The sequence below is a fragment of the Pipistrellus hanaki genome (assembly GCF_964339955.1).
Source record: "Pipistrellus hanaki genome assembly, chromosome: X".
Taxonomy (NCBI): Eukaryota; Metazoa; Chordata; class Mammalia; order Chiroptera; family Vespertilionidae; genus Pipistrellus; species Pipistrellus hanaki.
This window is the reverse complement of record NC_140524.1, coordinates 38,925,225-39,047,120: the sequence shown is the minus strand read 5'-3', so window position 1 is coordinate 39,047,120 and position 121,896 is coordinate 38,925,225. Positions and strand designations below refer to the sequence as shown.

Here is a 121,896-nt window from a genome sequence, read left to right as displayed (position 1 = left end):
AATCAGAATGAAAACATATTTCATGATGTCCTTCTGTTTAAGTGATTAAAATAAACTGTGTCTGTATAAAAGCTTGTCAAATTTCAACGGAACTATGATTACAAGAAAAGCGTTGGGTGTTTTTGGAGGCTGCAAAATTCATGGAAAAATTATTCCAAGTTCAATGTACTCTGTAAGGGACTATATAATTCCAAGGGCAATTGTGGGAGTTAGATATGCACAAAAGTGAAGTAGCGAACCTGCTTCTGTAGCCGCCATCACCCTGTAGCCCAGCAGACCTTGGGTCCAGGCCAAAGAGACACTCATGAGGAAATAAATGGTCTTATCTGAGAACAGTTTGCACTATGTAACTGAACCTGTTGAAAGAGAAAACCAGGAATGGATTTATCCTTCTTATATCATTTTCATAAAAACCACCAGTTCCTGAAAGATTTCTATGTGCAAGTGTGTTCTTTAGATGCACATATGCACATAATCAAAGACACAAGCCTTTGTACTTCTATATTGATACTCCTGCTCCTAGTCTCTTGAATTTTTTTAAGTGCTAACTGACTGTAATTGGTACCAGATACTCATGAATATAAGTATTTTATATTTGTCAGTGTTTCCTTTGCACTTCAACCTAGGCTACTTGCTCGTACTCTGACGCCTCGCTGGCTGGCTGGTGGTCACATGAGCAGTAAATGTACAGATGACTATACCATAAAATGGCTTGGGAGCACTGAAACAGATGTGCCTGTGAGTATGAGTGATAGAACAGCCAGCAGGGAGCAAAGCTGCTCATAGGTGGGCTGACTCAGGCTGGAATAAAATCTGCTTTCCCTTTGAAACATGATGTGCTCCAGAAGTTTCTAGACCCCTCCCTGTCTCCTACCACTTCTTTTAAAATATTATTTTCTCTTATTTTTTCCACCTTAATTCTTACTCTCACCCAACATGTATTCACATAATTGTTCTCTACCTCTGTCTCTGTCAACTTCTCTCTCTCTCTCCATTCATCTTCCCCTCTTTCTCCCACTCACAAAACTATATACTGGGTTCTGTAGACACCTAATATGTTTCCCATAAATTTATCAACAAAACATTCCCTAAATCCCAAAATATTACCTAGCAGTAAATTTGGGGAAGACAGTCCCTGGATATAATTTTTTAAAATTTTTATTTTATTGTTTAAAGTATTACATATAGTGGTACATATATCTCCTTTTCTCCCCCATTGACCTTCCCTCAGCCTCCCCTAACCCCTGTCCCATGCCCTCATCCCACCCTACCCCAGTGTCTTGTGTCCAATGGTTGTGCTTATATGCATGCATACAAGTACTTTGGTTGATCTCTTTCCCGCTCTCCCCAAAACTCCCCAGCCTTCCTGCTGTAACTTGACAGTCTGTTCGATGCTTCACTTTGCACTTCAACCTAGGCTACTTGACACTCTATCTTTTTGTTAATCAGGTTATAATGTTCTTTATTTTCCATAAATGAGTGCGATCATGTGGCATTTTTCTTTCATTGCCTGGCTTATTTCACTTAGGATAATGCTTTCCAGTTCCATCCATGCTGCTGCAAATTGTAGGAATTCCTTATTTTTATAGAGGCATAGTATTCCATTGTGAAGATGTACCATAGTTTTGAAATTTACTCATCTGCTCATGGGCACTTAGACTGTTTCCAAATCTTAGCTATGGTGAATTGTGCTGCTATGAACATAGGGGTGCATATATCCTTTCTGATTGGTGTTTCTGGTTTCTTGGGATATATTCCTAGAAGTGGGATTACTGGGTCAAATGGGAGTTCCATTTTTAGTTTTTTGAGGGAACTGCATACTGTTTGCCATAGTATCTGCACCAGTCCGCATTCCCACCAGCAGTGCACCAAGGTTCCTTTTTCTCTGCATCATCACAAGCACTTTTCCTTTGTTGATTTGCTGATGATAGCCATTCTGAAAATTGTGAGATGGTACCGAATTGTTGTTTTGATTTGCAATCTCAGATAATTAGTGACTTTGAGCATGTTTTCATATTTCTCTTGGCCTTCCTTCTGTCTTCTTTCAAAAAGTTTCTATTTAGGTCAGTGGCCCATTTTTTTTTATTGGATCATTTATCTTCCTTTTATTAAGTTCTATGAGTTCCATGTAAATGTTGGAGATTAAAACTTTATCAGTGATAACATTGGAAAATATGTTCTCCCATACAATGGGCTTACTTATTATTTTGTTGATGTCTTTTTTGTTTGTTTGGGGTTTTTTTGTTTTTTTGTTTTGTTTTGTTTTTGCTATGAAGTAGAATTGTTCATAGTATTTTTGGCTATGAAAAATGAAAAAGCTTTTTATTTTGATGTAGTCCCATTTGTTTATTTTCTCTTTAGTTTCCATTGCCCTAGGAGTGGTATCAGTGAAGAAATTGCTTTGACATATGTCCGAAATTTCTCTACCTGTGGATTTCTCTAGTATTTTTATGGTTTCCCATCTTATGTTTAAGTCCTTTGTCTATTTTGAGTTTATTTTTGTGTATGTTGTAAGTTGGTGGTCTAGTTTCATTGTTTTGCATGTATCTGTCCAATTTCCCAATATCATTTATTGAAGAGACTGTCTTGACTCCATTGTATGTTCATGCCTCCTTTGTCAAGTATTAATTGAGCATAGTGATTTGGCTTGATATCTGGGTTCTCTATTCTATATTTCCATTGGTCTATATGCCTGTTTTTGTGCCAATACCACGCTGTTTTGAGAACACTAGCTTTGTAATACAGCTTGAAATCTGGTATGGAGATTTTTGTTCTTTCTCAGGATTGCTGTGGCTATTCTGGGTCTTTTTTTATTCCAGATGAATTTATGAAAAGTTTGTTCTAGGTGTGTGAAATATGCCATTAGTATTTTAATTGGGAGTGCATTGAATCTATAGATTGCTTTGGGTAGTATAGACATTTTAATAATGTTGATTCTACCACTCCATGAACATGGTATGTGTTTTCATCTGTCTTCCTCTATCTCTTTTTTCGGTGTCCTGTAGTTTTCTGCAAGTAGTTTACCTCCTGAGTTAAGTTTATTCCTAGGTATCTTAGTTTTCTTTGTGTGTGTGTGTGTGTGTGTGTGTGTGTGTGTGTGTGTTTTGTGTGTTTTTTTTGGGGGGGGGTTGATGGTAAATGGGATTGCTTTTTTAGTCTCTTTTTCTGTAAGTTCACTATTTGTTATAGAAATGCCATACATTTCTTGGCGTTAATTTTGTATCCTGCTACATTGCCGGATTCATTTATTAAGTCTAATAGCTTTTTTGATGGAGTCTTTAGTGCTATTTACAATATCATGTCATCTGTGAATAAGGAGAGTTTTACTTCTTTTCAAATTTGGATGCCTATTATTTCTTCTTCTTGTCTAATCGCAATGGCCAATACTTCCTGTATTATGTCAAACAGGAGTAGTGAGAGTGGGCATCCCTATCTTGTTCCTGATCTTAGGGGAAAGGGTTTTAGTTTTTGCCCATTGAGTATGATGTTGGCTATGGGTTCATCATAAATGGCTTTTATTATGTTGAGGTATGATCCTTCTATTCCCACCTTTCTGAGAATTTTTATCAAAATAGGGTGTTGGATTTTGTCAAATGCTTTACGTGCATCAATTGATATGACTATGTGGTTTTTATATCTCAATTTGTTTATGTGATGTATCACGTTTGATTTGTGGATATTGTACCATCCTTGTATCCCTGGGATATATCCTACTTAGTAATGGTGTATGATCTTTCTGATGTACTGCTGGATTCAATTTGCTAGAATTTTGTTGAGGATTTTGGCATCTATGTTCATGAGGAATATTGGCCTGTAATTCTCTTTCATTGTTTTGTCTTTATCTGGTTTTGGTATTAGAGTGATGATGGCTTCATAGAATGAGATTGGAAGTGCTCCTTCCTCTTGAATTTTCTGGAATAGTCTGAGGAGGATAGGTTTTAGTTCTTCTTTGAATGTTTGGTAGAACTCCCCTGTGAAGCCATCTGGCCCCGGGCTTTTGTTTGCTAGAAGCTTTCTGATGACTGTTTCAATTTCTTCCATAGTTATTGGCCTACTGAGATTTTTAGATTCTTCTGGGTTGAGTTTTGGAAGATTGCATTTTTCTAGGATTATGTCTATTTCCTCCAGGTTGTCCAATTTGTTTGAATACAGTTGTTCATAGTATTTTTTTTTTTAACAATCGTTTGTATTTTTGTGGGGTCTGTTGTTATTTCACCTCTTTCAATTCGGATTTGTTTATTTGGGTCCTCTTTCTTTGCTTCTTGGTGAGCCTGGATAAAGGTTCGTCAATCTTGTTTATAATTTCAAAGAACCAGCTCTTGGTTTTGTTGATCTTTTGTATTGTTTCTTTGGTCTCTATGTCTTTTATCCCTGTTCTGTTCTTTATTATTTCCTTCCTTCTGCTTACAATGGGCTTCTCTTATTGCTCTCTTTCTAACTCTAACTTTGAGTTGTAGGGTTAGGTAATATTACCATTGTTTCTTGTATTTTGCAGTAGGCTTGTAGAGCTATGAACTTCCCTCTCAAGACTGCTTTTGCTGTGTTCCATAGATTTTGGATTGTTATGTTTTCATTGTCATTTGTTGCCATGATGTTTTTTTTTATTTTTCCTTTGATCTCTCTGATAACCCAGTCATTGTTTAATAGTATGTTATTTAGTCTCCATGTGTTTGATTTTTATGGATTGTTTTTATTGTAGTTGATTTCCAATTTTATACCATTGTTATCTGAGAAGATGCTTGATATGATTTCTATTTCCTTGAATTTGAAGAGACTTTGTCTGTGTCCCAATATATGGTCTATTTTTGAAAATGATCCATGTGCATTTGAGAAGAATGTATATTCTTTGGCTTTGGGGTAAAATGTTTTGAAGATGTCAATTACATCTGGTCTAGTGAGTCATTTGGAATTGATGCTTCTTTGCTGGTTTTTTGTTTAGAGGATTTGTCCAGTGGTGATAGTGGGGTATTAACGTCCCCTACTATGATTATATTGTCAATCTCTCCCATGATATCCTCCAGGAGTTTTGTTGTTGTTGTTGTTGTTGTTGTTGTTGTTTTTATGTATTTGGGTGCTCCTGTATTGGGTGTGTATATGTTTACCAGAGTTATTTCTTCTTGATGGATTGCTTTCTTTAGTATTATGATGTGGCATTCCTAATCTCTTGTTATGTCTTCACTTTGAGATCTAATTTTTTAGATATGTGTTGCTACCCCAGCTTTTTGTTTTTGTTTTTTTCATTTCCATTCACCTGAAAAACCTTTTTTTTCCCCTTCACCCTCAGTCTGTGTGCACCTTACTTTCTGAGGTTGGTTTCTTGTATGGGTCCTGTTTTGTTATCCAATCCGTTACTCTATATCTTTTGATTGGGACATTTAATCCATTTACATTTAAATATATTATTGATAGGTATTTGTTTGTCACCATTTTTATTCTTTACCTCTGTGTTCCTTCTTTGCTTCCTATTTCTCTCTCTCTCTCTCTCTCTCTCTCTCTCTCTCTCTCTCTCTCTCTCTCTCTCTCTCTCTCTCTCTTTACAGCAAACCCTTTAGCATTTCTTGCAGTGCTAGTTTGGTGGTAATAAGTTTCCTTGGTTTTTTTTTTTTTTTGTGTGTGTATGTGTGTCTGTAAATGTCCTGATTCCACCTTCAATTTTGAATGATAGCCTTGCTGGGTATAGTATTCTTTGATTCATTCCCTTGCTTTGCATCACTTTGTATATTTCATTCCATTCCCTTCTGGCCTGGTATTTTTCTGTTGAGAAATCAGTTGATATTCTAATAGGAGATCCCTTGTAGGTAACTTTTTGTCTCTCCCAGGAAGCCTTTAATATTCTTACTTTGTCATTGGTGTTTTCCAATTTAATTATGATGTGTCTTAGTGTTGGTCTTTTGTGGTTGAACTTGTTTGGGACTCTGTGTACCTCTTGGAGTTGCATAGTTTTTTTTCTTGCCAATATCAGGGAAGTTTTCTGTCATTATTTCTTCAAACGGGTTTTTTATTTCTTGCTTCTCTTCCTCTCCTTCTGGTACCCTTATTATGGGAATTGTGTGTGTGTGTGTGTGTGTGTGTGTGTGTGTGTGTGTGTGTGTATTGTCCCAAAGCTCCCTTAGTCTCTCCTCTTGCTTTTTAAGTCTTCTTTCCAGTTGCTGCTGTGTTTGTGTGTTTCCTACCTTGTCTTCTAATTCGCAGTCCTCAACCTCTTCTAGTCTACTGTTTAAGCCTTCCATTCTGTTCTTTATTGCAGCTATGTAGTTCTTCATCTTCTCTTGGTTTCTTTTCATGTTGGTGATGTTCTCATTTAGCTCCTTATAGTTCTTATTGAGTTGTGTGTGTTTGTCATCTAGCCATTTAAACATCCTTATAACCATTACTCTGATTTTTTCCTCTGATATGCTGGTAGCCCAATTTCATTTAACTCCCTTTCTGGTGATTCCTCTTTTTCTTTCAATTGGGGATTGCTTTTTTATCTTCCCATGTTTTGCTATAACATTTTAATTGTAGGTCCGATTGGTTTGATACTCGGGATCTTTTGGGGATGGTGTTACTGGTGTGATCTCTCAGGTCTAATGGACTTGGTAATCTAGTGTAGCTACATACTTGAGCTATTTGGGTTCCCTTGATGTAGGCTGTGAATTGGAAAGGTACAACTCTGGTGTCTAGAAGTCAGTAGCCATGGAGGAGAGTGTCCCAATTTTTGCTGTCTTGCACCCTTGATTAAAATTGCACATGTCCAGTGGAGACTCACAGTGACACCCAGGAACCATCTGTTGTAGTGATGGGTCTCAGGAGGTCTGCGTTCTGGAAAGGCGTGACTGTGGTGTCCAGAGTTCTGTAGTTGTGGGGAGGACAGACTCAGCTTTTGCTACTGCACCTGTGGTGGATATGCGCATGCTCCCAGTGGAGGCTCACAGGGGTACCCACAGTGTGTTGTCCAGTGAGGGGTGCTGAAGTACTCTGAAAGACCCTGGCATTGAAACCGTGTAATTGATGTGTCTGTGTGCATGTATCCAGGATGAGTGAATTCAGAATTTCTACTGCCAGAAGGAGTGCATCCCTGTTTGTCCAAGATCACACCCAGCGAGGACTCACAGCAGCTCCCACAAGCGCCCTGTGAATAGATGGGTTCAGGGTGCTTGCCAGTTGGAAATGGATACACAGACTGGTGGTGCTTTTGGTGCAGAGCTCTGATGCACATTGAGCAGCCCTGGTACTGAAGTTAAGCAGCTGGGGTGTATGTGGGCAATTAATCAGGCAGAGGAAATTCAGAATTTCTACTGCGGGGCAGCACACCCTTGTCTGTACAGAATCACACCCAGCAGGGGCTCCCTGTGGTGCCCAGGTGCTGCCTATGGAGTAGTGTGCCTTGGATGCCTGAGTGCAGCTGGAAACTCTTGAAAGTGGTATCCTGAGTTCTGCCACTGGGGAGGGGGAAGATGCACTTACTGCTGTGGGAGCGGTGCACCTTTGGAAGTGGAGGTCCCAGGGTCTGCAGGTCTGCAGCTGGGGTAGCAGGATTTTGGCTGGAGTGGCTACTGGGTTGCAGGCAGTGTCCAAGGCCTGTCTGGGTGGTGCTGATGAGTTCCTAGAAAAGGCTGCTGTCCCCTTCAAGATGGTGTGGGCTCCATGCCCGAGTCCTGCAGTTGGGGACTCCCACAGTGGTAATAGTCTCTTCTTGTCCAAGAGAGCCTGGTCTGCCCACCCCTGATGTTCCTATGGGGATTTAACTGTCCCTTACTCACACACACACACACACACACACACACACACACCACACTCTCCTTTCATAAACTCACTCACTCACTTCCTCTCCCTCACCTCTGTCCTGCCAGCCACCATCTTTTCTTCTCCCTGGATATAATTTATATAACGTTCCACCATGCTATATGCCACAGTGTGCAATTGATTGAGACTTGTGTCCCATAGGCCTCCCTAATACTCTTACAGGAGCCTTAGTACCCTGGTATTTTATCATTATCCTCATCATCATAATCATTATTCTTTATCATGTATGCAATGGTCTTGAGCTGGAAAAATTAAAAGAGGAATAATACAATAGCATTGCACCACAGTATTTTGAATATGTACTTTACTATTTAGCAACACTTACCAGATTTTTATTAAATTCCACTGAATAATTCTTTGAAATATTTTCTTATTGATGTTTAGAAATAGGGGAAGGGAGAGGGAGAAAGAGAAATACCAAGGTGAAAATGTTGACACCTGTACATCTTCTATTGGGGATTGAGTCCACAACTCAGGCATGTGCTCTAACTGGGAATTAAACTAGCAACCTTTTTGTGCACAGGAGCATGCCCAACTAACTGAACCACATTGGCCTGGCCCACAGAATAATTTTTAAGAGGAGTTAAATAGAATGGTGTTTGGTAATCAACTGTCTCTTTGCCTGTGGTGCTGCCACAGAAAACATTTAAAGCCCTATGTCTCACAGGGATTTGTATTTTAGTCTGGAAAAGGGACTTAGCAGACCACCACAGCAGTGTCATCTATGGATCTTCAGAGCACCTTTGTTTTGTAGATCACAGAGCACAGGGATGAAAACTATTGAAATGTCTGAATAAAGGCGCAAGCCATCCTTTATTGATTGCAGCTCAGCAATGACTCAGAATTGTGATTAACAATAATATCAAAATGACAATGTGGTACCCTATCACACCTGTCAGAATGACTATCATTAACAAATGACAAGTGCTGGTGAGGATGTGGAGAAAAAGGAACCCTCATGTACTGCTGGTGCGAATGCAGACTGGTGCAGCCACTGTGGAGAACAATATGGAGTTTCCTCAAAAAATTAAAAATGGAACTCCCGTTTGACCCAGTAATCCCACTTCTAGGAATATATCCCAAGAAACTAGAAACACCATTCAGAAAGGATATATACACCCTTATGTTCATAACAGCACAATTCAACAAAACTAAGATTTGGAAACAGCCTAAGTGTCCATCAGTAGATGGCTGAATTATAAAACTGTGGCACATCTTCACAATGGAATACTACACTGCTATAAAAAGGAAGGAATTCTTACCATTTGCAACAGCATGGATGGACCTGGGGAGCATTATGCTAAGCGAAATAAGCCAGTCAGAGAAAGATAAATATCACATGATCTCACTTGTTTGTGAAATATAATGAACAACAACAACAAAAAAAAAAGAGCCAGAGGCATCAAAAAGACCATCCAACCTAAGAGGGAAGTCAGGGGATGGGGTTTGAGGAAGGCTAAGAGATCAACCAAAGGACTATATGCATGCATTTTAGCATAACCAATGGATTCAGACAGTAGGGGGATGAGGGCATGTATTGGGGGAGTGGGAGCAGCCTGGAAGAGGTCAATAGGAGGAGGGGGAAGGAGACTTATGTAATACATTAAACAATAAAGAATTTAAATAAATAAAAAAACACAAAAAACAACATCATTGCTGTTTACTAGATGCTAACAATATTATAAATAATGTACATGCATTCTCTGATTTAATTCTTGCAACAATCCTATGAAATATACAGTAATTTAAAAATATATATATCATCGATTTTTTACAGAGAGGAAGGGAGAAAGATAGTTAGAAACATTGATGAGAGAGAAACATCAATCAGCTGCCTCCTTCACGCCCCCCAATGGGGATGTGCCTGCAACCACGGTACATGCTCTTGACTGGAATCGAACCCAGGACCTTTCAATCTGCAGGCTGACGCTCTATCCACTGAAATAAACCGGTTTTGGCTATATATAGTAATTTTATTGCCTAAGTTTACACAGCTAATAATTGGCAGAGGGAGGATTCAAACTCCTGCATTTTTGCTGCAGAGTGAAAAAAGACCGTATCAACTGGGTCTTGAATAAGACCCGAGATTCAAGTACATTTATCTTATTAACCTAGAGCTTCCCCCATGCCATGTTTGCAAAGTTCCCTTTTCTGGCTTTGGTCATGTGTTCAAGAGCCATTAGCAAGATATCCTTATCTTCAAAACTTCCTTTGATGTTCATTTAACTCCATCTTCATGAGGAAAAGAGATTTTGGGACAGCAAGTGTCCTTTGCCGCCCAAAGACAGCATCTATTCTGCTTTAATCTCTCATCTCATGGTTCTTTTAAGAATAGCCCATTTAGTTTTCTTCTATTTTTGTGTGAACTTTTAATTTAAAAGAGTATCTATAGATATTTAAATAAAATCTCTAAACAGCTCAGGGCTTATGGATCCACTTTCATTTGATGTATGACCCAAAGACCACTTGCATCAGGAGCATTTGGGGACCTTGTTAAAAATGTAGATTCCAGCTTGGCGGGTGTGGCTTAATGGTTGAGCTTCGAGCTATGAACCAAGAGGTCACAGTTCAATTCCTGGACAGGACGCATGCTTGGTTTGCAAGCTCAATCCCCAGTAGGGGGCATGTAAGAGGCAGCCAATCAATGATCATCTCTCATTACTAATGTTTCTATCTTTCTCCCTTCCCCCTTCTTCTCTGAAATCAATAAAAATATTTTAATGCAAATTCCAGACAACTATCCTAGACCTAGTCTATTTCTGAAGATAGAGTTTATAAATCTACATTGTAAAAGGCTTCCCAGGTAATTCTGATGCACCTGAAAATTTGAGAACTGGCACTCCAAATCAAGTGTATTTGGTGTATACAAGGAATAATGGCATCAGGAACTAATGACCTAGTGCTGTGGTCGGCAAATTGTAGCTCGCAAGCCACATGCGGCTCTTTGGCCTCTTGAGTGTGGCTCTTCCACAAAATACCATGGGCTGGGCGAGTCTATTTTGAAGAAGTGGCATTAGAAGAAGTTTAAGTTTAAAAAATTGGGTTCTCAAAAGAAATTTCAATTGTTGTACTGTTGATATTTGGCTCTGTTGACTAATGAGTTTGCCAACCACTGACTTAGTGGACCTGGCTCTACAACTAATTTCCTCTGTGACTTCAGGCAAATCAATTAATATTTCTGAACCTCAGTCTTCTCATCTCTAAAAATGGACAAATTTCATTTTTATCCTCTCAAAGTTATATAGATCAAATATAAATGGGTGTGAAAGTTCTTTAGACTTTTATAAAAATAGCACACATTATTATTATGGGTGGGGTCAGGGAGAACAGACTAGAGGAATGCTGTTGGCAAGGACTGAAGGGAAAAGAATCTAGTTTCTTTCCTTTTCCCATAAGAATCCAGACAATGGATTGTAGTATTGTGGAATTTTTCAAGGTCCTTTCCAAGTCACAATCTCCCCCTTCCTCACGCATTCATAGTTTACTGTTAACAGTGAAAGAAGGCCCCTCTCTTCCAAAATATTCTTCAGTTGAAAATCTATCTAACAGGTTGTGGTCAGCTCCAGGTTCTGATTGGTGACCAACCGGGCACTGTCAGATTATAAGACACATCACCTTTCCCCTTATTTATTAGGGCAAATATAATTGAACAATACTTACCTGCATATTAGTGGAGATGAAAAAATAAAACATACTTTTGTTCTTATTCATAATTGGCCTCAGAAGTGGTACATGTAGTCACAGGTAGTCAACTTAAAAGAAACAGAAAATATTGTTCATTCTTCATGCTTAATGAGTCCAAACATTTATTTCTGATATAAATGGGGGATCGCTTTATTTTCAAGATGCATTACCCTACTTAGTTCCTCTTCCTTACCCTCCACTCTCCGAAGTCTTACTCAAAGGATTTCAACACATCTAAGATTCAAATTGGGTCTAGGATTGTGTCCAAACATCTGGCTTTCAACTTCTAAATGCCTAGGTCATTTCTGCCTGTCAGAAAAGAATGTCTATCCATTCTTGTCAATTCCCTGAGCTCCATCTCAGTGACTTTCTCCTCTGCTATTTTGCCTTTCTGACCAGGAAATGGATTTTATTAGCTTTAGCTTGCAGAGAGAGGCTGTACCTGAGTTGACCCCAAAAGTCGTTCAAATATTCCATCCAAAGGCAGGTAAATGCTGTATGGGAAGTCACAAAAAGAAGCGGGGGGGGGGGGGGGAGAGAAGAGATGAAATCAGGCTTTGATGAGCAGTTCAGCCCGGCCAGTCTCTTGGAAGGGAGCCAGCACTGGTAAAGCAGCAGCAGCTCTGGGTTTCAGTCAGTCTGGAATGCACTTCAGTACAGCCCAGCCTCCATCTCGTTAAAGGCCTAGCGTTTGATGATTCAGCTGCTTGCCGGCTGCCAGGAGAAATTTGGCCAACTGTTTGAAAAACACTGTCTGCCCCAGACCACACTTGTTTTTATTCTCTGCCTGTTGTCAGGGGCCCCTTCTGAAATGGAACACCTCAGGAAATCAGACCCAAACTCTGAGGAGTATAGGCTATCTCTTGTGCCCCCTTTTCAAAGGCAATTATACCAAAATAGGAATTGTTAGCAGCAAAGCAGTTGGCTTAGGGATGTTGAAAGCAGACAATGCGTTATCAGGAAATGATCTCTCATTAGATCTACTTTAGATCAAATGAAAAACATAGTGTACTAGCAGACTCATCAGACATTAAAGGCACAGCTGAGATCTGCCATTGCTGAACTTCCCATATATTAGTTTGTTCAAAGATGCAGGTTAAAGGGTAATAGCGATACGCATTTGAGGAAGGGATTGAGCAAGATCCTTGACTGTAGGCTGGACTCTTGAACCTTACTGTTTGCTTCTGAAAGATCCCTTATAGCTGCAGGCCCAATTTTCCAACAAAGAAAGCAGATCCTCAAAGTGGACTGGGTTGCCTCATGCAGACATAAACATATTACCTTCAACATTGCTTATCAGTTAAGAGCATGGCCTTTGGAGTCAGACTGCCTGAATGAGCAGCACAGCTACACCGCTGATTAGTTTTATATACGTAGGACAGTTAGTCTCCGTGTCTCACTTTTCTTACCAGTAAAATCACTGTACCTTATTTATAGGGTTGTGAAATATAGAGGAAAATGAGTTAATTCATGGAGAATGTCTAGAATAGAGCCTACTATAGGATACACTCTCAATAATAGTGTTAATTATTAATGTTATTCTAGCCAACAACTCTTCTGTGTTGTGTGGCAGTGACTGAGAACACAACTATTTCAGTAACACAGTCTTGGGTTTGAATCTTACTTCCACCACTTACTTGCTCGTTGGACTTAGGTGAGTTATCTAACCTCCATTATCCTCCATTTCTCCATCTGTAAAATGGAGAAATAAAACATAGTAGAACTGGAAAGTGGAACTTTTCTCTCCTTCTCTTACATGGTTCAATGATCTCAATGGTTACTTGGACCAGTCAGCTGAAAAGGAAACCAGCTGGCAGCAAAACCAGAATACATTGGCAATTACCAAACTAACTCCTTTATTTTATGAAAATGTGGGTTATCAGACTGGTCCACTCACTATCTCTCAATCTATCCTTCATTACTCTTGAATGGTGAAAACCTGAGTGGCAACTATAATAAGGGAGAGAAACAAATCCCTGACCTCCAAAACCTTACCTGTGGCTTGGCATAGACAGTGATTTGCAGCAAAGATAGTGTGAATTTGCTGAGAAACGAAGCCAGTCCAAACAGTTGCAATGATTATTTACTTCTTTCATGTTCCAGCATGTTCCTCAGCTGGGAAACATCATGCTTTAGAACAGGGGTGGGGAATGTCTGGCCCTTGGGCTGTATAAGGCCCATGAAATCATTTGGTCTGACCCTGCCAAGGCATTCAGGGTGAGTTAATTAAATGTTTGACCAAATATAGCAGGCTAATTTTAAAAATATATTTTTTATTGATTTCAGAGAAGAGGAGAGAGGGAGAAAGAGATAGAAACATCAATAATGAGAGAGAATCATTGATCAGCTGCCTCCTGCATGCCCCCAACAGGGGATCAAGCCTGCAACCCGGGCATGTGCCCTGACGAGTAATTGAATCATGACCTCCTGGCTCATAGGTCCATGCTCAACCACTGAGGCACGCTGGCCAGGCAGCAAGTTAATTTTTAAGTTGATAATTTTGTATGACCCATGAATGATGTTATAAATATCCAAATGGCACTTGGGAAAAAAAAAAAAAGGCTCCCCACCCTTGCTTTAGAAGAAGAGAACAGGATGCCTTCTCCTTTTCCCTTCACTTGCTATGTGAACATGCAGGGGGGGAAAAACATTTTTTTTCTCCTGCTCTTCAAGCAATAATACAGAGTTTGATAGTTCAGCTCTATCTTGGGGCATGAAAAGAAACTAGATAAAAAATTGACAGATCTTTCCAAAGAATGATTTAATGTATCACTGGAGAACTTGGCTCCACAGAGTTATAACCTGACTTTTGGTTCAAATCTACAGAAATGCACATGTAAGTCCTGGAGAGGAACATTCTTACATGTGATTGTAATTCTGCAAAGTCCAAACTATTTCTCTCCGTTCTCTTTCTTAATTTTAGTGTGGTTTCAAAGCAGCTTTAAGAGCATTTCTAATGTCTGGTTAATTTTGCTTTCCCCAGGCCCTTCTCAACTTTCTTGTCCTGCCCCCTTCATCTTTAACATTTTCACCAAGTCTGAGAAGATGGAGACACAGTTAACCCCTTTTAGAAGCCCCACCTTGCTTCCTACAGAAACAGTCATTAGCATTCATTGCCTTTAAATTTTCAAGAAGGAAACAAAAATATGTGCAGGATCCATTTCCTATCTATATATATAAAAGTTTAAGTGACCATTGCAAACGACAGACAACTGAACAGGCTGTGTGGGGTGACTAGGATAGCAGGGGTGTTAGCGAGGGACGAGCAAATGACTGAGCAACAGGCTGCCTGGGGCGACCAGGCCAGCAGAAGGATTAGTAAGGGGCAACCAAACTACTGAGCAGCAGGTTGCATGGGGTGACTAGCCCAGCAGGAGGATTAGTGAGGGGTAAGCAAACTACTGAGCAGCAGGCTGCGAGGGGTGACCAGGCTGGCCAGGGGTGGGGGGACAGTTAAGGGCCACCAGGCCAGCAGGGGTGGGGCATTTGGGGGTGACCAGGCTGGTGGAGGGGGCAGTTAAGAGTGACTAGGCCAGCAAGGGCAATCAGGCAGGCAGGCAGGCAGGTGAGCAGTTAGAAACCAGTGGTCCCGGATTGTGAGAGGGATGTTCCAAACTGGAGATGGTGCAGGCTGGACTTCGTGAAATTCGTGCACTGGGCCTCTAGTTACTACATAAGAACAGTGAAATACTATAAAGTGGGTTCTTAGGATTTTAACAGTTAAACTAGTGAACAATACTTTAATAGTCACTATGAATTAATGGGCTTTAATTCTTTTTTTTAAAAAGTATATTTGCATTGATTTCAAAGAGGAAGGGAGATGGAGAGAAAATTGAAACATCAATGATGAGAGAGAATTATTGATCAGCCACACTGGGGATCCAGCCTGCAACCCAGGCATGTGCCCTGACTGGGAATAAAACCGTGACTTCCTGGTTCACAGGTAGATGCTCAACTGCTGAGCTTTAATTCTTTTTTTATTTAATTATTTATTGTTTAAGGCATTACAAATAGTAGTACATATGTCTCCTTTTTTACCTCCATTGACCACCCTCCGCCTCCCCTACCTCTTGGGGCTTTAATTCATAATAGTTATTTGTAGGTCACAACAGAATACCGAATAGATTGTTCTGGTAGAGAGATTTCTATGAGTCAATTTCTGAAACAAATCTGAGGTGCAAAGTAAAGCTTGCTGGGCTGTGGTGGAAAAAGCAAAAGCAGGCCTGTTGGCACTAGTTTAAAGAAGAGCAAGGCTTATCTTGTCAGAGACTTTAAAGACAGTTACATTTACCCCAGTGGGGTGGAAGAAGAGGACATTGGTTCTTAGAAATAAATGGCCTACCCTTTCATATCTGTGGGTCTAAAACCTTGAGTCAAGTTCCTTAAGGATTATTGAGCCCCGAATAACTGGCTTATACCATTCCAAATCCGAACTGCACCAGAATCCACTGCCTGTTCTCTGCATAGGGTTGGAAAATTCAAAGAAACAGCTTACTGTATAGATTATATATCACAGTATAATGTAATGATGTAAAATCAGAATGAAGATACTAAGGTAGTTCTAAGAGGTCTTGTTATCTCCTAATCGAACAACCTCTACCACCTAAATATTTCTTGCCAGAGCTGTGTCCTTTTATTTAAAGTCAGAACATCCTCTCCCTGTAAAGGGCTGAAAATACTTCATGTAAACAGACATATTAGTAATTGAGCAAAGAGTGGTTCCTTTTTGAACTTATATTTGAACTTGAGAAATAGGCAGGGATGAAAGGACTAGTATGGACTTCTAAGAGAGCAACAACTTTGTAAGAGGAGCTGAATGTGTCTAGCTCACCCAGTGCTGGGTATGCAACAGGTTTTTCATTGACTTTGTTTTTTTTTTGGTTTTTTTTTTTTTTTTACATATTTTATTGATTTTTTTTTGCCCCCCTCCCTCTCTCCCACACATCCCCTCCCTCCCCAGAGTTTTATGTCCATTGGTTGTACTTATATGCATGTATACAAGTGCTTCGGTTGATCTATTATCTCCCCCAGACCCTCCTCCCCTCCCCGCTGTAATTTGACAATCTGCTTTTTGCTTTACTGTCTCTATATCTATCTTTTGGTTCATCAGTTTATAATGATCTTTATTATCCACAAATGAGTGGGGTCATGTGGTGTTTCTCTTTCATTGATTGGCTTATTTCACTCAGCATGATGTTCTCCAATTCCATCCAGGTTGCTGCAAATGATGAGAATCCCTTCTTTTTTATGGCAGCATAGTATTCCATGTACCATGGTTTTTTGGATCCAATCATCTGCTGACGGGCACCTAGGCTGTTTCCAAATTCTGGCTATTGTAGATTGTGCTGCTATGAACATAGGGCTGCATATATCCTTTCTGATTGGTGTTTCTAGTTTCTTGGGATATATTCCTAGGAGTGGGATTACTGGGTCAAATGGGAGTTCCATTTTCAGTTTTTTGAGGAAACTCCACACTGTTCTCCACAGTGGTTGCACCAGTCTGCATTCCCACCAGCAGTGCACGAGGGTTCCTTTTTCTCCGCAACCTCGCCAACACTTGTCATTTGTCGATTTGTTGATGTTGGCCATTCTGACAGGTGTGAGATGGTACCGCATTGTTGTTTTGATTTGCATCTCTCGGATAATTAGTGACTTTGAGCATGTTTTCATGTGCCTTTTGGCCTTCCTTCTGTCTTCTTTTGAAAGTATTCTATTTAGGTCCATTGCCCATTTCTTAATTGGATCATTCATCTTCCTTTTATTTAGTTGTATCAGCTGTCTGTAGATGTTGGAGATTAAACCTTTATCAGTGGTTTTATTTGCAAATATGTTCTCCCACACAGTGGGCTTTCTTGTTGTTTTGTTGATGGTTTCTTTTGCTGTAAAAAAGCTTTTTATTTTTATGTAGTCCCATTTGTTTATTTTCTCTTTAGCTTCCATTGCCCTAGGGGCAGTATCAGTGAAGAAGTTCTTTTGGCATACGTCTGAGATTTTGCTGCCTGTGAATGCTTCTAGTATTTTTATGGTTTCCCGTCTGATGTTTAAGTCCTGTATCCATTTTGAGTTTATTTTTGTGTATGGTGTAAGTTGGTGATCTAGTTTCATGCTTTTGCATGTGTCTGCCCAATTTTCCCAACACCATTTATTGAAGAAACTGTCTTGACTCCATTGTATATTCCTGCCTCCTTTGTCAAATATTAATTGAGCATATTGATTTGGGTTGATATCTGGGTTCTCAATTCTATTCCATTGATCTATATGTCTGTTCTTGTGCCAGTACCAGGCTGTTTTGAGAACAGTGGCTTTGTAATACAGTTTGAAGTCCGGTATTGAGATCCCTCCTACTTTACCCTTCTTTCTCAGGGTTGCTGTGGCTATTCGGGGTCTTTTATTGTTCCAAATGAACTTTTGGAGAGTTCTTTGTAGGTCAGTGAAATATGCCGTTGGTATTTTAATGGAGAGTGCATTGAACCTATAGATTGCTTTAGGAAATATGGACATTTTGATGATGTTGATTCTACCAATCCATGAACATTGTATGTTCTTCCATCTCCTTACATCATCCTCTATCTCTTTTTTCAGTGTCATGTAGTTTTCTGCATATAGGTCCTTTACTTCCTTAGTTAAATTTATTCCTAGGTATCTTAATTTTTTTGGTGCGATGGTAAATGGAATTGCTTTTTTTAGTCTCTGTTTCTGTAGTTTCACTGTTGGTATATAGAAATGCCATGGATTTCTTGGCATTAATTTTGTATCCTGCTACATTGCCAAATTCATTTATTAAGTCAATTAGTTTTTTAATGGAGTCTTTTGGGTTTTTTATGTACAATATCATGTCATCTGCAAATATGGATAACTTTACTTCTTCTTTTCCAATTTGGATGCCTTTTATTTCCTCCTCTTGTCTAATTGCAATGGCTAGTACTTCTAGTACTATGTCAAACAGGAGTGGCGAGAGTGGGCATCCCTGTCTTGTTCCTGTTCTTAGAGGGAATGGTTTTAGTTTTGCCCATTGAGTATAATGTTGGCTGTGGGTTTATCATATATAGCTTTTATTATGTTGAGGTATGATCCTTGTACTCCCACCTTGTTAAGAGTTTTTATCAGGAAAGGGTGTTGGATTTTATCAAATGCTTTTTCTGCATCAATTGATATGACTATATGATTTTTATCTTTCAATTTGTTTATGTGATGTATCACGTTTATTGATTTGCGGATATCGTACCAACCTTGCATTCCTGGAATAAATCCTACTTGGTCATGCTGTATGATCTTTGTGATGCTCTGCTGGAGCCGATTTGCTAGAATTTTGTTGAGGATTTTGGCATCTATGTTCATGAGGGATATTGGCCTGTAATTCTCTTTCATTGAGTTGTCTTTATCTGGTTTTGGTATTAGGGTGATGCTGGCTTCATAGAAGGAGTTTGGAAGTGTTCCTTCCTGTTGAATTTTTTGGAAAAGTCTGAGGAGGATAGGTTTTAGTTCTTCCTTGAAAGTTTGGTAAAACTCTCCTGTGAAGCCATCTGGCCCTGGGCTTTTGTTTGCTGGAAGCTTTCTGATGACTGTTTCAATTTCTTCCCAAGTACTGGTCTATTGAGATTTTTAGATTCTTCCTGATCGAGTTTTGGAAGTTTGTATTTTTCTAGGAATATGTCCATTTCCCCCAGGTTGTTCAGTTTGTTGGAATAGAGTTGTTTGTAGTATTTTGTAACAATCCATTGTTATTTCACCACTTTCATTTCTGATTTTGTTTATTTGGGTCCTCTCTCTTTGTTTCTTAGTTAGCCTGGCTAGAGGTTCATCTATCTTGTTTATTCTTTCAAAGAACCAGCTCTTGGTTTTGTTGATCTTATGTATTGTTTTTTTTGGTCTCTATGTCGTTTATCTGTGCTCTGATTTTTGTTATTTCCTTCCTTCTGCTTACACTGGGCTTTTCTTGTTGCTCCTTTTCTAACTCTTTGAGTTGTAGAGTTAGATCATCTGTTACCCGTTTTCCTAGTTTTTTGCAATAGGCTTGTAAGGATATGAACTTCACTCTCAAAACTGCTTTTGCTGTGTCCCATAGATTTTGGATTGTTGTGTTTTCATTGTCATTTGTTTCCAGGATGTTTTTAATTTCTTCCTTGATTTCTCTGGTAACCCAGTCCTTGTTTAATAGCATGCTGTTTAGTCTCCATGTGTTTGATTTCTTTGCATTATTTTTATTGTAGTTAATTTCCAGTTTTATGCCATTATGGTCTGAGAAGATACTTGATATGATTTCTATCTTCTTGAATTTGAAGAGACTTTGCCTATGTCCCAAAATGTGGTCTATCTTTGAGAATGACCCATGTGCACTTGGGAAGAATGTATATTCTGTGGCTTTGGGGTGGAGTGTTCTGATAATGTCAATTAATTCCATCTGGTCTAGTGAGTCATTTAGGATTGATATTTCTTTGCTGATTTTTTGTTTAGATGATTTGTCGAAGGGTGACAGTGGGGTATTAAAATCTCCTACTATGATTGTATTGCTATTAATCTCTCTCTTAATGTCCTCCAGCAGTTTTTTTTAATGTATTTGGTTGCTCCTGTATTGGGTGCATATATATTTACCAGGGTTATTTCTTCTTGTTGGATTGCTCCCTTTAGTATTATGAAGTGGCCTTCATTATCTCTTGTTATGTCCTTCACTCTGAGATCTAATTTGTCAGATATAAGTATTGCTACCCCAGCTTTTTTTTCATTTCCATTTGCCTGGAAAACTTTTTTCCATCCCTTCACCCTCAGTCTGTGTGCATCTTTTTTTCTGAGGTGGGTTTCTTGTAGACAACAGATGTATGGGTCTTGTTTTCTTATCCAATCTGTTACCATATGTCTTTTGATTGGAGCATTTAAACCATTTACATTTAAGGTTATTATTGATAGGTACACATTTGATGCCATTTTTATTCTATACCAGTGTTCCTTCTTCACTTCCTATTTCTTTATTTTTACAGTAGACCCTTTAGCATTTCTTGCATTGCTGGTTTGGTGGAGATAAATTCCTTCAGTCTTTTTTTGTCTGTGAAGCTCCTGATTTCCCCTTCAATTTTGATTGATAGCCTTGCTGGGTACAGTATTCTTGGATTCAGACACTTCCTTTGCATGACTTTGTATATTTCATCCCATTCCCTTCTGGCTTGATAAGTTTCTGTTGAGAAATCAGTTGCTAGTCTGATGGGGGTTCCTTTGTATGTAACTTTCTGTCTCTCTCTGGCTGCTTTTAAGATTCTTACTTTGTTGTTGTTGTTTGCCAATTTGATTATAATGTGCCTTGGAGTCTGTCTTCTGGGATTCATTTTGCTTGGGACTCTGCGAGCATCTTGGATTTGTGTGGGTTTTTTCTTCTCTATTTCAGGAAAGTTTTCTGTCATTATTTCTTGAAATACTTTTTCCATGTCTACCTCAGTTTCCTTTCCTTCTGGAACCCCTATTATTCGAATATTATTTTGTTTTGTATTGTCCCAAAGCTCCCGTAGGCTCTCCTCCCGCTTTTTAATCTTTTTTTCTAGAAGCTGCTCTACTTGGGTATTTTTTTCCATCTTATCTTCTAGCTCAGTGATGCGGTCCTCTGCTTCATCTAGTCTACTCTTGATGCTTTCTATCGAGTTCTTCATGGTAGCGATGTCATTTTTCATTTCTTCTTGGTTCTCCTTCAATTCCTCAAGGTTCTTCTTCAATTCCTCATGGTTCTTCCTCATTTCTTCTTGGTTATTATCAAATTTCTCTTCCATTCTTTTTAGCCATCCTATGATCATTATTCTGAATTCTTGCTCTGGTAGGCTGCTTACCTCTGGCTCGTTTACTTCCTTTTCTGGTAATGCCTGCTTTTCTTTCATGTGCGGACTATGTTTTTGTCTCCCCATGGCCTCTCTTCTCAGGATGTCTGGTTATGTGGTGTTCCTTCTCCTTTGTTCTTCTGTCCAATATAAGCATCTGAGCAGAGACTTGATATAGGAGATCATCCATGGAATGTGTGCTGAGGTCGGAGAACTTGAGTTGTAGTTGGCAAGTTGTTCTGGGTTTCGTGTGGACGATATTGAAAGCTGAAAATTTTCAGGTATCACAGTCCTAAGTGGTCCCACACAATGTTTACCTCCACTTCGGCCAGGTTTCCACAGAAAATATCAGGTTTTTCATTGACTTTGAATGAACTGGTGAATTAGTTGACTTATTAATTCCTTTTCTAAATCATTTATACCATAACCACACATTATTCATCACTTCTTACCTTCATGTCCTTTCTAAGGTATTTATTGCCAATAATATTAGGCACTAATTACTAATTTGTGAACACAGAGGTATGTAAACTTTTTTTCTTACTATTTCCAACTCTGCTTAAGGCCTTTTAAGTAGGTTTTGACTGAGCTCTTTTCCAAGAGATATAAGTCTTTTCACATCACAGAGGAGTCTTTTTCTTAAAGATGTTTCAAGTAAACTCACTTGTACTATATTGCAGCTTCTCAAGATGTCCAACTTGCTCTCCCAATGTTCCTTAGAATAGTTAGTATGATCACTTTGACATTATGTAAATGTGAATGTCAAATCATCAGTGTATAAAATTTATTACATGGAAACTATCAAGACTTTAGAAAAATTTTATCAAATAAGGATCTCAAGTAAAATTATTAAAGCAGGAATACAAATATAATTTATGTAATTCACATGAAGGAGAAGCTGGATGCTTCTGTTTATAGCCAGATGTGATAGGAGGAGTAAAAGTAGAAAATGGGAAAGAAAAGAGACTTAAATATATAGTATAATTCAATGCACATCCATTACATTCTATGTCATTTAATTTGATTTCCAGATGAAGGCTGATGTTTGGCTGTATAGCAATTATGCAGTAGTATGGCCAAGCCAATTGTTTTCTGCAGGTGTTGCTGTGATTATTCAGCGCCTGTGATCTACCAGTTTTTAAATACTTGAAATATTACTTAAAACCATGCCAATCCTATAAAATAGATATTAATTCTAAAAAGTGGTTAATTTTGTCTATATTTCAAAGAATGTCACAGAGAAATTAAGTGCATCTACAGCAAGCAGTGGAGCTTCACGTGAATTATCTCACTCCTTTTTGAATGCTCCTTATGAGGTTTTATACCAATTTTACAGATGAGGGTATCAAATTAGATAATGATGTCAAAGTGATCATTATTTCTCTTTAGAAGTATATTACATTCAATATTTTAGAGAATTACTTTAAAACCATAAAATTGTAGGATAGAAATGGGTCTTATATATCTACTTCAGTGATTAGAAAACATTTTATAAATAAAACTCTTATTTAATAGAAATCTTATTAGAAATAGCAATAAGTAAAATCATGAAGCAAGATTTAGTGGAAACAAAGGTGGGTGTTCTCAATTCCCTTTTAATTCTGCTCTTCTTTACCCTCAGAAAGTCCCACGTGTACCTTCTTAGAACTGTAAGTTCTCACAGAAACTCATTTGAAACTCATTTATATAATCCATATCTTCATGTTCAGATGGGCCTGAGATCCAGAGAAGGAAAGGGACTTGCCTAGTGTCATCCAATTCATAGAGAGAGAGCTTGGACTAGGAAAGCATACACCACATACATAGCAAAGTATTTTTCTTATGTATTAGTAATTTCAATTAGGAAATAGACAAAGATGTCTTATTAGACCCAAAAATCTCTGAATTAGGATAAATAAACTTTAAGTAGGTTGTTTTAATTCATATATTTTGGCCATAAAAACAAATAAACAAAATAACCCCATCAGCTTAAATAAAATATTGTCAAGCAGACAGTATCTTTTGCCCAATATGTTTTCCCATGCTATGTTTCCTTTCCCTAGGCTTATCTCTCCCAAACTCGAGTTTTAGAAAAACGGAAATAGAAGGTGATAGGTTCTCAATTTTTTAAGTCAGTTCCATATTTTAATAATTTTTTCTATAAACTTTCTCAAATAACAAATCAAGCCACGCAGAATAATTTATGATGAAAAGCAAGTTTCCCTTCCCATTCCCCAGTGTCACTCCTGGGTGGAGCCAAGGCCAGTGTCAAATTACCTTGGATCACCACATTCATTATATCGAATATGTTGGAATAGAAGGGCTTACAAGCAACAGTTACCAGCTGTAGTTACTATAGTGTTCTTCCTATTTACATTTGTCTATGATACCCCAAGATTGAGATCCTTAAGAATAAAGGTATGGTCCTCTAAAATACCCAAAGAAGAGTCCCACCTTATTGGGAGTCAACAATTGAACTGGGACCTAAACCTCCTTATTTATTATTAGATTTGATGAGTTAGCACATAGTACTCAATACATGTTTGCTTAGAAATGTTAACCAGCAAAGGTCTTAAGCCATTACTGTATAATTTCACTAAATTATTTGCCTCAATTTTATGACTGCAGTACTGCTGGCAATTACTGGGAGTAACCACGACAGCCTACTCAAATATTAGCATTCCTAAGGCCCTAAGCAAGTACCCTGTAAGGAAAGACATAGAAACCTGTGAATGGAGGTAGATCCTGACACTGACCTTGGTTCAATCCAGAAATTAATCAACAAGTAATAGCTGTTGCACTGATCCAGGATGGAAGCGGAATAGGTGGGAGGTAGACTTACCTCCTCCCAGGACCAAACTGGAATCACATTAAAATATAAAGCAATCAACCTGAACAACCAATTAAAGACTACCTGAATAGAAGTCTTATAACCAAGGATTTATAGAAGAGTCACATTAAGACTGTGGAATGACAGAGATAAGAAAAGGGCTGGCCCCACTCCCATGGGTGGTGGTTGAGATTCAAGAGGGATATCTCAACTGCAAAGGTTGTCCCTGAAAACCATGGGGTCTTAACTCCAAGCCAAATTCTCCAGCCCAGATCACCAGAGCTGGGAAGAGGCACCCACATAACATCTATCTATGAAAGTCAGAAGAGATTCTGTCTGCCAGGAAGAGATGAGAGTCTACTAGAGACTCGGGTACCCTTTTTAAGAGTCAATGCACAAAATCTCATTCACAGCCACTCACTCTGGGCTCTGGCAGAAGGAGGTCAAAGTGGACTAGAGTCATGTGAGGAGAGACTGGGGTTTGTGGCTCTGGGGAGAGAGCTGAGGGGACAGCTGCTAAGATCCCTGTATTGAGTCCCTCTCCCATACCACAGCCACCATCTTTCTAGGGTGGAGCACTCCTTTCCTTAAGTCATCAGCCTGGGGGAATACAATAGCCATATCCTCCAGACTCCATGCTGGTCTACCCTGTGAAGCTCACATCCTGTGGATGAATCAACTGCCTGAGTCTAAGTTTAGACGTTCAGACAGACTCATGGAATTTCAATGACTGAGTTGTGGCACTCTGTGTTAAGGGCCATTCCCTTATCTTCCCATGAGCGTGATGGGCACATTCCTCTTATGGGAGCTCTACTAGCCACACTCTCTGGATTCCTTGTGGCCTCGCCCTGTCAAGGTCAGGCTTTCTAAAAGGTCCAGGCAGAGTCCTGGACAGAGTGAGTTGTGTGATTCTGGCGTGGTGGCTATTTTTCCCTTGAACACCCAACTGGTGTGGGGCCCTCCCTTCACGCAGCCACATCTTGATTTGTTTGGGCTTGGTAACTGGTGGCCTAACCCCGATGACTACCTGAGACTGTCATACCACAAAGATCTGTGGGCACCTGGCCAGTGGCAGCTAGAGTTGGTATATCATGGGAGTTTGGCTGAGTGGCCTACACTGGCACTGAGTTTGAACTTGAATCAATCTAGTGAACACCATTTGCCCCTACTGGTGACTCACTGAGAATATGCCTCATGCAACTCGAGTGCCACCCGAGGCTCTTTCAATGACTGAGACTAACAGGCAGCCAGCAGGCAGATGCAAGCAGAGGAAGGCAGAGGCATATCTCAGGAAGCTTGGGGCCTTTTGATGACCTTCCCCTAAGCTTGGTGCAGGTGGAAGCCAGCCTTGGTTTGCACCCTGGTCCTGCCCATGCACACCAAGGCCCAGCACAGGCAGCCACAAACTGTGGAACACTTTGTAGATCCAAAAAGGTTGCCCAGGGACAGTCACAGACAGCATTGACATTTACCTGCACCAAAGTATCTCTAAGAGGCCCCAGAATCAACACACCCAGAGGTGAACTTCAGAAAACATCAAAGCAGGACCCATCAGAGCAAGTGGCATATCCAAAGAATAATCTCAGCAAGTATAAGACCCTGCAGAGGTGAATTCCACTTTGTGTGGTCAGCACCTGAAGAGCAGTTCATACACTGTGGTCAAGAAATATTAAAGGGTCTTCTTTAAGAAGTAAAAGGAAAAGAAGAAACCAGAGAAACATAGTTAAAAGAATAAAATGGCTATAAATACATATCTATCAAAAATTACTTTAAATTAAACTGGATTAAATGCTCCCATGTAAGATATATGGTAGCTGAATGACAACAATATAAGACCTTACATATGTTGTTTATAAGAGATCCATTTCAGATCAAAAGACACACAGACTGGAAGTAAAGAGATGTAAATGGTATTTTATGAAAATGGAAACAATACTTATATCACACAATCTAGACTTTAAAATAAAGACTATAACAAAAGATAAAGAAGGATCCAACAATCTCACTTCTGGCTATTTATTTGAAGAAATCTAAAACACTTAATTGAAAAGATATGTGAACCCATATATTCAATTCAACATTATTCACAGCACCCAAGATATGGGAGCAACATACCTGTCCATCAAGAAATTAATGAATATCCCTGACTGGGTGGCTCAGTTAGTTGGAGCATCGTCCCCTACACCAAAAGGTTGTGGGTTTGGAGGTTCTAGCAGGGGAGTGCAGCTACTCATATACCCTTGACCAAAGACCGGTACTCTCCTCTGGGGGGAAGATTGTCCTCTTCGATGAGCACACAGCTTCAGGAGGGACACACATGGATCAGGGAGGGAGAAAGGGGATACCCGCCTAGCCAGCCAGATCAGCTGTATAAACCCTGGCAATCAATGGGGTGACAGATATCGCAGCCATATTGCCCTCAGAATAGCTATCATCAACAAATCAACAAACGACAAGTGCTGATGAGGATGTGGAGAAAAAGGAATCCTCTTGCAATGCTGGTGGGAATGCAGACTGGTACAGTATGGAGTTTCCTCAAAAAACTAAAAATGGAACTCCCATTTGACCCAGTGATCCCACTTCTAGGAATGTATCCCAAGAAACTAGTAATACCAATTAGAAAGGATATATGCACCATGTTCATAGCAGCAAAATTCACCATAGCTAAGATTTGCAAACAGCCTAAGTGCCCATCAGCAGATGAGTGGATTATAAAACTGTGGTACATCTGCACCAGTGGTCAGCAAACTGTGACTCATAAACCACATGCAGCTCATTTGCCCCTTGAGTATGGTTCAGCATTAGAACCACTTCTTCAAAATAGACTCGCCCAGGCTGAAAACTGACTTCTGCGCATGGGCCACGAAGTTTCAATCGCACCGTATGTGTGTGCCCACACGTGATATTTTGTGGAAGAGCCACACTCAAGGGGCCAAAGAGTCGCATGTGGCTCAAGAGCCGCAGTTTGCCAACCACTAATCTACAAAATGGAATACTATGCTGCTGTAAAAAGGAAGGAGTTCTTACCATTTGCAACAGCATGGATGGAACTGGAGAGCATTATGCTAAGTGAAATAAGCCAATCAGAGAAAGATAAATATCACATGATCTCACTCATTTATGGAATATAATGAACATAAACTGATGAACAAAAACACATCCAGAGACAGAGAAACATCAATCAGACTGTCAAAACTTAGAGGGAAGGTAGAGGAGGGTGGGAGTAAGGGGAAGAGATCAACCAAAGTACTTGTATACATGCATATAAGTCTAACAAATGGACACAGACAACAGGGGGTTGAGGGCATGAGTGGGAGTGTGGGGGGTAATTGGGGGATAAGCACACATATGTAATACCTTAAGCAATAAAGAAATTTTAAAAAAGGTTGTGGGTTTGATTTCCGGTCAGGGCACATACCTAGGTTGCAGGTTCCAACCCTGGTTGGGGCCTGTACGGGAGGTAACCAATTGATGTTTCTCTCTCACATTGATGCTTCTCTCTCCTTTTCTCTCTCTAAAAATCAATAAACATATCCTCAGGTACGGATTTGAAATAAAGAAATAAAGAAAGAAATGGTGCATATATACAATGGAATATGACTATGACTCAATTATTTAAAAGAATGTAACCTAAACATCTGCAATAATATTAATAGACCTAGAGGGTATTATAGTGAGTGAAATAAGTCAGACAGAGAAAGACAAATGCCAGATGATTTCACTTATATGTAGAATCTATAAACAATATAAATGAACAAGCAGAACAGAAACAGACTCATAGATACATAGAATATTTTGACAGCTGCCAGAGGGAGGGAATTGGGGGACTGGGTGGAAAGGAGAAAGGATTAAGAAGTACAGATGAGTAGTTAACAGAATAGTCACAAGGTGTAAAGTACACCATAGGGAATATTGTCGATAATATTATAATACCTATGTATAGTGTCAGATGGGTGCTAGTTTTACTGGGGTGATCATTTTGTAAGTTACATAAATGTCTAATCACTATTTTGTATGCCTAAAACTAATATAATATTGTACATCAACTGTAACAGAAAAATAAAAAAATAATTAAAAAAAACAGAAAACAAAAAATAAATAAATAAATAAAAAATAAAAAAATAAAGATGTCAGATAAGAGAAAGTAACAAAATATATAATGAAATTTGGTTGTAATTGTGACCTGTAAGGTAAAAAATAAAATAAGAAAAGAATACATATGTTATACAATTCCACAATATATGTAGCAAAAAACTAATGTCAGCAATCACTAACAGCCAATGATTAACAGTCTGGTGCTAATCTGGTTGGCACTTCTTATCTTATTCATTAAAATCTTTCATCAGTGAAACTAAATATTATAACTCTACTGAAATTCAGTTCATAGATCATGAGAGTAAACACAAGCACAATTATTATTTGCTAAGTTCAACAAATTTTCTTTTGATCTGCTAGCAGCCCTAAATGAGTACAATTTTGAGAAATATTGCCAAGTAGCATACCTTTTTTTATGTCAACCTTTCTAAAGTTGTTTAAACTGGACAAAGTATTTGACCAGCCTATACCTATTTTTTTTTCATTTTACATAGTTAATATTATGATAACTGGCATATTGAAAATATTTTAATGCATTGGGATAAAATGTGTTATTAGAAAAAGAAGCTATAAATCCTTAAAAATAAAATTTGAAAGGAAAGCTTATCTATTGAATTTAGTTTTCAAGGAAGAAAACTGAGCACACTATTGAGAATGTTAATTTTTGAGTTTATAGACATACTATTTTCTCTGAAACCTGAGCAAACAATAGTCTCATGGCCTTTGACACACCAGAATTATTGTGGGAATATCACATCCCACTTTGATTCATGTACTCTGGGCGAGAAAAATTAATTTGGAAAAACCAAACTCTTGTTAATTTTCCAATGAAATTAGACTCGCTTTGTGTCCCCCCCATTATTTGACTTTGAGTGGGAGTAATCATACTTTCTTCCCATGACTCTGCATGATTAGAAAAATTCACAGCAGCACTTGGTCTCTAGGTTGTCTTAGCCTGACCCAGGCAATCATTCCTGGAATTCATCCAGACATTAGAAGAAAGCCACTTTATAAGGAATTGATGGCATTTTGTAAAAAGTGGGGGAGGCTAATAAAAACATTTGCAAAAATTTAACACTTTGTAATCAACTTCTTTTCAGAGTCCATCTTTCTGTATATATCCAGTGCTTCTACCCTCACCCCCAATAATTGAAAGGTTTCCCTGTATCATTAGTAGAGATTGTCCCCAGTGGATTTCATTTGTTATTAGTAGATGAAACATACAACTAGTTACTGAAATTAATTATTTAAAAATTTGGAAGTTGAGCAGAAGTTTGGCAGCAATTTTAGGGTTTAGTAATGCAAGGATCTTTAAATAGACTTGTGATCTGAGCCACAATCAAGAGGCATGCCATGATCTTGTAGGGGAGAAAACTCCATTATTTCCTCCAAAAGACTTTTAAAGAAACCTTAGAAACAGTCAAGTATATATTATGATAAAAAAAAACAACAACAATGAGACACATTTTGAATAAATAGGTAATAAGATACAGACACACAAATGATGTAATATCCTCCTGGTGTTAACATTAGAAGAACTTTTTCACAATTAAATATTTTAAGATGTTGTCTTTCCATCTGTAGATGGTTTTAACATGAAAATATAGTAGATGAAATGGATAATTCGGGTTGCAAGTCTATAAATTTTATATTCCTCTCCAACTGAATGTTGTTTCCCTACCAAGATACCATCTCAGCAGTTTGCCAATTACAATAGTGTGACTATTTTGAAAGAATGCTTGAGTTCCCAGCAAAAATAATTTCAAGGAGATGTTGTCATTCAAAAAATTCACAAATGAACTCCATACTTCCTTATTTCAATTGCAGGCACAAATATAAAGTGTTTCAAAATATGTTTGTTTGTTTTTTTGGGGGGAGTGAACCAACACAAAATATCATGCTCCCTGTTAGAAAAAGGCACCAAAGTAAAGGTACACTGTCTCTACTGCTAATGTGAATTTGATAGCTGTGTTCGGTTACTGATAATAAGACATATATTTTGTTCCCCATGGTGCCTATTTTACTACCTCTGATGATTTTATTTTTGTTTATATTTGCAGGCTGTCTTATATCTGTGCCCATGGCAAACCACTGAAGATAAAATGTGCAGAAGAAAGAAAATGTGGTTTATTGGATGCTAAACTAAACTGAAAGTCAGCAGACCTCAGTTCTATTTCTGGCTTCTCTTTGGATAAATCATACCTTCCGTGACCTTGAGCAAGTCATTTACTATCACTTTACCCCAGATGGCCTCATTGTAAGAAAACGCCAATACCACTTTTTCCATAACATAATTTTATAAAGTAGGGAATAAATGTAAAATGCATTCATTGAATAATTGCTCATCCAGAATACTTCAAAGCCCCTCTGCCTAATGGTACAATCAAAAGTACAGCTGAAAACAAACTGCATAATAGCAGTGAATTACATGGCTTGTATATCCTCAGGTGAGATCTGAGGGGTAGTAATGGAGGGGGGGGCGGGAAGGATAAACCCATGAAAACTATTTGCAAATATTCTCCCTCCTTCCATTTCTTCTATTTCTTCCTTTCTTATCTTATTGGAAGAAGAATGGGAATTGCTGAATGTTGCCTATACTGGGGATATTCACGATAATGATATTGTTGACTAAAGGAAAGTTTCACCTGAACAAGACAAGGAAGCAATAATGGAAGGTTTCATGGGTGAGAGGAAGGGGAGTGGTCCATCATGCAATGAAAGTTTCAGAAGGGGAAAGAAGTATGATTTGTCAGAATATCTGGGATTTTTTAAGCAATTGGGCTATAAACCAAGCTGCTCTTTTGGGGGCAGATCTGGAAATATGACTTTAAAAACTCATGTCCCATCCTGGTTGGTGTGACTCAGTTGGTTAGAGCATTGTCCTATACACAGGGTTGGATTCCTGGTCAGGGCACATACTCAGATTGTGGGTTTGATCCCACGGTCGGACTGGTCAGGATGCTTACAAGAGGCAACCAATTGATATCTCTCTCTCTCTCTCTCTCTCTCTCTCTCTCTCTCTCTCTCTCATCAATAAAAACATATTCTTGAGTGAGGATATAAAAAAAGTTATAAAGTCACATCCCAGAAATACATCTTCAGCTATATCATGTAAGACATTAGTAAAGCAGAATTCCTTTTTTCAAAGTAGCTCTATCCCCCACCACCATTACCACCAAAACACACACCAGAAGAAATTTAAGGGTGTATTTATTTTATACACTGAAAGATAGTTAGATCAGGTGAATATTATTTCTGTTTTATTTTATGGTATTAAGTTAATTGAGTATAATAATAAAACAAAATCAGAGAATTCTGGAGCTGGAAGGAGCATTATAAATAACCCAGTCATTCATATATATATATATATATATATATATATATATATATATATATATATGTATATATATACATATATATATACATATATATATATATACATACACACACATATATATATATTGTTAATCCTAATCTGAGGACATTTTCATTGATTTTTTTAAAGAGAGATTGAAAGGAGACACACACACACACACACACACAGATGAGAGAGAGAGAGAGAGAGAGAGAGAGAGAGAGAGAGAGAGAGAGAGAGAACATGCCCTGACCAGGGCTGTGTATCAAACCTGCAACCTAGGTACATGCCCTTGACCAAGAATCAAACCCAGAACTCTTAGATACACAGACAGATGCTCTACCACGGAGCCACACAAGCCAGGGCAACCCAGTCATTTTATAGTTATATAAACCGAGACACAGAAAAAAAAAGTGAGTTGCCCACAATCAACACTTAGTAAATATTGATACTAGAAATATAATTTTCTGAATCTCATTATAGCAGTAAATATTCCATTACTTTGATCTTACATTGTATGACCTGACAAGTTTCTAATATATATATATATATATATATATATATATATATATATATATATATATATATATATATATATATATTTATTATTGATTTTGTACAGAGAGGAAGGGAGAGAGATAGAGAGTTAGAAACATCGATGAGAGAGAGAGTCATCGATCAGCTGCCTCTTGCACACTCCCTACTGGGGATGTGCCCGCAACCAAGGTACATGCCCTTGCTCTGAATCGAACCCGGGACCCTTCAGTCCCCAAGCCGACGCTCTATCCATTGAGCCAAACTGGTTTCGGCTAACCTGACAAGTTTCTAGAAGTAGTACCATTTGAATTTTCCTTCTTTGTATAAGTGATCCAACTACTAAACAGAAAACCAGTTACTGACTCAGTTGGATGTTCCTTAGTTTTCATTTTGGTTTTATTTTTTCTACCAGTATGGCATAAATTATTAATTATTATGATTGTTATTATTAGCCCAACAAAATGAAAATAGGAGAGAAAGTAGGAGAAATATTAAGAGGCTGAAATGTGTGGCCCATTAAAGCCACAGAAACTTCTACAGAAAAGTGTTAATATGGAAGAAAATTACTGATGGTTAATTTTCCTGCCTAAAGATAGCAGGCCAGATTCATCTTTTCTAAAGCAATCTTCTACAAATTTATGGCATTGCCAGGGCCAGTACTAGCACATAAAGTGATTCTGGCAATTTACAAAATAGTACTTCCTGTAGGCAGACAGATTGAGAAAAAAAAGTCGTCTCCTTTTAGGGGATCAATTACAAAACAGCATGGTTTCCAGAAGCACCTGAGCTAGCAGGATTTCCTCATCTCCTTCCCATCCACTCAACACCTTTGTGCAGGGTTGCAGCCTGCACAACTTGAAGCAGAGACCCTGGGCATTATTCTCTTTATTCCAAACACTGTCACTTTCATCTACATCTTTTTCTTTAGTAATAAGTTAAAATTCAGCTGTGGAAAACACAGTCTTGAGTTTCCTTGGCTCAACATCAATATGAATAAAGACAGGAGCTCCAAGTCTCTGTAGTATCCTAGCAATAAGCATGGACTTCTACATTATCAAACACATGGACCCATTCTGGCACATCTGTACACTGTCTTGCCTACATCTTCTCTCCAGCCAAATCTTACTGATATTTTAAGGCCTCATCTTCTCTTCCAAGCAGTCTTTGCTGACTCATTCCAATCCTTATTGATATTTCTTCCTTACATCTCCTAAGACTCATTGTCTGTTGAGGATTTGGCATTGATTAATATGACAGTAAATGGCATTTGGCGAGAGGATCCAGTAATGATTAAATCACCAGGCTGCACAGATATAACAACTGCCTCTCTGCAGGAGTGGTTTCAGGGAAAGGTGGAAGTCAATCCAGAGACTAGCTATTCTCTTTGTGGAGTAGGGAGACTTAAAGTATATAAGAAAAGAAGTGCATGCTGCCCAATGCTCCCAATACTTGCCAGTGCTTCCAAAAGCAGGGGACTGATCCTTCACATGGCTCTTGTGAATAGTAATTAAAAGTCTCCTAAATAATGGAGGTGGGGCTTTTCTCAACTCCATTACTTTCAACATGAGAAACTTCTGTAGCCTATTTTAAAATGTGAAAAAATAATCAAGAAAGCTACTAAATCTACTGTCATTGTAATGAAATTTGTTTTAATAATTTACATGATCCCTCAAAATAGTTGCCAACAGATGCCCCCTTTCTTGAAATTGATGCACGTTTGAATAAAAAAGACAAGAGAAATTTCAAGTCTACTTTTTCATCTTCAAACAGAAAGAAAGCTGACTAGGGAATGGAAGGAATAACAGGAATTGATGTGGCTTTGGCTAATACCTTATCAAATATGTATGTATAAGTGTCTCTTGCTTTCTAATGGTTTGTAATTGTGGTGCTAATGACTGTTACATTTTGAGGCTGCTTTGAAGTAAAGCTTGCCTTTCTGTGAGAAAACAAAACAATGCAATAAGAGAGACAGGGATAAAAGGCCATTTTACTTCTCTTTCTCTCCCATAACCCATTCCAAATGTTAACACTCCATTTACGAAAAGGTCAAACATGATGATGAGATAATAGAAGAAAAACAATAGAAGAAATACTTATAATCTCCAGTGCCTAGGTAGGTGTATGTATGTGTGTGTGTGTGGGGGGGGAAGCAGGTGCAGCCTTGAGTTTGGTGTACAATTCCTAGATGAGAATTCCTTGTGACTCCCTTTACCTAGCCATGTGCAAGTACATGGACAACTGTAAGAAAGATGGATGACCCAGCTTGCTCAGAGCAGCCCCTATACTCTTATGGAATGAAAAAAGCCCAATTTATCCCATTACTCTATTCACTAGCAGAGTGAGGAGACTCTAGATACCATTATTTGGGGGGCATTTGATACATATATTAAAACCTAAGATGGTCTCTGACTGTTTTATAAAAGTTTACATTGATCCTCAGAAATATTAGAAATTCATTGAAATCCAGGCCAATACCCATGCTGCTTCTAGTTCCTAAATGGCTTGACTGAGACACATAGTAAGTGCTCAGTCAATATTTGTTATGTTTCAATGTAAAAATAATTATTATTTTTGAAACACAATCTGACCTGGTTTTACAGATATGAGGATAATGGTATGGCATATTATATATTCGAAGGAGGTAGAAAAAAAATAACTGACAAAGGGCCCTAGCTGGTTTGGTTCAGTGGGTAGAGCATTGGCCTGTGTACTGAAAGCTCCTGGGTTCAATTCTGGTCAAGGGTACATGCCCGGGTTTCAGGCTCGATCCCCAGTGGGGGTGGGGGGAGCATGCAGGAGGCAGCCAATCAATGATTCTCTCTTATCATTGATGTTTCTATCTCTCTGTCCCTCTTCCTTCCTCTCTGATATAAATAAAAATACAGTTGTTTTTTTTTAAAAGAAGAACTGACAAAGGCATTTAAACCATTAACAGTAGCTCCAGGGGATGAAAAAGAAGGCATACCCTCAAACCTCCTAATTATAGATAAGGCATTTCTTTATAAGACATGCGATGATTTTTTTTTTTCTGTCTGGAAGCAACACACATTCAAGAATTGAGACAAACAACAATAGAACAAAGGCTGTAGCTCAGCTGTTGGGAGGAAATCAATTCAAATAACTCATAATTTGCTGGTTGACACATCATGATACATTAAGCCAAGTGATGGCACCTGGCTTCAGAAGCATGCTCTCTAGGCCAACTACCCATTTATTCTTGCTGAAAAGGAAAGTCTCCCCCTGCCTACCCCTTTCATGTAAAGCTTATAAACCAAAATGTTAATTGATATCAAAGGGCTCTAAACATGCTTCCTAACAGACAGTTCTCTTCTTGCTAGGTTACATCACACAACTTTCTCAAAGTGAACAATGAGCTAAGAAAATGCTTTATGATCTCTATTATAAGCCGTGATGAGAAATTAAAAGATTCAATATGGGAGAGGCATGCAGCATGGCAGGATATCTGTATAATGGAAGATTGGTTCACAGCTCGAGGTTGCTGGGGAAGATGTTTTCATTAGTAACTGGGGTTAGAAAAAGGAAGCACAGACACCTCTGTACCTTAAAAATAGCAGGCAGAAAAAATATGCACCATTTCATCATGACCAGCTAATTATTGTCTCAGAGAAACCAATAAAAGTGGAGTTCACAAAAGGAAAAAGGGCGGGGCGGGGGTGGGGATGGGGGAGGCTGACCTTAGGTTGACTGAGAAGGATGGTCAATAGGAGTATACTGTGATGAGAAAGGTGGTAAGTGTTTGGAGCAGCTTTGGAGTATATTCACTACAACATTGTTAGCTATAAGTACATATTGCACGAAGTCTTACTTACTATATGACCATTTGAGCTAGTTAAGATGGGGGTTATAGCAGAAATGTAGCCACTTTCTGCAAAGAATATACTATAATCTAGTGGAGACAAGGTTAATAGTAACCATTGAGTATTGTCTGTGTCAAATAGTGCTTTACATATGTTATCTTACAGTATAATCTTCATAACATTGCAATGGAGTAGGTATTATTATCCCCTCTACTGTCTAGACGAGGAGACTGAGTTCAGAAGATGTTATGCATCTTGTGAAAAAATCATTCATCCAGTAAGTGACAGAGCCAAGTTGTGAACTGTGGTCTTACTCTAGAGCCTATGTATTTAATCACTAAAGTAGAGCCAACTGTAAAATGGGCATAAAAATGGTGTCAGCCAGAGTTGTTAGGAAGATAAAAGTGTTAATGTATGAAAACAAGAAAGTGCATGGCATAGAGCCAGTGTTCAAAAATTGTCAGCTATCTTTATCTTTATGTCATCAGTGTTTTTCTACACCTTAATGCATAAACCCTTTTTATATCATCCTTACCAGGTAGTTTCCAGCTTCTGATTATACATTCTTCCAGGGGCAAGAAGCTCAGTATTTGAGCAAGCTGCTTTATAGTACAACAGCTCTTGTTTAGAGGGATTTCCTTTTATCAGCTGAAATAAATCTTCCTGTAGCTTTTGCCCACTTGCCCTACTTTTGCCACTGATAATAACACAGGATAAGCTGATATCCCTTTCCACTTGACATGTCAGATTAAATATGGCTAGAAATAGTGAATCATTTAAGATTTTTGAGCTGGAAGAAAGGCTAGCCTAAGGGAGATGTGTTTAATGAGAATAAATAGAACTGGATTGGAGAGCGGTGAGAATGGAGACAGGGAGGTCAGTGAGCAGCATGTGGCAGTGATCCAGTTCATATGGTCTAGGACAAGAGCAATGGCAGTGAAGATAGAGAAACAGCATAGATAATGGAAACCTTTCATGGGTAAATTTGACAGGGCTTAGGGACTGGCCAGATATGGAAGAGGGGAGATAAATAAAAGAAATCTCATTGATGACCCTAAGTTTACAAACCTAGCTGTTGGGAAGAGCCAAGTCTTTTGATTTGCTTTGGTTGGTTGGGGGTGGCATGCATTTGGAGGGTGGGAAGATGAATTAGGCTTTAAGATGATAATTAAATGAGTCCATCCCTTCATAAAATATCCAGTATGTAGAAATAGGTGACTGGCAAGAGATATCTGGGTAATAGATACCAATTTTAAAGTTATCGGCCAGAAGGATTGAATGGGTTAAGCAAACTGTTAATTCAGGGCTTCAAATGGCAAAGTGAGAATCTGAATGGGGTCTAGTGGGTGGGTTAGCCCTGTGTGAAACTCTGAAGGACTTGGATTCTGAATCTCTGGCTGCTCTTTCAGCCTCAGCTGTCCCCCTTTTTTTTTCTTTGGGTGATGCCTGCTTTCCTACCACTTGAATTTCTAATACTTTTATCTCCCTTCACTTGTCCTCCTATTAATATTGTGAAGAAGGCAAAATTAATTTTAGTGGGTCAAGGTGATCATGTGGCAAGAATATAAAATAAGGCTCAAGAAACCTAGATTATCATCTTAACTCTTTGTCTTCTCTTTCTAAATCCTAGAAGACACTGAAGGGCCCTAAAGCTCAAAAAAATCAATGTGCCCAATCTGGTGTGGCTCCATTGTTGTGCATCATCCCATACACTGAGAGATCGCTGGTTCCATTACCAGTCAAGGCACAGGCCTGGGTTATGGTCACGATCCGCAGTAGAGGATATGCAGAAGGCAGCTGATTAGTGTTTCTCTCTCATCAATGTTTCTCTCTACCTCTCATTTCCTCTCTTTCTATAACACCAATAAAAACATGTTTAAAAAACAACAACAATGTGTGTCCAACCTGTCTATATTAAATATTGTCCCAGTTCATTGACTCAGTGCTATGAACTTATTATCATATTCTCCATTCACATTAAGGTGCAAGAGACAGAGAAAAGCTTAGCACATCCTACTGGAGAAAAAAAAGGAATAAATATGTTTAATAAATAATCCAGAAACAATAGTATTTTATCTTGGAATGAATTCTGATATAGATATCTAAACATGTGCCTACTAGTATAATCACTCACTTCTCATCTCCTGAAATCAGCTGATGGTCACTGCCAGAGGTAGTTAAGATGCAATAGAGGGAGGGTGCAGTTGCATTGAATAGACTTCTCATAGTGGAAACCTAAGATTATCTGTTTTCTGTATATAGTTTATGTGTAAATTTGTAGATACATATAAAAATGTCTGGAGGATCATATATGAAACAGTTAACAGCAGTTCCTTCTGGGGAGGAGAATAAGATCAGAATGAAGGGGTGAGAGTGAAAAGAGACTCACATTGCTCTCTAGATAGTTCAGTATGTGAATTTTTACAATGAAAATGTATTCCAGCACTACTTGTATAATATACAAAACAATAAAAATGCTTTCCTTTTTAAAAAAAAAAAAAAAAAAAAGCAAAGAAGCAACTGATATTCCACCTTAGAAGCTAAAAAGTTTAGAGTAGTATTTTTGGTATCACAATAATAAATGACTTCATCTTAGGGTACTTGTATTTTTTGAATGGTGGACAATATCCTCCTCTCTCATCCCAAAATAACCAGTTTCTCTACGCTCACAGCCATCTAAGAAACAGAATCAAAATAAAGGGTATTTTAAAATTAATGCAAAGTAAAAATGGAGTGTTTGAAATGCCATCAGGAAGGCTGGCTGGTGGGCTACAGATCCCAAAGTTTAGCCAAGCAGTATATCAAGCAGTAAACCAGAAAGGCCTCTCTTTAACCTCCTCCCACCATTTGACAAGCAAGCAGACAAAAATGTGACTGGTGTGAGTCCACTGCAGAGGAGGGGAGTTTGCTAGTGCAGTAGTGACAATGCCCTACTTCCCTAGATCTGGCACATTTCAGAGCCTGCTGACGTGTTGCTGCCTGCTAAAACATGATGTGGGAAGAAGAATGAATGTGGGCAAGCTCGGCTAGCCACTCAGAGGGAAATGATCTCATTTCTCCTGCTGGGCAACCCCCAGTTGATGGTAAATGGAATAAGACAGGGTAGCATTTAAATTGCATCATTATGTTCTTTCTTGAAAGCCACAAGTTTACAGATTAAAGCTTTTGTTGTCTCTTGAGTTCTTTATCATAGATGTAGCCCGAGAAGGAGAAAGATCCAAAAACACTGTTTTAGCCAAACTTTCATTCAGCTTCTCTTTGAGAATATTTCCCTTATTTTTTTTTCAAATGTACAGGGGTGGCCTTTGGCACTTGTTATGGTCTTATGTACTGGCTGGTTGGAAGTCATGAATATTGGAGCCTTTAATCCATAATCTCTCCCAGTGCAATTTGTCTATGAGGATTCCTTTCCTGTCCTGCCAGAGGGTAGTAGAGTTATAATTCATGATCCTGTGATCTTCAACATGGCTTCTGGCATAGTGAGTAAGTTCTTTGTTCTTTTAGGACAGAACTGTCAGTCATCCCTAAACAGCCCTTCATTTTTGTCCTAAACACTGACTCATACAATCATAGATTCTCAGGGATGGAAGGAAGCCGAGAGGTCGTCTAATCCAACCCCTTGCTAGTTGACTCCAGGCAGTGCCTAGGCATGTGAATTACTTCATGCACCAAATAAGTAATAGTTAGTGAAATGAAAAGAGTGATTTGTGAGGGTCAGAGATGAAACACCTCCAAAAGAACTTTAAAGAGATGTGTGTGCTAAAAGGTATAATGTAGGAAAAGGCATATTTAGTGACACCTTTGTTTCTCTGTGAATTAATCAGATACAAAACCAAATTCAAAACTGAGAACCTATTAATTATATAATAATAATGATAGTGAGATGATGATGATGATGATGATGATTAAGAGCCGTTAAAATCAGTTAAGGTTTCTCTGAAACATTGCTATTTGTCTGGCATGGAACTAAATTATTCATGTGAATTATGTAACCATCGAATTAGGCTTATGGGTCTGATATTATCCTTCTTTTTACAGTTGAGGAAACCTGGGCTTTAGAAAGATTGGAATAGTTTTCCCAAGGTTATATACCTATCAAAAGACAGAAGTAATACTGGAACCCAGAAATAAGTCTTTCCCAGGCCATACTACCCTGTTATTTTCAAAAGAAGACAGATACAGCTGAAAATAGTTAATCTCCCAGATTTGTCCCAAGATGACTGGCTAGTGAGGGGATATGTTTTACAATTTTTCCCAAGGCCTCTGGAGATCCTTCTTAGTTTATAAACCCACATTTGAGCCAAAGCAAAAATATTCCTTGCTTCTATTTCTTTGCACAAAGAACATTTTGGTTTCAATAAGGAACAAGAGAATTGCTTCCTTGAACTTTGATTAGCCTAGTAGGGCATTTGGAGCAGTTGATATTTTTAAAGGGAAAATAACAGCGTACGGTCCTGGATGGCTGGTTTTACAGGAAATAAAACTCAACTCTTATCCGAAGAATAAGGACCTTTCATATAAACTCTCTGCCCAGCTAGTCAAACACCATCACTCCATCTATTTAAAGTTGTGTTAAAATGTCTGAAGGATAAGTGTTTCTATTAAGTGTGTCATCCTTTGAATACAGCCTTTTAAAAAGCTGGATTGCTGTGCTATGAATAAACAGCAAAAGGGGGTAAGAATGCCACAGGAATAAGAAACCAGAATAAGTAACTCATGCTCCTGTCTTACATTCATACTTTACCAAGTGCTCTCTCATACTTTATTTTAATTGATTGTAACAACACCTGCGAAGTAGACAATACATAGTTTATTTTTCTAATTTGGTGAGACGGAAAACTTAGAGTTTAAGAGGATCATTCAAAGATATCTGATGAGATGATGAAAAAGGCAGGACTAGGATCTAGGAAATTTTAATCTTGTCCTATCCACATTGAATAGGTTTATACCAATGGATATTATGTTTATAATTTTTAAATAATTATGAAATATCTCTAATTATTTTATTATTCTCCTTTGGTCTTAAGGATTTTTTAAAAAATAAATCTTTATTGTTCAGATTATTACAAATGTTCCTCTTTCCCCTCCCCCCCAATTGCTCCCCTCCACCAGGTTTCCACCCCACCCTCTGCCCTTTCCCCACCCCCCATTGTCCTCATCGATAGGTGCACAGTTTTTGTTCAGGCTCTTCCCGCATCCGCCACTCCCCTTTTCCCTGAGAATCCTTAGTCCACTCCCCTTCCATACCTCGGATTCTATTATATTCACCAGTTAATATTGTTCATCAGGTTTTTTTAATTCCCTTGGTTTTTAGTTTCACTTTTTGATAGTTATGTATTTGTTGATCATAATTTTTATCTTTATTTTCTTCCTCTTCCTAAATAAACCCCTTCAGCAATTCATATAATTCTGGTTTGGCAGTAATGAATTCCTTTAGCATTTTTTTATTAGTGAAGCTCTTTATCTGGCCTTCGATTCTGAGTGATAGCTTTGCTAAGTAGAGTATTTTTGGCTGTAGGTTCTTGCTATTCATCACCTTGAATATTTCTTGCCATTCCCCTCTGGCCTGCATGGTTTCTGTTGAGAAATCAGCTGACAATCGTATGGGTGCTCCTTTATGGGTAACCACCCATTACTCTCTTGCTGCTTTTAATATTCTCTCTTTGTCTTTGGCTCTTGGAATTTTAATTATGATGTGTCTTGGTGTGGTCCTCTTTGGATTCCTTTTGTTTGGGGTTCTGTGTGCTTCCTGGACTTGTAGGTCTATTTCTTTCCCTAGGTGGGGGAAGTTTTCTGTCACTATTTCTTCCAGTATTCTTTCGGTATCTTGCTCTCTCTCTTCTTCTGGGACGCCCATAATTCTGATGTTGGTTCGTTTGAAATTGTCCCAGAGGTTTCTTACACTATCTTCAACTTTCTGGATTCTCTTATCTTCTTGCTTTTGTGGAGGAGTGTCCTCTGGCTCTTTGTGTTCCAAATCTTTGACTTGATTCATGCGATCTTCCATTCTGTTTTTAGGACTCTGTATAATATTTTTTATTTCAGACAATGTATTCTTTATTTCTAGTTGATCCCTTTTCATACATATCCTCATAGGTCTCATTTATTTTATCTGCCTTTTCTAGGAAATTCTGGAAAAACCTTATAAGCGTGGTTTTGAACTCTATAGCCAGTCTTTTCTTGTCCTCCATTTCTTTTGTTTGTGATCTGTTTCCTTGTCTCGGCATTTTCACAGCTTCCCTGAGTTGGTAGGGTGGCTTTGTGTGCTAAGGTGTCCTATCTGGTTCAGTGGGTCAGCCTCCCAGTTACCTGAGGTGAACAGTCTTGGTGTAGTCCTTTGTGGGTTGTATATGCAGTCCTGTTGTTAAGCCTTGCTTGTTGTTGGTATCACTGGGAAGCGTTGATCTCCAAGCCAATTGGCTATGAGGATCAGAAGTGTCTCAGCTAGGAGGGTTTCTGTATTCTGCTTGAATGGGGTGGAGTCTTGGGGTGGCACAGATAAGCTCTGTTGAATCCCGCAAGATTGGTTGCAGGCACGCACACCTCTTTGGTATAGGCACAGACAAGCTTTGGATTCCTGTCTGTCCCTCCCTAGGAGAGTTTTATTCGCGGCCAACGAGAAAGTTAGCCACTGGAAGGGCTTCTGTGGTCCGCTTGGATGGGGCAGAGTCTCGGGGTGGTGCAGACAAGCTTTATTCAGCCCCTCCCTACCAGGGTCTGGTTTCTGAGTCCCGCAGTAATGGCCACTTGCTTCACACACCTCTGAGAGATCTCTGCCCATTGCCTGACAGTCTGGTCTCTCCCTGTCTGGGGCTGTTCTATCAGAGCAATATGGTGGTTCTGTTTTCCTCCCTAACAAGAAAGCTAGCTGCGCATTAGCTGTGTGCCCTCACCGTGCACAGGGAGTAAGCCAGTAGTGAACTCGGACCACCCTCTCAGCGCTTCGCAAGCAAGCCAGAAGCAAAGTCTGGCGGCCACCTTGTTGCTTGAGCAGTTCACCGCACCTTCACAGTTCCTGAGGTTCAGCGTGCCTTCTCTCTCCTTCCCAGATGGTAAAGCCTCCCCTCATCCAGCCGTCCAGTGTTTAAGGGTGATGTTTCTCCTGTTTTCCAGTTCTAAATTCAAATTTCTTGTGGTAGGCTGCATTCAGGTATTTACCGTATGCTGCCATCTTGGTTTCTCCCTCCGGTCTAAAGGATTCTGATGTTAACAAATGTTCTTGTTCTTTGATCTTCATGGGAAATTGGTGCATGACAAAGGATTATTAATATATGATATTAGTTCTGGAATCTCCTGAATCTAATTTTTAAAAATTCAATATATTTTCATTGTCCTCACTTAAGGTTAGCTTACCAATAATCTTTAATGAGTTTCTAAATGTGATTGGTTGTACATTTGGAAAGGAGGACGGGAAATAACACTAATTGAATATTGACTACTTGATGGATACTTTATGTATATTATCCCATGTAGTGCTTTCAATACCAAAAAAGAAAAATATCACAACCATTCCACTTTACATTTAAGAATTGATCTTAGAGATGTTTAAAAACATCACCAAATTTTTGCAGATATCAAATGGTGAAGCTACGACTCAAACTGGTGTCATTATTCAGTCTGATACCAAAGTCCAGGTTTATAACAACCGTGCACACTGCTTTCTAGTAGTTAAAGCTACAAAACACTAATAGCTCATCTTGAGTGTTTATTATCTACCAACCACTGTGCTAATGACTTTGCCTTCCTTATTGCAAAGTTAAAACCTATGAAGTAGGTACTAATATTATCCCCATTTTATAAATAAGGAAACTGAGATGGTGATGTTAAGTAATTTAAGTCACCAGAATAATTATTATACACCTCTCATTTTCTGTATTAGACAGCAGAGCTTATGAGTTTGAAAAAGGAGTAAAGAATCACTTTGAAATAAAAATTTGAGTTGTCATGTATATGCACAAAATTATTTATCAAGAACTAAAGGCCCACGAGTTCTCAAGGTTACTGACCAGTTATGTGGGAGTGGAGAATTTCTGAAATACTAAGAAGCCCTTAGTGAAGACAGAGCCATTAAATAAACCAGTAAGGTTAAGAACAGAAGTGTTCAACTGGGGAAGAATTTATTACTTTGTTGAGTAGGATGACATTAGTTCATGAACTTGAGTCCTGACATATACAATCTTTTGTATTTCTTTTGGAAATTTTACAGATGAAAAAAGTAAAATAGTGATGCAATGAACTGCAATGTAATGACACATGAGCTATGTTGTCAAAATATACAAAAGATAAAGTATTTACAGACAGACAGGTATCAGTTAGGATCCAAACTTTGCTGCTTTCTAATTGTGTAAATCTGGTCAAGATACTTGAATTCTCTGAACCTTAGACTACTTCTCTTTAAAATAAGGCTGACCATGCCAATTTCACAGGGTTGTTGTGGGCCTCTAATAGGTTTAAATATGCAAAGCACCTAGTCCTGTATTTGGCACATAGCAGTCACTCAATATATATCCATACTTTTTGCCTTTTCCTTAAGGATCATTATTTAAAATTACTCTCCATACAAGAGTGTCATCAAAAAATTAAAAATTAAACTGCCTTATGACCCAGTGATTCCACTTCTGGGTACATATCCAAAGAAATCCAAAACATGAATTTGAAAGAATATATGTTCCCCTATGTTCACTGCAGCATTATTTACAATAGCCAAGATATGGAAGCAATGCAAGTGCTCATAATAGACAAGTGGATAAAAAAGTGGTGGTACATATATACAATGGAATATTATTCAGCCATAAAAAGTGAAAACTTACCATTTGCAACAAATATGGAGAGACCTATGGGGCATCATGCTAAGTGAAATAAGTCAGTCATAAAAAGGCAACATGTGATTTCATTTATATATGTGTTCAAAAGAGCAAAATAAATGAACAAATAAAAACAGATTTATAGATACAGAGAACAGACTGATAGTTGCTAGAGGGGAGGAGAGTTTTGGGGTTGGATGAAAAGGGTAAAGGGATTAAGAAATACAAATTGACACTGGCCAATTTGGCTCAGTTGGCTGGGTATTCTCTTGTACACCCAAAGGTTGCTGGTTTGATTCCCAGTCAAGGTATATGACTGGGCTGGGGGCTCAATCCCTGATAGGGAGCATGCAAGAGGCAGCCAATAGATGTTTTTCTCTCATATCAATTTCTCTCTCTCTTCCTCCATCCCTCTCCCTTTCTCTCTCTCTAAAAATAAATTTTAAACATCTTAAAAAAATAAGTACAAATTTTTAGTTACAAAATAGTCCCACGGATATAAAAATACAGCATAAGGAATACTAGTATAGCCAATAATATTGTAATAACTAAGTATGGTGCCAAGTATCAGCCAAAATATCAGGGGGAACCACTTTGTAAAATATATGATTTTTTAATCACTGTGCTGTACACCTGAAACTAATATAAAATGTAATTGGAAATAAAATAAGTCAATCTCCATCAGCAAGGACTTTTTAAGATCTGAAAAGTAAGTATGTTTACATGTATTTATTATTAGTAATAGTTTCATGTTATTTTACCATTTCTACTTTGTTAGGCAGTTGTGGCCACTGCAGATTCTGTGCTTCTTAATAGCATATGCAGAAACTGACTCACACAAAATGGATTACTTTGTGGCTGACTTAGTAAGATTTGCACAAAATTATTGCTGCCTTTTAATTTGTTTACTCTTTTTTTTCTTTTTATACTCCTTGGCAGAATTGCCTAAATGGCACTTAGAAAACTAGAAATATATGGGAAAGTAAGTTATCCAAGCAGACATCCTGAATTGCTTGGCAGACTTTACAACTGGCAAATTAACCTTCATATGCTGTGATAATACCGCCGAGTTAAAGGAGCAACTCTATGTGCTTTCATAATGCTGTCTAGTCTGCTAATGCATGTTTCTAAAATTAAAATTAAAAAAAAAGAACCACACACATACCAATTGTCTTTTTCCTTCCAACAATCCAGCTACTTAGCCCTTCTTCTTGAAGCTCATTTTTATAAATACTCTGTTGACCAAAAAGTGTCTGAAGATGGGAGGATGGAGAAAGCTTGTATTGTTTATTGAATATCAGAGGACGTTTCCTTCAAGTGACCTAAGGCATGTGTGAGTGCTATCATAAGAGCCACATTTTAAAGGGGTGAAGTCATCACACACACTGCCTTAGAAGAGCATGCTAGTGCCAAAGACTATCCTCAACAGCATTTCCAGATTTGCTTTTTGAAAATCCAAATTATATATAAATCAAGAGTGAACAAAGCAAAGGTTCAGCAATTCACTTCCATGAATTGCTACCCTTCCTCTTGGAACTCAATTTCCGAGCCAGGTTGTCATTTGGGCTAAAAGAAAGGGAAACAGAGATGTGGGGAGACAGGCATGGCCAAGAATCCAATAATGAAATGAGTTGCGCAAAGGTATAATCATCAGTAAAGTTAAGCAAGAGGAAGCAGAGGAGGAGGAAAGTTACTTTATTTTATTATTTTTTTTAAATCAATCTTTATTGTTCATATTGTTACAAAGGTTCCTCATTTCTTCCCCCCTCCACCAGGTTCCCACCCCACCCTCCGCCCCCTCCCCATCCCCCATTGTCCTCATCCATAGGTGCAGTTTATGTTCAGTCTCTTCCTCCCTCCCTTTCCCCGATAGTAAATCCCTTTTCAGATAGTAAATCAGTTACTTAGCATTTTCTCATATCAATAATACCACCACATGCCCAATGATACATTTCACACAAAAGACATTTCCAAATAGGTCAACCAGCCTCATCCAGGCCCCACTCAAGGCACTCACATATCAACACCCCAGCCCTATACTAACTCAACACATCCAGATCGAAGCCTTCATCACTTGATTCAGCAGACCCTCAAGTTCCCACAAAAGTTTCCAGCCATGTCTGAGAGGCAGCCGTGGGGCAGGGGCAGGCGAGGAGCAAGCTGTTCTGGGTCTGGCTGCTCCGGGTCTGGCCTCTGTTACTCTGGTTCGTTCCACAACCAGTTGCTCTGGGTCTGGTCAATGCCGCTCCTGACCTAGTTGCTCTGGACCAGGCTGCTGCTGCTCCGGGCCTGGCCACACCCGACCCGGCTGCTCCGGGCCTGGCCGCTCCCAGCCTGGCAGCTGCTGCTCCGGGCCTGGCCGCACAAGACCCGGCTGCTCCGGGCCTGGCCGCTCCCAGCCTGGCAGCTGCTGCTCCGGGCCTGGCCGCACCAGACCTGGCTGCTCTGGGCCCGGCTGCCCCGGGCCCGGCCACTCCGAGTCTGGCCGCTCCCAGCCTGGATGCTCCGGGCTTGGCCACTGCTGTTCTGGGCCTGGCTGCTCCCAACCCGGCTGCTCTGGGCCCGGCTTCTCTGGGCCTGGCCACTCCGGATCTGGGTGTTCCTGGACTGGCCACCCTGGGCTTGGCTGCCTCCGCCTCAGGCCTGGCTGCCACTGCCCCAGGTCTGGCTGCTCCAGTGCTGGCTGTTGTTGCTCTGGTTCTGGCTGCTGCTGCTCTGGGGCCTGGCCGTTGCTGCTCCGGGCCCGGTTGCCATTGCTTTGTGCCTGGGCACTCTAGGCCTGGCCGCCGCTGTTCCAACATTCTGTCCTTTTTTTTTTTTTTTTTTTTTTAAATGCATTTATGTTGCAATGTTGGCTGGTGAGTTGAGTTCTGACTTAGTCTTTGATTTTTCAAGATCTTCTTTGTATTCTTTCTTAAGTAATTTTACTATCTTTTTGCTCTCACTTGATTTCTTCACATTGAGAACTTTGGTTTCTTCCTCCTTGTCCTGGGAGCTCAGCAGGTTGGCCTGTGGCACCCCTTTGTTCACCGCGGGCTCCCGCGCTGCTCCAGCCTGTTGCCGGGGTCGGCGCCGCCCAGGAAGCAGCCCCCGGCCTTGGCTCCGTTGCCCGCACTCAGAGGTCGAAGGCTCAGGGGCTCCCCCCCCGCCCCCGGGGGCCCTGTCGCTCGGCTCCCTGCCAGCGCCCGGCTGGCTGGTGTCCAGCAGGGGCTCCTGTTCCCTGTTGCATTCCTCCAGTCTGGAGCTTTTTTTTTTTCTCCTTCCCGCTAGGGGAGTCTAGGATCAGAGTCAACAGACTGTCCTCTGCGCGCACTGCTTGCGACTCCGGGGGCTCCGCTTTTCGCCACTCCCCTGGGATTCCGCCTCACAGCCCCATCTCCCCCTGCCCGAGCCTGGGTCTCCAGGGTCTGGTCCAGGACTGGTGTTCAGAGCAGTCTGGACTGAGGCTCAGAGCTGCCGGAGGCTTTGTTTCTTCCTGCTAGGGTAATCCAGCATCAGAGTCAACATTCAGTCCTCTGCGCATAATGGGGGCCCTGCTTTTCACTGCTCGCTTGGGATTCTGCCTCACAGCCCTGTCTCCCCCGCTGGAGCCTGGGTCCCCAGGGTCTGGCTCATAACTGAGGCTCAGCGCTGCTGGTTCGGGGGGTTCAGCCCAGGCTGGGGGTTCTATTTCCTTCCTGCTAGGGAAAGCCAGGCAGCACCCAGCCCTCTCCTCCTCTCCGACTGCAACCTCTCCGCGCACGCGTGCGTGCGAGCGCGCAGCATGTCTCCGTAACTTAGGCTTTTTTTCAGCTCTTCTGATTTTCCTTCTGGTTTTCTCCTTCCTTCTTGTTGTAGAATTTTCAGTCAGTCGACTACCTGTAGCTCTGGGCGATGTCCACTCTACATTTTAGTTGTATTCCATTGAAATTGTAGTGTGCTGCTGCGGTTAGGTGTCTACCCGAGCAGCCATCTTGGATCCTCTCTAGGAAAGTTACTTTAAAACAGGGAAAATGAAGAACAGTTAGTTAAAATTGGTATACAGCAAACATTTTTAACTTGCATTTTACTGATGAATGCCCCTCAGTCTTCGATTAGAATTCTATAAAGTCAAACAAAGAGCCACAGTTAATACCCTGGGGAACCCTTATTTCAACTTGGATTGGTTTTAACAATAAAAAAAATGTTTTGTGCAAATTCAGAAAGCAGCAATCACAGAAAAATGAAATATGAAAACCTCCTAGGTGAACATGGCAGCCTTAATTGAAGGGGAAATTAAAGTATTTTCAGGCAATTGTCCTTTACTCAAAAGTTCTATTAATCCTGACCTTTCATGTTTTGTAAAACATCAAATGCACATTAAATGAAAACAAAAACACTGGGCATTGTATTTTAGAGAAAGGAGAGGCTAATTTGGAATGATTTTCATTGGTTCAAACTATTCAAGTAGATGTAGTACTTAGTATTTGTTCAGACGAGAAAGTGGGTATAAACTTTCTCTTCTGCCATGAGGCTGTGTGCACACTTTGTTCTCTGAGGAAAACAAGCTCTACATATTGAAAAAGGAGATGTACTTTCATTGGACTCTAGTAGGAGCCTGGCCGATGGAGGTCTGTTTGTTCCTGGGAAATATGAACAATTCCCAATGTGGAAAGTATGTAAACACACATATAGGCATCATGCCCACTCTCTTTCCTTGCCTGTATCTTTTGTTTCCAAACCTAAGGGACCAGATACCATCTTTCTTTCATGGGTCCCTGTTTGACGTTCCTAGGCATTTCAGGTTTGTCTTGGCCAAGCCCATATTTAATATTCTTAATTAAAATCAAAGAATGTTTGAGCTGAGCTGGAAGTTATATATACATAGTTCATCCAGTCAACTATTTGCCTGTACTACTTATGCTCCTAGACCCCCAAAATCTCATCCTTTATGATAGTCACATTGACACAATTAAAATAATTGGCAAATTAAATTTCCTTCTTTTCAGAAAATAAAATCTATTATGTATAGTTAGGTTGGATTCTATACAGTATTTGCACTTTGGCTATAATCTAGCCAATTCAGTTTAGTGATCATTAATGAAAATATATCATTCTAAGTCCTCATAGGCATTCACAGGTGAATTGAAAGTACTTTTTTTTTTTTTTAACATCAAAGGTGCTTTATTCAAAGTGATGTCCATTACTAGCTACACATTTCCCCCATCTTTCAGGTAATTTGCGGATACCATCCCAATAGAACTTTTCTTGTTTTGAGGCAAACCATTCAGCAAACCAATTTTTCACTTTTTTGTACATTTTGAAGTACTACTTAGAAAGTATGTGTGCCAATCGGAATAAGTGGTCATCTGAAGGAGCAAGGTCTGCTGAATACAGCAGGTGGGTTAATACTTCCCAGGAAAGATCTTTTAAACGTGTTTGTAACTGGTTTTGAAGTCTGTTATGGTGCATCATCATGAAGCAAAATTATTTTGCTGTGTCTTCTGGAACATTCTGGTCGTTTCACGATCAAAGAGTAGTTCAAATTGATTATTTATTGTCAGTAGGGATCAGTACTAATGATTTCACCTGGCTTTAGAAGCTCATAACACATCACACCTTCCTTATCTCACCAGAGCATTGTCTTCTTTCCGAAGCGATTTGGCCTTGCAGTTGATGGTTGACCCATGATTTTGTGCATTTGGGATTATCAAAATAAATCCACTTTTCATTGCCAGTAACAATTCTATGTAAAAAAATATTTTCTTTTGTGCCATTGAAGCAACATTTTACTGATAACTTTTCGGTTTTCCGTTTGTCTTTCATTCAGTTCATGTGGCACCCATTTTCCTTCCTTTAAAATCTTTCCCATTGCTTATAAAGGATCAGAAATTGTTTGCTGAGCAATGTTTAATCTTTCTGCAAGTTGTTTTTTAATTTGACACTCATCTTCATCCAATAATACTTGTAATTGTTGGTCTTCAAACTTTTTCGGTTGACCTGGACATTGAAAGTACTTATTTCTTAATTTGTTCTTTCTTTCTTATGATCCTGTCTATCTCCCATACACATATAGCTGGAAAAGAGAGAGAGAAAATCAGAAAAAGAAATAGATGTTAAGAGAGGCTGAAGGTGGTACCTAAAAGTTCTTCATAATGAATAAGAATGAAATGAGTTGAGATGCCTTTGAAATATTCTTTCTTAGCAAGCACAATAGGGAATGGGTGTTGCAGACTTGAAAATAGATAGAAAAGGTTATGTCTTCATCTCTCTCTTCATAAACCCCTAAAGATTGAAATGTACTGCACATTAAAGATGTCTAGCTGTGCTTTAGTTGCAACATACATTTTTATGTCTTCCTAATGTTTGAATATTTCCGAATTAAGAGTGAGAACTGGAATTGACTCAAACATCAATGCAGAAGCCTTAATATTCAGTAGAGTTCAGGCTGTTTCCAGGAATTGAAAGAGTGTAAAACACATCAACATGATTTAAGCTAAAAGAAAATTAAGTAATGGTTCACTTATCCAATCATCCAGCATACAGTTATATACAGAAAGGCCTATAATTTCACTTGGTAGTAAAACGTGTGTCACCTTAAGCCTTCCATGGCTAAATGATTACGTGAAAAGTAAAAAAAAGCAGATTAGAAAAGATATATCCAGGCATGAAAATGAATGCTGATGATGGAAAAGGAAAATATGCAAATATCCAGGATCCAAGCTTAGCACACTATGGTTAACTAGGGAGAGAACAACAGCTGGTTAGTCTGCAACAGCTCCAGGGCATCATCAAGTAACAAAAGGTGTGATAATTACATTTAGAATGCTGCTTCTGCCTCCCCTACTCCCATCCCAGTTTATCATACTTATTCTTGACAATTAGCATCCTACTGTTGTGAGCTCTCCCCTCATCAGCTTCAAGTTTCAAGGGAGTATATAGTACTAGTATAAACGGAAATATCTTCCCTTTACTGAAGCCAATGTTTACTTTAAGGCAGTTTTCTATAACTCCCCACTCAAGAAAACAGCTTAGGTCAACCCTTACATGTTCTCATTGCATGCTAAAGTTTCATTCAAAGCACCTATCAAACTTGTAACTAAATAAGTATTTGTATAATTGTTTTATTAACCCATACATTCATTCATTTGGCTCATGTTAATTGATCATCTACTCTTAGCCATGTATTGTGCTAGGCATGGGTGTAATAGTGAACTCAACAGACATGGGCCCTACTCTCATGAGGCATCAGAGGAGAATGCAACTGACTGCACAAAAATTCATTACTAGGCACATTTATTTCATGACAATCTCTTTTGCCAGACTATAAACACAATGAGACAGGAAACTTTTATTTTGCTCAGTCTTGCATGGTTCTCAGTGGGAACCAGCTAAGAAAGCTTTTGCTTCAATTCAAAGCATCTCTTGGGCTTCTGAGGTAGGCAATGAGACTGTTCTGTAAGTTTTCAGCAGGCAACATGCTAGGCTCCCCACTGGCAAAGGGAAGTCAGCTTTCTGAGTTCTAGAGGTTCAGTTAGTGAGCTAGATCAGCAAGCAGATCAGTCAGTGAGGGTTCTAATAAGGTAAATCACACTTGGAATCTGGAATTTGCTAGGACCTGACTTAGTTGCACTTCTAAATTCTCAAGATTGATCCTGGGGTCCAGGGGATATAGCAGTGGTAGTTTTGTAGTATTTTAGGGCTTCAAGACAGAGGAGAGTTTCAACAGCTACAGGTAAAGAGTTCAGAGATAATATGTGTGGGCTTCCAAGAAAAGAAAAGGAAATTTGGATAAGTCCCATTGCATGTTGAGGCTTGGGTTCTGAGGTTCACCAGGAGTGGCTTTTTCTCTTGGCAATTATTTTATAATCTAGCAGTAGATCAAGTGGGGAATGGTTGAATGAATGACATCATCCTTCAATAATTTAATGAAATTCTTACTGTCACCATTGCTCATCCAAAAATGATTTCTGGTTTCAATTGCAGGTAAGCTTAATTTTGTAACAAGACTATTACTAGCTGCCCCAGACTGCCCTGGAAAGTCCCAGAGCCATTATCTGTCCATTTAAATCCAGGATAAGATTGGTTCTCAGGCTATATAAGGTAATTTCAAAAAAATATATTTTATTTTTATTCTTAATATAAAACAATACATTTTCCCATAAAATCACTGAAATATTTTAAAAAATTAGAAAGAAAACAAAAGTTCTACCTTCCAGAGATAATCACTAGTTTGTCTCAGTATATATATGTCCAAACACGTTTCCTATGGCTATATTGCATAGTGCAGCAGGATCAGTACACTGTCAAACTCAAGATCCAAATAAATTTTCTCTTGCCAGGACTCTTATCTATAGTCTCCCTGACTCCACATCTCTTTGGAGCCCTGAGAAACAGACTTCAAATGAAAGAGCTGGGCTGGAGATATCAATTTTGGAGTCATCAGCCAAGGTGGTACCTGAGGAAGTAGGAAGCAATATTATTTACCATTTACTGACAGCTTACTATGTGTCAGGTGGTATGCTAAAGTAACATCACACACATTCTAATCCTCATTTTAAAACTTTGAAGCTATATTATCTCCATTTTACAAAAGAGGAAACTGAAATGCAGGGGGAAAAATAGTGATGTATTGTTTTTATACTGCTTCCATAAGACATTAGCAAAAATTTAGTCCCTTAAAACATCATGAAATTATTGAAGCACAGTTCTGTAGGTTGGAAGTACTGAGACAGTTGGCTCATCTAGGTCTCACCTTAGGAGTCCACAAGGCTGAAATCAATGTGTTAGTTGGGCTGTATTCATTTCTAGAGGCTATGGAGGTGAATGAGCTTCCAAGCTCATTCTGGATGTTGGAAGAATTCTGTTCCTTCTGGTTGTAGGATTGATGTCCCATTCTGTTTGCTGGCTGTCAGCTGAGGGTTGTTCTCAGCTTCTAGAGGCTGCCCTTCCTCTTATTTAAAGCCAGCAATGGTGGGTGGAGTCATTCTCATACATTCTCATACTTTGAATCTCATACCTCCCCTCTGCTTTATCTCTCTTCTGCTTTCTCCTATTTTAAACCATTTTACTGTGCTATGGTTGACACGTAAAAAGTTGTACATATTTAATGTACAATATACAAATCAGTGAGTTTGAGGGTAAGTATATATATACTCGTGAAACCATCAAAGCCAAAGATATATCAATCACCTAAAGTTTCCTCCCCATCTCCCTATTTTAAGGAGAGTTGATTAGCAACTTAGTTACATCTGCAAAGTCTCTCCACAGTGTTAGTGTTTGGTTAAATAACCAGGGGATTGGGACTATTGGGAAAATATTTTTAAAATTTTGCCTACCATAGGTGATTTTCCCTAAGGTCAAATAACTAATTAAGTAGTGAACTTGGGATTAGAATGCAAGTTTTCTGGGTCCAAAAAAGTTTATGTGTAACTCCTAATTCTTTTTTATCTTTATTTTTTTAATAAACCTTTATTGTTCATATTATTACAAAAGTTCCTCATTTTTTCCCCTCCACCAGGTTCCTTTCCCCACCCCCCATTGTCCTCATCCATAGGTGCACAGTTTATGTTCAGTCTTCTTCCCGCACCCCCCCTCCTTTTTCCCCTGAGAATCATCAGTCCACTCCGCTTCCATAACTCTGATTCTATTATATTCACCAGTTAATATTGTTCATCAGGTTTTTTAAATCCCTTGGTTTTTAGATTCATTTGTTCATAGTTATGTATTTGTTGTTCATAATTTTTATCTTTATTTTCTTTCTCTTCCAAAAGAACCCTCTTCAGCAATTCATATAATTCTGGTTTGGTGTTGATGAACTCCTTTAGCTTTTTTTTTTTTTTTTTTTTTTTATTAGTGAAGCTCTTTATCTGGCCTTCGATTCTGAGTGATAGCTTTGCTAAGTAGAGTATTTTTGGCTGTAGGTTCTTGCTATTCATCACCTTGAATATTTCTTGCCATTCCCCTCTGGCCTGCATGGTTTCTGTTGAGAAATCAGCTGACAATCGTATGGGTGCTCCTTTATGGGTAACCACCCATTACTCTCTTGCTGCTTTTAATATTCTCTCTTTGTCTTTGGCTCTTGGAATTTTAATTATGATGTGTCTTGGTGTGGTCCTCTTTGGATTCCTTTTGTTTGGGGTTCTGTGTGCTTCCTGGACTTGTAGGTCTATTTCTTTCCCTAGGTGGGGGAAGTTTTCTGTCACTATTTCTTCCAGTATTCTTTCGGTATCTTGCTCTCTCTCTTCTTCTGGGACGCCCATAATTCTGATGTTGGTTCGTTTGAAATTGTCCCAGAGGTTTCTTACATTATCTTCAACTTTCTGGATTCTCTTATCTTCTTGCTTCTGTGGAGGAGTGTCCTCTGGCTCTTTGTGTTCCAAATCTTTGACTCGACTCTTGCGATCTTCCATTTTGTTTTTAGGACTCTGTATAATATTTTTTATTTCAGACAATGTATTCTTTATTTCTTGTTGATACCTTATTATTTCTTGTTGATCTCTTATTATTTCTTATTGATCCCTTATTATTTCTAGTTGATCCCTTTTCATATCCTCACAGGTCTTATTGACCTTTTCTAGGAAATTCTTGAAAAACCTTATAAGCGTGGTTTTGAACTCTATATCCAGTCGCTTTTTGTCCTCCATTTCTTTCGTTTGTGATCTGTTTCCTTGTCTTGGCATTTTCGCAGCTTCCCTGAGTTGGTAGCCATAAAAGTCTCTGTGTTCAGCTTGGATGGGGCTGAGTTTCAGGGTGGAGCCTACAGCCTTGGCTTCAGTCAGCCACGCCCTATGAGGCTCCTGAGTCTCAGTATTCCTCAGGGTCCTTCAGTACTTGTTGCAAGCACCTCTGAGAGAAAGGTGCCCTCGAGTTTCGCCTGCTACCAAATAGTCTAGGCTCTCCCCCAATGAGCCCGGAACTGGGGTTCAGTTCAGTTGGACGTGGGGTTGGAAGTGGGGTTCAGAGCAGTCTGGAGCTTTTGTCTCCTTCCCGCTAGAGCAATCGAGCGGCACAGTCAATCGCCCGTTCTCTGCATGCAATGTGCTCGCCTCTGGGACTTCCTTTCGCTGCTCCCCTGGCTTTCCGCCTTACAACTCAGGCTCCCTCTGTATGAGCCTGGGTCCCCAGGGTCTGGCCTAGAACTGGGATTCAGTGCAGTCAGAACTGGGGCTCAGCAGAGTCCAGAGCTTTTGTCTCCTTCCCACTAGGGCAATCTAGCAGCAAAGTCAATGGTCCGTCCTCTGCGCGTAATGTGCGTGCCTCTGGGGGCTCTGCCTTTCGCCACTCCCCTGAGATTCTGCCTAACAGCCCAGGCTCCCTCTGTATGAGCCTGGGTCCCCAGGGTCTGGCCTAGAACTGGGGTTCAGTGTTGTTGGATCTGGAGTTCAGCACAGTCCGGAGCTTTTATCTCCTTCCTGCTAGGGAACGCCAGCCAGGCACTCAGCCTTCCCCACCTCTCAGGCTCCGTCCTCTCCACGGGGGCAATGTGTCTCTGTACCTTAGGCTTTTACAGCTCCTCTGATTTTCTTTCTGGTTTTCTCTTTCCTTCTCGTTGTAGAATTTCCAGTCAGTCGACTTTCCTGTAGTTCTGGGTAATGTCCATTTTGTATTTTAGTTGTATTTTATTGAAATTGTTGTGTGAGGCTGCAGTTAGGTGTTACCTATGCCGCCATCTTGGATTCTCCTAACTCCTAATTCTTGTTTTAGTTAATTAATATTTTTAAAAGCTGGGGTGGGGCCTTGACTGAGTAGCTCAGTTGGTTAGAGCATTGATCTAATATACCAAAGTTACAAGTTCCATGTCTGGTCAGGGCACATACAAGAATCAACCAATGAATGCATAAATAACTGGAACAACAAATCAATGTCTCTTCCTCTCTTCCTCTCTCTCTAAAAATCAATTTAAAAAGCTGGATGACATTTCAAGAAAGGATACAGCTAGGGCAAAAGTAGGATTACAGTAGTGTGTATGGAAAATAATACAATAATCAATAAATAATAAAATAATAAACTGTGTTTTGTATACTCACAACTGTAAACCTACTTTTCTCCACTCTGTATATAGAGAAAGAGCAGAAGGCCAGGGCCAGAGATGTTGGGGACACCTGGCAGAAGGCTTTGCAGAAAGTAAGTTCAATAAATACTTGTTATTTAACTCAGTTATATATTACATAGTGAAGCCACTTCACTAGGCCATCACCTCTAAAAGTTTTGTTAAAACCAGAGCATTTTTAGAATTAAAAAAAAAAAAAAAGCCAAACTCATAGAAACAGAGAGTAGAACGTTGGTTCCTCAGGGCATGAGGGTTGGGAAAAAATGAGGAGATGTTGGTCAAAGGGTACAAACTTCTAGTTATAAAATTAATAAATTTTGAGGATCTAATACATAGCAGGGTGTTATCTATACTAATAAAAGGGTAATATGCTAATTAGATTGGATAGACCGTATATCTTCCAGACGTCCTTGGGGACAAAGCTGTGGTGGCTGTGAGGGCCCAGGAGGGCCAGTGGCCAGCAGAGGCAAGAGCAGTGGGGTGATGGGGGCAGCATCTTCCCCTCATTGGCCTAGTCGCACCTCCCGAAGAGGGAGGCAAGACTGCTGCTTAGGCCCACTCCTTGTGGGAAGCAGGCCTAAGCCATCAATAGGACATCCCTTGAGGGCTCCCAGACTGTAAGAGGGGGCAGGCTAGGCTGAGGGATATCCCCCACACACAGTGCATAAATTTTTGTGCACCAGGCTTCTAGTAGTTAATAATGCTGTACTGTATTATATACTTGAAAGTTGTTGATGGGATAGATCTTAAATGTTTTCACATTTAAGAAATGGTAATTGTGCGATATGATGGATATGTTAACTAACAATGTGGTGATAATCATTTTGTAACACATAAGTATATAAAATCAACATGTGCACACCTTAAACTTACACAATGTTATATGTCAATTATATCTCAATAAACCTGGGGTGGGGTAAAGAAAATCATTCTAAATATTGTTGGCCAATTACACTTCTGAATAAAATTTAGAATCAGTTGACCAATTTTCAATAAAAGCAGGATAATTTTTTTTTATTTTTTTATAAGTCAAAATAACATTTATTAAAAAATATTTGTGTTTTTTTAAAATTTTTTATTAAATTATTATCTATGTACATATTTTAACATTGCCCCCCCTCCCATACATACCCTCCCTCCCCAGAGTTTTGTGTCCATTGGTTGTACTTATATGCATGTATACAAGTCCTTCGGTTGATCTCTTATCTCCCCCAGATCTCCCTACTCTCCCCACTGTAATTTTACAGTCAAAAGCAGGATAATTTTAAATCATAATACTCTTCAAGTCATCAGCATGAATAGTTTAAAAATAAAATCATTCTACATTATTTATCTGTATGTGTGTAGGGTTCTAGTCAGGAATGTTCCTGTCCTTGCAATCTCTTAAGCAACAACAAATGATTCTGTCAGCACTTGGGACAGACAAGGTGTCACTGTTGTATTTCCATAGATTCTCAGGGTGCAGCAGCTACTATAGTGGTGAGGGGTTCTCCCTGTCTCCATCTGGTTTTGGGGAAAGGCTAGTCACCTTTGGTCAGATTAAGATTTCAACAAGTGCCTAAGTATTTGGGGGATATGCTTTGGGTTAGCCTTTTGGCCTCTGATTTTGGATATATTGAAATCTCATTCAAGTCTGTAGATGGTAAACAAAGAGCAAGGTGAAGCAAACAAACAGGAAAAGAGTCAAGTACTGGAAGTGGAAAACTATTATAGTCTTAGAGAAATTGGAGGATTTTTCTCTTGTTTTGGAATAAAAAGCAAGTGAAATTCTTCCAATAAATTCAGTCTCTTCTTTTGTCTCTTCCATCCCACTAGCAGCCCTCCCTCACAACACAGTCACATGTACACATACACATACACTCAAATACATATGTGCACACAAGAATGCAGGACTAAGCTCATTGAAAGTAAATAAATAAATAAATAAATAAATAAATAAATATTTTTAAAAATGGAGGAATTCCAAACTTAAAGGTTGTTGAAGACCTTTTGATGGACCCTAAGACAAGCCTTAAAAGCAGCCCAGGACGCAATGGAACCACGACCAGTCCCTGTCTGACAGGAGAAATGACTGAGTGCCACAGTATTTCTGTTTTAAGGCCAAAGCCTGTGCATGCCCATAATCCCTCTGACTTCAATGTAGCCATTTGCTCAGACTTATAAATCCTTTACTTCCCTAAGAAATTCCATCAGTTAAAAGGCCAAATACTTGGCCCTTATTAGATCCAGAACTTCATCTAAATTTTCAAGGACTTGTCTGCAGTTTTGGATTTAATTTGCCAAGACCTGCTTTAACTTCAAATATTAATAGAAATGAAAGAGATATAAATATAGAAAACAGTTTAATTTATTTAGACTCTCACTATATAGGGTGGATAGGGATAACTACATAGCAAAATTTTTTAAAGCTATTGATTTTCCAAGTCAAGTGAATCAGAATTATAGATCCCTTTATCATGTTTAGAAAACTTATAGTACAGAATAATTCAACAAGTGTTTATCAGATGGCTTGCACAATGTTCTCTTATCTACTGCCATGTCCCAAAAGTAAGTGCTGAATTGTTTGAGTCAAACTATTAATTTTATCAGTCAAAAAGATAGATAATTTTAAAATATCTTCATTTTCCTGGATAGTTTTAAATCATAATATTCTATAAATCATTAGCATGAGGGGTTTGGAAAGAATCAGAATTCATTCACAGAAAAAAAAATATCTGTTAAACAGGGTTCTGGAGTGAAAAAAAAAAACAAACACAATTAGAGCTCAGGCAAGAACACATAATGTGGTAAAGACAGACTATTCAATAAATAGTGTTAGGAAAACTGGACAGATATATGCCAAAAAATGAAACTAGATCACCTTCTTACAGCATATATTCAAAATCTATGAAAGATTTAAATGTAAGACTTGAGGCCATAAAAATCCTAAAAAAAAAAAAACATAGATAGTAAAATCTAGGACATTTCTCTTAGTAATATTTTTTCTGACATATTTTTTCAGTCAAAGAGATAAAAAAAAATAAACAAATGGGACTACATTAAACTAAAAACCTTTTGCACGGCAAAGAAAACCATCAACAAAATGAAAAAAAAACCAAAACCTACTGAATGGAAGAAAATATTTGCCAATGACACATCTAATAAGGAGTTAATATCCAAAATTTGTAAAGAACTCAGACAACTCAAAATTAAAAATAAACAAAGGACTTGAATAGATACCTCTCCCAAAAAAAACATACATATGGCTAATAGACATATGAAAAAATGCTCAACATCACTAAACATCAGAGAAATACAAATAAAAAAACACACAATAAGATATCTCACACCTGTCAGAATAGCGATCATCACTCCACGAAAAAAAAGTGTTGACAAGGATATGGAGAAAAGGGAACCCTTGTACACTGCTGGTGGGAAAACAGACTGGTGCAGTCACTATGGAAAACAATATAGAAGTTACTCAAAAAATAAAAAAGTTGAACTGCCTTATGACCCAGCAATTCTGCTTCTGAGTACATATCCAAAGAAACTCAAAACACTAATTTGAAAGAAAGAATATATGCATTCCATGTTCATTCCAGCATTATTTACAATAGCCAATCTATGAAAGCAACCCAAATGTCCATCAATAGATGAGTGGATTAAAAAGTGGAATGTTCCTTGGCCATATAAAAAAAGAATGAAATATTACCATTTGGGAGAACATGGAAGTACCTAGAGGATAAGATATTAAGTGAAATAGGCCAGTCAGAGAAAGACAAATACTATATGATTTCACTTATATGTGGAAACTAAAGAATCAAATAAAAAAAATGAACAAAACAGAAACCAACTCAAATATACAGAGAAGAGACTGATGGTTGCCAGAGGGGAATGGTATTTGGAACTGGCTAAAAAAGATGACAGGATTGAGAAGTACACTTTGTTAGTTACAAAATAGTCATTGAGATGTAATGTGCAGCATAGGGAATCCTACCTAATAAAAGAGTAATATGCAAATTAACCATTACTCTGCTACACCTACCAGCCACGTCCACCAGCCACGCCCAGAAGCCAATCAGAGTGGGTATGCAAATTAACCCCAACCAAGATGGCTGCCACCACAGAGAGCAAGAGGGAGGCTTGGGTTTCCCCATCAATGGAGGAAGCCAAGCTTTACACACACCCTGGCTGGCCCAGGCCTCCACTCAAGGATACAAAGTTTCAATTATAAAAGATAAATCCCAAGAAAAATGGTGGCAGCAATGGAGCTGTAGAGACCAGGCTACGGTTGCCCCCAGTGAAGGAGGAAGCCAATCTTTCCACCTGCCCTGGCCAGCCTAGGCCTGCACTCAGAGCCACAAAGTTTCAACTATAAAAGATACATAAATTCCAACAGAAATGGCTGCTGCCACAGATCAAGCAGGAGGCTTGGCTTCACTCCAGGCTACAAAGTTTCAATTGTACAAGATAAACCCCAGATACCAGGGCCTCTGTTTGGGTGTGACCAGCCTACAAACCACCACAGGTCCCTCGATCAGGCCACCCCACACCCCAAGGGAACCCCCACCCTGATCTGGAACACCCTTCAGGACAAACCAGCTGGCCCCCACCCATGCACCAGGCCTCTATCCTATCTAATAAAAGAGTAATATGCAGATTGACCATCACTCCAACACACAACATAGCTGCCCCCATGTGGTCAAAGATCCTGCCCCCATGTGGACACAAGATGGCCACCACAAGATGGCCAGCAAGGGAGGGCAGTTGGGAGGCACCAGGTCTGCAAGGGAGGGCAGTTAAAGGTGATCAACCCTGTAGGGGAGGGCAGTTAGGAATGACCAGGCCAGCAGAGGAGGGAAGTTGGGGGCAAATGGGCTGGCAGGGGAGCAGTTAGACATCAATCAGGCTAGCATGGGAATGGTTAGGAGGTGATCAGGCTGGCAGGCAGAAGTGGTTAGGGGCAATCAGGAAGGCAAGCGAGCAATTGGGAGTCAGCAGTCCAGGATTGTGAGAGGGATCAAGCCTAAACGGGCAGTCAGACATCATGCAAGGGATCCCAGATTAGAAAAGGTGCAGGCTGGGCTGAGGGACAACCTCCTCCCCTGCCCCCATGCATGAATTTAGTGCACCGGGCCTCTAGTATAGTCAATACTATTGTAATAGCTATATGGTTTCAGGTGGGTACTGGAAATATCAGGGGGAACATTTTGTAAAGTATGTGATTATCTAACCACTATGTTGTACACCTGAAACTAATACAAAATAATATTGAGTGTAAACTATACTTGGAACACTTTTTTAAATTTTGTGACTTAGACACATAAATTCAGGCTGTAAAGATGCCTTTTGATTCAAAGATGCTTAGTCTAGAAAAATTCTTGGTAGGTAATTTTGCATTGTGCTCATAGTGACCTTTTTGTTTCTTGTAGAAAGTGTGTCTTTCTCAGTAGTCCAATTTTGTGTTTAACACTAATTATGTAAAGATGAGAGGCTCCTTGCATAAAATTCTGCCCTCCCCTACTGGCCTGGTCACCCCAACTGGCCTTCCCTGCCAGTCCAATTGCCCCTAACTGCCCTCTCCTGCCAGCCTGGTCACCCTTAACTGCATCCTCTGCAGGCCTGGTCACACCCCCAACTGCCCTCCCCTGCTGGCCCAGTCACTGCTAACAGCCCTCCCCTGCCAGACATCTTGTGGCGGCCATCTTATGTGATGGTGTGAGATTCAATTTGCATATTACCTCTTTATTATATAAAATGTCAAGGTGTTGGTGTAGTAGGAGGAGGGAAATCCAGAAAAGCAAGTGGACTTACGAATACTTCACCACCATTTTTTAAACCCATAATAAAAATGTTCAGAGTTTTAAAAATTTTCCTGTATCCAAGAACTATTTTACCCTTTATATGCCTGTTAACTTCTCTTTTTCTCTTTCCCTCTTTATTGCCCAGTTTGGGGGCTCAGTTCATTTTCCTTATCTTCCTCTTTTACTAATCAAAACACTGTTTTCTCTGCATTTGCACTGCATTCCTGATCCTGACATAGAACTTTATACCTCATTGTTTGTATTGCTCTCTGTGCTTTGTATTCTTTTAGTTCCCAACATTAGCTGCTTACTGGAACTACCTGAGGAGTTTTATTTCGTTTGTAAATTGCACCTCACTTTATTGCATTTTACAGATGTGAAGTTTTTTTTTGACAACTTTTTATTTCTCAATTTCAGTTGACATCCAATATTACCTTAGTTTCAAGTGTATAACATAATGATTAGAGGTTTATATAACTTACAAAGTGATAACACTGTAAATCTAGTATCCATTTGAGACCATGCATAATTATTACAACATTATTAACTACTAGAGGCCCAGTGTAAGACATTCGTGCATGGGGGGAGGGGGTGTCCCTCTGCCCAGCCTTCACCATCTTCAATCTGAGACCCCTCAAGGGATGTCCAACTGCTCGTAGGATCAGGCCTAAATGAGCAATTGGACATCCCTCTCACAATCCAGGACTGCTGACTCCCAACTGCTCACCTGCCTGCCTTCCTGATTGCCCCTAACTGCTTCTGCCCGCCAGCCTGATCACTCCCTAACCACTCCCATGCCAGCCTGATTGATGTCTAACTGCTCCCCTGCCAGCCTGTTTGCCCCAAACTTCCCTCCTCTGCCAGCTTGGTCACCCCTAAATGCCCTTACCTTCAGGCTTGATTGCCCCCAATTGCCCTCCCTTGCAGGCCTGGTCTCTCCCAACTACCCTCTCCTGCTGGCCATCTTGTGGTGGCCATCTTGTGTCAATATGGGGGTAGAATCTTCGACCACATGGGGGCAGTTTCTGATGTGTTGGGGTGATGGTCAATCTGCATATTACTCTTTTATTGGATAGGATAGAGGCCTGGAACATGGGTGGGGGCCAGCTGGTTTGCTCTGAAGGGTGTTCCAGATCAGGGTGGGGGTTCCCTTGGGGCATGAGGCAGCCTGGGCAAGGGGCCTGTGGTGATTTGCAGGCCAGTCATGCCTCTGGGCAACCCAAGTGGAAGCCCTGATATCTGGAATTTATTTATCTTGTACAATTGAAACTTTGTAGCCTGGAGTAGAGCCAAGCTTTCTGTTCCCTCTGTGGCAGCAGCCATTTCTGTTGGAATATATTTATCTGCTATAATTGAAACTTTGTAGCTTTAAGCGAAGGTCAAAGCAGGCCAGGGCTGCAGAAGCTTGGCTCCCTCCACCACTGGAGGCAACCCTATCCTCCTGTTCTTTCCAGGTCCGTGACTGCCACAATTTCTGTTGGGATTTATGTATCTTCTTTAATTGAAACTTTGTATCCTTGAGTGGAGGCCTGGGCCAACCAAGGTGTGCAGAAAGCTTAGATACCTCCATTGCTGGGGAAACCCAAGCCTTCCTCCTGCTCTCTCTGTGGCCACAGCCATCTTGGTTGGGTTACGTTGCTTACTCACTCCTGATTGGCTGGTGGGCATGTGGTGGGTGTAACAGAGTGATGATTAATTTGCATATTGCTTTTATTAGATAGGTTATTAGAGGCCCAGTGGACAAAATTTGTGCATGAAGTGTGGGGGGGGGTGTCCCTCAGCCCAGCCTGCACCCTCTTCTATTGGGGTCCTCACAGGGATCAGACCTAAACCAGCAGTTAGACATTCCTCTTGCAACCTAGGACTACTGGCCCCTAATTGTTCACCTGCCTGCCTAATGGCCCCTAAATCTCTCTGCCTGCCAGCCTGATCACCCCTAACTGCCCTTCTCTTCTGGCCTGATCTTGCCACCAATGGCCCTCCCCTGCCAGTCTAATCTCGAGCCCAGCTGCCCTCCCCTCCCAGCCTGGTTGCCATCAACTGCCCTCCCCTGCTGGCCTGATCTCGCCCCCAATTGCCCTCATCTGCTGGCCAATTTGGTTCTGATTGGTCAGTTCCTATGGCAGTCAGCATCTCTGGGCCTATTAACAGGACCTGATCAGAAAGGTGGGGCTGATCAGCAGCTCTGGTGGAGGCCTGGAGAGAAATGGAGGCACAGATGCTGCTCAGAGTGGGAGATAAAGAGAGGCAAGTACTGATCAAAAGCTGCCACAGATATAACATATCAGTCCCTACTTCTATCTTTAGACCTCTCTCTGGCCCTGATTTGTAGCCTCCTCAGCAGTCAGTTTTGTGGCACCTTGCCTGCAGAGAAGCAGTCAGTGCTGGGTTGCAGGACTGACTTCTAGTAGGTGGAGGCTTGGTGGTTACTGGTCATCATGACCCATGACTCTTCTTATGGAGATTTATAAATACTGATGTCCTTTGCCTCCCATTAGAAATTCTTATTTAGTTGATCTTTGCTGCAGACTATAGTTGGGGAGTTTTTGTTGTTGTTGTTGTTTTAATGAAAACGTGTTATTTATTTATTTTTTAGATCTTTATTATTGAAAGTATTATATTTGTCCCCATTTTCCCCATTGACCTCTTCTAGTTTTCCCCTCTACTCCCCACCCCAGGCCTTCACCACCCTATTGTCTGTGTCCATGGAATATGCATATATGCATACAAAGTCCTTTGGTTGATCTCTAGCCACCCATCCATCTTCCCCCACTTCCCTCTGAGATTCAAAAATTCCATGCTTCTATGTCTCTGGATCTATCTTGTTCATCAGTTTATTTTGTTCATTACATTCCACATATGAGTGAGATCATGTGGTACTTCTCTTTCTTTCACTGGCTTATTTCACTTAGCATAATATTCTTCGTTGGGGACATTTTAAAGCTCCCCAGGAGATCTTAATGAGCATCCAGGATTAAGATTCACAATTTTAGCCTATAATGAAGGATAAGCTCCCTTATAATAGAAAATGTTTTAGCAGCCCGCAAACTTGTTCAGAAGCTGGTATTCTTGAAAGTATGGTGCTCTTTTAATAACACCATAAAATATTGACATCAATGAATAGATCTTCCAGACAGAAAATAAACAAGATGGCAGACTTAAATGACACATAAAATCAAATGGATTTAACTGGTATCTTCCGAGCATCTTACCCGAAAACAGCAGAATATGCATTCTTTTTAAGTACACATGGAACATTTTCTAGGATAGACCACATGATAGGACACAAAATAAGTCTCAATGAAATTAAGAAGATTGGAGTCATATTGAGCATCTTCTTTGACCACAATGGTTTGAAACTTGAAATCAATCACTACAAAACTAAAAAACACACAAAAATATGGATGATAAATAACATGCTACCAAACAACAAATGGGTTAACAATGATATCAAGGAAGAAATTAAAAGATACCTTGAAACAAAAATGATAATGAAACAACCTAAAATCTGTGGGACACAGGGAAAGCAGTCCTAATAGGAAAATTCATAGTATTACAGGCTTATCTCAAGAAACAAGAAAAAAAATCAAATAAACAACCTAACTTTACACTTAACAGAACTTCAAAAAGAACAACAAACAAAGCCCAGAATGAGTAGAAGGGATTAAATAATAAATATCAGAGCAGAAAAAATAAAATAGTGTTTAAAACAAAACAGTACAAAAGATCAATGAAACCAAAAGCTGTTTCTTTGAAAAGAAGGAAGATTGACAAACCTTTAACCAAACTCATCAAGAAAAAAAGAGAGAGGACACAAGTAATATCAATACAAAATATTGATGTATTTGATTCATATAAATGAAGACCAATTTTCATTCCAATGAAAATACAGTGATTTGAGTATAAAATATAAAAGCACAGCCCTAAGCATATGTAACCAAAACAAACTTTTGAAGTAAACATGATTGACTGATTCCCAATCTCTCCCTAATATTTTTTGGCTTCTTATTCTGTCATCTATTAGCATTCCATATCAGTCTATCAGTAACTGGTCTCAAAGTTTTAAACAAAATATAAGCCAAGAAAAGATGATTGAATTCCATCTTTTTGCTTCCTTTTTCCTGCAAAAAGAAAAGTAAACTTGTATTAGGGGTTTTTTTGTTTTTTTTTTTTTACTAATAAATCTTTATGGTTCAGATTACAGTTGTCCCCCCCCTCCCCATACCTCCCCTCCACCTGGTTCCCACCCACCCCATGTTCTTACCACCACCACCACCCCCCCCCCCCCCGGCTCACTGTCCTCATCCATAGGTGTACTTTTTTTGTCCAATCTCTTCCCACACCCCCAACACCCCTTTCCCCTGAGAATTGTCAGTTCACTCCCCTTCTATGCCCCTGACCCTTTTATATTCACCAATTTATACTGTTGATCAGAATTTTTTTTAATATATATATTTTTTTGATTTTTCACAGAGAGGAAGAGAGAGGGACAGAGAGTTAGAAACATCGATGAGAGAATCATCAACCAGCTGCCTCTTGCACACCCCCTACCGGGGATGTGCCCACAACCAACTTACATGTCCTTAACATGAATCGAACCTGGGACCTTTCAGTCCGCAGACCAACGCTCTACAACTGAGCCAAACCGGTGCCGGCTTGATCAGAATTGTTATTCACTTGTTGATAGGTATTTGTTGTCACTTTATTGTTCATAATTTTTATCTTTACCTTTTTCTTCTTCTTTTTCTTCTTAAAGAATACCCTTCAGCATTTCGTATATTACTGGTTTAGCGGTGCTGAATTCCTTTAGCTTTTTCTTATCTGTGAAGCTCTTTATCTGACCTTCAATTCTGAATGATAGCTTTGCTGGATAGAGTAATCTTGGTTGTAGGTTCTTGCTATTCATTACTTTAAATATTTCTTGCCACTCCCATCCAGCCTGCATAGTTTCTGTTGAGAAATCAGCTGATAGCTGTATGGGTACTCCCTTGTAGGTAACTAACTGTTTTACTCTTGTTGCTTTTAAGATTCTCTCTTTGTCTTTTGCCCTTGGCATTTTAATTATGATTTGTCTTGGTGTGGTCCTATTTGGATTCCTCTTGTTTGGGTTCTCTGTGCTTCCTGAACTTGTAAGTCTATTTCTTTCACCAGGTAGGGGAAGTTTTCTGTCATTATTTCTAAAAATAGGTTTTCAATATCTTTCTCTCTTCTTCTGGAACCCCCATAATTCAGATGTTTGTATGTTTGAAGTTGTCCCAGAGGATCCTTACACTATCTTCATATTTTTTTATTCTTTTTTCTTTTCTGGTTGGGTGTTCTTTGCTTCTTCATATTTCAAATCTTTGACTTGATTCTTGTTGAATAGGGATGAATGCTGTACAAAAAGTATTTCATTTAGAAATAACTTGTCTGAAGTAGACCCCTTAGATCTATTTATGAAATGAATTTATGTTTTATTAATAACAATGGCATGCACATGAATTTGTAACTGGTAGTAGTTACAGATGTTAGTTATTTATTTACATGAAATATGTGAACTCCTAGAAATAACAACATGGTTAGTAGTCTCAGGCCTATAGGCTGTAAACTAAATGTTGAACTGTAAATTTGGAGTCTGACATAGGCTGAATAGTGGCCTATAAAATATCCAGGTCCTAATCTCTGGAACCTGTGGATATTACCCATAAGAGATTACAAATTCAGTTAAATTTAAGATCTTGAAATGGGAAGATTAGCCTGGATTATACACTTAGACCCTAGCCGCAGTCACATGTATCCTTATAAAGGGAGACAAAATTAGATTTGAGACAGGAAAAAAGGCAATGTGATAACCTTAGCAGGGGTAAGGAGAGAGGGAGAAAGAAAGAATAAAGCTTTAGAAATAAGAAGAGTGGAAAAAAAGTGAGAAAGAAAAGAAAAACAAAAAAAAAATAAACAAATAGATTATTTTCCCCCCTAGTGCTTCCACAGAGCCTTGATTTCAGCCCAATGGAACTGATTTTGGACTTCTGGCTTCTAAAACTGCAAGAGAATAAATGTGCGTTGTTTTAAGCCACCAAGTTTGTAATAATTTGTTACAGCTGCCAAAAGGAAATTAATACAGGGTTGTTCTCCACTTCAATATTGTTGACAAAATGAAGGTCATGATTTTAGGTATAGACCATTACTACATTAAAAAACAGACAGACACTTCAAAACCAAGGAAATATTGACTGAACCTCTTGCTTTGTTTTAAATTGAAGTGGCATGTAATGGAAAACTGAGCTTATTGCTAATGCAAAAAACACTATAATTGAACAGTCTTTGAAGACATTTGGCTCTATTTTTGGATAGTGTCCACCCAGCCTGAGATGTGCCAAACCAACCCCATCTGTGTGGTTTCCATCAGGAAGTGTTCTTTTTCTAAAGTATGTTTTGGAAAAAGATAATGACAATCCTTACATCTTAGTTAAATTTAAACTTGAAACTCTTTATAATAAATTAGAAAGGAATAAATGACATATGAACTATCATTAGTGTTCAATTAACTGCTCAAGAAGTCCTTTAGACTGTGGTGTTTCTAACACCTTAGCAGTTAGTGTAAGCAACTAAAACCATAGCCTGTTTCTTAACCTGCCTCAAGGTTAAGAAATCAAAACCTAAGGACAACTAACAGCTACCTAGGCTTTTCCAAATAATTCAGATGCTTAAGCTATAGCCAATCAAATCATTTCCTTGCTTTGCTTCTGCGTTTTCTCTATAGAAGTCTTTCTTTCCCCTGGCTCCTGTCTGTGGAGCGCTCCTATCCACTTCCAGGTTGGAACTACCCAATTCAAATCCATTTTTGTTCAGATAAATTCCTAAATTTTTAATATGCCTTATTTTATCTTTTAAACTGTTCTGTGCTTATAAATATATTTCTGGATCAGTTATATTATCAACACTTCTATGACCCAGAACATTATCAGATTAACCATTCCATTATGAATTTGGGGGTTTTCCCAGATAAGGGTACACTTACATGCTGTTAATAAAATGATGACACACTGGTCACATATTCAACTTCACTTAAATTTTCTGGAAAATAAACTCAGTTTGTCAAACAGTCAACATGGATGTTGGTTGTTTATTTGTAATTTAAAACGGGGGAGTCCAAATTAAGAATACAAAAATAAAACATGTTTTAATGAAACAGGTGTTCCCTTGGGTAGTGTTGTGGGGGTTGGGCTGGGGAGTGAAGCTTTATTTTTCAAAACGTTAGGTAGTTCAAAAATGACTGACCCCATTAAAGGTCAGTTTAATGCCCACTATAGAAGGCTAATAAAAATAAACAACTATCCCTGCAAGTACCAAGCCATAAATTCTCTCTCAGTGAGTCTGTTTTTTTTTTTCAAAAGAAGAAACAAATATATGAATTTTTGTTTGGGAAAATTTTTGTTTTTGTTTTTTGTTTTTAGTTTTTCAACAACAATAATATACATCCTAAAGACTAATTATCTGCTTTTATTTCCTAATCACACATTATTCCTAAGTTTCATCTCTGCCCATTAATGATTTTGTAGCACTTATTTCTGTCTTTTAGCCATGAATACAAATATTAGAGTATGGACATATAAGCATTATATAAGCAGTAATGATGTACAGCAATTTGCTACATACGCAGCCAATTCCTAAGGCATTTCAAGCCACTAAAGCTTATAAAAGCAAGTTATTTGCCCTTTCTAGTTCCAATAAATTCACTTTTATCAAAGTAGTCTTAGAGTAGCATAGTTACTGAAATAGATACTGCTGAATTAGTAAGTTTATACTCCCCCAAAAAGTATTTAGTAACTCAGCACATCTGCAATTTCTAAATTACTGCTCTTATAAACAAAGAGAGAGCTAACTGGAGTCTACAATCTAATAGCTCTCTAGATAGCTGTCTATTCCAGTTCATTACTAGGTGATCTTTATGGAGAGTCTTTATATCATGCAACTTGGTACAGGAATAAAAAAAAAAGTGATAGTAGTTAATCTTTTAAAAAGTGACAGTAGCCAAAACCGGTTTGGCTCAGCGGTAGAGTGTTGGTCTGCGGACTGAAAGGTCCCAGGTTCAATTCCGGTCAAGGGCATGTACGTTGGTTGCGGGCACATCCCCAGTAGGAGGTGTGCAAGAGGCAGCTGGTCGATGTTTCTCTCTCATCGATGTTTCTAGCTCTCTATCTATCTCCCTTCCTCTCTGTAAAAAATCAATAAAATATATTTTTAAAAAATAATAAATAAAAAAAATAAAAAGTGACAGTAGAAGAAGGTAGTAACAAGGTCTCTGACTTGTATAAATTAGTATGCATCAGGCCTCTTGGGAATAAAACAAACAAAATGACTTTTTGACTGACAATAAGTTCCTGTGACACAGAGATTAAGATCCTTAAACAAAGGAATGGGATGTTAGTTGCTCCCACCTAAGGGAACATGAAGAGTAGAGCTGAGAATGACCAGGGAGCCCCAAAGAAGAATAGGGTTGGGGAGCCTTGTCACAGATATTGGGTTTTGCTTACAAGGGTAAATGTTTTCCAATAAGATCCACCTGGCTATTGGTCCAATGCCTATGGTAGGGGTCAGCAAGCTTTTTTCTGTAAGTAGACAAATAATAAACATTTAAGGCTTTGTGCAACATGTAAAATTGATGGTATTATTCAGGTGGTTAGATAACAAGAGCGAGAACAAATTCCCACACATACGGTGTTCAATATTAGTGACTGAGGATGGAACTTCTCATTCAGAAACATTCCAATCTTGACCTTGAGCTCAAAATATCTCAGTAAAATTTTACCACTGCTAAGCCATCAGACTTCAGTATCATAAAACAAGTCAGGATATTATTTCTATCTTTGAAAAAATGTACAAAACTCATTGACTAAGTCCTGAAGAGCATATGAAGTTCACTATTGACATACTGGTTCAATAATACAGAAGAGACAATTTTTTTCTGCAAAATATCTCCTGATGAATAATGCAATGAATAACCACCTTACAATTTTAAAAGGTTTGAAAATTGGTTTTAACTACGTCTTTTTCTGTTCTGCACATAGTTTCACCATCAGTTGTAACACATCTTAGCATATTCTGCTCCAAATTATACTGAGTTAGTGTTTTCTCAACTTCTTTGAAAATATCTCTCCTATATCTGTTTCACACAGGCTATTCATAGAAGCTGATTCTTCAATTACATCAAACTTAGCGTTGCCTCCACAAATAAACAAGTAGTATTGATAAACAAACACACACACACACACACACACACACACAAAAAAAAAAAAAAAAAAAACCTGTCAACTCATTAAGACCCAAGGAAAACCACTCAAAATTATCTGCTTACTTTTTAATTGATTATTAATGTTGTTCCTACTATCCTCAATTCTTTGAGCAACTGTTCTCACCAAAAGACTAATAGTTTTAAACAAGTTTGTTTTCTTTAAGCACATTTTTAAGTTGTTACAACCAAGCACTATTTAATTAACCCACAATCAGTAAATGATTTTCTTTGCTTGGCTAAGAAATGAACCACTTGGAAACTTAATTTTCTGGCAGCTTCATTTTTCTTTTTAATTTCTGTTAAGGAAATATGCTACAATGAGATATTTCATTTTAAATGTTCCAATTTTTTTTTTACCATTGCTTTCCTTTGAGTTGGGAATGTTGCAATGGCCCAGCCTCCTGAAAGTTCTAGGTTCCATGCCTGACAAAACTTCGAACTATAAGGTTTCTTCCGTTAGCCTTTGGGAGCCTAATAAAATACCTGCAACATCGGTGGGCAAAAGACCCTTAGAAAAATTGACAGCAAGTACTATGGTGAAAAGACCAGCAGAGTTAGAATTAGAGATATTAAACAAAGACTGGATAGTGAATGGGAGAGAGGTGTGGGCAACTATAGCATAGGAGAAGATGTAATTTGTGAGAAATTTGCAAGCCTGTTTGAGGAAGCAGAGGGAGTGTGGACATGGACAATTCATTACTCACCTTACTCCCATGATGGCATAGCTTAGGTGAACAAGAGTTATCTATTCATTCTCTGTGTAAATTTGGGCAAGTAAATCTCCTGCCTCCTTTGCCTTATCTGTAAAATGATGAGGGTTGGACAGGATCCCTAGTGCTCCTCCCAGCTCTGAAAACCATGAAACTCTCACCAAGCTGATGAAATGACAATTACTTTATCCCTTAATTTGAACAGCTTTAAAGACTTTCTATGTCTCCTATTGAATAGATATTTGTTTACTCTAGTAAATAGGGGTAAAAAACAAATTGCAGTGTAACTGACTAACTCCATTTGCACAGCTGGGCCTTCTATTGATACCTCAAGTTTTCCTTCTCCTGGGAACCTGAGGAAATAGTCCAGACAGGGAAGGGAATTGGGAGATGTGGTTAACTCCAGTCCCTTAGTCCCATAGTAGCTATCTCCTTCCATTAAAAGTCTCTGAAGTCTCTTCCAGTTCTTTAACAAGAATGTTTGGGGAATGGGTCTTGTTTAGGAAAAGAATGTAAATCTCAGTGTTCATTTTGAAAATCATCATTATGTGTGACAGTCTTGTCAAAAACAGCAACCGCAACATTCTTTGAGCTTTTGAAAAAAATTCCTCTCCTCCTTAATCGGTGACTACTGAAGGAAAAGCAGGAGTTCAAAAGGGAGTCATAAACAGAGCTTCCTCCTTCCAGTTGTTCACCAGGCACTGTTTTCTAAAAAGGAAGAGGATTTTGGCCTCCAGGGTGTTGGGGGGAGTGCTTTTATTCCTTGGGTTTCTGCAGTAGCTGTCTCCTTTGCTTTCCAGTTTGCAGCTGTCCTGTGATATGTTTATTTGAATCTCAGCCTCAGAACTGACTTGCCTTTGTTTCTGGCCCAAGGAATCTCTAGTCAGAATAGGAAAGTTCAGCTGCACTGTTCAAGTGAAACACATTGCAGTGGGAAAACATGAACTTCAAGACTCAGAGACCAGGTTAGATTTTTCAAAGCAAATTCTTTTTTCCATGTTGTACTTTTGTTTACTTCTGTGGTCAGTAGTTGTGTTAACATCATGGTTGCTTATAAATTTTCCTCGGGTGATTTCATTACCATGATGTTTTGTCCAAGAAAAAGTTAATTGAAAACCCCATTGGCTCCCTTTGTGCATTCATCTCTGTATTACAATTAGGGCTTAAATAATCTCTCTCTCTCTCTCTCTCTCTCTCTCTCTCTCTCTCTCTCTCTCTCTCTCTATATATATATATATATATATATATATATATATATATATATATAAGCTTAAGCAGCCATTATGATGGGCCGGTAGCTATGATGTGCACTGACCACCAGGGGACAGACGCTCAATGCAGGAGCTTCTTCCTGGTGGTCAGTGCACTCCCATATCCAACCTCCCACTGTCCCTCTCTCCAGCTGGCCCAATTGGGACTGGACGACACAGCCCTGATCCACTGGGAGGGACCCCATCCATGCACCAATTCATGCACTGGACCTCTAGTAATGAATAATTAATGATGGTATATTAAGTAATGCCTTGCAGGTATAAGGTGTGAATGGTCATACACTTGCACATTCATGTTCTTGTTTAACACAAGAAGCCCTGTGAGGTAGAGTAAGAGTTTTATCCCCATTTTACCAATGATGAAACCGAGTTTCAAATAGTTTGTGACTTGCCCAAGTTAATGGTTAAGCCAACATTGAACAGCTTTTATACAATAGAACATAACACTACATACTTTTTTTTTTTTTCAAGGAAAGCTGAGGCATTGCTTACGATAGTACTCAGAATCAGCCTGTAGGCAAGAGTCGTTGTTAAAAGCATGAAATACTTATGCACTGGTTATAAAGAACTGCTGCCTCGAGTCCTTCCAATGGTTGACTGCCAGGTTGCACCAGCCTGGGGGAGTCCCTAGATGAAGCTGCCCTGGTGCCTGCCAGATCCCTTATACAGGCTCCCATCTGCATGCATCCAGGTGACCAGAGTTGATATAGTACCCACTAGAAGGGAAACAGCAGCTCTAGCAGCAGGGCTGGCACCTTATAGTGCAAATATGTGGTTCTCAGCTGAGCCCTCCTTGCCGGTGTGGTTGCCCACTGCTGGTCAGCATGGCCTTTCCAATGCCTTTGTTTAGCCACTGATGAGAACATCAGCCTTGCCAGTATATCATAGCACTTCTTCAATGTTTTTAATATCATCCACTTGTATGATCAAGACAAACCAACAGCAAAACTATAAAGTAGCCCCCTACCACTTGTCTTTTCCCCATAGAGGGTGACCCACCCCCTGAATAGATGTTTGGTTCCTCAGGGTTTCCCTCTCCCTCCTCACAATCTGCTTCATTTCATTTCATTTCATTTCACTTTGCTTCACTTCATGGTGATATCTGGGCTAGATCTCAGACAGTCCTCTCTTACTTGAACCATACCCACCCAGCTAAGCTGTCAGAGCCTGACTTTTGAAAGTGTTAGTGACAGTGAGGCTTACTTATTACAGTTAAAGACAACAGGGGCATCTTTACTGATGGTATTTCAGGCCCTGTGGGAAATGGGACAGGAGTTCTTTTTTTGAGTTGGCTTTTCTGCCCTAAAGCCATATAGTATAATAAACACCTATAAAACAAAGTGGGTTTTGATTATTAAGTGTTTACATGAATATTAGAACACTAGAGGCCTGGTGCATGAAATTTGTGCAAGGGGTTTCCCTCAGCCCAGCCTTCATCCTCTTCAATCTGGGACCCCTCGAGGGATGTCCAACTGCTCTCTCACAATCCAGGACTGCAGGCTACCAACTGCTCACCTGCTTGCCTTCCTGATTGTCCCTAACCACTCCCATGCCAGCCTGATTGATGTCTAACTGCTCCCCTGCCAGCCTGTTTGCCCCAAACTTCCCTCCTCTGCCTGCCAGCCTGTTTGCCCCAAACTTCCCTCCTCTGCCAGCCTGATCACCCCTGACTGCCTTCCCCTACAGGGTTGATCACCCACAACTGCCCTCTCTTACAGGCCTGGTCCTTCTCAACTGCCCTCCCTTGCAGGCCTGGTCCCTCCCAACTGCCCTCCCCTGTTGGCCATCTTGTGGTGGCCATCTTGTGTCTACATGGGGGCAGGATTTTAGACCACACGGGGGCAGCTATCTTGTGTGTTGGAGTGATGATCAATCTGCATATTACTCTCTTATTAGATAGGATAGAGGCCTGGTGCAGGGGTGGGCGCCAGATGGTTTGCCCTGAAGGGTATCCCGGATCAGGGTGTGGGTTCACTTGGGGCATGGGGAGGCCTGGGTGAGAGACCTGTGGTGGTTTTCAGGCTGGCCATGCCCTCCAGCGACCCAAGGGGAGGCCCTGGTATCTGGGATTTATTTGTCTTCTATAATTGAAACTTTGTAGCCTGGAGTGGAGGCCTAGGCCGGCCAGACCTGCAGAAGCTTGGCTTCCTCCATCTCCTGGGGAAACCCTAGCCTCCTGTTCTTCCAGCTCTGTGGCTGCTGCCATTTCTGTTGGAATTTATTTACCTTCTATAATTGAAACTTTGTACCCTTGAATGGTGGCCTGGGCCCACCAGGGTGAGTAGAAAGCTTGGTTTCCTCCATTGCCAGGGAAACCCAAGCCTCCCTCCAGCTCTCTGTAGCTGCAGCCATCTTGGTTAGTATTAATTTATATACTCACTCTGATTGGCTGGTGGGAGTGGCTGGTGGGCATGGTGGAGTGGTGGTTAATTTGCATATTACTCCTTTATTAGATAGGATTTCTAAGATCCATTTTTTGATGTTTGATTACCTCCTATTCCAAAAGGAAAAAAATAGTCATATTTAAATACAAGAAATATGTTTAGGAGAGGACATTTCCCCTACAAATACAAAACTCTTAAAATAGACATAAGATGCCATATTATGTGCTTAGGAGCACAGGCTTTTGATTTCTTTTTATAAATGACAAGGAAATAAAGAGTAAAAACCTATAGATTAAGAGGATTAAGAGATATATTAACTGCTCAGTAGATAGAGCGTCAGCTTGAGAACTGAAAGGTTCCGGGTTTGATTTTGGTCAAGGGCACATGCCCAGGTTATGGGCCCAATCCCCAGTAGGGGGCTTGCAGGAGGAAGATAATCAATGATTCTCTCTCATCATTGATGTTTCTATCTCTCTTTTCCTCTCTCTGAGATCAATATAAACATAATTTTTAGAGTCTGTTTCCTTTAAAGATGTATAATGAGATATTTTCAAATAAAAACATAATATTGCACACACTCGTGAGTGTGTGTGTGTGTGTGTGTGTGTGTGTGTGTGTGTTTAAATGGGGCTGGGCCGGGTATGGATACAACAAGATTGGCCTTGATTTTGGTAACTGTTGAGGCTCGGTGATGGACACATGGGGATTCACTATTTCATCTACTTTTGTTATGTCTGAACATTTCCAATAATAACAAAGGCTAAAAAAAAAAATAGAGCACAAAGTTAAAGTCAAACTTCTGTGAATGTGAATCTTGTCTTCACTTCCCAGCCATGTGAGATCCTTAGAGAATTAACCTTTCTGAGCCTAACTGTCCTCATATTTAAAATGGCAATAAGGTGAAGATCGAGTGAAATAATATATGTAAAGAATTTAACTCAGAACCCAGACCATGGTAAACAATCCATAAACAGTATATCTTATTGTAATTATTTCCCCCAGTTTCCTAAACCTATAATTGCAGGTACTTAGAGAGTTTTTGCCCTGAGAAGTTGCCACCATTGAAATAGACTAATTTTGCAAAATACATGGTGTCCACTGCTCTTTTCCCATTGGTGAGCTTGTCTGGAAAAGAGAGGCTGTGGTAGCAGCATTGTGGAAACAATGGCAAACAATTAGATAATTGCGCCTAAGAAATAAGAAATTCTTGCTTTGAAGCTCCAAGTCTGTAAAAGCATCCTTGAGAAACCACAGCATCTGATATTTCTTTTATATCTGCTTCCTCCTTTCCCTCCTCCACAGACTGCCCCATAGTGAATGTTGACTGATTAACATATTAATTCTCAGAGTTCCTCAGAATACTGAGGGGAGAAAGCACCTGAAGCAAGAATAGGGGTCCATTCTTGAAATGGTTCTTATGTGTCGCATAGGACTAAATAACTCTGTAATAGTACTTTATTTTATTTTTTTATGGGTGCATCATAATTTATTCAGTCAACTCCATTTATACTTGGTCCTGTAAACCTCCTAGTATGCACATATTTGCTCACTGGTTTTCTGAAGATAAACTGTGTTCCTGTGGTTTCCTACCCCTTTGGGTTCCTCTATCTGTACCCAAGGACCAGCAGGAAAGCATACTCTACCATCCATCTGCAAGATGCTGCTGCTTTGGTCCTGGCTCTACCCCTAACTTGCTTTAAATTCCTTTTCAAATAAACATTGCAGACACCGAAGATCATTGAAGGACAGAATGAATGTGTGTTTGTTTGTTTGTTTGTTTGTTTGTTTTTGTCCTTATTCCCTCCATTACCCTCCAGCCCTTCCATTCATGCCCTTACCCCCTTGTTGTCTGTGTCCATTGATTAGGCTTATATGCATGCATATAAGTCCTTTGGTTGGTCTCCCCCTTACCACCAACCTCCCCTACCTTCCCTGATGTTTAAGATTCTGATAAATGATTCTCTGCATCTGGATTTGTTTTTGTTCATCAGTTTATGTTGTTCATTATATTTCATAAACTAGTGATATCATGTGATATTTATTTTCCTCTGCCTGGCTTATTGAACTTAGCATAATCCTCTCCAGCTCCATGCATGCTGCTGCAAATGGTAAGAACTCCTTTTTTACTGCAGCATAGTATTCAATTGTGTAGATGTACCACTGTTTTTTAATCCACTCATCTGCTAATGGGGACTTACACTGTTTCCAAATCTTAGCTATGGTGAATTGTGCTGCTATGAACATAGGAGTGCATATATCCTTACTGATTGGTGTTTCTGGTTTCTTGGAATATATTCCTAGAAGTGGGATCACTGGGTCGAATGGGAGTTCCATTTTTAGTTTTTTGAGGAAACTCCATACTGTTTTCCACAGTGACTGCACCAGTCTGCATTCCCACCAGCAGTGCACAAGGGTTCCTTTATCTCCTCATCCTCACCAGCATTTCTCATATGTTGATTTGTTGCTGATGGCCATTCTGACAGGTGTGAGATGGTATCCCATTGTTGTTTTGATTTGCATCTCTCTGATGATTAGTGACTTTGAGCAGGTTTTCATATGTCTCTTGGCCTTCTGTCTTCTTTCGAAAAGTATTTATTTAGGTCAGTTGCCCAATTTTATTGGGTTGTTTAACTTCCTTTTATTCAGTTCCATGTAAATGTTGAAGATTAAACCTTTATTGTTGATATCATTGGCAAATATGTTCTCCCATGCAGTGGGCTTTCTTGTTGTTTTGTTGAAGGTTTCTTTTGCTGTAAAAAATCCTTTTTATTTTTATGTAGCCCCATTTGATTATTTACTCTTTAATTTCCATTGCCTTAGGAGCAGTATCAGTGAAGAAGTTCTTTTGGCATATGTCTGAGATTTTGCTGCCTGTGGATTCCTCTAGTATTTTTATGGTTTTCCATCTTATGTTTAAGTCCTGTATCCACTTTGAGTTTACTTTTGTGTATGGTGTAAGTTGGTAATCTAGTTTCATTTTTTTGCATGTATCTGTCCCATTTTCCCAGTCCCATTTATTGAAGAGACTGTCTTGACTCCATTGTATGCTCATGCCTCCTTTGTCAAATATTAATCGAGCATAGTAGTTTGGGTCGATTTCTGAGTTCTTTCTTCTATTCCATTGATCTATATGTCTGTTCTTGTGATAGTACCAGGCAGTTTTGAGAAGGGTGGCTTTGCAATACAGCTTGATATCAGCTATTGAGATCCCACCTACTTTGTTCTTCTTTCTCAGGATTGCTGCAGGTATTCAGGGTCTTGTTTTTCTTTTTCCAGATGAATTTTTTAAAAGTTCATTCTAGGTCTGTGAAATATGCAGTTGGTATTTTAATTGGAAGTCCATTCAATTTATAGATTGCTTTGGGTAGTATGGACATTTTGATGATGTTGATTGATTCTACCAATCTATGAACACAGTATGTTCTTTCATCTGTTTATGTCTTCCTCTATCTCTTTTTTTAGTGTCCTGTAGTTTTCCGCATATAGGTCTTTTACCTCCTGAGTTAATTTTATTCCTAGGTATCTTTTTTTTTTTTTTTTTTTTTTTTTTTTTTTTTTGTGTGTGTGTGTGTGTGTGTGTGTGTGTGTGTGTGGTGTGTGGTAGTAAATGGGATTGCTTTTTTAATCTCTCTTTCTGTAAGTTCATTATTGGTATATAGAAATGCCATATATTTCTTGGTGTTAATTTTGTATCCTGCTATATTTCTGAATTCATTTATTAAATCTAATAATTTTTATGGAGTCTTTAGGATTTTCTATTTACAGTATCATGTCATCTGCAAATAAGGACAGCCTTTTTTTCCCATTTTTTAAATTAAGGTATTATACAATATGTGTACATATCTTACCATTGCCCACCCCCCACCCTCCCAAGGACAGCTTTACTTCTTCTTTTCCAATTTGTATGCCTTTTATTTCTTCTTCTTGTCTGATCACAATGGATAGTACTTCCAGCACTATGTTGAATGTGAGTGGTGGGAGTGGGCATCCCTGTCTTGTTCCTGTTCTTAGGGGAAATGGTTTTAGTTTTTGTCCATTGAGTGTGATGTTGGCTGTGGGTTTTTTATATATGGCTTTTATTATCTTGAGGTATGACTCTTCTAGTCCCACCTTTCTGAGAGTTTTTATCAAAATAGGGTGTTGGATTTTGTCAAATGTTTTTTGTGCATCAATTGATATGACTATGTGATTTTTATCTCTCAATTTGTTTATGTGATGTATCACGTTTATTGATTTGCGGGTATTGTACAATCCTTGCATCCCTGGGATAAATCCTACTTGGTCATGGTGTATGACCTTTCTGATGTACTGCTGGATCCAATTTGCTAGAATTTTGTTGAGGATTTTGGCATCTTATGTTCATGAAGGATATTGGCCTATAATTTTCTTTACTTGTTTTGTCTTTATCTGGTTTTGGTATTAGGGTGATTTTGGCTTCATAGAAGGAATTTGGAAGTGTTCCTTCCTCTTGAATTTTCTGGAATAGTCTGAGAAGTATAGGTTTTAGTTCTTCCTTGAATGTTTGGTAAAACTCTTCTTTGAAGCCGTCTGGCCCTGGGCTTTTGTTTGCTGGAAGCTTTTTGATGACTGCTTCAATTTCTTCCATAGTTATCAGCCTATTGAGATTTTTAGAATTTTCCTAAGTGAGTTTTGGAAGGTTGTAGTTTTCTAAGAATGTGTCCATTTCCTCCAGATTGTCTAGTTTGTTAGAATAGAGTTGTTAATAGTATTTTTAAATAATCTTTGGCCGAGACGGGTTTGGCTCAATGGATAGAGCGTCGGCTTGGGAACTGAAGGGTCCCGGGTTCGATTCCGGTCAAGGGCATGTACCTTAGTTGCAGGCATATCCCCAGTAGGAGGTGTGCAAGAGGCAGCTGATCGATGACTCTCTCTCATCGATGTTTCTAACTCTCTATCTCTCTCCCTTTCTCTCTGTACAAAATCAATAAAATATATTTAAAAAGAAGAACAAAAATAAATAAATAAATAAAAATAATCTTTGTATTTCTCTGGGGTCTTTGTTATTTCACCTCTTTCATTTCTGATTTTGCTTATTTGAATCCTCTCTCTTTACTTCTTTGTGAGCCTGACCAGAGGTTCATCAATCTTTTTTATCCTTTCAAAGAACCAACTCTTGGTTTCATTTATCTTTTATATTGTCTTTTTTTTTTTTTTGTCTTTATGTCATTCATTTCTGCTCTGATCTTTATTATTTATTTCCTTCTGCTCAATGTGGGCTTTTCTTGTTGCTCTCTTTCTAATTCTTGGAATTGTAGAGTTAGATGATTTATCACCATTTTTTCTTGATTTTTTATGTAGATCTGTAGAGCTGTAAACTTCCCAGTCAGGACTGCTTTCATTGTGTCTCATAGCATTTGCATTGTTGTGTTTTTATTGCCATTAATTTCCAGGATGTTTTTTATTTATTCTTTGATCTCTTTGCTAACCTAATCACTGTTTAATAGCATGCTATTCAGCTTCCAAATGTTTGAATTTTTTGGAATGTGTTTATTGTAGTTTATTTCTAAAATTATGCCATTGTGGTCTGAGAAAATGCTTGTTATGATTTCAATATATTTGAATTTTGGGAGACTTTGCCTGTGACCCAATATATGGTCTATTTTTTCAAATGTCCCATGTGCCCTTGAGAAGAATGTATATTCCGTGATTTCAGGGTGAAATGTTCTGAAGATGTCAATTAGATCCATTTGATCTAGTAAGTCATTTAGAATTGCTGTTTCTTTGCTGATTTTTTTTCACTGCAGGATTTATCCAGTGATGTCAGTGGTGTATTAAAGTCCCCTACTATGATTTCATTGTTGTCAATCTCTCCCTTGATATCTTCCAGGAGTTGTGTTTTTTTGTTTGTTTGTTTGTTTTTTATGTATTTGGGTGCTCCTAAAAGGGTGCATATATGTTTATCAAGGTTATATCCTCTTGTTGTACCAATCCCTTTATTATTATGAAATAGCCTTCCTTATTTCTTCTTATAGCCTTTATTTTGAGGTCTATTTTATCAGATATAAGTACTGCTACCCCAGCTTTTTTTCTTTTCTTTTCCATTTGCCTGAAAGATGTTTTCCATCCCTTCACTTCCAGTCTGTGTGAATCCCTTTTTCTGCGTGGGTCTCTTGTAGACAGCATATATATAGTTGGGTTTTTTTTGTGTTTTTTTTTTAATCCATTCAGCCACTCAATGTTTTTTGATTGGAGCATTTAGTCCATTTACATTTAAAGTTATTATTGAAAGGTACTTAATTTGTAGCCATTTGTGTGTGTGTGTGTGTGTGTGTGTGTGTGTGTGTGTGTGTCTGTGTTCCTTCTTACCTTTTTATTTCTTCTTTTTACCAGTCTCTTTAGCATTTTTTATATTGTTGGCTTGGTAGTGATAAACTCCTTTAACGATTTTTTTTTTGTCTGTGAATATCCTTATTTCCCCTTCAATTTTGAATGATAGTCTTACTGGATAGAGTATTCTTGGATCCAGTAACTTGTTTTGCATAACTTTGTAAATTTTCTTCCATTATTTTCTGGCCTGATGTGTTTCTGTTGAGAAATCATTTGATAATATAATGGGAGCTCCATTGTATGTAACATTCTCTTTCTCTTGCAGCCTTTAAGATTCTCTCTTTTTCCTGAATATTTGCCATCATGATTATAATGTGTCTTGGTATGGGTCTTTTCAGGTTCATCCTACTTGGGACTTTCTGTGCTTGTGTGACTTTTCTCTTCACCACATCAGGGAAGTTTTCTGACATTATTTCTTCAAATAACCCTTGTTCCTCTTCCTGTTGTTCTGGCACCCCTATTATTCATATGTTGCTTTGTTTCATGTTGTCCCATAGCTCCCTTAGGCTCTCCTCCTGTCTTTTAAATTTTTTCTCCAATGGCAAAACTGTTTGGCTGTGTTTTGCTTACCTGTCTTCTAATTCGGTCCTCCACTTCTTCTAATCTACTGTTGTAACTTTCCATTGTGTTTTTTATTGCAGCTATATCACTCTTCTTTTCTTCTTGATTCTTATATAAGGTGTTGATTTTTTTCCTTCCATCTGCTTTATGAACTCTATGACCCTTATTTTTAATTATTTTTTCTGACATATTTCATGCCTCTGTTTCACTTAGCTGCTTTTTTGGCAATTCCTCCTTTTCTTTCCTTTGGGGGTAACTTGTCTACCCATTTTTTATCTCACTGACTTATCTAGATGTTGAGTTGTACAGTGGCTGCTCCTTGGGGGGCAGTGGCTTATTGGGCTGTGGTTGCTCCTTGGGCTGTTATGGTAGCAGTTGCTTCTCAGTTGGCAGCAGCTCCTCTGGTGTTCGCAGCAGTGGTGTCTCCTAGCTGGTGAGGAAGGGTACTCATAGAGCTACTGTTCCTTGAATGGGGGTGGGCTGATTATGAGGTTGCTACTCCTCAGATGAGAACGAGTTGCATGTGGCTGCTGCTCCTTGGAAGGGGGCTGGCTGCTCATGTGGCTGCTGCTCCTCAGACATGGGTGGACTGCTCGTGTGGCTGCTGCTGCTGCTCTTTAGGAGGGGGCTGGTTGCATCATGCTGCTGCTGTTCCTCAGATGGGGTAGGCTGCTCATGATGCTGCCACTGCTTGGACAGGGGCAGGTTGCTTGCAGGGCTGTTGCTCCTTGTATGAGTGCGGATTGCTCATGGAGCTGCTTCTCCTTGGACAGGGGCAGTCTGCTCCCATGGCTGCTGCTCCTTGGACAGGTTATAAGCTGCTTGCACGGCTGCTGCTCCTTGGGTGGGAGTGAGATGCACATACTGTTGCTGCTTCTCAGACAGGGGCAGATGCTCACCCAGTTCCTTCTTGTCAGACATGTGCAGGCTGCATGTGTTGCTGCTCCTCAGATGTGAGTGGTCTGATTTTTGTGGCTGCTGCTTCTTGGATGGGAGCAGGTTGCTCATGTGGCTGCTGCTCCTCAGAAGGGGGTGGGCCCCTCACACAGCTGCTGCTCCTCAAATAGGGGCAGGTGGCTCACACTGCTGCTGCTCCTCACATGGGGTTTGCGGCTCGTGCAGCTGCTACTCTTCAGAACGGGGTGGTATCACATAGCTGCTGCTCCTTGGAAGAGGGCTGGCTGCTCGTGTGGCTGCTCACATAGCTGCTGCTCCTTGGAAGGGGGCTGGTTGCTTGCACAGCTGCTGCTCTTCAAACAGATGCAGGGTGTGGGCTGCATGCAGCTGCTGCTCCTTGGACAGGGGACATCTGCATGGTATTACCACACCTCAGTCGTGAGCGGGATGCTCAAGCAGCTGCTGCTCCTCAGAATGGGCGAGCTGCTTGCATGGTTGCTGCTCCTCAGATGGGGAAGCTGGCCACTCACATATTGCTGCTCCTTGGACAGGGGCAAGCCACGTGAAGCTGCTGCTTTTAGGCCTCGGGGTGGTTCCTCAAGGTGCTGTTGCTCCTTGGACTGAAGTGGGCTGCTCATGTGTCTGCTATTCACATGGTTGCAATACCCTGGGCTAAAGCATTAGGCCAATCAGAGGGGAGCATGCTTCAGAACTCACAGGAGTCTGCTCCCAGGGTGCCTGGAGCCTTGTTGGCTGTGGGATCACAGCCTAGGTATCAGGTCCCTGGCAGGGGTGGCTGTAGAGTCCCAGGTGTTATCTGAGAGCACTCTGGGTGGCTTTGAGGCTGGATACCCAGTTACAGCAGCTCTCCCCTTCAAAAAGGATAGGCCCCTAAAGACAAACTGGCCTCCCAGTACTGTTTGCAATGGTAGCAGAAGCTTCCTAGTTAGGTGAGCCTGATTGGCCTGCCCCTGAAGGTCCTATGTGATCCAACTGTGCCTCACTCACTCACACACACATACTCCACCTGGCCACACTCTTCTCTTTTACTCCCTCACTCACTCACTCATGCTCTCTCCCTCACTGCTGCATTGTTCCTGCCTCTGTAGTTGGGTCTAAGGTAAGGTGACCAGACATCCTGCTTTTGGCAGGACAGTCCCAATTTTTAACAATTTGTCCCGCATCCCTCGGCGTTTCAAAAAGTCCCGATTTTTGGAAAGAATGCATGACAAGCTAGGGAATGGTGGGAGAACAGGAAGGAAATATACGGTTTTTGGCGGCCATGTGGCTATTTCGCCAGGAAATGAATTTTATATTATTTTTGTTAATTTTATAATGTTAAGCTTTAATAATAACAAATAATTATTGAGAACTGATTATCGAGAACTGCTTATCAAAGTTCGCATTGTTGATCAGTTGTTAAAATTCGACCACCTTGTTTGGATTTAATGAGCAATGGCATTTTTTGGAATTGGCAATGACAAAAACATTTTGTAACTGTCTCTCAGAGGATACACATTGTACTGCGTACTAGTAAGCTGGTTAAACAATTTATGTCATTACAAATCAGCTATTCAGATAATTTAGGTAAGTAATTTATTTATTTATTTCATAAATACATAAATTTTCTTGAGTTTAGCAGACAGTACTCATATTATTTATATTTTATAGTGGCGGCAAAAAGTCTAGCACTGGCCTTGAAAGTGACACTTATGACTTACATTATGGCAAATTCAGAGGGAAAATAATACAAGTTAGTATTGTTATTATTTAGAAAGAAAGATAGGATTAAAATTTAAATAATTTTAAAAACATAGTTACTTTATAACAATCAAATTAATTTAATTTATAAACTAACAATAAAATATGTTCATGTAATTACATACCTACTTACTGTGTTTTTAAGCAATATGTATATAATAATTTATAATTTTACATTATTTTTTTAGATTTTTAACATAATGAGTAACAAAAGAGGATGCAAATTCAACGATGATCTAAGAAGTGAATTTCCTTTATTTTAAAAAAAAGTGATTACATGATAAAATGTGAGAAATGTAATGGTGAATTTTCTACTTTGCACAGTGGGAAGAATGATATTTCAAAGCACTTGGAGACACAGAAACATAAAAGATATTTAAATACTGCTGCATCTTCCTCCAAAATACAGGAATTTTTTTGGAAAACAACTTATGGAGATGAAGAAACGAAATTAGCATTAGCAGAAGGACTTATGTTTTTTCATGTTATTAATCACAATCTTTCCTTCATATCTATGGATTGTACATAACAAGTTATCAAAAAGTTATTCAACAAAAAATTTGCCTGTGCTAGAACAAAATCTGAGGTAATTGTGTGTAATGTGTTTTCCCCATATGCATTTTCAGAATTAAACAAAAATCTAAAAAAATTAATTTTATATCCATATATTCTGAAGCATCTAATCATAAGGATATAAAGTTATTTCCAACCATTATTAAATTTTTTGATTCGGAAACTGGAATAAAGTTTAGTGGATGGAGTTTCCTTTCCAGGTGTCTGGTTATGTGGCTTGCTCTCAAGCCCCTTGCCAGACAGGATAAAATTCACCTCAACAAGACACAATACATGAGTACACAAATGTTCTCATGACACCAATAACCCAAATATAAGTGACCAAGAGAGAAAAGAGAGGTAGGGGAGAAAAAAGAGATCACAAATTATGTCAAAGAGAGAGAAAAAGATAAGAGATAAAAGACAAAGGAAGAAAAAGGAGAATAGATAGATAGATAGATAGATAAGATAGATAGATATGGGCAAGACACCACAGAACCAATAGATAAACCAAAAACAAACAAACACCAAACAGCCAGCAAAGAGAATTGGGGCAGAATCTGTAGAGGCTGAGCTTATATATGAAAATAAGATTAAGAATTGGATGAATGTGGGGAGGACCTCAATTTAGTATCAAGGAATTAGAAAAGGAATAAGTGGATAAGAAGAAAGAGAATGAGAAGAAAATAATAATAATAAATTTACAAAAAATTGATTTCAAAAATGGTATTGAAATTAAAAATAGCAAATAAAACTAAAATATAGTGATGTAAAAATAATGCAAAAAGAAATAGAAAATAAAGCAACAAACAAAAGCAGGAAAAGCGGGGGGGGGGGGGAGAAAAGAAACAAAAGGGATAACAAAATAATAAAAAATAAACAAAAATGAAAAAAGTAAAGTGTCATTTGGCTGGCTTATGATCCCAGTCATCTGTACTGTACTGTTTCTCATTTTCCCTTTGCTGGGGCTGTAGATTTCTCTTTAGGCCAGTTCCTGTGACCTCTCAGGGACTATTCAGAGTCCTTTGTGTCATTCAGGGTAGGATCTGGGTGTGGCTGTATTGGTTGCCTGGAGACTGGAGGGAGGGGCTATCTCTCAGGAGAAAATGGCTAAGGATGCTCAGGTATGACTCAGCACCAGACTCACTACCACCTCTCCTGGACCGCCTACTCTCCCCAGATTCCAAAAATCCACACCTTCTCCGCACCTCAGCCACAGGTACGTAAGTGTCTGTATCCGAAAGGACCTTTGAACTAGGTTCACTGAAGTAAGGCACAGGCCCCAGATTGGGGAAGGACTGTGTCTCCGCACGCTCCTTTCTTGCTGGCACTGCATGGTCCGGCCAGCCCTTTAGGGCTACCTCTGAGCTCAGATCCAAAATCCAGACTCCAAAGTCCAAAATCCCTTACCTCCCACAGTCCCGTGGACCCCTTTTTCACAGTTAGATGCTTTGCCTGTCCTCAGGGATGCGGCTTGGCACCATGTGGTTACTCCTTGACCCTTTGGGCACAGAGGTCTGGCAGACTCTCCTGTCTAGATCCTTGATTTTACCTTTCTCCAGGGGACTTCTGCCCTTCCTGGCTGCAAACTGTCTCACCAACTGCGTCTCCTTTGTCAATTCAGGCTGAATTCCACTCGTTTCGGCCACTTACTCTATTTGCTCTGGGACAAGACTCAGGACAGGTCTGCCTATCCCACCGCCATTTTGTCTCCCCTGTAATAGTATTTTAATTCTTTTAACAAATACATACCAAATGCTAACTATGTGCAGGACTCTGCTAGACACTTAGCATACATTACCTCAATATCTAGCCTAACCATATTTTAGATATGAGTAGACTGAGGTTAGGAGAGATTAAAGGGTTTGCCTAGGATAATAGAGCTATTAAAGTAGCAAAGCTGTTATTTATTATGAGTGCAGAGCTATCAGACTCAGCAGGCATGTTCCCTAAAGTAGCTTGACTATAGTAACAATTGCACTATTTATATGTGTACCATTATCTGCATTAGTTATATATATGCAACTTTTATTTTAAAAAATAAATTATAATTGTAAAGAAATCATGTCCTTTACTTCTAAGTCTTTTCTGTAACTTCACACCCATTTTTTAATTACCAGAATGAGGGTAGGAATAAGGGTATTCTAAATAATCTTTCTGAGATTCATTAATATCTTAAAGATTTCTTCCCATTATGGTTTATTTATGGTGCTAAACCTGTGATGTGCAAATAGAAAGGCAGCTTTAAATATGCAGGGTGTTACATTGATTTCCAAATTTAAAGCTACATAGAACCCAGTCCTTGTTTTGATATTCCAATCCTTGTTTTGCTATTAGATCATCCACACTTCCTAAGGACATGTGGCCTGTGAAGAGGAGAAAGTCTCAGAAAAAAAATTTTTTTAAAGGCCCTTCAGGAACCAAGATGGCAGCATAAGTAAACACCTGTACTCACTGCCTCCCAAAATCACATCAAAATTACAACTAAAATACAAAACAACTATCATCCAGAACTGCTATAAAGCTGGCCTAATGGAAGTCCTATAACTAGAGAAGTGAAGAAGAAAGCACACTGAGACTGGTAGGAGGTGCAGAGGTGTAGAGGCACAGAATAGGCTGGTCTGGCACCCAGGTGTGCCACTTTTTTAATCAGGAGGGAGATCGCCTCTGTGGAGGCTGCCCAGAGAAGGAAGGGGTCCCAGGCCCACACCAGACCCCTAGCCCAGGGTCCCAGAGCTGGGGAAAGAAGTCCCTACTGATAATAAGAACTACAGTCTGTAAAAAAAAACAACAGTATGGATTGGGGCTAAGTGACACACAGGCTGCTAGAGACCCAGCTGCTCTTCTTAAAAGGCTGGCACCACAAACTGAATTCACAAGCTCCTGCTTGGTCTGAGTTCCAGTGCTGAGTGAGGCTCTGGAGGACCCTGACACATATGGGAAGAAACTGGACTGTCTGGAATCAGGGCAGGAACTTGAGGGTGGCTTTCTTCCAGAATGAGGTGCTTTCAGAGGTCATTGTTCCCATGCTGTGCTGGGACCTCCCTGGTGTAGGACTGACTGGCAACCATTTCTGTTTGCTCCCTCCTGGTGGTTCCTTGAGACTCCGCCCCACCCAATTTATAACCCCACCCAAGCTGTCTGCAGCGGCTTTCCCATATGAATGGTCTGTCCTTTCTCAGGCTAAAAATCTGTTAAACAAGCTGCAGCTGGGTCAGAGAGCCCCAAAGGTATCAATAAAATGCCCAAGACCTGGCACCAGCACCAGCCTGCATTGCTTCACAGTTGGGCCTTGTCTGGGCAGTTCCAAACCCCTTACAAAGATGAGGAATCTACATATCTCTCTGTAGCTCCTGCTGGGTGGCCCCAGGCAGTGGCTGACTTTGCACCTGCCTGGACACCCAAGAGCCAGGGTACCCAGCAGTCAGTGTGAGACCATACCAGATTACAACTCTTCACATCCATAAGTGACATACTCAAGGGGCAGACTCAGTGAGCACCAAAGCCCCACAGAAGCAAGTCCTGCCCCATAAGGATGTATCCTGAAGAGCAGTTCTTCCTCTCTAGTTGCAGCTGGCCCCCACAGCCAATTGGCCTGAAGATCATTTTCTTCCAGTGACACCAACAGCAATCTAGGCTCAACTACAACAAAACTGTGCACATAGTCCACTAAGGGGTGCATAAGAGTATACACCTCAGGTGAATGGGGAGGATGAACCACTGGGCCGTATAGGACACCTACTACACAAAGCTATTCTATCAACTCAAGGAGACTTAGCAGCTACCCAATACATAGAAACAAACACCAGGAAGCAGCCAAAATGCAGAGACAAAGAAACATGTCACGAATGAAAGAAATGGAAGAAAGCAAACTACTGGATATAGAGTTCAAAACCAGTTATAAGGTTACTCAAGAATCTTCTAGAAACCTCCAAGGAACTTAGTGAGACTTACAAGGATTTTAGTGAGAATGCCACATACGAGGATGGGGAGAATCCAAGATGGCTGCACAGGTAAACACCTAGCCGCAGCCGCACACAACAATTTCAATAAAATACAACTAAAATATAAAATGGACATTTCCCAGAACTACAGGAAAGTCGACTGACTGGAAATTCTACATCAAGAAGCAAGGAGAAAACCAGAAGGAAGAGCGGAGGAGCTGTAAAAGCCTAAGGTATGGAGACACGCGGCACGCGCGGAGAGGACAGAGCTGGAGAAGAGGAGCGGCTGAGTGCCTGCCTGGCATTCCCTAGTGGGAAGGAGATAAAAGCTCCGACTGTTCTGGGCCCCAGTTCCAACTGCTCTGAACCCCAGTTCTATGCCAGACCACGGGGACCCAGGTTCATCCATAGGGAGCTGGGCTGTAAGGCGGAACCCCGGGGGAGCAGCTATAAGGTGGAACCCCGAGGGAGCAGCGCGCAGAGAAGGGACTGTTGGCTGTGCCGCAGGATTGCCCTGGCAGAAAGGAGACAAAAGCTCCAGATTGCTCTGAACGCCACCTCCAACTCCACTTCCAACTGAACTGAACCCCAGTTCCGGGCTCATTGGGGGAGAGCCTGGACTCTTTGGTAGCAGGCGAAAATCGAGGGCACCTTTCTCTCAGAGGTGCTTGCAGTGAGTACTGAAGGACCCTGGGGATTACTGAGACTCAGGAACCGCATAGGGCAGGACTGATGGAAGCCAAGGCTGTAGGCTCCACCCTGAAACCCCGCCCCATCAGGGAAGCTGCGAAAATGCCAAGACAATGAAATAGATCACAAACGAAAGATATGGAGGACAAAAAGCAACTGGATATAGAGTTCAAATCTACACTTATAGGTTTTTCAAGAATTTCCTAGAAAAGGTAGATAAGACCTATGAGGATATGAAAAGGGATCAACTAGAATTAATAAGGAATCAACAAGAAATGATAAGGGATCAACAAGAAATAAAGAATACATTGTCTGAAATAAAAAATATTATACAGAGTCCAAAAAACAGAATGGAAGATCGAAAGAATCGAGTCAAAGATTTGGAACATAAAGAGACAGAAGATACTCCTCCACAGAAGCAAGAAGTCAAGAGAATCCAGAAAATTGAAGATAATGTAAGAAACCTCTGGGACAACTTCAAGCAAACCAACATCAGAATTATGGGGGTCCAAGAAGATGAGAGAGAGCAAGATATCGAAAACATACTGAAAGAAATAGTGACAGAAAACTTCCCCCACCTGGTGAAAGAATTAGACTTACAAGTCCAGGAAGCGCACAGAACTCCAAACAAAAGGAATCCAAAGAGGACCACACAAAGACACATCATAATTAAAATTCCAAGAGCAAAAGACAAACAGAGAATATTAAAAGCAGCAAGAACAAAGCAGCTAGTTACCTATAAAGGAGCACCTATACAATTGGCAGCTAATTTCTCAGCAGAAACCATGCAGGCCAAACGGGAATGACAATAAATATTCAAGGTGATGAATAGTAAGAACCTACAGCCAAAGATAATCTACCCAGCAAAGCTACCACTCAGAATTGAAGGCCAGATAAAGAGCTTCACTAATAAAAAAAAAAAGCTAAAGGAGTTCATCACCACAAAACCAGAATTATATGAATTGCTGAAGGGGGTTCTTTCAGAAGAGAAAGTAAATAAAGATAAAAATTATGAACAACAAATACGTAACTATCAACAACTGAATCTAAAAACCAAGGAAATTAAAAAAAAAAAATCTGATGAACAATATTAACTGTTGAATATAATAGAATCAGAGGTATGGAAGGGGAGTGAACTGACAATTCTTGGGGAAAAGGGGAGAGGGGGATGTGGGAAGAGACTGAACATAAACTGTGTACCTATGGATGAGGACAAGGCGGGGGTGGGGAAAGGGCAGAGGGTGGGGTGGGAATCTGGTGGAGGAGAGCAATGGTGGGGGGGGGGAAGGAACATTTGTAATAATATGAACAATAAAAATTTATTTAAAAAAAAAAGAGAATGCCACATACATACACACACACACACACACACACACACACACACCAAAAAAAAAAAAAAAAAAAAAAAAAAAAAAAGGAAAAGGAAAAGGACCGTTCAGAAATTAAGCATACACTGACTGAAATAAAGAATACTATACAGCCAAAACCGGTTTGGCTCAATGGATAGAGCATCGGCCTGCGGACTGAAAGGTCCCAGGTTCGATTCCAGTCAAGGGCATGTACCTTGGTTGTGGGCACATCCCTGGTAGGGGTGTGTGCAATAGGCAGTTGATCAATGATTCTCTCTCATCGATGTTTCTAACTCTCTATTTTTCTCCCTCTCTGTAAAAAATCAATAAAATATATTTTAAAAAGTAATAATATACAGGGATTCAATAGTAGACTAGAAGATCCTGAGAATCAAATCAATGATTTGAAATACAAGGAAGCAAAAATACACAACCAGAAGAGAAAAAAGGAAAAATAATTTAAAAATATGAAGATAGTCTAAGGAGCCTTTAGGATAACCTTAAGGGTACCAACATCTGAACTATGGGGATGCCAGAAGAAGAGAGAGAGCAAGATATTGAAAACCTATTTTAAGAAATAATGACAGAAAACTTCCCACACCTGGTGAAAGAAATACACTTATAAGTCCAAGAAGTGCGGAGAATCCCAAACAAGAGGAATCCAAAGAGGACCACACCAAGACACATCATAATTAAAATGCCAAAGGCAAAAGACAAAGAGAGAACCTTAAAAGCAGCAAGAGAAAAATAGTTACCTACAAAGGAGTGCCCATAAGACTGTCAGCTGATTTCTCAATAGAAGCTATGCAGGCCAGAAGGGAGTGGCAAGAAATATTCGAAGTGATGAACAGCAAAAACCTACAACCAAGATTACTCTACCCAACAAAGTTATCATTTAGAATTGAAGGTCAGATAAAGAGCTTCACAAACAAGAAAAAGCTAAAGGAGGTCATTACCACCAAACCAGCATTATATGAAATGTTGAAGGGAATTCTTTAAGAAGATGAATAAGAAGAAAAGGGTAAACATAAAAAATTATGAACAACTAAGTGACAACAAATACTTATCTATCAACAATTGAATCTAAAAATCAAATGAATAAAAATTTGATGAACAGAATAAACTGGTGAATATAATAGAATCAGGGACATAGAAAGGGAGTGGGCTGACAATTCTCAGGGGAAAGGAGGTGTGGAGGTCCCGGAAGAGATTGGACAAAAATCTTACACCTATGGATGAGGACACTGGGAGGGGAGTAAGAGCATGGGGTGGGGTGGAACCAGGTAGAGGGGAGCTGGAAGGGGGGAAGAGAGACAGCTGTAATAATCTCAACAATAAAGATTAAAAAATAAAATAAATAAAATAAAATAAAGTAAGGCCCTTAATGTTTAAGCTTTTTACGCAGCCCATGGAGCTTGGCTGTGAGGAAGAGGTAGTCTGCTAGACAAGAAGCCTTGCCAGCTCTGAGTCATTGCAGGCTTCCTGAGCCCAGCCAATTTACCTGCTTCTCAAAAGATCTTTTTTTTTTTTTTTTTTTTTTTTTTTTTTTTTTTTTTTTGGTCCTTCTATTCTCGTCAAAAGCTGTTGTCATTTCCTTTTCTGTCTGGAGACACTGGAAACTGCCTCCAGGCAATATGACCACAGTGGCCCTTTGTGCAACCCCCAACTCATCAAGATGAAACCTTCTTAGAATTCCCATGCTTTGACTTTCCCTTCCTTATTGAGCCAAAAGCACCGTATTTCTCACATTTCTAGAGCTTCAACTATTCAAATTCTTTATTGGATCAGCAGGCAGCTTGCATTTTGGCTAAATGAAAAATGCTGTCCTGGATTTTTTGATATCATTAAGTGGTTGCGTTGGGAAACATATGGATTCCCAGAATCAGTTACTCTTAGATCTATAAAGCCCTCAGAAACTGCAGAACTGGGGACAAACCGGAATGGCTGCAACTTGATCATTAAAGGCTCATTTGTTCACTCGTTCTTCCCTTTATTATTTTATTCCAGAAACACTTCCTAAATGCCTGAGAGATATCAGTGCCTTGGCTCCACCCTCAGGAAACTCTCATCTTGAGAGGGGGAGTGAATGGATAAGTAAACAGTCCTAATACACTGTAGCCAGCACTGTGTAGGAGAGGAGTGGCAGATAGTGGTTTAGAAAGTGCACTTTAAAATCAGGGTTGGTTTCAACCCCAGCCTTGCCACTTATTTCCTGTGTGCCCTTAGGTAAGTTGTGAAACCTAAGTTAATTCCAGAGCAAGGGTATAATGGATGTAAGTAAGTACATAGTACCAGAGCAGCACAGAGGGCTAGCAGAATATCTATAGCTGATTATTGGGGTTCCAAAAAGCCAGGAGGTTGTGATAAGCTAACAAGATATAATTTTATCCTTAAAAACACCCTACGGTGAGGCCAGGCAACCAGCAGGTGAATAGCATTTGCCCATTGGCATTGAGGAGCTAGCCATGCAGGCTCTGGTTCAGGCTCAGATTCCTAATCTATAGGACTTGAGAAAGAAAGCGGACCTCAGTCTCAAGGGAAATATATGGCTGAGTTTACAGCAGAGAGGTATAAAGTAGGACTTTAGAGACAGAGATGGAGCTAAAAACAATATATAGGTACCACCTATGGTCTAGATATTAACCAGAATATGGGGAAGACATGAAGCAGGACAGGAAGAAGCCTGGCTGACAATGCTAGGGTTAGCAGGCATAGCAGTCATAGGAGTTCCTTCTGATCTCTGATTGCTGGGAGAGTGATCAGGCTGCTGCTATGCTCTGAACTTACCACTGCTTTTGCATCCAGGCCATAAATGCTACCAGCTTCTCCTGGTCAGTGAACAAGCACAGCAAAGATACTAGACAAGGCCCACTTGTGGGAGACACTGGACTCCTTTGACGAGTGACATTGTCTGAAGGACGCCCTGATGGCCAAAACTTCCTTAGAATTGCATGTAGGCTAAGACATTTCCTTCTGACCTCCATACCACACTTCCCTCCCTCCCTTCTTTCTCCCTCCCCTCCTTCTCTCCTTTATTCAGGGTCAGACTTAAGTTGCATTATAGTGCATAGCAGTGGCTCTCCCAGGCTTTCTTGGCTCCCTCCCCATTTTCCATCACCAGGGTTGCCCTAAGTACATTTCTTATGCTTTGAATCCTATATTTCAGTCTGATTCTTGAAAGACCTAGACATGTGTGGCTTAAGGGGCTTCAATTTAAAGGATAAAGAGTTGCAAAGACAAATATTTCATTGGATTTTTACATTTCATTCCATGAAGAACATATAATAGATCCATTGGGTAAGCCTCAGGGGCCAGGAACAGTGCTAGGCTCTAAAAATACAGTAATAAACAAGGTGAACAAGATGCCCTTATGACATTTGTCAGGAAAGAGCAGAGATTAAGCAAGTAGATGGGAAAATATTCTTTTGTTGGTGGTGGTTTTTAGGGAAAGACAGAGAGAAATGTCGATATGAGAGAAACACTAATTGGTTGCCTCCTGCATAGCTCCGACCAGAGCACAGGCTGGAAAGGAGCCTGCAACTGAATATGTGCCCTTGACTAAAACCTAACTATGGACCCTCCAGTCTGCAGGCCACTCTCTATTCACTGAGCCAAATCAGGTAGGGCTTGTTTTATTTTAAAGCTAGTGATATAGTTCAAATCCTTACCAAGCTTGCAAGTTTTTATGATCTAGCTCCTACCTATCCCTTCATCCTCTTTTCTCACCATATCTATATTGTACTTTGCGCCATCAAGCATGATATGCATGCAATTCCCATAACTCTCTATCTTCTCACTTTTGGAATTTTGCCCAAACTATCCTTTACCCACCGGCCTTAGATCCATCCACTAGGCTTAGCTAGGGTGTGCCCACTCTGGGAAGTTGTCCCTGAACAACTGTAGATGTTCCTCCTGTACTCCACTAGCAATTTCATTACAGGCAGGTAAGTGGAAAACTACAGAAAAGCAAAAAATGATGCCAGGCAGAAGAAATCCATATTCTTTCTTTCCAAATCAGTTGGCTCATTTATTTATTTAAAAAGTGGTATCTTCACTCTTTATGCTCAAGCCAAACTTGTCTTCTGTTTTGTTGCAGACACTGCTAACTGCCTTTTTGGTATCGCCTCTCCACTGTAATACTATGCTCAGCTAAAAATAGTTATGCTTCTTAGTCTCTTGCAAATAGAGATGGACGATAAGATAGAAGCAGAAGTCATGGGGGGGAGGTAGGTTTCTGGGAAATCTTTTTTGCTTTTGACCCTCCCTTCTACCCACTACCTGGTAATTGAATGTGTTGCTTAAAGTTCCAGCAGACATCTTGGGACCATGAGGGAAAGGTCAAGAGAATTATAAACAGCCCTGACATTCTTGAGCTGCTAAACCAACACTAGCAACCGCCTACCTTTGGACTTCTCATTACATGAGACAAATAAACCCTCGTGTGTTTCAGCCACTGCAATCAAATTGTTTTTTACTTACAGATTAATGCAAATCTGAACTGATTCATCTCAACAAGTTATGTTCCCTTCTCCTTAACAGTACTGAAGCCTGGAATGTTGCTCTTTCTCCCCACCATCCTTTCCCTAAATCTCAACCTACCAAATCTTATCTACCATTGAACTCCCTATTCGAACAATGTAAGAGTTTATCTTATCTCCCCCAATCTAGATGTGTTATTTACCTCTTTTGACTCATCCTTATTGCACTTTATCTGAACTTTTTTTGATATATATATGTATAGATAGATATACACTGAGTGGCCAGATAATTATGATTTCTGAATGCATATTATGATAATCTGGCCACTCAGTGTATAGCCTATATAATAAAAGGCTAATATGCAAATTGTCCCCTCGACCAGGAGTTCGACTAGCAGGCAGGCCAGCCAGCTGCCCATGTCCCCTCCACTTGGCCAGGCTGGATGGACCCCATCCATGCACAAATTCATGCACTGGGCCCGTCTAATAAACACACACACACACACACACACACACACACACACACACTGAATGGCCAGATTATTATGTGTTCAGAGATCATAATAATCTGGCCACTCAGTGTATATTGATATAGATGTCTTATTGGTGTTGTATATTTCTTTGTATTTTTTTGCAATGAATAGAGAGGGTGCAGGCTGGATTGAGGGACACTCCACTGACCCCATGCACGAATTTGGTGCACTGGGCCTCTAGTGTTTTTATACTTAATGTATACTTAATTCTACAACCATTTACTGAATATGTACTCTAGGTAAGTGTCTCTCTATTCTTTGCAAAATATCTGCACCGTCTTCAATCTGAGACCCCTCAAGGGATGTCCAACTGCTCGTAGGATCAGGCCTAAATGAGCAATTGGACATCCCTCTCACAATCCAGGACTGCTGGCTCCCAACTGCTCACCTGCCTGCCTTCCTGATTGCCCCTAACCACTTCTTCCTGCCAACCTGATCACCCCCTAACCACTCCCATGCCAGCCTGATTAATGTCTAACTGCTCCTCTGCCAGCTTGTTTGCCCCCAACTTCCCTCCTCTGCAGGCCTGATAACCCCTAACTGCCCTCCTCTACAGGGTTGATTGCCTTCAACTGCCCTCCCTTGCAGACCTGGTCCCTCCCAACTGCCCTCTCCTGTGGCCATCTTTTGTCCACATAGAAGCAGGATCTTTAACCACATGGGGGCAGCCATATTGTGTGTTGGAGTGATGGTCAATCTGCATGTTACTCTTTTATTAGATAGGATAGAGGCCTGGTGCATGGGTGGAGACTGGCTTGTTTGCCCTGAAGGATCAGGGTGGGGGTTCCCTTGGGGCATGGGGTAGCCTGAGCGAGGGGCCTGTGGTGGTTTGCAGGCTGGCCATGCCCCCCAGCAACCCAAGCAGAGGCCCTGGTATCTAGGATATATTTACTTTCTACAATTGAAACTTTGTAGCCTGGAGTGGAGCCAAGCCTCCTGCTCGCTCCATGGCAGCCATTTCTGTTTGGATTTGTTTACCTTCTATAATTGAAACTTTGTAGCCTTGAGTGGAGGCTTAGGCTGGCAAGGGCAGGCGGAAAGTTTGGCTTCCTCCATTGCTGGAGAATCACCTCCCTCCTGCTCTCTGTGGCTGTAGCCATCTTGGTTGGGTTTATTTGCATATTCACTCTGATTGGCTGGTGGGCGTGGCTTGTGGAGCGAAGTGGTGGTTAATTTGTATATTTCTCTTTTATTAGGTAGGATAACCTCTATAGACACACACATTTAACCACTGACTACTCTATTTTTTAGAATGAATTTAGGCAGAATGCAAGCAAGCAATTGGATAAAATGATATGTTTTTTAATTAATTTGGAAAAGGAAATTATTCACATGACAATGGGGGATTGACCTCTGTTTAATTTTATATTGATTATTCTTTCATTGCAACTCTTATTGAATGTCTCCACTATGAAGTCATAGTGCCATGAATAGGGTTGTATTAAGATGAGTGTGGGTTTGAACTGGGAAAATTATGATCAAAGGTGAAATAAGCCCGTCAGAGAAAGATAAATATCACATGATCTCACTCATGTTTGGAATATAATGAACAACATAAACATGAACAAAAATAGATGCAGAGACATAGAAGCATTGAACAAACCGTCAAACCTCAGAGGGAAGGCAGGGTAGGTGTTGGGTGGGGGGTGAGAGATCAACCAAAGGTCTTGTATGCATGCATATGAGCATAACCAATGGACACAGACAGTAAGATGGTGAGGACATGTGCTGGGGGATGGGAGCAGCCTGGAGAGGTCAATGGGAGGTGGGGAAGGAAACATATGTAATACTTTAAACAATAAGGAATTTAAATTTTAAAAAAATTATGGAGACTGAAAAGCCTATTGAATGTGATAAGATGCTGAACTAAGTTGAGAGAAGGGAAAATAGAAAGGAGAAATAAGCTTGTACTATTGGCCCAGACTTGGAGAACAGGTAAGTAAATGTTATTAAAGGCCTATTATTTATGCTCATACCAGATATTGAAATTTTCTTGAATATTACTTGCCACAAAATGATGTAGATAAATAAAGAGAAAGGGCTGACAATCTGTGTTTAAAGTGGATATTTTGATGAAAGATAAATGTTTATTTAGAATTCTATTAAAAATTACCAGAGATAACCACCTGAGAAAATATCATCACAGTAGAAGAAATCTCCTTCCCGCTGCTCACAGAGCAATTTGTTCATGTCTATTACAGCTTAGAAACATTGGATTATAACCTATTATTTCTATTTCTCTTTTTAATTTTTAGTACAAGAATCATGCATTATTCATCTTTGTGTTCATGTAGGACTATGCTTAACATATAGTAGATATATTTCTGATTGAAACAGAAATGCAATGTTTACAATTATTAACCATAGCTTTTTTGAAACACTCTTTTTGCTTTCTGGATATTGGATTATCTTCTTTCTTTTTTCTCCTCCCTATTAGCCACTTTCAATTTTCTTTGCTAATTCTTCTTCCCTCTAACTGCCCTTTCAGTTCTTCAAGGTGCTGTTCCTTTTTTCCTCTCTTTCATTTTTTTTAAATCTCAAAAATTATTAGCATGTTATCTCTCTGAATATCATTTCTTTAACATCTTTCTACTCTTGTCTTCTCAAACTTGGTTAATATGTATTTCAGACCTTCTTATGCCACCCTCAATGTCTCTACTTTCAGATATTTCTTTTCCATCCTTGTCTCTTTGTGTTTCTGACTGGTTAATATCATCTGAACTGTTTTCCAGTTCACAAATTCTCTTCATTAGTCTGTTTAACTCATCAAAAGAGGTTTTATTTTGCACTTAAATTATCATATTTTTCACTTCTCAGAATCCTTTTGGTTCTTTTTCTCAAATCTACCACTTAGTTTTCATAGTTTATTTCTTAATCTTCATTTAAGTCCCTTTTATGTCTTTTAGCATATCAAACATACTTATTTTATATTAAATATCTGATCATTTTTATATCTTCAGTCTTTATGAATCTGTTTCTGTAGTCTCCCACTAATAATAGCTTGTTTCTTTGTGAGTTTAGTGATTTTCTTTTTTCATTGTGAGCTCATGCTTTTTGGAATTTTACCTCTGGGGATTCTTTGAGGTCATTTTAAAATTCTTTCACTTACTACTGCAATGTGCCTACAGGCACTATCAACCAAGGACCACTATAACCTTACGATTCTGTTTGGTGGCTTTGGAGACACAGACATAGTATTCTGCTCCCAAAAAATGCTTGAATGTGGGTGTGTGGTTAGGAATTCTCAGGGGAAATAACTTTCTCCAAATTCTCTTGCCTAATCCAGAGGACATATTTTCTAGGTCACTCACTGAGGTAGTCACACAGAGAGAATTGTAGCTTTATGGACAGCGTTTCCAGTCATTCTGACTACCTTGCTTCAGTTTCAGGTTTTATCTCCTGTACCTGGTCCTACTACACAATCTTTAAATAATGACTCTAGGCTACCAGGAATAAGCAGACATTCCCAAGACAAACTGGTTTTATTGCCTCTTAAGAAAGCAGGCTATATTGTTTCCTCTAATTCGGGGTTAGGGAACCTTTTTTCTGCCAATGGCCATTTGGTTATTTATAACATCATTTGCAAGCCATACAAAATTATCAACTTAAAAATTAGACTGCCATATTTGGTCAAACATTTAATTAACTCACCCCTAATGCCTTGGCAGGGCCAGACCAAGTGATTTTGAGAGCCTTATATTGCCCATGGGCAGATGCTCCCCACCTCTGCAATTATTCCTTTTACTTCAGTTCTGTTTCACTTTAAAAACAGCATTTACAATATGTTATCTAGTTTTTTAGGCATTCTTTATTTTTTAAATTTATTAAGATTTTAAAAATTGATTTTTAGAGAGGAAGGAAGAGGGAGAGGGAGTAAGAAACATCAGCATGAGAGCACATTTATTGTGTGCTTCTCACACACACCCCTAGTGAGAATTGACCCTGCAACCATGGGCATGTACCCTGATTCACTAAGAATCGAACCAGCAACCTTCTGGTGCATTAGGATGACACTCAAACAACTGAGCCACAGTGACCAGGGCTACCTAGGCATTCTTGATATTCTCTCTCTCTCTCTCTCTCTCTCTCTCTCTCTCTCTCTCTCTCTCTCATTCTTTATTGAGAGGGATTTCACCACACTCACACATTTTCCTTATTGCCAGAAACAGAAATTGTTATCATGGTTAATTTACTCCTTGGGCAGTATCCTCTCTTTATATTTTCTCTCTGGGTAACTCTTAAGTCCATATTCTTAACAATCCCCTGTACTTCATATGTGACTCAGAACAGCCTTCTGTGTATCCCCATATGAATCATCTAATTCATACCCCCTCCCCATATTTACTCTTTGTCCTGTGTCCTCTATCTTAGTCAGGGGCACAATAAGCTACCTAATCAATCAGGTTACAAATGTTGGTATCCTCTTCAAATCATCCTTCTGCCACATACCCAGCTACCAACTCTGGTGATTTCTAGCTGGGCTTCAGGCTAGCTGCTTCTACTCAATTCCTATGAAAACACCCTAATTCAGGCTCTTACCCTGGCCTAGACAGTATCTCTAGTCATACAACTGATCTTTGGCCTCTCATCTATTTGATACCTATTCCATTATTAAAGCTGCCACCGTAACTCTCTTTCCAAATCCCAGATCTGATCATATCACTTGCCTGCACCCAAACAATTATTGATTTTCCATTGCTTATTATGGAAAGAATAAAATTCTGATTTCTTCACTTGGCGTTCAAGGTACATGACAACGGACGCCAATCTTTACAGTCTTTTAATAGTGATGTTTTATTCTATGATGCATATAATGCTCCAGTTACACAATATTTGGCATTTTGGGATTTAACTCCTTTACCTGAGATACTCTTTCCCTCATCTCAACCTACCAAAATCCTACTTTTTATTTAAGATTAATTTTTTTGTCCTCCATGAAGTTTTCCCAGAAGTTAATTGCTCCTACATATGTACTCCCAAAGCAATTTGCTTTTATCTTTTGCAGCACTTATCATATTGTTCCTTTTATTAGAGGTTATTATGTATATTTCCTAATTTTACCAGATGCTAAGTCCTTGAATGCACTAGAGCAGAATGATCACACATTCTAGCTTTGGAGTCAAATAAACCAAACTCAAACATTGATCCCATGATTAGCTGTGTGACTTTTGGGCTTATTTTTCTTGATTCTCAGTTTCCTCATCTATAAAAAAGGTTATATAGTAGTGTTGTAAAGTTTAAGTTATCTAACTTGTGTGAAGCCATTAGCACAGGGCCTGGCATGGAATAACTACACAATAAACATTAACAATTATTATTAAAGGCAGATGCTACAGGCTGTTCATCTTTTTAATGTCTCTAACACTTCCTCTAACCTCTCCTCTTCCCCACTCCCCGTTCCAGGGCTTAGCCCAGTACCTAGCACAGACTATTCAAGAAATTATTCTTAACTGAATGCTGAAAACATCACACAGTTTTTATAGAAACCATTTTATTCAGTTTGGGTAGAAACAGTTGACATTTGTATGATACACCAACAGACGAATGCTTATGGGCTGTCCCAGCATGATATATCAATGGAATATCCTGTCTGAGCACCAAAGAGCAACCCCTTTCAGTATTGTCTAAATAAGCTGGCTTTACTGGGAGTGGAGAAAGAGAAAGAGGAGGTTTCATATCCTAGGGAAGTGTTTGGAACTTAATGAGAAGTGTAGGCCGGGAAAATGACCCTGTTCTTTAAAAACCAAATGCAGCTACTGAATATAAGGCTTACACACAGCTTAGGCCATGTGTGAGCAACTGGGACCAGAGTTTTGAAAAATCTTTTTCCTGGCCTGTAGTGAATTTTGAATCAATCCCACTTAGTATTTTACTCTCCATTGACAAAGCACATTTTTCCTCTAGATTCTCATTCTCAGAATGCTTATTAACCAACATTCCTGATAAAAACCAGTGCAACCAAGTGAATTACTTGAGGCTAGATATGAAGTTGATCTTCCCTCTATTTCTTATTTCAGAACCAAAAATGTTTATACTAGCAATTTACATTTCTTAAAATTACCAATATTCCAAAATGATCACTGTTTATTTGGATTCTGTATTTTTCCTTTTCTATTGTATTTTAAAGATGCACTATATTTTATGTCACACTTATTATAATATTATTGGTAACATTTCCATAAAGGTGAAATGTTTTAAAGTCCAACTTTTGTTAACTCTTCCTGAATTATATCCTGCATAACTTCAAATTCATCAAAATGTTGAAATGATGCTATATGTATTTCCAATTTTATGTTTTATGAATTTGAGAATGACTTAGGCTTTTGTTACTTTAAGCTAACTATTTTAGGAATGTTGAGCTTTATCATGCAGAGATGATAAAAAAAAATGGAATTTTTATTTAGTCTAATAGCACAGACGACTTAATGGTATTCTTGAGATCTGATTATTGCCCCTTGAGTACAGAGGTATGGAATAACTCAATTTCATAATACACTTCACATGAATACCTGCCTGCCATCCCCCCTACCCAACACACACACACTCAAGGAATTCAATTAAAAGGCTTTGTTCTTGAAACCAAAGCTTATATTTGACTGTCTGACTGATCTTTTTTAAAATATATATATATATATTGATTTAAGAGAAGAAGGGAGAGGGAGAGAGAGATAAAAAAAATCAATGATGAGAGAGAAACATTTAAGCTAACTATTTTAAACATTTAAGCTAACTATATCTTTTGCATGCCCCACTCTGGGGAACAAGCCCAAAACCCAGACATATGCCCCAATAGGGAATTGAACCGTGACCTCCTTGTTCATAGATTGATGCTCATCCACTGAGCCACACCAGCTGGGCTGCCTGACTGATCTTTATTTGTACATGTAATCCTTGATTCTTATCTCTTCCATTGGAAAGACCAGTGGGTCAGGCAATGTTATTCAGTCCCACCCCCTAAATAGTTTTTCCATCATAGTATCCGCCCTCTCCTCCCTAATACCTATCTTGATCTCAGGTAGCTGTCAAGTAAGCACCGACAAGGTCTTGGCAGACAAGTCTTAAATTAGGGTATTCCAATGTGTGTGTGTGTGTGTGTGTGTGTGTGTGTGTGTGTGTGTGTGGTGATAGAGACAGACAGACAGAGACAGAAAGACAGAGAGAAAAAAGAGAAAGAAATAGAGGAAGGAAAGTGAAAACCCAGGAAGTGGAAAAATAGTGGGGCCTGGCTGAGGCAATCATCTCAGAGATCTACAATATAAAGCCAGGATATTGTTTACTGGTTAGGAATTCCCAGCCTAAGGTGTTACCTATTTTAGTTTAAAAAAAAATAAAAGAAAGAAACTTTAATACCAGTCCATTTTCAATATTTGAAGAAACTTTTTCTTATGTCAGAAACAGTTTCAGGCACCCTGATAACTGTTGAGAAAGGTAGTTTGGGAATGGCTGTATAAGGTAGAGTGACCACCTCAATGGCATCATCTGTAAGGTGCTAAGTAGAATCCCCAACTCCAAAGCAGAATCCCTACTTCCATCATTATTTACACCTTATTAAATTTGAAACGCAAAATAGTGGCAAGTTGTTTGTTGCCATATCTTATGATCTAGAGAAGTCAATAAGAGCTTAGTTTGCTTCCAGAGCTGAATTTTTTTGAGCCCTCATTTTTTGTTGTTATTGTTGTTCCAGTTCCTCTCACTCTAATGTTATTGAAGCAGTAGAATACAAACCTAGCTTTACAGTCTCAAATTAGCCATCTAGGAATAATTGGCCAGACAAATTTCTCTTCAAAAGCAGCTGTATCCTTGAGATTGTGTTTGTGCCCTGACCTCTTTTCCAAGTCTCATGCTTCAATCACTCTTGTGACATAGATGAGGCTTTTGCTTGCTCCCTTCTTGTCTTCTCATGCAGTATAGATCCTCTTCCTCTTCCTCTTGGCTCTCTCAATACCAGGTGCCTAACGCTCTTGGGCCCTTAGTCTGACCCAGTTCACTATAAAAGCAACTGCACCTCAGGTATTGGGCCTGCCCATGCCAACACTTTGTAATTTTCAATACTCTTCCCCGTGCAGTCTTTCATCTTACGGGACAGAAACAATATAAGGGTAAATGAGCCTTTCTCAAACAGTAAAGTCAGAGCCTATTGAAGCAGAAAAACCTTTAAAAACATAATAGTTACTGATTTTTGTTCCTGTCTGATTTTTCAATTATATCTCCAGAAGAATAGTGTTGGACTTCAATGGTAACATTTTGGATAATGTAACATGTGATGGAAGAGAGGGGCAGCAGAGATCCTTCAATCGTACAATATAGGTAGTGAATAGCTTCAGAAATCCAGCCACATTCACAATGAAGGGAATGAAAGCATCATACTACAACATGGTTCTCACCTTTACTTGCATATTGTAATCATTAGAGATACTTTAAAAACACTGATGCCTCGGTCTCACTCCAAGAGATTCTGATTTCATTGATCTTGAGTGCAGCCTGGGCAACCATATTTTTTGAAGCATCCCTCCCCAAGTGATTTTAATATACATCCAAAATTAACAACCACTGCTTTACATACACTTTGAAGATTTTTACTTTCTGATAAATGACATCCAATATGGGATGCCACCAGCAATCTTTTGATGTAATATCAGGGTTTGAGTGAATTTCCTTCTTTTAGAAATCATCTTTGAAAAAACATGCAAGGGCTAAAAATGATTATCAATATTTACCAAACTGAATCCTGATACAGAACCTTATGATTGAACCTCAACAAAATAGTATTAGTAACATTAGTTTGTATTCTGTAGCATTAGTTACTAAAGTTTGGATATATTTAGGGTGACCAATACTGTTGTTACCTGGGACTGAAGGAATTACCAGGATGTGGGATTTTGTTTTTAAAACTAGGCAGTGCTAGGTAAATTGGGATGAGCAGGACACCTTGGACACATGGAGAAGATGTAAGCCATACTATTTATACACTCACATCCTGACAAATACAATAGAGACTAAGCTTTTTTTCTGGAGATAATTGAAATTAATTTTATTTAGTTGGCACAGTCATACAATGGCTCAAAGGTAGCAAAAATAACTACCAAAACACAGTCTCTAAGAAGTTCTTAACCTGGACTTATGTAAGAACCTTGGTTGGAGTTTGACTTCTCCCTACTGATGGTCAGGAGGCACTTGGAAAGTTTACATGGTAGATGTTATCAGTGCATATGTCCAATATAATCCTAAACCCAATGGCAATACATATATATCTGTCAACAGTTAAATCTAAAAATCAAATTAAATGAACAAGAAAACTAATGAACAAAATAAAATAGAATCAGAGACATGGAACAGACTGATGAATCTCTTAGGGTAATGGGAAGGAGGAGCGAGAAGAGATTAACCAAAGATCTTACTATGGACACAGATGGTAGGGTGGTGAAGGCCTGGGGCAGGGTGAGAAACCAGGTGGAGTCGGGGGGGAGGGGGGGAGGGAGACATCTGTGATACTCTCAACGATAAAGATTTTAAAAGTATGTAGTCTTCAAAAAGATGATTCATAACATGAAAATATCATAATGAAGTTAAGATTAAGATATAAACTTCTTTCAAAAAAAGTCATCTCATCATGTGAGTGTTGAATGGAATTTGAGGATGGATCTGAAACTGACCATTATGTAAAAACTCTTTTCAATTAGCAGATACCCACAAGTGGCAAAACGTCATGTTGGCATGTACACATCTGATGGCATGACATAAGTATGTTTTCTAAAGTTGTCTTGTTATTCTCAAGTAGAAAAGGTTAGAGTTGAGGGATGGGCCCAAGGTAAACTTAGGAGGAATACAGATTTTAGTGTACTAACAAATGTATTTTTATTTTAAAAAAAATTGTAAGGATTATAAGGGTTTTGTAGTAGTCTGTGTATCTTGAATTAAAAAAAGAATTGGCAATTTATATAGTAGTTTAAAAATTGACTGTGGCCCAACTGGCATGGCTCAGCAGTTGAGCGTTTTAAACCTATGAACCAGAAAGTCATGGTTCAATTCCCCATCAGGGCACATGCACAGATTGCAGGCTCAATCCCCAGTGTGGAATGTGTAGGAAACAGCCAGATGATGATTCTCTTTCATCATTGATGTTTTTTTCTCTCTCTACCTTCTTCTCTAAAATCAATTTTTTTAATATTTTTTAAAATTTACTTTGGAATCAAGCTGATGGGTTCAAAATCTGAGTCTACTTCTTAGGACTTTATGCTGTAGCCTTTGGCAAGTTACTTAATCTCATCTATATAATTATATATTAATTAGAGGCCAAATTTGTGCAAAATTTCCTTCTCCCAGCTGCCAGCACTGGTTTCCCTCACACTGCCGGCAACCAGGCTTACCCTGGCTGCCTGCAGCCAGGCCTGCCCCCTCACACACACACACACACACACACACACACACACACACACACACCCGCGCCTGAACCCACCTTGGCCTGGTGCTGCTCGCATCTGCCTCCACTCCCACTTCCCCCTTGATTGATTGCCCTACCGGCCAGTGGCCTGGGCCTTCCCCTGCAGGACAATTGTGGGGCGATGGCAGGGCCCCCCAACCAATTGCATCACACCTGCCTTGAATGACCTGGTGCCAGTGTGTGTCATAGCGTGGTCGTCTGGAGGGTCATTCTGCTGTTTGGTCATTTGGTCTATTTGAATATTATGCTTTAATTATTATAGAGTATTATATTAATTATTAATATTTTGTATACATATATATAAATATATTAGTAATTTATATAACCTCATATATTAGAGAAAATTATGCATCTTTGTTGAATTATTATTAGGAATACATGAAATAATTGATATAAAGCAGGGTCTTTCAACCTCAGCACTATTGACTTTTTGGGTGACAAAATGCTCTTTTGTCCTGTCCTATGCATTTGTAGGCTATGTAGCAGCATGGCTGCCCCCTATCCACAGCTACCCCTCCTAGTGGTGACAACCAAAAATATCTCCAAACATTACCAAAAATATCCAGAGGGTGGGAACAACACAGGCCCTTCACTGAAAATCACTGGATATAAAATGATGTATGTCAGACTTAGAATATAGTAGACACTCATTAAGTAGTAACTCTTACAATTGTTCTAACTTTATTATTATATTGAATTTAGAACTTTTAGTATTCACTTATGATAATCTATTTTAAGTAGTTTGTAGATGTTTAAATGGTTGAGTAACACCTCAGTAAAACGGAAAGATTTTAGATTTACAGGACTAGAAGGCACAAGAAATGTGAGGAAGAGAAGTTATATTTTCTGACATTTCTCTTAGCAAAAATAAAACTGGTTTTCATAGTCTAAAAGAATAAGTTTAAGAAGCTATTTTTAGAATTAAACATATTGACACATCTTTGAGGCTCAGCAGCAGTAATAAAAAAAGACTCATAGATGAGAGTCTCTTCCTTTAATGGGAACAAGAATGATACAAGAAGGAGAGATGATAAAGGAGTTGGGCTCTTGATAGCAAAAATAAATAAATAAATAAATAAATAAATAAATAAATAAATAAATAAAACTTATACTGGATTCCCACAACTTATCAGTGAAGTTGGAGTTGAGGTTTCTGTGGAGCATGCATGTTGGGAAAGGGGAAAAAACTAGATGAAGAAAAGATTGTGCTTTAAATACCTTAAAGTTGCAACTTACTCCCAGCAGCGGCTCACAGGAGTACCCTTGGTACGTTTGCCAGAGAGGTGCACTGAAGGACTCTGAAGGGCCCTGGCAGTGTAGCCGCGCAATTGAGGTGTCTGTGGGCTGGTATCCAGGCTAAGTGAATCCAAAACTTCTACTGCTGGAGGGGAGTGCACCCACCACCCACTTGTTCAAGATCACACCCAAGGAAAGCTCACAGTGGCTCCCACTAGCACCCTGTGGGTAGATGGACTCAGAGTGCCTGACTATTGGAACTTCACCTCTGTGGAGGTGCGCTTTCCAGGTGCAGAGTTCTGATGCACTCTGAATGGTCCTGGCACTGCAGTTGAGCCAGGTGAATGTGGGCAATTATTCAGGAAGAGGGAATTCAGAATTTCTACTGCAGGGCTGTGTGACCTTGTCTGTACAGAATCACACCCTCGGGGGCTCTCAGTGGCTCCCAAACACTGCTTAAGGAGCGGCTGGAAATGCATGGATTCGGAGTTCTTCCGCTGGGGTGGGGAAGGTTGTACTTACTGCTGCCAAGCAGTGTATCTTTGAGGTGTAGGTCGAAGGGTCCACGGGTTTGTAGCTGGGGTAGCAGGATTTTGGCTGGAATTACTGTTAGGTTAAGGGGCACTTCCAAGGCCTGTCTTGTTGGTGGTGTTGATGAGTTCCTGGAAAGCATAGGAGGAGCAGGTTTGGTGGGAAGTTCAATGTAGGATACACTGTGTGAGGAGCTTGTCAGCAGTGTGGAAGGAAATGTATGAATGAAGCATCCGAATCTGCCTTAGTGGGACATAACCCTGCCCCCGGTACTTGGGTCTGAGAGCCTGGTGTTCTGTCTTGACAGACTTTGCCTCCTCCGAGTTGTTGGTCAGAGGCGGGCAGGTGGGTGGAACACCTGACAGATCTGGGTGTCAGGGCTGTGCATAGACTGACAAACCATCGACTTCCCAGGGACTCCAGAATCCTAGCCACTGAGAACTGGGACACTAGTGGCCAGGACACTCAGGCCGCTCTCTTCTATGAGTCCTCATTCCTCTTCTATCCTATTTCTGGAAATACCTTGTCCACAGCTCCTTTTCCCTCCATCAGCTAATAAAATAGGTTTCCTTCAATTAGAAAAACCCCTTGATACTAACTTCTAAAATTACAGTCATTTCTTTGCTGAGCCCCTGCATGGACTTCTTTCTCAGTTTCTTTTTTCCCCCTCAGTTTATTTTGTCAGATTTTCTTTGTTTACCCAGTCCTTAAATGTTTATATTGCTCATTTTTCTGTAATCTTCTCTTCTCACTTAACACCAACCTTCCCTGCCCTCACCTAAGAAAATCTCATTTCTCTCACAGATTCAATTACTACGTACTTGTTGTGGCCTCCAAAATCTCTATCTATGAATTAAATCTCTATCTTTAATTTGAGACACATTTAGCCAACTGCCTACTATGTACTCCCACTAAGAATTCTAGTGGGTACCTCAAAATCAACATGTACAGCCAAAACCGGTTTGGTTCAATGGATAGAGCGTCGGCTTGGGGACTGAAAGGTCCCAGGTTCGATTCCGGTCAAGGGCATGTACCTTGGTTGTGGGCATATCCCCAGTAGGGGATGTGCAAGAGGCAGCTAATTGATGACTCTCTCTCTCATCGATGTTTCTAACTATCTCTCTCTCTCCCTTCCTTTCTGTACAAAATCAATAAAATATATTTTTTTAAAAATCAACATGTACAAATGTGAACTCATTTTATTCTCAAAATTACTCCTCAACCAATGCTTCCTATGTCAGCACGTTTGTCCAAATCAATAATCTTGGTGCTATTCTTGATTCCTTTCTCTCTCCAAATCTCCCACTACCAATTATCAAGAACTGTCAATTCTACCTCCTACATATTTATTGACTCCACCCACTCCTTCCTATCTCTACTTACACCATCATCTCTCTTCTAAACTGCTTCACAGCTGGTCAATCTGACCTGTATCTTGCCCTGTGCACATAGAGTCAAAGGGATATTTCTAAAGCACACTTGATTATATTATTCTCCTGCTGAAACCCATTAGTAGCTTCCCGGTAATAATTTGGATTAAATTCAACTTTTGACATGGCTTTATAATGTTCATTATCTGGTACCTGCTAACTTCTTCAATAGTATTTCTAAAAAATCATTCACTCAGAACACAACTTCTTTGAGTTGCTTGAGTGGCCATAATTTCTTTTCTCTTTGGATTACCATATTGGGTGCTTTTTGCTTGGATCACTCCCTTGCCTCTCATTTAGCTAATCCCAACTCATCCTGTAGGTACTGGTTTAAACATCACTTCCTCTGAAACACCTTTCAACCCCCTCATATCTGGGATAGGTGGCCCTCCTTATGTTCTACATTAGTACCCTACTTATTCCCTCTGTTAAAATTAACAAATTGTCTTGTAATTGAGTTTACTTGTCTTTCTGTTTCTAGACTACAATCTCCATTAGGTTGTTTCCCAACCTTTGGTGCTAAGTACATAGTAGATGTGAAAGAAATATTTGTGGAATGAAATTGAATTAAATGTCACCAAGGCTTCTCACCAAATGCATAGCTTTTATTCTCTCTCCCTCTCTCTCTCTCTCTCTCTCTCTCTCTCTCTCTCTCTCTCTCTCTCTCTAAAATTCTGACCTGGTGATATTTTTCCATTGATTTTTAGAGAGAGTAGAAGAGAGAGGAAAAGACAGAGAAATATCAATGTGAAGGAAACACATTGATTGGTTGCCTCCTGCACTAGCCCCAATCAGAACCTGGGACGTGAAGGAGCCTGTAACCTAGGTACGTGCCCTTGACAGAATCAAAACCAGGACCATTCAGTCTGCAGGCTGATGCTCTATCCACTGAGCCAAACCACCTAGGACTTTATTCTCATTTTTAATCTTTTCTGAATACTCAAATTATTTTATCCTTTCCTGTCTCCTTATCTTTTTTGTTTTCAAAACAGCATTGCACATAAATTATCTTTCTACATTTTTAAAGATTTTTAGTCCTTGTTTACTGACTCCTTAGTGTCCCTTACCTTTGGACTTTTCCCCAAGACTGTATTCTTCACCATTCTATCTTTTTACTTCACATTCATTGCCTGAGACATAAACATTCAAAAATGTTTATTTCCTTCCTTTCCTCATTCTCCAAAAACTTATTTAATCTCATGGCTTCAAATACCTCTCAGATTCTCCTTTCAATTTGAGTAATCCAATGAAATACTGGTCACCTGATACATCAAATGAAGTACAAATAAAAAACATGGCACTCAACCACCCCAATTCAGTTTATTCTTACAATATAATTTCTGTATTTGCTAGTTTAAACTGAGCCTCCTAATCAGTGAGGCTTCATGCTCCAGGCATCTCTAACTCACTCATTTATTTATACCATTTATGCAATTAGCCAGCAAGTATTATACAATATCCTTTTAAATGTGTCTCATGTATTGATTTCTTTCTCTTTTCATCCTTCCATTATTCTGCCCCCATCTCTTTACCCTTAGATTACTATATTAGACTTCTTCCTGACCTCCCTAATATCCCACTTTCATATCTGTTTTTTATACTATTGCAATACACACTCCTTTCATGGCATTTCCTGTTGGCTCCTCTACCTTGAGCAAACACAATCACCTATCAGTGCTAGAAAACCTAAAAGTTTTTAGTATTGAACTAAAATGTTACTTTTTCTCTCACTCCATAGAATTAACTTTTATTCTGTGTCCCCTTTCTTTTTCTTTGTACTTAAAACATCCATTACCTTCTTCTCAGTGTCATGTGATGTACATATCTGGACTGTAAACTCTATGTGACCAATGACTTTTACTTGTTCATATTTATAACCCCTGAAGCATACAAAAAAATGATGAATGCACATAGGAGGCATTTAGTAATTATTCTTTGAATTGACTTGGCCACATCTGTTATTTCCTTGCCCACGCTATTCCCTATATTCCCACTCTTGGTCTCTATTTCTTTAATAGTCTGTCAGGGCAGATCTCTTTGAATAAAATCCAGCTGAACATGCCTAGCTCTGGTGAAACAGTTTCAGCAAAAACATCTTCAGGGTGTTGGCTAAATTTCTGAGATTCACCATAATCTGGTTATCCAATTTACATAGCCTTGCTTCTCATTGTTTCTAAACATTTGTCCTCCATTTCATATTATGTTAAATCTTTCAGCTCAGTCTTTGTTCACACTATTGCTCATTCCAGAAATTCTCTTTCTTTACTCTGATAAAATCCTGCCCAAACTTCAGACCCATTTTACTTTATTCATGATGTCACCTTTGACTATTTAAGCCCACATTTATCTCTCCCATGTCTGATTTCTTTTTTTCAGAGATAACATAATATATTATGGTATTCTTGAATTCCTTCATGCATATGTTTTGCTTTCCTAAGCATTGGTTCTTTTGGATAGGGATCATGTGTTAATCTCCTTTGGTATAGTGCTGCTGATTATTTGATTGATAAAACACATCTTTTTTTTTCTTTATTACTAGTTTCTCATAGTAGAAAAACTTTGATCCCCACAGCCTACTTTTGCCTGTAAAAGAACTCTATAGCCAGATTTATGTGAAAACATAAAGATTGTTTAATATTACTCAAAATGATAAAATTTTAAAAATAAATTTTGGCATAACTTAATCAGAGTTTGCTTACAGTTAATCTGGCAGGCTATCTTGCAATAGGTTAGGATAGCTGGGAGAAATAATAAATTAAAAGTAATTGATTTTTGAAGACACAACTAAAGATAAAAGAAGAAGCCAGAAAGGGCTGATTCTCACACCCATATGTGGAGGATAAAAATTGGAAGGAAGCGCTAACTGGTTTGGCTCAGTGGTTAGAGTGTCGGCCTGCGGACTGAAGGGTCCCCGGTTCGATTCTGGCCAAGGGCATGTACCTTGGTTGCAGACACATACCCAATAGGGAGTGTGCAGGAGGCAGTTGAACAATATTTCTAACTCTCTATTCCTCTCCCTTCCTTTCTGTTAAAAATCAATAAAATATATTTTTAAAAAATTGGAAGGTATAACTCAGCTGTAGAGGTCTCTGATGAGGAGCAAGAGTCGCACCTCCAAGGAGGATCCCTCCCAGGGTTCTAGAGCCAGGAAGAGAAGTCCCCATAATTTCTGGCTATAAAACCCAACAGGGATTGTGGCTGAGTGAAATGGAGAGCTGTTGGAGTCCCAGGCATTCCTCTTGAAGGACTGTGCATGGACTTACAGAGACTCATTCCCTCTGAGTTCCTGTGATGGGGCAGTAGCTCGAAAGGCACCAGGGACACACAGGGAGAAACTGAATTGTTTGGCATCAGATGAGAGCAGGAGGGCAGCTTTATTACTGACAGAAGTGCTGGCAGAGGCCATTGTTCCTTTGCTGAGCCCTCCCCACATAGAGTAAGCAGGGAGGCACCATATTTGAGTCTTTATCAATCTAGCTATCATGGGTTTGCCCCACCCTGGCGATACTCTGAAATCCTTGCCCCACCAACTTACGGGTCCACCCAAGCTGTTTCCAGTGGTGTTTCAATACAAATGGCCTGTCTTGTTTCATGCTTCAGACTTTCTTAAAATCTCTCAAACAAAAAGCATCTGGCCTTGGTGTGTCCCATACCTCTAGCTCTGCCCCAGGCCCATCACTAGTGACAGCAGCCTTGGTTTGCAGCGTGCCTTCTCCTAGGTACCTCCAAGCTCAGCACAGGTAACAACCATCTGAAGATTGCTTTGTAGCCAGTGCCAGGAGTTCCTGGGAAGAACAAAGACAGCAGGATGACATTGGCCTGAACCTTCTGGGAGGTCCCAAAACCAGCACATCTGATGGACAGCTTCAGACCATGTCAAAGCACCATCCAACCATCTCTACAAGTGACACACTCAAGGGACAGACACAACAGGCACCAGAGGCCCCCTGAAGTTGGTCTTGCACTGTGTGGTGGGCCCCTACACAGCTGAGCCTCCACAGTGGTCACAGCTAGTCCTCTCAGCCAATCATCCTGAGGGTAAATTTCTTCCATTGATGTGTGAACAGGAATCAATGTTCAACTACAACAGGAGGGTGTACATCAAGCATGTCAAACTCGCTGAAACCGGTTTAGCTCAATGGATAGAGCATCGGTCTGCAGAGTGAAAGGTCGCAGGTTCGATTCCGGTCAAGGGCATGTACATTGGTTGGGGGCATATCCCCGGTGGGGGGTGTGCAGGAGGCAGCTTGTCGAAGTTTCTAGCTCTCTATACCTCTCCATTTCTCTCTGTAAAAAAATCAATAAAATATATATATTTTTTAAAAGCATGACAAACTCAAGGCATGCAGCCCACTGGCTGTGAATTTGACATATTTGATGTACACAGCCCAGACGGAGGGGGGCATGAAACTGGAGTGCCCAGTTTGAGTGACCAGGGAGACTGTGCCACTAGACCAGGGGTGGGAAACCTTTTCTCTGCCAAGGGCCATTTGAATATTTATAACATCATTTGTAAGCCATACAAAATTAACTTAATTAATTTAACTAGCTCAACCTTAAATGCCTTGGAAGGGCCAGAGCAAATGATTTTATGGGCCTTATACAGCCCGCTGACCAAATATTCCTCACCCCTGCACTAGACCTTATAGGGCACTTACTACATAAGGTCATTTTACCAAGCCCAGGAAATGTAGTGGCTCTACCTAATATATATAAACAAACACAGTAATGCTGCCAAAGTTAGGAGACAAACATGCCCCAAATAAAGAACAGGGGGAAAAAACAACTGCAGAAAAAGAACTAAACAAAATGAAGACAAGTAATCTGCTAGATGAAGAGTTCAAAACACTGGTTACAAGAATGCTCAAGGAACTTAGTGAAAACTTCAAGGAAATTAATGAGAACTTCAACAGCTGAAAAAGGACATAGAAACCACAGTGAAAGAACCAATCAGAAATGAAGGATACACTAATTGAATTGAAGAATAACTTGCAGGATATCAACAGTAAAGTAGATTAAGCCCAAAACTTAAATCAGTGAATTGTAATATAAAGAAGCAAAAAACAAACAAACAAACAAAACACACACACAAAAACCAATCATAACAGCAAAAAGAATTTTAAAAATGAAGATAGCGTAAGGAGCCTCTGGGACAACTTCAAGTGTACCAACAAGCACATCATGGGGATTCTGGAAGGAGAAGAGATACAGCAAGAAATTAAAAACCTATTTGTAAAACATAATGCAAGAAAACTTCCCTAACCTGGTGAAGGAAACAGGCATACAAGTCCAGGAAGCTCAGAAAGTTCCAAACAAAATGAACCCAAGAGGCCCACACCAAGATACATCATAATTAAAATGCCAAAGGTTAAAGACAAGGAGAATATTAAAAGCAGCAAGAAAAAAACATAGTTACCTGCATGGGAGATCCAATATGATGATTAGCTGATTTCTCAACAGAAACTTTGCAGGCCAGAAGGGCTTAGCAAGAAATATTCAAAGTAATGAAAAGGAAGGAACTATAACCAATATTACTCTACCCAGCAAAGCTATCATTCATTTAAAAAAATCATTAAATTTATTTGGGTGACACTGGTTAATAAGATTGTTCAAGTGTATGTTTCTGTGATATATGAACTGTATATTGCACTGCATATTTATCACCCAAAGTCAAATCATCTTCTGCCATTATATATTTGACCCCTTTTATCCTTCACTACTTGAACCCTCCACCCCTTTTCCCTCTGGTAACTACCATACTATTGTCTGTGTCTATGAGTTTTTATGTATTGTGTGTTCACCAATACAATATAAAGATGATGGGGTGGTGAATGCCATCATTTAGAATCAAAGGACCTATAAAGAGCTTCCCAAACAAGAAAAAACTAAAGGAGTTCATCACCACCAAACCAGTATTACATGAAATATTAAAGGATCTCTTTAGGAAGAAGAAAAAAAGATTAATAAATGAACAATAAAATTGCAATAAATACATACCTATCAACAATTGAATCCAATAAATAAATAAATAAATAAATAAATAAATAAACAAACAGAACAGAGACAGACTTATAGAAACAGAGAACATTTTGACAGTTGTCAGATTTGGGGGTTGGAGGGGTAGGATGAGTGAAAAAGGTAAAGGGATTAAGAAGTACAAATTGGTAGTTACAGAATAATCATGGAGATGTAAAGTACAGCATATGGAATTATAATCAATAATATTGTAGTAGCTATGTATGGTGTCAGATGGGTACAAGATTCATCAGGATGATCACTTAGTAAGTTATATAATATCTAATGTTGTGTAATGTCTAATCACTGGAGCATATACCTAAAATTGATTGATTTTTGTTGTTGTTGTTATTACCAGGTACATATAAAACATGGCTGAAAAAGGGACAGGTAAATTATACTCATCATTTTTTAATTATAAGAGAAATAATAAAGCCTAACTTACTGGTGATTAGAACATTAGGACTGGGATCTGTGTGGATGATATTTGGACTCTCTTAAATTTAGTCTTTCATGCATTTAAGGGACTGTTTAAAGGTTGAATAAGTAGGCCTGATTTAACCCAGAGAGTTTTGCATAAGCTCCACAGATGACACGAGGAAAAGCTGAAAGTCAAAGTTAAAAATAATCATAGTATACCTAAGACTTTGTGTGCATTACACACTGTATTCGCAGGATGTGCAAGGGGGAAAAACAGCATTTTTCCTCTTCCCTAACTTATTTATTTTTAGATTTATTTCTTAGTCTCAGGAATCAGGGTTGTTTGTTTGTTTGTTTTTTAGCATTTTGATATTTTTCTAACACAATTAACTGGTTAAATTAACTGCATTTGAATTTCTCTATATTGCTTTAAAACCGTTATAATAAACTATGCTTTGGTCATGTCAGAAGGCCGATGAGATCAGACACTTTATGGAGGTCTGGTTTGCTTCTTACAGTCATGTATTTTTTATATTTAATGAGGGTAAAAGTTGCATTCTTTCTTTGGTCTCTGTTTTGTCTTTTTGAGCTGTCACAGAATGTGAACTATTTTATCATCAAAGTTCCTCTGAAAGCCTTTAACCCTCACTGGTCTCTAGCCAGTGCTTTAAGGGATCACCCCAATCAAATTTTCTATGGCCTACCAGAAGCTAGTTATAAGAACCTCTGGCTAGAAATGTTCTCTCAATTTAATAAATGCTTTAAGGGATCACCCCAATCAAATTTTCTATGGCCTACCAGAAGCTAGTTATAAGAACCTCTGGCTAGAAATGTTCTCTCAATTTAATAAAACTTTCTAACTTAAAAAATAAAACACTTAGAAATGATGGCCAGACAGAAACTCGAACATGAATGTTCATAGAAACATTATTCAGAATAATCAAGAAATGGAAACAATCCAAATGTCCATCAACTGATGAATGGATAAACAAAATGTGGTATATCCACACAATGAAATATTATTTGGCACTAAAAAGAATGAATTACATGGCTGAACCTTCAAAACACTATGCTAGGTGAAAGAAGCCAGGCACAAAGGAGTCTTGATCCCATTTATATGAAATGTCTGGAATAAGCAAATCTATGGAGACAGAAGGTAGACTAGCTATTTCCAGGGCCTGGAGGAAAGGATGAATAATAGGTATGCTTCCTGGGTGATGAAAATATTCAAATTAGGATGTGATAATGGTTGCACAATTCTGTGAGTATACTAAAAGCATTAAAACTACATTTTTAAAGGGTGAATTTGTAAGGTATGTGAATTATATCTCAATTTAAAAAAATTAGAAACCACCTTTTGAGAACAGAACTAGTTCCCAATTTCTTTTTTTTTTAATTAGAAAATCAAATTTTATTATTGTAATGTTTTTCCTCATCCACAGTTGTCAGACATTTAAATAATAGTAAGAAATGTCACAGGTAGATATACTTCAAGAAAAACTGGGATCATCATGGATTAGGCTGGTCAGAAGGGGCTTCCTAGGAAGTGTGGGTCTTTTTTTAAATATATTTTATTGATTTTTTTTGCCCCCCTCCCTCCCTCCCACACATACCCTCCCTCCCCAGAGTTTTATGTCCATTGGTTGTACTTATATGCATGTTAGATCCCAATTTCAAATATTGATACTCCTCCACTTATGATGGGTCTATGGGGACCCATTATAAGTTGAAAATATTGGAAGTTGAAAGTGCATTTAATACACCTAATTAGCTGAACATTATTGCTTAGCCTAGCCTACCTTACTAGTAGATGTGCTCAAAACACTTACATTAGCTTACATATGGTGAGCTAAAAATATCTTGCTATTGCTGCCCAGGAAAAAAATCAAAATTAAAAATTCAAAGTATAGTTTCTACTAAATACATATTATTTCACACCATCATAGAATCAAAAAGTCCTAAGTAGGACCATCATAAGTCAGGGACTGTCTGTACTGGTTTTGCATCAGAATCTGCATAGCTGGGGATCTGAAATCTGCATTATGAAAAACTTCTGTGTAATTATCATGCACAACTAAAGACTGAGGATCATTGAATTAAAAGATACACAACTTGCAGTGTTATCATGAGATACGACTCAAATTTCCCCACTCAAGGAGAGATTGTAGCTACTCCCAAGTGAATAATACTCAATTTCTTCGTGTGTTATTTTCTGTTGTTATTATTATAGTCTGGGTACTTAAGTTTTGGTGGATCTTTCTTCATGTGTCTACTTCCAATTTTCAATTTTCTTTTATTCTTCTGGGAGAAATGGTGAAAACACAGAGCTACTAATACTCTGTTCTCTACTAATTAAAGTCAGAGAATTTTTACCACTCTGACTTCTGAAGACGTTAGTAGAAAAGTTGTTTTGTTTCCTTCCACAGCTAAGAGAGAAAAACAAGATTCAGCATCCTAAAGAAAGTTAGAACTGTGAGTGAAGTTAGAACTTATGATTCTTGTTCTTGAGTGGCTTATACTCAGCTGTCATTATACTTCCATCTATAGTACTGATTTTCTAAGTCATAGAAGGGTAGCCACATACCACATTCTACCTCTATAAAAATGAATCTCTTCCAGGGGTCCTCAAACTTTTTAAAGTGGGGGCCAGATCACTGTCCCTCAGAGAGCTGGAGGGCCGGACTATATGAACTACTAATTCCTACTGTAACACCTTGGCTGCGCTCACTGCCCAAAAAACCTGGCGGGCAGGATCAGACTCCCCTGGGGGCTGCATGTGGCCCGCGGGCCGTAGTTTGAAGACCCCTGATCTATATCATTTTAATAATTAAAGTTCTGTTATGCCTACCCAAATGTAAAAAGAACAAAAGCAAATTCTGTACAATATTCAAAACAGTGAATCAGTCAGATTTGGAGGCTGAATGAATCTTTGGATATCATTATGGAAAAATCCTTTTCTAATCAGCAATTCCAGCTGATTTTGGCAATTTTATTATCAGAAGTAACTGATCAACGTGGATTGACATTTAATGGGTGACTGACAATTGGCTGATCTTAATAATCATATTGGGCCAATTTAGGAAAGTATTAGGTGAACATAGCATGAATTTATAAAGCTTGTATGTTTTACATTGATGAAGTTACTGTGCCAATAACTATCTAATAATTCATGTGGTAAAAATGTTAGGTCACTTTTTTCTAATAATTGTTTTTTTAAATAAAAAATGATGTCTGCAGAGCATAATTTAGGGAGTTTTACTCATATATGAGATAACCATGTATTTTCTTATTTCCTTAAAATGTAAACTAAATACGTAAAATTTAAATGAACAAAGGATAGGGTTTAATGAAGTGTAATTACCTGAAATCTGGTTTTCACATGTGAACAATTAGAAACAATATTCATATAATCAATAAAATTTAATAAATATTCATTAATCACCTCTGGTGGTGCCAGGAAGTACACTAAGTGGGCATTACACTATTAGATGATTAATATATGGTTCCTAATCTCACATTCAGTGGACAAGTAAGCAGCTTTACCTATTTGTAAACTATATGTGAGATAATAGAGTATGGTTCTAGGTACTGGAAAAAATACCTGCAAATGAAAATTTTAGTTAGGTATTTGAACTTGGCAAACTTAAACGGTAAAAATCTTATCTGTCATAAAAGTCACAAAAATATGTAAGCCATGATAATAGCATGAAATTCCAAATGCTATGTGATAAATAGTGGAGATTGAATATTTTTGGATAAACTATCTCCTATAATTTTAATAGTTGGACATATAAGTTGAAACCTCCTGTTATGCTTAGAGAGGTCTACACATTTTCTCAATTTTCATGATTTTACATTTATAAGCTTAACACTTTGCTATTACAGTGCTTGGCATTTAATTACTGAAGCCTGGAAAAAGAAAAAAAAATGAGGAAAATACCACCAAATGTTACAAATCCTCAATAATGTTTATATTTCAAGAAATGTCTGCTGAAAAAGTGTTGATAGAGAGATTTTTTCGAATCCTTGAATTTATCATTAGTTTATTAGAAATAACTTTTTATGTCCTAGCCAATTTGGCTCAGTGGATAGAGCATCGATCTCTGGACTGAAGGGTCCCTGGTTCAATTCCAATCAAGGGCACATGCCTGGGTTTCAGGCTCAACTCCAAGTAGGGGGTGTGCAGGAGGCAGCTGATCCATGATTCTATCTCATCATTGATGTTTTTATCTCTCTCTCCCTCTCCCTGCCTCTCTGAAATCAATAAAAATATATTTTAAAAAATAAATAAATAACTTTTGCCCTAACTGGTTTGGTTCAGTGGATAGAGCATCAGCCTGAAGACTGATGTGTCCCAGGTTCAATTCCGGTCAAGGGCATGTACATTGGTTGTGGACACATCCCAATAGGGGGTGTGCAGGAAGCAGCTGATCGATGTTTCTCTCTCATCGATGTTTCTAACTCTCTGTCCCTCTCCCTTCCTCTCTGTAAAAAATCAATAAAATATATTTTAAATAAATAACTTTTGTAGATCATGCTGTTCTTTGCTTTGCCAGTGGAAACTTGGATAAGGCAAGTAGTACTTACTATCCTT

General features: G+C 39.3%; 1 long non-coding RNA gene across 1 annotated transcript; it reads right to left on the bottom strand.

Annotated features, from left to right (window-relative positions):
* Positions 1 to 268: 268 nt before the first annotated feature.
* Positions 269 to 109,559, bottom strand: LOC311615095. The gene is made up of 4 exons (XR_014793736.1): positions 109,429 to 109,559; positions 13,107 to 13,161; positions 11,446 to 11,537; positions 269 to 356 (listed from the first exon to the last, which is right to left on the bottom strand). It is a non-coding gene; the product is annotated as an uncharacterized lncRNA (long non-coding RNA).
* Between the last annotated feature and the right edge of the window lie 12,337 nt (positions 109,560 to 121,896).